The sequence below is a fragment of the Podarcis raffonei genome, chromosome 2 (genome assembly GCF_027172205.1).
Source record: "Podarcis raffonei isolate rPodRaf1 chromosome 2, rPodRaf1.pri, whole genome shotgun sequence".
Lineage (NCBI taxonomy): Eukaryota > Metazoa > Chordata > Lepidosauria > Squamata > Lacertidae > Podarcis > Podarcis raffonei.
Genome location: NC_070603.1, coordinates 84,536,981 through 84,660,811, shown reverse-complemented (window position 1 = coordinate 84,660,811; position 123,831 = coordinate 84,536,981). Strand labels below are relative to the sequence as shown.

At 46.4% G+C, this 123,831-nt stretch overlaps 1 protein-coding gene across 3 annotated transcripts; it reads right to left on the bottom strand.

The window, feature by feature from the left end:
- Nucleotides 1-11,234: 11,234 nt before the first annotated feature.
- On the bottom strand, nucleotides 11,235-98,683 carry CELSR3 (cadherin EGF LAG seven-pass G-type receptor 3). Of its 3 annotated transcripts, XM_053377933.1 has the most exons (36): nucleotides 94,402-98,682; nucleotides 62,840-63,472; nucleotides 51,383-51,605; nucleotides 50,240-50,355; nucleotides 47,367-47,455; nucleotides 46,538-46,695; nucleotides 43,962-44,125; nucleotides 43,107-43,232; nucleotides 42,114-42,283; nucleotides 41,665-41,850; nucleotides 41,314-41,424; nucleotides 40,304-40,472; nucleotides 39,810-39,951; nucleotides 39,270-39,390; nucleotides 37,633-37,816; nucleotides 36,521-36,622; nucleotides 35,260-35,274; nucleotides 31,243-31,337; nucleotides 29,334-29,543; nucleotides 27,349-27,532; nucleotides 26,517-26,666; nucleotides 25,362-25,548; nucleotides 25,000-25,167; nucleotides 24,238-24,364; nucleotides 23,679-23,885; nucleotides 23,155-23,329; nucleotides 22,459-22,571; nucleotides 21,393-21,472; nucleotides 20,816-20,942; nucleotides 19,307-19,420; nucleotides 18,774-18,910; nucleotides 17,861-17,967; nucleotides 16,841-17,014; nucleotides 16,007-16,207; nucleotides 12,053-13,175; nucleotides 11,235-11,566 (listed from the first exon to the last, which is right to left on the bottom strand). In XM_053377933.1, the coding sequence occupies exons 1-36, from the start codon at nucleotides 98,450-98,452 to the stop codon at nucleotides 11,539-11,541; spliced, it is 10,467 nt and encodes a 3,488-aa protein (XP_053233908.1). In that variant the 5' UTR covers nucleotides 98,453-98,682; the 3' UTR covers nucleotides 11,235-11,538. The 3 variants fall into 3 exon arrangements, with proteins under 3 accessions (XP_053233908.1, XP_053233909.1, XP_053233911.1); XM_053377934.1 differs by lacking the exon at nucleotides 35,260-35,274; XM_053377936.1 differs by lacking the exons at nucleotides 11,235-11,566; nucleotides 12,053-13,175; nucleotides 16,007-16,207; ... (2 more) ...; nucleotides 18,774-18,910; nucleotides 20,816-20,942 and having other exon boundaries at nucleotides 19,312-19,420; nucleotides 94,402-98,683.
- Nucleotides 98,684-123,831: the final 25,148 nt, after the last annotated feature.

Sequence of the window (123,831 nt, the reverse complement as noted above, 5' to 3'; positions counted from 1 at the left end):
AACCAACAAATAAATAAAAATGAGTGTTCAAATATAGGTCAGGCTAGCTTCCTCATGAGGTGATTGCCAGGGCCATTAAAACAAAAGAGGGAAAGGGGCCCTGTGCCAGGAGACAAATGGGTGGGGCCCCTCCTCCAGCTCTTAGATGTTAGAAAGACAAAGCCCGAGTTTTTAGGGCAAAGCTTTGTGTGATGTTAAGAAGCTATGGGAAAAACAGCAAGCAGAGGGTTAGCAAAGCTTGATATCTGTTTGAATCTGAGGCTACAGCTATGAGAGAAGCAGGATCTTTTTGGGGTGTTAACACTGTGAACCCCTCCATTGTAGACTCAGGTTGCATATATGTGTAAATAAACCATATATCATAAAGATACCAGTCTCTACTGTGCCTCATTTCCAAAAGGAAATGCAAACCCAAAGGGGAAAGCATCTGGAACCCCTTGAGTCTTGCACCACCTGGAGACTGGGATGGCATCAGAGGACACACCCTACACAAACTCTGCTCCATGTCTTCTTTGAGTGCTATTGTCTGGCTGACATGTTATTGCATCTGAGGAGACTCACATTGGAAGTGCAAATTCTCCTGGCTGATGTGTTCTACAATCAGCATCCACTGGCAAGTGCTGGTGTTTGCCAAACCCTGGGGAACATGGTGTGCTCTTTTCTGTGGAATCGTGGCCCATGCTATTATGAGTTACACGCATGGAAGGCCCCAATCACCTTCCTTATCTTGTTATGAAATTATAGATCGCAAATGGCAATTCGATCCTTTGTGTACTCCATGACCTTGATAACAAGATCAGGTGTAGGACAGCGGTGGGTTTTGTTTTTGTGTCTTCTTAAACCCTTTGAATCATGACCAGTATGCCACCTTACTATTTTTAGATGATTATGGGGGAAATGAATGAAATGACAACAATGAAGCCTGGCTCACAGATTCAAGACCCAAATGCGATGCAGTCAAGCCAACGAGAACAATCACAGGACTTTCCAGCAGGCCATGCGGCAATACTGTTAGGAAATTTCAGATTGTGGACTTAGTGGTCTTATGGGTGTGGGGTCATCTTTAGAATGATGGCAACATATATGTGTATATCACTTCACCAACCTCAAAATGTGGTTGCTGCATTTGGAAGGGGACAAGGCAGAGAATGGCGGTTGGGGGCAGACTCCAACTCATTCTGCTGAGTGGGGCCCGGGTAGAGTTTAGAAAAGGTCAACTGAAATGACCAAGGGGATGAAGTGACTCCCTGGTGAAGAAAGGCTGAAGAATTTGGGACTTCTTAGTTCAGAGAAAAGGTGAGAAAGCATCAACATGATAAAGTTGATAAAGTTATGCATGGCATGGAGAAACAGAAAATGGCAAATGTAAGTACAATCGTTCTTTGGTTCTCAAACAGAATGCGTTCCAGGAGTCTGTTCGACTCCCGGAACCGTTCGAAAACCAAAGCGCGGCTTCCGATTGGAAGCTACACTGGACGTTCAGCTTTTGAAAATCGTTCAAAAACCAGAACACTCACTTCCGGGTTTCGATTGTTCGGGAGCCAATTTGTTCAGGAGCCAAGGCATTCAGCTTCCAAGGTATCAGTGTACTGTACACATTGGGGCAAAAATGGTCACAGTCATATATTCTGTGTTATGTACTGAAGTTCTCACCCTGGGCCAGCAGGGGGATTCTGTAGATAGTTTTCACTCAGGTCCACATATGCAAATAAGGGATTGAAAGTGATGTTCAGTGATTGGGTAGTTACAGAAAGTGGTTACTGTTGCATTCTAGTGGAGCTGTATATAAGCAGGCTGGCTGAAGCCTTCAGTTCAGTTCTGTTTTGGCCTGTGAATAAACACGAGCTGTTTGAAGAATCGCTGTTTCGTCTGATATGTTCACCCAGAACTTAACATTCCGTATTATTCTATTTGAGTTTGTCTGTTTTTGTACAATCAAGCAGTGTATAAATTCTGTGAAATTAGTAAATAAGGCTGTTCATTTTTGGACATCTAATAAAGTTGAACGTTGGACAATTCAGGACTGATGAAAGAAAATACTTCACACAGCACCTAGCTAAATTATGGAACATTGTCCCACAAAGACAGTGGGGGGGGTCACCAGCAGCTTGGATGGCTTCACAAGAGGATGAGTCAAATTCTCATAGGATAAGATTATCAGGGGCTACTAACCCTGATGGGTATGTTCTACCTCCTCAGTGAGAGCTGGCATGCTTCTGAATAGCGGTTGCTGGAAAGTTCAGTAGGGCAGAGTGCTCTTGTGCTCAGATCCTGCTTATGGGCTCCCCTTGGACACCTGGCTGGCCACGGTGAGAACTGATTGCTGGACCAGATGGGTCTTATGTCTATAGCAATATGGCTAGAGCCAAGAGCAAGGCAGACTTTAGGCTTTCCCCTCCTCCTATCCGGTTACTGGCTATTGGATTCCCATTAAACCACTCCTTTCCTTATCTGCTTGTTCAAGGCTGAATTGCCACTTAAGCAAGAGAGACACAACCCCTCAATTAAGCTATAAACGAGGTCCTTGCAGAAAAGGACCCAGAGACCTTTCAGTCTTATCACTTATGCTTTCACTCTCCTGTCTAGTTTTCTTTGCTCGCTTTCTTGTAGTAGGTTCTTGCTTCTTACCTGCCCATGAGTTCTCTTGCTTCATAGATAATTTTTGGTCCTCTTCACAATCAGGAAGGTGCAAATCCTGTGTAGACAAATGGCATCCCAAAGCCAGCGTTCTACAGCAGCTGAACTGCCAGTTGGACTTTACCTGCTGTTATGGCTGCTGGCTGACAAGCTTAACTTTATTTTTCAGTTCCTCAAAAATACATATAACAAACAATCCCCATATTACCACCCCCCACAGAAACATCCCATGCATAAACAATGTTAATGATGTAGTCAAACATTATGCAGGTCTGTGTAATGGTTTCGAGTTGATTACATCAGGTAAGTGCCTTCCACCCTCTGTTTCAACCAATTTTCCCAGAGTGAGCCATGTGGAGGTGGCGGTGAGAGGACACCATCCTTTCCAGTTCCCCGAATGGGCCATGCAGTTTCAAAGCTGTCTTTGTGTTTCTTAGCGCTCCAAGATGCTTAGTTTCTCCATAAGGGTTTGTGTTCCATCTTCCTGTGGATGATGTTGAGATTTCTGCATTGCTGGGATTTGGGCTGAATGACCCCCGGGTCCCTTTCAGCTCTGCAATTCTATTCTGCTAGCATTCTGAAGCAAAAGAGAAGACGGGAAGTGTGAGATGCCTGCCACTGTTTGTGTGAACCCGACAGTTACATATGAACAGGGAAGGTTAGAGGTAAGTGAGGTGTGTCAGCCTCACATTGCAACTTATTGTAACTGCGTACTCAAAGTTCTTTTGTTTGGAATCAAGAAAGCAGGGTATGAGTCAGCACGGGGGTAACTGAGCATGTGCAGACAGCAGAAGAAGAAACCAGACCTACACAAGCATCAGCAGGGAACAAAGAAACATAAACTGTGCATGGCTGTAGTTCAAAAAAGTTCTGATCATTTATTTGTTAAATGTGTATACCACCATTCATCAGTAGATCTCAGGGCGGTTTGCAGGATAAAAGGACTGTGGTTCTCTTTGTTCGAGGCAGTTAGACTCATTCTGTGAAGGCTGTCCTTTGCTGCAGCAGAGAATAAAGAGGGCACCTAGCTTGATGCCATGCTTCAGATTTTTTTTTAAAAAAATATTGTCAAGGAAATGCCCTTAGGTGTTTGTCCGAGGTGGGATTAAACAAAGACGCGACCATGAGAAGTGCTAAGCAAGGCACCCAGCTAGGGACATCCTCCGCACCACCATGCCTCTAGGGTTAAGTTAGTAGATGTTTTCCAATATTTCCATCTGCAGCCATGAAGAAGATTAGTTGGTCTTTAAGCAGTGAATTATTATGTTCATCTATAGATTCAACAAAGCAAGCCTTGGATCAGGTTGTATATCACCTGTCCCATAATAGAAGAAACTTCTTCGGAGATTCTTTTTCCAAAACAATTGTACCAGTTTGCAATCCCAACCATATATGGAAATATGGAACATAGGTGTTGACATCCTCTTCAACATAAAGCAATTGAAACAGAAATTAACCTGTGGCATTTCGTGGGTGTCTAGTGCCACCTGTGCCACTTTCCCTCATTTTAGCAAACACTGACTTCAAAGGGTTTCCCCACCAAGTTTTCGCCAATCTGTGTTGTCAGTTCCACAGTGTACATGCATTTCCAATAGAGATTTTAATGAGATTAGATCCTCTGTGATCACAGCACAGATAATCTTGTAGATATTTGAGGGAAGTTTTTTTTTAATGTCTATGTAGAATTAAAAACTAGTTGTTCAAATGTAGATTACTAGTTAATAGTTCAGGATGGTTGACATTCCATCAGTGGAACCTGATGCTTAGGAGATGGGCACAATTCAAAGTGTTGGTGCTGACCTTTAAAACCCTAAACGGCCTCAGCCCAGTATACCTGAAGGAGCATCTCCCCAGAGTGGTTGGGGAAGCCTGGCCAGATGGGTGGGGTATTATTATTATTAATCATCATTAATATTATTATTATAATCAAATCTTGGATAAGGTGACCTACTCTTGCTTTTATATCTGTCAATGGCTTTTAGCAGGTATAGGCAAACTCGGCCCTCCAGATGTTTTGGGACTACAACTCCCATCATCCCTGACCTCTGTTCCTGTTAGCTAGGGATGATGGGAGTTGTAGTCCCAAAACATCTGGAGGGCCAAGTTTGCCTATGCCTGGCTTTTAGTCATGATGTATCAACAGAGCCTCTATGTATCAGTTACTGGAGATGGAGGACAGGGGAATGTCCCTCCATTCATGCCTTGCTTGTGACCACCCAGTCATTTGACTGGTTTCTGTTGAAAATGGGACGCTACAGTAGAGCGACCTTTGGTCTGTCCTAGCAAAGCAATTGCTCATATGCCCTTTACAAGCTTTTCACTCTGGAATCAGCTCAAATAGTAGCCGGAAGAAGAGAGCAAGTTTAAGATTGTTCATGGGGTGGAGTGGAGGGTGGATCCATGGTTTGCTGTAAATATTTATCCCTCTTCACTCCTCAGAGGAAAATAAAACTCCGGTATGCTCAGTAACGCATTCCTTGAGTGTTCCAAAGTTGGGCAAAGCTATTGGGTTACTTTTTCTTCCTTCCATGTTTAGCTATTGTTTTCAAAGAGATACTTATCCAACTATGATGACTGACCATCAATAAAAAAAATAGTAATGCTTTTTTCCTGGGGGGACACATACCCCTAAATATTTTGTGAATCTAAGTTTGGCCTCATTGAGGGGCAGTATTTCAATATGAGTAGGAAAATGAGAGTACCCCTAAACATATTTTTAGCGAAACAGCACTGATTAATGTCATTCATGATTAAGGCTGCAAGCCTTTGTAACGCTTACCTGGGATTAAGTTCCACTGAACTCAACAGAAATTACTTTTGAGGAGACATGCAGAGAGGAGTGTGTCCTACACACATTTACTTGGAAGCAGGTAGGCTGTATTGAAATGTGGGACTTAAATCTTGAGGTAGGCACAGACTCATATTGTAAATTGAACAGAATAAGCCCTACAATCCAATAGTTCTCCAAGTGATTCTTACTGGTTTACCAGGGTGATTAACTAGGAGCCCTTCTGGTGTTGCTGGACTACAGCGCCCATCACCGTGGACCATTGATCACGCTAGCAGGGACTGATGGGTGCTGAAGTCCAACGACATCTGGAGGGCCATAGGCTCTCTAGTCTTGTTCAGTGGGGTACCATTTTATCCAGTGGAGAGGACCAGTCTTTTAATTTCCTCATCCTCATCATGAAACTTTCAGAAACCCTGGAACTTCAGTACGGTTCATCATCATATAAGCATTTCTGCCATACTTTTTTCCATGAATGAAAAATTTAGAAGAAGTAAGAAGCAGACAGGCACAAAACGAGGGAGCCACACTGTGTTTTATCTTTTATTTCCAAATCTGTTGCTTTCATGGTACAATTTTACATGGCTGGGGAGGACGTCCACAGACCTCTCTCTGCCCCTTGCCAACAAACTGGAGAGGGGGAGGGAAAGACGAAAAATAGAATTAACCAACCAAAACAAATGCTCTCCAGAGCCTAGGCCACCACATGTACAATCAAAGAACCGCTCTGCAGATTCGCACGGCAACTTCATCTCCCAGGAAAGAGACGGGGATGTGGAATGCCTCCTCCCAGGAACATTCTGAGCTCTTCAAGGCAGTGATAAGAGTGCCAGCTGTCAGCAGCAACACAGCAAACAACTAGGAAGGCATGAGAGAGGCTGACACTTTTGCCTATAGCTCAGTGTCATTCTTTTTGGCACACATCTCTGCGAAGCCTTTGATGAGTTTGGTGGATCCTTTCCTTACCCACAAAGAGGCATGCAAACCTCTCGGGCAGAAGTAGCGCCTCTGAACATGACCCATCTGCTTTCTTCCTCAAACTAACAAACAGGGTCGGTGTTGTTAAAGGAGTGCCCTGGTAGACCAGGACAATCTGCACACAGCTTTGGTGGGTTTGATGGCCTTGCACCCCTCCAAGACAAAACCATGTTCAACATGCTGGGAAGTAGAAGTGGAGGTTCTGAAAATGGAAGCCTCCTTGTAAGAAAGATCTGTACTGATGCAGTTATGTGTGTGTGTGTGAGAGAGAGAGATGAGGGCTTTCCTTTGATGGCATGGCCTCTTCTAGATATTGAATTGAACCCACAAGAAAACATAGCCACTCACCCAATCAAGCCCTTCCCGAAGAGAGAGAAAAGCCTGGTTCCAATATAAATCGGTTTAAAATGAAAACAGAATCTCCAGTATTCCACCAACCCACCAACTAGCTTACTTTTCTTTTCTTTTTGATGATCAATAAACATTGCAGACATCAATTGAATTATAAAGAGGGTAGAAAGTACAAACAGCAACCAAAGAAAGTAGGAGACAATCTTTCTTGAGATCAGTGGAACAAAGAGAAAATCTGAATCCTGGTTTGGCTATATATACATACACAGACTGAAAAACCCCCAGTGTAAACAAGCTCTTTAATGGAGCCCAACAGGTCACATTCAGGGATGATGAGTACACAAAGGACTTTTGCATTCAGCACGTCTGGAATGATCTGCACTTTTACATGAGAAAGAAGTTGCATTTCATTTCTTTTACATATTTGCACAAAAGCATGCCTGGGTCTTTGCTTGCTTCTCAGCCTCGTTTCTTCCTAGCTTGATTCTTATAAACAAGTAAGTTCTGCTTAATTTTTTTTTTCTGGGCCCAATCCCCCATCTTCTGCCTTTGCAAGGGTCAGTGATAACTGTGCCCTCTGCTTGGCAGCAGAGGTAGATTGCCACCTGCCTCTTGGCTTGGCACATAATGGTTTCCTCCATTTCTACATGGGAGGATAAAGGCAGCTCTGAGCAAAAGCTGGAGCAATCCCAGCTTTGCTCAGGCAACAAGTGGGAAAGGTCAGAAGGCTAACGGGAGCCCTTTCCCTCCCAGGGTAACAGACTGTGGAATGTATTTGAGAATCATTAAAAAAGAAAAACCCCATTTCTTTTTCTTAGTCACAATTAGACCAATCAAAAGGCGTCTGGCCTGAGTGAGTGGAAGGGGCGGCCACAAGCCAGCTGCCACCCACCTTGGACCATCACAGGAAAAAAGTCCCCCAGTGTAAACATTAAGTCAGTTTTGTTTAACATTAAGCTGTAGCATTCTGTGGTAATAAGGCAGTAAACGGAGCATTGTCGCCGCTGAAAGTGAGTTAAGAGACATCAACATGAAAGGGAAGCCTGAGATTGGAAGTAGATCTTATATAGCACCAAAAGACCAGTTGCTTCTCTTATAAGCACAATCCTCTCGGCCACCAGAGCTAGAAATTTAAACATTCAGACAGATATGTGGTACACTCCTCTGTGTGTGTGTGTGCGCGTGTGTGTGTAGGGTGTTATTTGGACGCAACCTTCTCAAATTATCCCTGTAATTGGAAGAAAATGAATTTAACATATCTGGGAGGAGGCTGTCTTCTCCCTAACTTGGAGATTTTAATGGACGGTTCTGCTTTCAAACAGGCAATTCTTGGTGATGGTTCTGAGAGAACGCATTGCCACGAAGGGACTGTATCACTTGCCCTTATGAACATTCAGGTCCTACTCTCTGATCTGGGCGAGGGCAAAGGTTTTATTGTTTGTTCTGCAACATTTCCTCAGTGTCACCACATTATTGCTGTCTGGAAAGGCACTCTTCCGCTCTGGCGCAATAAAAGTGGGGCACTTCTCCACCTCAGCCCATTTGTGGAGTGAAAATTCACAGGATTTCAGCAGGAAGCTTATGGGACACACACCAACTTGTTTGTCTACCCTGAAACTTTTGCAGGAGCAAAAGCACTGGCAGGGATTGTGTATAACTGCCCTGACACCATCATGAGCGCAAATCATCATGAATGCACAATGAAAAGGTAATCTGGAGAGACGAACAGTCCTAAGCGGAGTTAAACACCACTAGTGGCACCCCACTATTGCTTTTAAAAAAGTGTGGTTAAAAACAGTTGTGCACCGAGGCCCCAAAATTAACTGGGTGCCCTTGAGAGTTGACTAGACTGCCACACTCCTGGGACAAAGAAGAAATGAGTATATGGGCACCCAAAGGAAGAGTGGAAGTAAGTGTGAAAAGCAAATTAGAATTACAGGTTGTTGCTTTATGTGTGTTTGTGTGCATTTTGCATTTCTATTTCAATTTAAATAAGCACAAGTGCAGTGATGAGGGCCCTTTCTTCTAATGCCTGGATAGAAAGGATGGCTTTTGACAGCAAAGCAGCTTTTCTGAATCTTTTAAGGCCATTGAGAGCTATAATTTGTTAAAAACAAAAGCACCTGGAAATGCATTTGGTTTAGAGCTGGAGAGGTGTGTGTGTGTGTGTGTGTGTGTGTGTGTCCATGTACAACTACATACAATGATGTAAATGTTTACTTCATTTCAAGACAAGAGAGAAATGCTTACAGTCCAGGGAGTAAGAAATCATGTACTGTACTGTGAAAAAATGAGCAAGTCAAAGCTATTGACTAATTCTGGAATAAGTGAGGCGAAAGTGTACAGTTAAAATGCTTTGGTACTACTGTAATGAGACTTAGGGCTACAGTCCTTATGCATACTTACTCACTAGAGAGTAAACTCCATAAAAATAGTGGGACATTTCCATGCAAACAATAGGATTGCACCATAACATGTATAGGATTGCGCCATAACATATATAGGATTGCACCATAAATCACAACTAGATTTCACTAGTTTCTACCTAGAGAACATATTTGTGTTGTTTTGTATATATGCACACCAGGACATAAACTGCTAAATGAAAACGATGAATGAAAGATTTCCTCTCTTGTTTAATTCGGTTGTGGTCTATAGCTCATATTCGTAGGTTTTCTAGATCCGTATCAGTATCCAAACTGCAGAATTACAGAGAGAACTCCTGGAAGATTAGCACTTGCTTATGAATGCCAGGAGTCAGTGGCAGACCTGAGCAGCAGCATGAAAGGTATGGACAGATGGTGGAAGCAAGTCAGGTGCCACTTCTGCGTAAGCTTGGGGTGCCACTCTGGTACCCTTCTCCAACCTGGTGCCCTCCAGATGTTTTGGGCTCCCGTTGTCCCTGACCTTTGGCGACCATGGCACTGATACTGATGGGAATTGGGGAAGGCTGGCACTATGGGATAAGCCTCAGATTGACATAGATACTTCCTGAGTAATCAATAACCTCACCACATGTGGATTACATCAGTGGTATAGCATACCACAAATATGAAATGATGTTATTCCACGGGTGGGGAAACTATTGAAGGACCCTTTAAAAACAAGGTTTTGAAAATAATGCAGAAGAGCATCCTGTCAGTTTAGGCCAATCACTGCCAAGATGAATGAGATCAGCCTCACATTAATGGAATGTCTGGAATCCTCAGAATGCTTTCTTCTTCATTTGATGAGAGGGAACATGCAGAGGTTGGGTGGAAGGAAATAAGTTTTCCACAAAGGATTTCTTTTGAAACCTCAGGGCGGGGGTCCCATTCAAAATGGGATGCTTTGGAGAATTCTCTAACCTCTCTTTCAGCTTTTAGTGAAGGTTGCCCATTTACCGCCCCCACACACCCCAGACAGGACTTCTGAACTTTTGTTTTTTAAACATATCATTCTGAATTTTTCAATGCTGTGTGTGTGATGCCAAAAAAATTCAGCAGGTGGCTGTAGTCAGGGGTAGATCCTGACCTGCTAAATTCCTGCTGCTGTTAAATTTAAGAGCCCCACGGGGAAAAAACCAAGCCACCCTGTTTTCGAAGTTGTGTCCTAAACACTGTATACCATGACATTCACACTCAGGGCCCAAGGAATAGGAAATTGGTAGGAGAAGGTAGGCTGACACTGAAGCACCGTGGTTAATGCCCTTGTCATGAAGGAAGAAAATGAATGAGAAAGAGGAAGAGAAACGCAAGTTTCTCATGTGCGCCACAGCTGGATCAAGGCTAAGTTTAGGAAGAGGCACCTTAGAGGGCTCAGATTCTTCCATCTCTTCACTGTCAGCCCAGCCTCACAGGACGGATGGTTCCCAATACCCACTCTGGCTGCAAAAATGTCTGAGAAGAGGACGGAGACCGTGTATGGAAGAGCATATAAAATATATGCGAGGCCTCTAAATTGAAGCAGTAAAGCTGTGCCCACATGGGGAAGCATTCACAAGAGCTCCACGAAAGCTCCTGGCTAAGGGAATGTGGGAATTTTGGCGCATTCAAGGGTCCAATCACAGGACTGACGGCTTGGGCCAGTGGTGGGTGTGTTTGGGCCTGCCCCTTCCCCAGCAAGATGGCCGCCACTTAGTGCTGCCAACGTGAGGATGTCAGGCAGGGGCCTGCCTAAAGGGCAGTCTGAAGAGGGCCTTCAAATGATCTGTCGCTCCATTTTTCCTACCCTGCAAGGCCCTCTGAGGAGCCCTCACTTGGAGAAGAAGCCTGCATAGCATCATGCCACAGTTCGGACGTTATCACTGCCAAAGACAAATGAGATCAGCATCACGGCAACGAAAACAGCAGGACCGTAAAAATAACCATAGAAATTTCTCTTCTCTCTGATTACAAAGTTACAAAAATGTATAAAAAACCCCTTCCCGGACCCTCCCACCCTTTCACGGTTGCACAGAGTATAGAAATGTATGAGAAAGGAAGATTTCAATTGGTCTGGGTTGTTGTTGTTTTTGTTTATATGATTTGCTCGTGGTGTGTTAACTTCCCCACCTCATTCCCTCGGAGCAGGGAGAGTGGCCAGTGTGGCACAGAGGTACCCCCCCTTCAAAGACACCTTTCTTCCACAGCCAGGTCTTGCCTGACTCTCGGCCCACGAGTTCTCCACGTGGTTGATCTGGGCCCCCAGTCAGCCTCAGTCCTTCCGTGGTAGGTGCCCTGAGGGATTCCCAATCCTCTGCTGGAAGTGCCTGGCCCCAGCAACCATTCCTGCTTCTTCCTTTGTTCTCACAGCAGCTGGACCCCTCAGGAATGACCTTCACTTCTTGTTATTCTTTGCAGGGGGATGGGAAGAAAGGGAAGATATAATTAAGATGGACATTCCTTTCTTAAGACGCCTAAAAACAGAACATCTCTGTTCAGAACGAACTGCGTATATGAGTTTAAGGAAATGTGCCCCCCTCCCCAGATTATGCCAGCAATTCTGCACAATTTTGCAACTCCCTGACTGCTTCCCAGTTTTCAGCCAAAATTTCTCCAGTGAGAATTTTCAGCTCAGTCCTGCAACTGATGGGGCTTTTAGACCACACTGAGTGGTGGTGAATCCCAAGCACCTAGTTCAGGGCAAGAAAATCACAACCCTTCCTGACATGCGAATACCTTCTCCACCCCTGAATCAAGATTTTCTCTCGTTCAGCTGTTTTCTCTTCAACAAAGAGATCCACATTTCTAACTACACCCACCTTACTTGATAGGTCACAGGCAACATGAATTGGACCAAGGAGGGGGAAAATGCCCCCTCAGAAAGGAAGCCACTTACTCTGAGTCTGGCGAGAGCTCGGAAATACTGTGGGATGTTGCAGAGCGAGGTGGTGAAGGGCATGGCATGGAGGGTGTCGAGGAAGTCTGGGCCACGGAAGGCGTGGGTGTGGTCTGTGGGCCTGAGGGCGTGCTGGAGGATTGCACAGAGGACAGGACAGAGGAGTTAAAAGATGCTAGGATGGAAGAAAGGATATCTAATTGCTCTGTGGAGGGGTGACGGCTGGGGATGGCTTCTAGATTTTCTCTAGAAGGGAGCCTCCTGGAGAGGAGTTCAAGGTTTTCCCTGGAAGGCTGCTGCCTGGAAAGAGGCTCCAGGTTTTCCCGAGAAGCCTGCCTGCCAGGCACTATGTCCAGATGCTCTCTGGAATTAGATCTTCTGGATAAAAAGTCCAGCTGCTCTCTCGACGTCTGCCTAGCGGTTGCCAGCTGCTCCCTCAGAGGCTGCTTCCTGGAAAGCAGATCCAGCTGTTCTCGAGAAGGGTCTCGACTTGGCAGTGTGTCCGTCCGATCTCTCGAGGCTTGCCTGTTCGGCATAGTGTTTAGCCATTCCCTAGAGAACTCCCTGACTGCTCCCCCAAAGTCTAGCGGTTCTCTTGACCCAAATCTACAGGGCAAAGTATCTAGATGGTCTCTAGATCCCTGCCTCCTGGGTAGGGTGTTCCCGTGATCTCTTTGATCGTGTCCAGAAGCTGCTTCTGCTACATTTTCTTGAGACCCATGCCTGCTGGGTATGCTTGCAAGGTGCTCTCTGGACCCGTGGCGGCTGAGGATGGTGTCTAGGTGCTCCCTTGACCCAGGCCTGTTCAGGATGGTGTCCAAACGCTCTTGAGAGCCGTGCCTGCTGGCAGCCGCTTCGAGGCACTCGCCGGAGGTGTTGCGGCTCAGCTGCTCTCTGGACATCTGCCTCCTCATCAGCATGTCCAGCTGCTCCCGGGAAGAGTAGCGGCTCGCGGGCTGAGAGAGGCTGCCTGCCCCTGAATAGATCCTGCCGTAAGAAGCGGCGGGGACGGCCCGGTGGCCCAAGGTGGAGGTTTTGTACCAGGAAAGGTCATTGGCCATCCTGCCCACGGAGGGCAGGCCTTGCAAAGTCGGAGGGTACTGGAGCCGATTCTTCAGGATACCTACACAATGTAAGCAAGGCAGAAGGTGAGAAGGATGAGACTCTCTCCCAGGGCTCTCTCTGAGAGCTTCCCATTGGCAATGCCCATCCTGTCTATAGTCATCTTACTCTATCCTGTTTCCTAACAGCAGGTCACTTTTGTATTTCTATTGATAGGAGAAAGCTTCCTTATCCTGCATTTACTCTTCTCTGACAATATCCCTCCTCCGGTGTCTCTCTTTATGGCCTCTTCCTGCTGTTTCTGCTTACTTGAAGAATCACTTTATCCTTTGTATGTCCACTCAACTGCTTCAGTCTGTGGAATTAACATTTAACAAGTGATACACAATGTTTTAAGGATTCTATCCTTCATTATGGCAGAACCTACACTCTGGAAATCCCTGTCCACGGAGGCACCTTTTCTGTATTTTTGGCATATGCCAAAACCCTTTTTTAATGCTACCCCTGACGTGTTCATTTCGCATGTGTTATAACATGCAATTGTATTTCATTAGGTATATTTTTAAATTGGCTATTTTATTTAAAATCTAGGCCATCTTGTTTTTAACATATTGTGTTTGCTTGTATTTCAAATGTATATTTTATGTAAACTGCTTTGTGGCTTTGATCATTAAGCAGTATATAAATCCTCTTACGTGAAAAATAAGGAAGGTCAGTGGATGACATACTAACCACTGATAATAATACATTTTCTAAATTTATTAGCCACGTGTTACGGTTGTATTTGAGCAGATTATTCTGTATTGCAACACAGGGGTTTGTTTATACCAAGTCAGAACACTGGCCCATTTATCTCAGGATCCCCTCCTATACTGACTGGTAGTAGCTCTACCTGTTTGAGATAGGAGTTTTCCCCAGCCATTTCCCTGGAGATGCCAGGGGTCTTTCTCATTCAAAGCATGTGTTCTAACACTACACTATGCCCCTGACTTTCCCTGGACCCCAAGCTACCCAGCAAGCATCATGGATGAGTGGGGATTTGCCACTAGGCCATCTTAGAGGCCCATGTAGGCCTCGGTCACTTCCTTCTGAGCTTCTGAGCCATAATAAAGGCAGTGACAATAAAATTATGGCACATGAAAACAAAACAAGGTGCTGCCCCTCCCTGGACAAAAGAAATAAAAGAAAAAGGAGTGAGGCATAATCTGAATAGCTTTAACAAATTCATATTTCTGTGCAAATGCACTCATTACTGAGAGAAATCATGCTTTTGTGGAATTTCACAGATGACGATGATGAATTCAATTTATATACCACCCTTTATCCGAAGATCCCAGGGCGGTGTACAACATTAAAAACATAATTGACATAGCATAATCATAAAAGACAATGAAACAATCACCGGGAGGGGGGAGGGATTTCATAATAACAGCTCTAATCTGAGTGAGTGTAACACAATTTGATCCACTACTCATAAAAGCAGCTGTGATGCTTATTAAAAGTCAAAAAAATCAACAAGCATCCGGCGGGCTAGGGACAAAGGTGAGAGCTGTTTCCTAGTTCTGCTGGATCTCTCAGCGGCGTTTGATACCATCGACCATAACATCCTTCTGGACCGTCTTGAGGGGCTGGGAGCTGGGGGCACTGTTATACAGTGGTTCCGCTCCTTCCTCCTGGGCCGTGTTCAGAAAGTGGTGGGGGGGGATGAGTGTTCAGACCCCTGGGCTCTCACTTGTGGGGTGCCTCAGGGTTCTGTCCTCTCCCCCATGCTTTTCAACATTTACATGCAGCCGCTGGGAGAGATCATCAGGAGGTTTGGGCTGGGTGTTCATCAGTATGCGGATGATACCCAGCTCTACCTCTCTTTTAAATCAGAACCAGTGAAGGCGGTGAAGGTCCTGTGTGAGTGTCTGGAGGCGGTTGGAGGATGGATGGCGGCTAACAGATTGAGGTTGAATCCTGACAAGACAGAAGTACTGTTCTTGGGGGACAGGAGGCAGGCAGGTGTGGAGGATTCCCTGGTCCTGAATGGGGTAACTGTGCCCCTGAAGGACCAGGTGCGCAGCCTGGGAGTCATTTTGGACTCGCAGCTGTCCATGGAGGCACAGGTTAAATCTGTGTCCAGGGCAGCTGTTTACCAGCTCCATCTGGTACGCAGGCTGAGACCCTATCTGCCTGCGGACTGTCTTGCCAGAGTGGTGAATGCTCTGGTTATCTCCCGCTTGGACTACTGCAATGCGCTCTACGTGGGGCTACCTTTGAAGGTGACCCGGAAACTACAACTAATCCAGAACGCGGCAGCTAGACTGGTGACTGGGAGCGGCCGCCGAGACCACATAACACCGGTCTTAAAAGACCTACATTGGCTCCCAGTACGTTTCCGAGCACAATTCAAAGTGTTGGTGCTGACCTTTAAAGCCCTAAATGGCCTCGGCCCAGTATACCTAAAGGAGCGTCTCCACCCCCATCGTTCTGCCCGGACACTGAGATCCAGCGCCGAGGACCTTCTGGCGGTTCCCTCACTGCGAGAAGCCAAGTTACAGGGAACCAGACAGAGGGCCTTCTCGGTAGTGGTGCCTTCCCTGTGGAACGCCCTCCCACCAGATGTCAAAGAGAACAACAACTATCAGACTTTTAGAAGACATCTGAAGGCAGCCCTATTTAGGGAAGCTTTTAATGTTTGATGTATTAGAGGATATTCATATTTTTTTGGAAGCCGCCCAGAGTGGCTGGGGAAGCCCAGCCAGATGGGCGGGGTACAAATAATAAATTATTATTATTATTATTATGAATGGGAAGCCCCCTTTGAGCTTGAGGCCTGGGCCACATGGCTCTCCCACATTGGCCCTGTTTGCCACTACAGCACACTGGCTGCAGTTCCGTTTCTCTTACCTTTCCGCTGCCTCTGGGTCTGGGTGAGGGAGTTCTCATCGCCACTGGTCAAGGCCAGGTCCGGTTGGTTGTTGTTGGCAGCGTCCTTACTGGCATCGAACCCAAGTTTCCGCTCAGAGCCCCATTTCTGGAGGGAGCAGGGGTGAACTTCGCATTCGCCCAGCGCTGGCCAATAGGACATCAGGTCATTGCCATCTACATCTAGAGGGAGGACATGGCTGGTATATTACAAGGTGGACAAAGTGCATCTCAGCAGATTGTGAGAATTCGCCAGGGTATTTGACTACGTGCTGTGAGGAAGAATTGGTTAAGTCTTTCATCCTTTGCAGTGGATGATGCAAAACTACTAGGGATGTGGCACATGGCCAACTCCCCACTGTGTAGCATCCACTGCATGCTGTGCAGCTCTGGGGGCAGAGAAATAACAAGTGCCTGGATGACACCTGTACTGAAGGTAATATACAGACCATCAGGTAACGCCCCCTTTGGGATGTTTGCAGAGATCTCAGAGTGCCTGCATGAGTTGGAAGAGATCATGCAAGAAGACTAAGACAGCAATTAAGTATTTAGTTTAATTCACATGCACAATTATTTTTCTTCTTCGCAGTGAAATGCAGGCTCCTTAATTTTAAGAGGAGCTACCCATAGGCAAATCCTTGACCACTGGGACATGTGGGCTGTGGATTATGGGAAATGGAGTCCAAGAGACCACAAGATTTACAATCCTGTCTTAAGATGTGCATTCCATGTTTTGTAATGGGCCCTGACAAGCTCAGAGCTTGTTGCCCAGCTTGGCCTGAGAGTCAAGGCGTTTCTCTGCCCAGCAGAACTTGCCTTTGGGTGTGGTGTTGGAAGGGTTGGTGAGGAGCCTCTCGCTGTGTGCTGCCCTTTTGAACTGGCGCTGGAACCTGCCGCGGAGATGCACGTTTTCCTCACTCTCTGATGATGGAATCGAGAGGCTGCGCTCTTCGTCAAGAGAGAGGTCGCTGTCCGAGTCAGAGTCTTGATCTGAGCGGTGATATGTAACACATGTAAAGAAGGTGGGGTTGAGGGAACAGCTTTTCAAGTGATGGCTAATAGCTTTCTAGTACATCAACTGCCCTCTCCTGAGCAAGCTGAAGTTATGAACTCTGCCAGACTGGAACAATGGGTTGGTCTAGCAGCACATACCATGTCACTGGTTCAAAGCCTCTAAAGGACAAAACATTAGAATGGTGGTTCCCACTGTCAGGGACTGGTTGGATGCAGAGGAATTGTGGGAAGAACCAGCTGAGGAACCCCAAAGGGAAGAAGGCTCAGAGTCCAGGGAGTGGCGGTGGGACAATGATGAATGGTCAGAGGGAGAAGACTAGGAGGAGGAGGTGTTGGAAGCTGAAATGACAACAGGGCTGTGTGAGCTGGGAGAGTCTGTGTCAGACAGCAGTCCAGAATCAGAGGCAGAAGCTGAAGCAGGAGAAGAGGGAAGCTAAGAGGCAGAGATGAGTCAGGCTGGTGAAGAGTCACAAATATCTCTCCCTCCTGCTGTGACAAGAACCCACCCTCTGGTCTCCCAGAACCAGAAGAGGCATGAAAAGATCAGAGGAGAAGTTAATTTTGCACAGGTGCAGTCTCAGATTGCTTAGGAAAAACCCTGGAGGGGAAGGAACTTGCTACTTCTTCCCTTCCCTAGAAAAGTCTGCTTAGTCACTTGCCCTTGTTGCAGGCCGGGTCAGTGCTCAGTATATATAAAGATGTGTCAAGATGACATACAACATTGGAAGATTTCTTTTTAATTTGGGATCTGGAGACACCCCTTCATCTTTGACAGCTACAGACTACCCCATCAGAAACACACCTCCTGGATTTTGGCCTTACCTGGCCCTGCATCACGATGAAACATTGCTATGTCAAGGTCTGTTGGACCAGCATGGTTGAGCAAGTTGTTATCCAGAGCAGAGCCTTGATGCGCCATCATGTTCTCTCTGAAACTCGTAAAAGAGAAATACTCAGAACTCTCGCTTGTCTCTTTAAGTGAGAGGTCAGAAATCAACACTGGGAAGTGCACAGTGGTAAAAAGGTTTGTTAGACAGGCCTAGTCCATGGACACCTATCATAGGGTGGAATTCAACATAGTGCTAAGGAGATTGTTCTGTCAACGCAAGCATTTCCACATGCCTGATGAAACGATCTCCCCTCTCCTCATCCCACGTGCTGTTCTGGGAGTTCTCTCAATGCTTCAGAGCATATCCTTGTGTAGCAGGGAGGAAAATTGGGGAAAGCGCCATTGGGCTAGTGGGATTCCTTGCACTAGCTTCTGCTAGCAGAACTGATTAAGAATCATAGAACTGTAGAGTTGGAAGGGACACCGAGGCTCATCTAGTCCAACCCCGTGCAATGCAGGAATTAGTTGAATCCGGACCATAGTAAAAGTATATTCCATGAGCTCTGTTGCTGGTTTTTTAATAATAATAATAATAATAATAATAATAATAATAATAATAATCTCTGTTCTTCTGGGAATCTCTGTCCTGCATCAAGAGAGAAATGTGGAGGTGAGGGGTGTCATTTTGAGGGATGAGAGGGAAAGAACCATTCCGATCTGCATTGCCATTCCATTTGCTTTCATACCCAGCCTCGCAAGCAGAGGAACTGCAATTAAGTCCCAGGGGCTGTTTAGTCTCCAGCGGAAAGGCTACCCTTCTCAGCACGCAGGTGCCTATAGCTGTATGTTCTCAAGTGGTGCTGAGGGTGGGCAGGACAGAGACTCATCCCTCCTGCTGCTGCTCACCTGAGGTATCCCCGCTGGCTGGAATGGGTCCGAGCTGAGCGCACACTGCTGACAGAAGAGATGGTGGAGGCTCCCAGGGTGATACGGATAAGGCCGCTTTCCTCAAAGAGCGCCGTGTTGTTGTAGGCATTGGGACCCTGGAGTGGGAGAGTGGGGGGGAAACACACACCACAGAGTAGCCTCTCTAGGAAGATGCCTGAGGCGCTTCTTTGACAACCTGTCAAAACAGGCCTGCCCAAGAGTGGTTCAGTTCTGGATTCCAGTTCTTCAGACTGGAAAAGGCTCCCCTTGCCCCGGATACACTAAAAGGACTATTTCTTTTAGAAGTAATGCGGGCAGTAGGAGGAAGGCCTGAACCCCTTCAAGGATGCATGCCTGGGATAGGCCAGGTGACTACAAGGCAGTCCTCCTGCACTTTTTGATCAAAGTGTTAAGGTCTCTTTTGGGAGAGGACAGTATCCTAGGCTTTGGATGGAGCAAGTTATCCTCCCATCTCCCTTAACCCAACGAGTAAGATCAAACGCAGCTCCCACCTGACCGCTTCTGGTGGATTCCTCGCCCTGACCCTTCTTGCCAAGGCAGGCTAGTTTCCAGGCTTCCTGTACCTCCTTGTTCAGCACACAGAACAGAATCAGTACTGCCAAGCCCTGTGGGGGGATAGGGAAGAGGGGCTATGAATCTGAAACTTAGAAATTGGTGTTACGCTGTGTCAGGCCATTGGTATTCTGACTAGAAGCAGCTCTCCAGATTTCAGGCAGCTATACCTGGAGATGCCAGGGGCTGAAGAGGAATCTTCTGTATGCAGCACATATGCTCTGCCACTGGCCTATGCACATTTACTGAATCTGAGCCGCAAATGCCATTTATGAGTCACCAAAGATGGACCAGGAAAGTGGGGTGCGCACCATCCACTTGTCCTGTCTTGCATGGCATATAGCAATCCAAATTCTTCCTCTGTGTTACGGAACATGCACAAAACCACTACTACATAAATGCTGAATGTTAATGATCTAATTACCAGAATGACTACATTAGCTTTCCGCTAGAGGGAGCAATTAGTCTCTATGTGAGCTCAAGGATAGGAAAACTCTACATAGAAGCAGGCAAATATGAATCTACACATAAACTACAGGAAGCTCTGTGAGTATAGAGATCTAACAAGACTACAGCAAATCAGAAGTACTGAAATAAGCATATGTACAGCCACCACCGGATATCTCAAAATGTCTGCAAAGTCACACGATATTTAATTTGCCTTTAAGTAATATTTCGCAAGAATCTTAGCAAGTGAATTCTAGGGTGGTGGTAGACTAATTTCTGCTCCCCCTCTATATGTTTCACTCATTACCATAATTCCTTGCTTCCTATTTAATTTATTTCATGCAAATGCCTTCTGTAAAAGTTTTAATGTATGTACTTGAAAATAGGGATGTGCAAATCTGGTCAATTTTGCACTCCCCCCAGTCTTAAATTCAGTTTGCCGCGTTTTCAGTTTGCAATGTGTTTTAAGGGAAATTCCTCACATGCATTTTGTACCATTTATTTTAGCTGGAGAAATCCATGGCAAAATTTGGAAACAACATGCATTGTTTTGGAAAATGTGAATTAGGTAGGTTCATATTAAAACACGAAATGTCTTGCTTCTGGACTGGAAGGGCTGCCATCATGCATTGCTTGGTATGTTAATCACCACACAGTTGCTGGCTGATATATCGACACTTACAAAGCATGTGCAATTTACAGCAAATGTGCCAGTTGTGTTTGCAATTTATTTAGATCTGCACACCCTCAAACGTAATGTAATGGAGCAAACACACCAGATTGGCGCGTGTGACTTGATCCAGAGAAATTTGCAACCAGTTCTGTGAGTGAAGAAGGTGTAGACTTATGACTCCCAAACCACATGTGGTTCATTTGGGGGAACTGGTGAGAATTAGTTATGTTCTGCAGGATTGCTCCCACCAGAAGCCACTATCCTCTTTGTCTGCTCCACCATATCCTGATTCCTGCCTGACCATCCTTATCCTAGTGCAGAGAGTTACCTGAAGGCTGCAGAGGACAGTGTAGAGGTAGTGGAAAGCCAGGACACTGTTGTTGACAGCCAAGAGGCCAAAGAGCCAAGCAGTGCTAATAACTAGAAGCAGAACGAAGGAGCTTCGTAGCGTCATACTGGAGAGAGAGAGAGAGAGACGGAGAGAAAGAGCCACCCAGAAGGACAGACACAGAGGTTAGAATCTGTGGTTGAGCTGCAGGGCAAGAGACACGAAGGAAGGTCACAAACCCATTTCTACACAATTCAGCCACACCCATAAAATGCTCTGGGAACAGGCTCCCAAGAGGGCAACTCTTTACTGCTGAGGGCACAGGGTGTTTCCCTAACTCACAAAACAAGTGACAGCGGCCAATACTAGCTGAGTACTGACAAAACTCACCACTTCTGCCTCAAGCAATTTCAGTTGTGGAGGAGGCAGACAATCCAGATGACATTTAGAAGGAGAGGATCTCAAGGCAGAGTGACAGAAAAGTGGAAGGACACTTATGGGGAATGGAAAAGTGATGCTCAGGCACTATAGAGCACGTTTCTGTCTGAGCAGATCATTGTGATAAGTTAATACTCACAGAACTGATTTCTTCTTGGCTTCCTTCTGGCCTGGTGAGCACAGCATCTTTGCAACCAGCAGAAACATCACCCCGTTCATCTGGAAGCAGACTGGCTAGTTAGGAACAGGCACTCATGTGGAAAACTCTGTTTTGTTTTATATTTATTGTCTATATCCCACCCTTCCTCACTTTCATGCTCTTGCTTGTCAACACTGCCCACACTGTCTTTGAGGATGCTGTATTTGGTGTGCATTACACAGCTGGCTTCACTGGACTCTGCAAAAGAAAAGCTTTGTCTCCCCTCTTCCGACTCCTCTTCCGATTCATGGGACAGGGCAAAAGATGAGAAGATCGCCAAGGATGGGGTCACAATGCTTAAAGGCTCACAAGCCCCCAGAGTCATAAAGTGCGGAAAAGTACATGAAAGTTGAGCTGGATCAGGCCAGGAGCCCATCTGTGTCCAGCATCCCCAAACAGATGCCCACAGGAAACTTGCAAGAAGGACTTGAGGGCCAGAGCACTCTCCTCTCCTGAGGTTTCCAGCAACTGGAATGCAGAAGCATATTGCCTCTTACACTGGAGCAACAGCTGGTACCAGTGATAGCCTTGTCCTCCATGAATCTGTCTAATCCTCTTTTAAAGCCATCCAAGTTGGTAGCCATTACTGCCTCCTGCGAGAGCCAATTCCATGCTTTAACTATGCACTCTGGGAAGAACTACTTTCTTTTGTCTGTCTTGAATCATCCAACATTCAGCTTTATTGAATGTTCGCAAGTTCTAGTCTTTTAAGAGAGAGAGAACTTTTCTCTGTCCACTTTCTCCATGCTGTGCATTATTTTATTCACTTGTATTATGTCACATATTTCTAGAGACTGGACAGAAATGATAAAATAAGAATGAAGGGCCAAACTAGGGGCGGGGCAGGGGGAGAGGAGAGAGAGGAAAAATAAGTGCAACGCTAAACATTAATGACAGGAGAAGGAAGCAGAGGTACAGCAGAATGGGGAACAAATATGCTGAACAAGGAAATGGAAAGGCTACAGCATCCTGGCAAAGAGACTGAAGAAATGTGAGAAGTGCTTACCACAATGACAACAGCAATGGGCCCTGCAAAACTCCAGATCAGTTTATCATGGATGGAAATCCAGCAGAAATCTGGATTCCCAAAGCCCTCTGGATCTAAGCCAACAGATAATCCTGTCCAAAAGGAAGGAAGAAGGTCAGCCGAACAATGTATTATGTTCTACATTCCTAGTCAATATACTTTCCACATCCTTGTAGGTCAATGTAAACCTGCTTCCTCCGTTCTCCTTTGATCTACTCAGCTTCTGATGCAATCATGAGCAGGAATGCTACGAACAGAACTCTCCAGTGGTCTTGCTTTTGAAAGGGCTTTTGTACCCCAGGAGGCTCATTTCTATGACAAAGTTTGAGAGCCTCTGATCTGTGAGTCTTGCTGCTGACTAGCCACACAAAAGAAGACCTGAAGTCTTGGCTCCCCAGAGACATAGGCTTATGACTGACACAAGCAGTTACCCACAGCATTTCAGCTGAGCAACGGCTGTGGGAACTGGGGTGATCCAGACTGCAATGCCTGCAGCTTATGCATAACGTCTTGGTCACATGGCATTGCAGAAAAGGCACAGTTTGAAGCGCTACTGTAGGTTTGTTCCAAACTAAGCACATTCTGCATGTCAATTGCCAGGATACATTTCTTTCTAGAGGCAGAGAGAGAGGGGGAAAAAGGAAACCCTCACTTCCTAAACACATCTGCACTTACCAGTGATGATGGCAGGGACGCCCCAGCCAATGGCGTAGTAGAACCTCATCGCTCCATAGTTGATGTTGCGGGCCTCCGTCTGCATGCGGTAGATGTGGAGGCCTTGCACAAAAAGCCACGCAAAAGTCGAGAGGAAGAAGTAGTGGAGCAAGATGGCAATCACAGTGCAGAAGAACTGAAACAAGCAAGAGCACCACAATTCAAAGGCGTCCTCTAAAATAGCGTGAGTAGCTTGCCCCTGATCTGAAACTAATATTGTACAACATTTCCCTCTATTGCTTCAGGAGCCCAAGACATTTTGTGGCCTAAGGCAAAGCACAAGATGCCTCCTCCAAAATTCCACGTGCAGGAGCTGACAGGTTTGGCAGCTGAATCTTATTTCAGTACAGTACTGGCAATGGGACAGTGTCCTAGACTAAGAGCAGAAGTCTTAGTTAGGGGGGTGCAGACCATGTGACACACAAAGCTCTAAGTCTCCAAACATGCTGAACCTAGGACTTGCCTCTTGCTCCTCCTCCTCTCACCTGGTTTTCAGTGCGGTTGATACCCAAGAGGAAGAGCAGCTCAGAGAAGAAGAGGGTGACCGAGATGTTGCAGTGGATTCCCCGCGTGTTGGACTTGAGACCTTTCAGGCATATCAGGAAGGAGAAGGCCAGCAGCAAGAACAGAAGGGAGAGGGACACCAAGGAATAGGTCACAATGGCCAAAGTCTCCAGGTCACCTTCCAGTTGCTGCAAGGAGAAACCAAAGGCAAAAGGAGAAAGTCAGAGAAGGAAGCACACAGTAACTTGATGGGCATGTTAACACCAAGCCATGGTTTATTAACCATGGCTTACTAAACGCCAACAACACTCTTGTGGCTCCATGGTGTTTCCTTGCCAGCCACTCCTGGAAATTAGACCTCCCACTCATTCCCTGCTTTATACAGTGCACATGAGTAAACAAACATGGCTGTCTCTGACACATCTAGTTTGGTCTTTAGCGATACCAAGGCCCACTGTTTTGCTTTTTATCCCTGGCCTCTCTGATCACACCTCACTTATTACTTTCTAGGTCTTGCTGTGACCTTGTCATCAGAATTACCTCTCGGTGGGAGCTGTCCATCAGGACCCCAAAAGTGCCAAACTGGGAGCAATGGCAGCGAACGTGCGTGGCGTTTCGATAAACAAGATCACAGTCCCGTGCTGTCCAGAAGCCAGTGGGCTCAATCCTGCAGTCACAAAGAAATCCAAAAAGAGAGGCCTCAAAGGAAAGAGTCTTCAAGGTGACATTTTCTTTTAGAGGCAGGCATGAGGATACTCACTGAGGATCTATGAATTATGCTTGAATCATCGACCTTTTCGAGTCAGACTCAGGTCCATTGATTTTAATGCATTTTCTCTGAGTATAACTAACAATAGCTATCACCTTATATCTTTAAGTTACTATGGAGGGTGCCTGTGAATGGAATTCAGCAGACTGAGGTGAACAGTCCATCAATGCAAGGATTTCTTTTTGTGCCATGGAATCTACCCCCACCTCTTGCCAGCACACACACCCTAAATCTGTCCAAGGAGTTCCCCCCAATGTTCTGGAGCAGATTTGGGGATGGCGCAGGGCATGTGCAGGGGGAGGAACACCTAACTGTGAAAGCAGAAGTTGTTCCACATGCACAATTATTTACTTGAAGACCGCTAATTGTATTTATGCTTTGAAGAATTTTTATGCCCATCATGGAATTTTTATGCCCATCATGGAATCCATTGGGCAAAGGGTGGCCTAGAAGCATTTCAAATGAATAGGGCCTCAAAGTAAAAAAGGAAGTGAAGGATGGCTCCCTGGGAAAGAGGCAGCAAAGCAACTTACTGGCTGGAGTGATTCCACTGGACACAGAGGGGCTTGCTGCGGTTGGCAGTCTCCAGCAGGCGGAATTCTAGCACTAACGGGGTTGCCAAGGTGCTCTGGAGGAAAGTGTGGTTGCTGAAGACAGACACGCTCACTATGGGGGAGTTCATAACAGGGTTTTTGGGCAGCCTGCAAAGAACAAAGGCAGCTTGTTACTTGATGCCACCTGGCAACACCACTGCGCCCAGACTGGTCCATGCAATGGGAGAGTGGGCTATTGCTGACCAATCCTCGACAAACTGTTTATGGTCCATTCAAGTCGGAGTCGTAGGACTTGAGATAGTAGCAAAGAGCCTAGAAGAGGAGTAAGCAATGAGTGGTACCTGAGATTGCGCCGATCCACCTGGTAGCGGGCAGGAAGAAGTCCTCCTAGAGTACGGTAAATTATGAGGATGAGGATGGTTACAGCAGGCTCAGGTTCCGGGAGGAAGTGCTTGGGAGGGGAGGTTTCCACAGTGTCATTGGTTTCACTGTTTACCAGTGTCAGTGCTGCTGTGCTGGGAGCTGGAGCTGGGAAGGCAGAACAGGAAGGAACCAATGGTATGCACCATTTTGAGGCAGGACAGAAGAGGAGCCTAGCATTGTGGTGGTATCATCTCTCATGTTCTTATACTTTGACTGAGCTGAGCCCATTGAGCCCAACGGGCCAATCCTTTGCAGCAGAAGGAAATTCCTCCCCCTTCAACACAGGGGTAGGGAACCTATTTGGCCCAGCAGGCCATATATTTATCTCCCTCTAACCCCAGGAGTGAATTCTTGACAGATGGGCGAGATCACACACCTGTCAATCATCTGACATCATAGTGACACCAAGTGATTGACTGGTGGGTGGTCCTGACCACTTGTCAAAGTCAATCAACGGGGTAGGCATGGGGTGATAGTGACCAAGCAGCATTGAAACCCCCCAACCAATCACCTGATGGGCAGAGGGTTCAAGTCTGCTTTCTTCAGGCATTGACCATCAAACCCTCCCATCTGCCAATATCATCCACCCATTGAGCGGAGGTAATCTGATTAACAAGGTGTGGTTTCACAAAAACGGCAACATGGGCCAAACTGGAATCCCTGGTGGGCCAAGATAAGCCCATGGGCTAAAGGTTTGCCCCTGTCCCAAAGGAGAGCTGTCTTTTTGTTGCTCAGAAGGTGCTGCTTCCCACCAGAAACTTCTCCTGGGCCTTTCTCTCATGAGAAGCAAAGGGCTTCTTCTGTTACAAAGCCAACTGATCACAAACTTCTAACAATGCTTCAAGTAAATTAAACAGCCCTTCTCCAAGGCTCCAAAAGAAGAACGGGAAGCTCTCCGAGAGGGTTCCAGCCACGAGACATCCGTGTGCACTTTGCTCTTTCCCCACAGCACTGCCCAAAGGAACATAAATGGGTGCCCAGCGCAACCTGAATGAAGCATGCTGGGAAGGAGGCAATCACTTCTTGGCTTCTTGGTTACCTTGCTCTGGTCCTGGTGGAGCTCAGTCACTTACCTTCCACTTTGTGGGGTGTAAGGACTGAGAGGGGAAGCACGACGTGGGTGTGTGGGTCCCACATGACCTGGCCACGGAAGAGGGTGCTGTGATATCGGGGGTAACGCCTCCTGAAGTGGGTGTGGTTCTCCATGCGGTCAATGCTGAGCACTGCATGGAGGGGAAGAGAGAGAGAGGAGCAGATATGAGGTATGAGTTGGCCTACCTGAGTGAATGATGAGAAATGAAAAGGGCCCCTTGGCCAGAGAGATGCTTCCAGCTTCAATGGAAAATCATGCATAAGGATCAAGTAAGGCACAAATATGCTGGCTTATGTTTACTGGTGGAGCATGTTTGATGCTCTCAGAGCTACTTTCCACAGTGGTTTCTAGTAAATAGATGTGCACGGGCAATGTAGTCATGGGCATCTGTTTGTAAGAGAAGACCTGCTTTGGGAGGTTTCCTGCCCAACTGCAGAAAACATACCTGTATTACTTCTGCATGCATGAGGCGTGAAGCACCTGCATGGGACGAAGCCAATGGCTTGCCAACACTTGCCCACAAAACTTAAAAGGAACAGTGTAAGGCAGGCCAAGAAATGCATTCACACCTGACCTCCCACTGGTGTGGCATTCTAGCAGTCCTCTCCCCCCGTGCTGCCTTGCCCCCACGATTGAGCCTGTGCTACTCCAGCTTCTACCCCAGAAACCCAATACATCCTCAGCAAGCCCATGGCTGCCTGCAAACCAGGAGTTCACAGATGGTGGTGCAGATCATACAGACCTTCAGGGTGGTCAGTGAGCTGCTTGCGGTCTTCCAGCAACGCCCCCCCCCACTCAGTGCTTCTACTTACCAATATTGGGGGTCACCACACCAACAGGGTTGAGGTAGGTGAGTTTCATGTTGCTGGCCAGTGTGCCCGTGTACTCTCTCAGCTGTTCCATCAGTCCTGCGCTGCTGTGGTCGTTCTGCAACAATGCTTCCCAGTGCTCTTGGTTATCTAAGGCCAGCACTGAGCTGCCAGCCCGAAGCAGGTTCTACAGGGCAAAGATCAGAGGTGGAACATCAGAGGACGTAAAAATCCTCCTCATACAATGGGCTGCATCCAACTCAGTTCTACTTAGAGTAGACACAAAGAAATTAATGATCCTAAGCAAGTCATGTGTATTAATTTCAGCAGATCTGCTCTGTTTCTGCTTCAGTTTCCAGAACCATTCGGTTTTTAAACCATTTATTTCATTTGTAGCCCGCCATTCTTCCACGATGGAGCCCAGGGGAGCATACATTGGTTCCCAAGCAATCTCCCATCCAGGCGCTGACCAGATGGGGAAAGGCTGTATCTCGTGGCTGAGCACATATTTTTAATGCAGATGGTCTCAGGTTTAATCCCTGACATCTCAATCTTAAACTGGATGGGTACGTGGATCTTTTAGGTGGGAGGCTAATCACAGAAGAAAGGTAATAAATTGCATTTTCAAATCAGGCACTTCTTCTTGTCTAGACACCTGCCTCAAGAATCTATTAGAGGCTACTTGTTTTGAGGCTTTTGGAAACTGCAGACAGTAGGTGCAAGAGGCTTTATTTCAGAATTATGCAAGTGTTGTATAAGGTGGATTTGGGGTGGAGGGAAGACCAGGGTAAAGAGGGGGCAGAGGAGGGGTGGCTGGATATTTGAAGAGCAAATGCTTCTGATCAGAGTCTTTTCCTATAAGCCCGTGAGCAGATGGGTATACCACACAGGAACCAATTAAAAGTATGTGTAGAAAGGGCAATGGGAAATGTGGGAAAGGTTGCGAAGAAAATAAGGAGATTATTTTCTCATGTGGCAGTCATGAGGATAAATAAAACAGCGCAAGGGAAAGGGGGGTTTGGATAAAACAAAAAGGTGAGAAGAAATAAAGGGCCTCTAGATTCACAAGTTATCCCGTTGAAATGGTTGTTTGAAAGAAACATTGCTGCCGTGAGAAAATGCTTGCAGATAAGGTGCACACAGTGAAAAGAAAGAAAAAGAGCACTTGTGGAAACTTGGCACTTTGCTCCAAAACTCCTAATGACCACCCCCAATGGCTTCATATAGATGCTAAATAACATTGGGGACAAAATGGTGCCCTCTGGAACCTCTGTGCTGCGGGTACAAAGGGCATTCCCCAGAGTTACCCCCTGGACTTGAACATGCTGGTGGAAGAGGAACCACTGTAGTACTCAGATACCTACCCCAGAAGATGACGCAGGAGGGCACAGTGGTCAAGGGTATCAAAGGCAATAACATAATGCAATAACATTGAGGAAGCATTGTAGTATAACCAATGAAGCAGAATGGGGAAGTCCAGTGTAACTCCATCCTAGTATATGCAGTTCTGTACACCTCACTTGGCTGGAGTTTCTGCACTGCAAAATTCACACTAGAACGAATTTCAGTTTGCGTATTGATTTGAAAAGAACTGATTAGGTATATTCCCCTTGAAATGAAACTGAATCAAATTGCTCCCCCCATCCTTACCTACAGCTAAGCCATCTTTGCTCAAGATGTTTTAAATATCTTAAATCATTTTTATTGTAAGCTGCCCAATCTAGAGATATAGTAAGTAAATAAATAAGCAAGCTCTGTAGCATGAGCGCAGCAGGTAGGAAATGTCCTGTTATGTGTTGTGTTTCTTTGGCAGCATCTTCTGTGATCAGCTTCATAGAGAAAAGCATCTAAGCCCTGCGACTCCCCCTGCCACCCACTTCCTTGAGGATTCTACCTGTCAATAGGATGGGCGAGCAGCTTCCTTGCGGCCTAAATCCCCCTCCATCCATATTCCCAGCATGCTCAGTAACCAGAAAAAGTCCTCTCACCTCGTTGAAGTGGGCATCCTGGGTGGCTGTCAGGCCAAAGCCATGCTGCCTGCTCTCAAACGCCATCAAGTGGGACAAAAGGCGATAGGTGATGTGAACGTCATTGCCGAAGTAGCGCTCCATCTGATCTGTCACTGCCCGCAGTTGGTGGGCCAGCTTCTTGGCTTCTATGGTGTTCAGTTCCGTCTCGTTCCTTTCCAGACCTTCCAGCTACCAACACAGAAAACCAGGGAGGTGGGTATGTGGGGGACCATGCAGTGCCTCTAGGAACTGAAACATAGGTCCTGTTTTTAAAGAGGTGCAAATCACACAGAGAGGAAAGGGGCTTCTTATGATGTTGCTGATGAAGTGGTGGGGATTAGGGACCACTGAAAACTGTGAAACAAACTAGATAGAGTTGAAACTGCCACTGTGTCCATGACCAAGTTCTAGCATTTACTGTGTCAACAAGGGAATGAGAGAAGAGAAACATCCAGTTAACAGATGGTTCTGATATTTAATCCCCTGGGGGAAAAGGAAGCAGAAAAAGAGAGAAAGAGAGAGGATTTTATGGTAACGCAATAAAAAAGGTAAAGGACCCCTGGTTAAGTCCAGTCAAAGGTTACTATGGGGTTGTGGCGCTCATCTCACTTTCAGGCTGAGGAAGCCGGCGTTTGTCCACAGACAGCTTTCTGGGTCAAGTGGCCACCATGACTAAACTGCTTCTGGTGTAATGGAACACTGTGACAGAAACCAGAGCTCATGGACATGCCGTTTACCTTCTAACCACAGTGGTACCTATTTATCTACTTGCACTGGCATGCTTTCGAACCGCTAGGTTGGCAGGAGCTGGGACAGAGCAATGGGAACTCACCCCGTTGTGGGGATTTGAACCACTGACCTTCCGATTGGCAAGCCCAAGAGGCTCAGTGGTTTAGACCATAGCGCCACCCATGTCCCTATCTCTTAATAATATATAGCCCTTAACACTTGCCAACATTTAACCTCAAATTTCTGTACTTTATCCCCACCCTCACCCTGCTTTTCTCTATGAAAGAGCCATATGGATCTTAGGTAAAACTACCTATGCTAGGTTTCTTTACCATGCCTGGTGTATGTGATGTCATGTAAGCAGGATGCGTAAAGGCATTTGTTTCTATAGAGTGATGGGAGCAGATTCCCTCTTATTGATAGGGTGGTAGAAGTATCCATCTAAGTATTTGACTAATGGTATAACAATGGAGGCAGGAACCCCACTGCAGAGAGATTGAGTGGACAGAAGCTGCTCATTCTGCTTTCCTAACGTTCAATTAGCTGTCTCTTCTAATTCCAGGCAACTCAACTGAGTGGTGATTAATCAATCTGACTGGATGGCACACAGTTTATGGCCTAGTCAGTTTCAGCCCTAAGGGTAAGTTTTGCACTTTGAATGCCCTTGATGGGCTACTCAATTTAGTCAGACCTCAGCATCCTTTATGCTTCAGAAGTTATTGCTGTACAAGCCGCTGCTTGCACTGTCACCTTTGCTGTGGGTCAGCAGAATCAAACCAACAGATTTGGTGCAGGCTTTTTGCAGGAACGAGTTCAGAGTCATTGCACAAAACAGGCCAGGAAAGTTTGAAAACCACTGTTTTAGCATAAACGTAGACATAACACTTGGGAGAGAAGCCATGCACTGCTGACAACATTCATTCTGAAGCAGGCTGTATGTGTGCAGCCCATAACACACATTATCTGCTGTGCAGACATACTAGGGCAGTCAGCGTAGGCTTTGCACAGATACTGTGTTGCTTATGCAGCTCAGAAATACCACAACTGTGAGCCAAGCAAAGCCCACCCAGACAGGAGACAGACAGACAGACAGACAGACAGACAAACAAACAAACAAACAAACAAACAAACAAACAAACAAACAAACAGAGAGGGTTACCAATGCTGAGAGCTCCTTGAAGGCAGGTGATGTGCAGTTGAAGAGATCTGGTTCCAACCAGCCTCTTTCCTCATCGCAGTGCCGAACTGCTGCACCTAAGAGAAGGAAGAATGCCTAAGTTAAGAAATGAGTGACTGAGGAGAACATTCCCTGCTGTTGCTGCTGCCTCCCACTAAGAGATTGTCAGGGCAGCAGCATCATGTCAGGTCAGGCTCACTGAACAAAGCATTGGCAATACCACCAACACAGAACACCAGCATCAGTGAGGGAACAGATTCAGAGGAGGCTGCACAGACCCTACATTAGCATCTATGAGCCCTTTGCTAAGGTCACCACCCTGATTTCACATTCACAAATTTGAATTTTGTGCAAGTCCCCTCCAATGCTGGGGTTACTTGTTTTCAAGCTGGGCCTGAGAGAACTCACCAGTCACAGATTCTCTGCCATGTATCTAGCACATCACATGATATTTCAGTTACCCCATGAAGGGACAGATAAAAGCTTTTGAAGGAGAGGGGTAAATATTATGTTTTGTAAACCCTTATCAAGCTCAAAAACAATTTCTGATTTGTAAGACTTTCTGGACTACAGTAAGAGTCACTTGAAACGACTCCACAAAGAAGGATCAATGCACAGCTACAGCAAATCAGAACTGATGTAGAACTAAAATTTCATTGGCCAAGCTAATATAGCTCATTATCAGCCTCTGGCTGAATGTGGTCTTTTCTGTTTTTTGCCTTGTGCACTCCTGAGAATGAACCATCTCTCACTGTACGCCTGCAGAGCTGATCAAACAAGGGGAGGAAGTTTTGAATCATGATAATGATTTGTCAAGTGCTACTGGGAGCGACAACTGCTCTCCAAACTGAGATTGCAATTTATTTATTTTTTAAATGAAAACTGGGTTAGTTCTCATACAGACATCCAGTAAGTCTGACCAACTGGTTGTATGGGACTTTCTCATGACTAGGTTTCTCTGGACTGGGGCAAGATTTTATTCCCTTATCAATTATGTTTGCAGAACTGATGCTTCTTTGACAGTGACACATTTGATAAGGAAAGTTGGGGAGGACTCTAGAGGGTAGGAGGCATGTACAAACATCGGGAGAAGGAAGGAAGAGCTGAGGATCTGAGTGAAGCATGAAAGATCCACACCCAGGACAAGTGGGGATCCCTCACTAAACCTCTTTTGGGAAAAGGCAACAGCTCAGTGGTAGGACATCTGCTTTGCATGCAGAGGATTTCAAGTTCAATTCCCAGCATTGCCAGGTACAGCCGAGAGATTCCCCTGTCTGAAATCCTGGGGAGCTGCTGCCTGTCAGTGCAGACAACACTGAGCTAGATAGGCCAAAGGTTAGACTCAGAGCAAGGCAGTTTTCTATGTTCCTCTAAGATTCTGAGTGACAGCCAGATCAGATGTTACAGGCAATTGTCTAATTTGGAGAGACGAAAACGGAAGATGACGGAAGAGGCTGCATGGACAATTTGGAGCAGAAAAATGCCATCTTTCCTCCACTGTTTCTCCACATCACCTCCTCCACATCACAAGCCATTTTTCAGTGGGGAGGAGAGGTATGTTTGGGGCAAAGTACACATGTTTGCACATAACGTCTGGCTTAGCCCCGACATGTCACCTGCATGTTTTAAATTTTTCTGCAACCCAAAGGGCTAAAGGCTTGCATGTTTTAAGTCAAAGAAACGTGACAGTCCCAAATTGTGTTTAAGCCACAGAACACGGCACTGGAGCGCAAGGTCCCACCATTTGTGGCACCAATCACAGCCATGCAGCTTTCTAGAACACTTGAATGTCACCAGCATCACAGAAAGCCAGAAGGCCCACACTACCAATATCTATACAGAAGTGATATAGATATCTAGTGGGAGCATTAAGACACCCTTAATGCTATATTCCATATCACAAACAGCACTGACACCATTATCAGCATGACCTGCGCCATCTGCCATCCTCACCGGTGGCACTAGAAGTGTGTTCAGCAATGACCTGAATGGGAAAGACATCAGCAAAGTAACAACAGCTGTGATCTCTAAAAGCATGGCAGGTGAATCTGTCATCTGTGCTGCTTTACAAATGGGGAGGGGAAATGAAGTTGTGGCAGGGCCGGGATTGCGTAAATCAATGCTGGAGTCAAATGAATGCTGCTCCTTAGCAAGTATGGGCTTCTATATCTGAGCTTAGATCTCCTGTGTTGAAAAGAGTGTCCACAGTCCAGTCAACTGAGATCCCCCAGGCAGTCGCTAAAGCTTCCACAGTGGAAGGCTACCCATTCTGCTAGCTCAAGATTCTAGGCTCATTCCTCCACACTTTTTGTTAAACGCTCTCAGGGAGAAAGTCTGGGAAAGTCCTTTCCAAGGGCTAGGATATCATGAGCCCTGCAGATCTATTTTGCTCAGCTGGTCCATTGGTGCGACGGGCGGATTGTCTGGCCCTCATCTGTTGCCTGTAGGGCCAGCTATTACGACAGGCTGTATGGCCGAGACTGGACTGCTCCCTAAGTCACCCAGTTTTTGAACATATATAACCATCTTCCCTGAATCAAGATCTGGGGGAACCTGTCCTGAGTTTCAGCAGCAGCCAGAATTACAGCGATGAATGTCTGGCCCTTGTGTCAGTCCCCAGCCCCTTCACAGAGCAGTGTAAAAAAACTATCTGTAAAAAACTGAGGGGAAGCATCAAGGAAAAGGTTTGAGCAGTTAATCATGCAAGGCTCTTGAGGTTAAACAACAATAGCAAGAAAGTTGGCCTGCCTGAAGCACAAGAACTAGAATCCAGAGATTGTTCATGTGGTGTTATAAAGTGGGGTAGAAACTGAGCTTACTCCACAGAAGAAAATGTTGCACGTGAAGATAAGTCTGCATGCAGCCAAACCCTCTTATTGTACAATTCAATGCCCTTCTTTCCTTTTCCTCTTTATTAGAAAGTGGCACTCTGGGCTGCTTTTTGAGGTGTGCACCTAAGACATTTAAGCAGACACAGATGGAGGCTGGTGCCCATTGGGATGGATAGGGTGGAAAGCAAGGAGGCAAGGAGACTACATGGAACCAATGATAGATGGAGCCTGCTCTGATTTTGTCCCTTTCATCCTCCACCTTGCTGAATTCTACAAGAGCAAAACTGAGACTAAGGAGGAGCATGCTGACAGCCAGTGCCACCCCCTAAACTAGTTGTAAGTAAGGAGGCAAGTACGTGGGGGCTGGCTAAGGGCAGGCAAAGTTTGGTGGGGTAGTGTCCCATCTGCCCAATGGACCAGCCTCCACTGGCATATACCTAAAAATGTGAAGGGCGAATACAGCAACTGAGGGTCTGCAAACATGTGTATTTATGTATCTTCATCCAGTGAGCCAGGACTGGCTGCATCTCCTTGCTGAGAGCACACTTGGTAAAACACATGGCAATAATTAGCAGAAAGCAAGAAAGCCAACACAACAGGCAACAACCAAGCCGATTTCTTATGTTCATACTAGCTTTTGCCAGCACGTGCTCCATCATCATCACCACCATCACCATTATTATTATTATTATTATTATTATTATTATTATTATTATTATTATGTCCTGAAACTGAGAGGTGGAAACCAGGCACAGTCTACACCATTGGCTGTGCTGGCATTCCACCTCTCAGTTTCAGGGCTCATTGGTTGGTAGGGATGGTTGAGGAATTGCTCATAATTCCTAAGAGAACATCAAGGCAGTAAGCAGAAGCGGAAGCAGGTTATACAAGCGCAGAGGGAGTGGGAGGAAATAAAAAGGGGAAATTGCAGGCCATTTTCTGCAGGTTAGTGTCTGGTGAAAGGCAAAGAAGCTGAAGGTTCAGGCAGGATTACAAGGAAATCAGGGCCAAGCAAGGCAAGAACGATAGTGCCAGCAGCCCTTGCAGCTGATGGGGAAAGTGTGGGGTCCAGCGGTGTCTCAAGCAGGAAGCAGGGAATGGAGAAGCCACACAAAGCAGCCCTTATAAAGCAGGTGAAGGGAGGAAAAGAGACAGCGATAGGCCTTACCTGCACCCCGCAAACCTGCACAGGTGGAAGAGAAAGAAATGTAGAGAAAAGGGACAACATTAAAAGTTCTAAAGCAATGCTAATGCACTGTGAGTTTCCCAGGACAGAGTCTCTGCTGAAAGGCAACTGTGCAGAAGGTTCCCACTCCTGTGTGTGTATCGATCCTTTGCTTTTAGGGTACCACAAAACTTATCCAAAGAACATATTTTGATCCAAGTGAACAATGGCTTAAACAAAACAACGGTGTGACTCCCCCCCCCATCTGTAAACATTCCAAGGCAACCCATCTCATCGAGCCTTAAAGACAACACTTCCCCAAATCATTCTGCCAAATGCTGTGCCTCAATCAGAGCATCTATATGTGGGAATGGATGGGACCACCCAATGCCCTGCAACTCACTCCCCCACTAAGGATGGCAGTAGTACAAGGCAGTGCTAGAACTAATAGGTGAGAATGAAATGCTTGCGCTGACTAAGTGATCTCCTTAACACCTCTTTGAATTCCACCCTACATCTCTCACCTTTCCACCCAGTGGCAATCAAGGTGGCTAGCCACAAGAATTCAAAGGAAGTAAAAAATACTAGAACAGCAACAAAAGTACAAAGGGAAGCACAGCAAAAAGAAGGCTAAGATAATGCAAAACAACCACCACCTGTTAGAAACACCATCAATATATTTACAGTTACAGATAGGTAGCCGTGTTGGTCTGCCATAGTCAAAACAACAAAAAAATTTTTTTCCTTCCAGTAGCACCTTAAAGACCAACTAAATTAGTTCTTGGTATGAGCTTTCGTGTGCATGCACACTTCTTCAGATACACTGAAACAGAAGTTGCCAGATCCTTCTATAAAGTGAGAAGGTGGGGAGGGGTTATATATTTACAAATCAGCTTGTTGGGTGGCTATCTGACAGGGATGCTATGGAGATTTCTGCACTGAGCAGGGCGTGGGCGACTGGGCTGGAGGATCTCCAAAGGTCCCTTCCAACTCAAAAATCCTGAACCTTGGCAGCATCACCAACACATTTCTATTTACTGTCAGAAATAGTCTATTGTCAGGACAACAAACATCTTTGAGCCTACTTCAGAAAGCCTAATTTCTTCAAAATCTTATTGATGACAAGGGTTCCCAGAAATCAGCTAGGAAAGTGTTGGAAAAAAGAAGACAGAAAAGATATGCCTTAGAAGAAGGGGGACTAGAAGTGACTTGGTTCTGCTGAAACCAAACATAAAGTCATCACCCTGCAAGTGGAAACACTTACCCAGTGAACCTTTGGGACAAGGCACCACAGCTGTCAAGCCGAACTTGGTTTGAGGCCACCACACCCCAGATCTCAAAGATTTAGGACATGCATCGTAGAGCACTGTGAAGTCAAACACAGAAACATAAGTCACAGGGAATCTAAGGGAGGGGTTTTATTCCACACAATGCCTTGATTGAAGACAGGGAGGCCTTCGAAGAGCTCTCAAAACTGATCAGTGTAACATCGAATAAAATAAAGCATTGTCTAAAATGAAATTTCAATTTTCAATGGTATTTAATAGCTTATAAAGCACAAAAAAGGAACCTAGACCACAAAACTACAGAGGCAGCAGATTTTATGCGCATATAGTGGCCTTGTGAGTAAAATCTAAAATTACTGCGGGGGATGACAGAACTCATTAAAGAAATATTAGGCTGTGAACTGCTGAAGGGACCCAGAGGGGCAACTTCCAAATCCTTTGCAGCATAGACCCGAGTTGTGTGATACAGAATCTGTGTAGAGCTGTGTTCTGCAGAAAGAATTTCATATAGTACTTGAGCAGTAGCGACCAGGAAGCCTCTATGATGGATAAATGTTTCAAATATGGTCATGCTAACTAATTATGTTAAAATAAGGAATGAATAAAGGTGGGAAGGTTGGCTCATTGGGAACGAGATGATTTGCATTTAGTCCTGGAACAAGAAATGTAATGATCCAGTTCAGATTTTTCCCCCCATGTTGCCTGTAGTGTAATTGCTTGTCTTTCAGCTTAAGCTGCCATCTTCCATGAAGTTTCAGTGCTGAAGCTGCTCTCATGAAGAACCCTTCTAAAGCACCCTGAGTTTACTCTCCCACCAACTTACGACAAAGCCATTGGAGAATGAGAGGAGAGACATATTCCCCCCTTCCAAAAATTGGGGAAAATGACTATTCCCCTCAAATTGGCTATTACATTCACCTGAAACCCTCCCCCCCATTTATTTGGACTTCCTGAAGGGCCAGAAGCAAAAACGGGCTGAGCAAGTCCAGTTCTGAGGAATGGACAGCTACAGGTGGAGCAATCTCCCCAGTTTGACAGGGGAGACGGGAGGCTCCCTCAGAACTGTTTAGAAACGTGGACGCCTACTCACCCTGGCACCCGCTGGGTGTCACCTCGGCAAAAGGGCTGTCGCAGCTGTTGCACTGCCGGCCAATCACACCAGGCCTGCAGTGGCACTGGCCCACTTCCTGGTCGCAGGAACGGGAGGAGGAGCCGATGGGGTAGCAGTCACAGGGGAGGCAAGTGTCGCTCCCTTTGGGGTGGTAGTGGAACTCCTGTGGGGAGAAGGGAGAGGGGCAGGGGAGGCGGTTAGAGAGCCGGGTCGCAGGAGGAGGAGTGGGGCAGCAGAGGGAGCGAAGGGCAAACTGTGGGCAAGAAGGGAGGGCCAACATAAGGGAGCCCAACGAAAGAAGCAGGAGAAAGGGAGCAGGGCCTGGTGGGACAAAGAGAGGAGCACTGTTAGGGCAGCAGAAAGCAGAGCCCGGCCCAGCCCAGTCCAGCCGGTCAGTCAGAACAGGGAGATTCAATACAGTGTTTCTCCAACTTGGGTCCCTGGCTGTTGTTGGACTACAACTCCCATCATCCCAATAGTCCTGCTAGCTAGTGATCACGGGTGATGGGAGTTGTAGTCCAACAATAGCTGGAGACCCAAGTTGCAGAAATACATAAGCTGTTCCTGCCTCCCAGGCCGGGTACCGGCAGCCAGTCAGCTTGGGGACACTGGTTCAGGGTCCCAGGGGCTCAGAAGGTTCCTTTGCTGACCTGATCCAGCTCTGCTGCTGGGCCCTGCCCTGCCCCTGGCAGCTGCTTTTGAGTGAAAGCCAAACTTGGCTGCACAAGTGGGAGTGGGTGTTAGTAGGGGGGTGGGATTGGCAGCACTGTGCCAGCCCTGCTTCCTCCATTCCAGTGCTCCCAAAGTGCTTTTGGCCATCTGATGATGCAGGGTCTTCCCAATCCACCATGCCTAGGAAGTGCCAGAGCGAACAGCAGCTTCTCGGTTCCTTAAACAGTCTCTATCCTGGTTCAAGCACTATTCCTAAGCCTGTAGCGTTGGGTTTGGGTCAAGGAGTGACGTGCTGATAACAGGCAAGAAGGCAGGCAGGGACAGGTATTGAGAGAAGGAAATGGAGGACTCTTGCCAGGTGGCGCATAGAAACATAGAAATGGAACGGACCTCAAGGGTCGTCCAGTCCAACCTCCTGCAATGCAGGAAACTTTTGTCCAATGTGTGGCTCAAACCCAGGACCCCGAGATGCAGAGTCTCATACTCTGCTATTCCAGCAATCACACAATTTTATTGATTTATTTCCCACCTTTCCTCCAAGAGGCTCAAGATTGGTATACATGGTTCTTGTGATTCCTCCCACTACCCATTTATCTTCGCAACAATCCTGCGAGGTAGGCTAGACTGAGTGAGATTGACCAGGCTAAGATCACTCAGGGAGCTTCATGGCTGAGCAGGGATTTGAACCCTGGTCATCTCAGGTCCGAGTCCAAGACTCTAACCGCTATGCTGCACTGGGTCAAGAGACCTGAGAACGAAAACTGGAAATGCATGAGAATGAATATCAAGGTGAGGTTTACATTCCCATAGCTCGGTGCAAGCATTAGGACATTGCAGAGGCTATATTGCGGGTGGTGGGCAAAGTGAGTCAAGTGCTGCCTCAGATCCTAAGGGGAGCAAAGCCCCAAAACATTTCACAGAGAGAAAGAAAGCTGTTTTCTTACCTTACAGCGACATTGCCCATTGGTCTTATTACAGTCTGGGTCAAATCCTTTGGCCGCATCGCAGTTGCAGGGCCCACATGTTGGATTCCCCCACCATCCCTTGGGACACTGCTGATCCATCCTGCAGGGGGGAAAGTCAGATCCCTGATGTTATACACCCAGCACAGAACAACAGCCATCTTTATCAGTCTTCCAGGAGCTTGATCGCCTTCTTGGTTTTCCTCTCTTCCTCAAATTGCATAAATGCGGGTAGGGGCTGCCGGCCACCTGCCTTGGTGGGTCACGAATTGTGTGGGCCTGCCCCATCTCACACTGATACGCTCAGATCACCTCACTGCTAATTAGCCATGTCGAAAGTAAGCTGCTAATCAACTCTAATGGGAGGAACAAATGGATGCACAAAGAACTAAATTCTCTGGTTTTTCTCCTCAGTGGCCTTTCTGTTAAAGACTGGAGTGGAGGAAACCAAATGAATAGGGAAAAGAGCTTTACCTAGGCCCATAGGATGTTGAGAAGTACGGGAGCAGTCCTGGATCTCACCTGTGCTCACAATATTGCCCAAAATGATTCTCTCCACATTCGCAGACATAGCCATGGGGAGCCCCAGGCTTCCGCCGACACACTGACTTGTTCTTGCAGGGGTTCAGATGACAGGCATCAACGCAGTTGGCACCATAGTAACCTGGAAGGACAGGTTAGAAGTAATGTTCTAACTGAACCCAGTGAGTTTATTAAGGTGGAGTGGATCGCAGTGCTAAGCCCTTATCAATTCTGTCTTTCACCCACCCATCCAAAAAGAAAATCCTGCAACAGAAGGGATTGTGTATAGGGATTGTGCAAATCTGCTTGATTTACACACCTTTGGCTGAAAAATTTGGCTTATTTGATCACTGAATTGAGAAGGACACCCCCCACCCCGACTCCACACACACACACACACACACACACACACACACACACACACACATAATGACTGGGCAGCTTGTGAAAATCATGGGCAAGTGAAGGATCTGTGTTGCTTGTGCATCTCCTACCTGGCTGGCAGACGCAAGTGTAGCTTTGCCACTTGTCCTGGCACAGACTGTTGGCAGGGCAAGGGTTGGAGTCACAAGGGTTGGGCACAGTACATCCTGCTTCCACGTTCAGAGCGCTGCTGGGCTTGGGTAATGCCATCCCCGTGGCTGTGTCACCCAGGCGTACTCCCTGAAAGCCAAGTGAAAGGGGTATTATACAGGATCTCTTTAGGAAAGCCAGTGGACCATTTGGCCAGCCTCTCAAGCGACTCTTTTATAAAATTGCCCAGTAGCCTTTGCCAAGCTTTCCTGATATTTTCTCTTCCCTTATTACCAACTGTTCAGGTGTCCTATAGAAAGCTGCCCCACCACCTCTGCCCAGAAAGAGTGGCAGTCCCTACAAGGGAAAAAATCTGTGGCTTGCCTCACATCCGTACTATAGATTTAAAGCACTCTTATACCACTTTAACAGTCATGGCTTCCCCCAAAGAATCCTGGGAGCTGTAGTTTGTTAAGGATGCTGACCTCTGTAGTTTGTTAAGGATGCTGACCTCCAAGGATGCTTGGCAGGGGGTTGGACTCGATGGCCCTTGTGGTCTATTCCAACTCTATGATTCTATGATTCTATGATTCTCCCAGATACTCAATGTCCAGCACCCTTAACCAATGAAGGTCCCAAAATTCTCTGTGACTGTTAAAAGTGGTATAAAGGTAAAGGGTAAAGGGACCCCTGACCATTAGGTCCAGTTGCAGACAACTCTGGGGTTGCGGCACTCATCTCGCTTTATTGGCCGAGGAAGCCGGCGTACAGCTTCCGTGTCATGTGGCCAGCATGACTAAGCCGCTTCTGGTGAACCAGAGCAGCGCACGGAAACACAGTTTACCTTCCCGCCGGAATGGCACCTATTTATCTGATGCTTTAATGTACAGTATGGATGTGACCTTTGCGTTTCTTTGTTTTCTTAAATCTCCCATTTGTCACAGAATCAAAACAGAGAAGGTTTGACATTTGGAAAATTGCCGGGACTTACCTGGATGCAACCCTCCAGACCGTGATGCACTTTACCAGACTCCAGGATTCCCCCAACATGGAGATGCTTCACTTTCAGGCCATGTAGCTCATTTCCAACAACTACAGTGTCCTGAGAAAAGAAACCCAACCAATAGCAATTTCATACTTTACATGTTCTCTACGTGTTCTAAAAAGAAGCTCTCAGTTAAAAGTCTGGAAGAGACCATTAGTATTGGTCATATAGAGAGAGAGAGGGAGAGAGAGAAGGAAACAGGCAACAAGGTTCTGTTAAGAACACTCAAAAGGGTGGAAGAAGACTCACAAAATGTGGATCATTTGGGGATAATGTGCCCCCACCTTCAGGGCTCACCTGGTAAGAGCCAAAGTCCAGGTTGAGGGTGATGATGTAACGTGTCTCTCGACCACTCCGGACGTCCTGTAGCTGTAGCTGGAGGTCGTGCCACGTCCCATCATTCAAGTGCATCTGATCCAGGAGGAGCTTGGTGGTGCGTCCAGAGCCCCTGTTCACCATGAAGGAGAGCAGGCCGGAGTCCAGCTAAAGAAAGGGCAACGTTAGAATGGAGCAAATTCTACCCAGGGAGCAAGACCCAAGAAAGCTCAGAGCGAGGCTGGTAAGAGATGGATCCAAGGGAGATTTCCAAAGGCCAGAGAGGCCTGGAGTGTGGAGGGTCACAGTCAGCCCCTAAGCTAGATGATCTTTGGTTTTACAGCTTTAAGTGGAATGAATACCTCTCACAACATTTGCTCACAGCACAGAGCGGATGCAGGTGATAGGCTTGTGGGTATTGGGAACGGTACCTGGCAGAGTATGGTGGTGTACTGGCCAGCATGTGCCTGAAGCAGCACTCCGTTCAGTTTGCGTGTCCGGAATGCCAGGCCCATATACCAGGGGGTGGAGATCTTCACTTCATTCTTGAAGTCCCAGAAAAGGATGCTGTTGCCACGGAAATGGTGAGGGTGATGCATGGCTGGAAAAGAAAAGAGGAGCATCAGAACAGTGTGATGAAGCTTGTGACGGGAGATGCCCCAAAGCCCCCCTTGCTTCCTTCACTCCAATGACTTTTGTGCCATTTTGTGACAAGGAAATGCCCCTGGATTCGGCCTGGGGAGAGGAGCTGGAGGTTTAATCTCACTTAAAATGCCGAGGAGTGGACACACTGTGCAGAAGGAAGGCAAGCAACATGACCAGATGACAGATCTGACAGGTCTAGCAGGTCTGGGCCAAACACTTGAGAACCACAAATTTCGATGATTCTACAGACTAAAAAAAAACATTTGAGGGCTGGTTTATTTTATTTTTAGCTAAGTGTTAGAGCACGTGCTTTGCATGTAGGTACAATCCCATGCATCTCCAAGTCGGGCTGGGAGAGACCTTGGTCTGAAATCCTGAACGGTTGCTGCCAGTCAGTGAGATAATACTGAGCAAGATGGGCCAATGGCCTGACTCAGTCAAGCCTATGTTCCTCTGTGAAATTGTGCTTTTCTCTTCAACATCCTCAAAACTGATGCCCGATTCTTTCCTGACTACCACTCACAAGCAGTTTAAAGGGAAAAGTCACAATTTAGATATACATATGTGCTCTATAAGTCAGTATGTTTTGACACTGAATACTAAACGTACTATCAGTTTTGCCTGACGTTCCTTGGGAACCCACATCCCCTTCCAACAGAACCTTCCCAAGGCCAAAGCATTGCATTTCGTTTTGACCATACCTCCTGGCTGGCACTCCCATGACAGTCCCGGCCACCCCTTCCACGTGCCTCCTGAATATTTCACCAAGTTACACTCACCATGCCTGCACTCCTTGCCTCCAAAGCCTACCGGGCATTCGCAGGAGAAGGAAGACCAGCCCACAGTGCAGGTGCCACTGTTCTTGCAGGGGTTGGAATCACAGAAGGAGTGTTTGGCATGGCAACCTGGGGACATTGCAGATGGACAGCACAAGTGAAGACAAAGGATGTTACTTGGAATAGCTTCTTCTTTGGCTTCAACTCCCAACTTTCCTAAACTATGATAACAGGCCCTCAAAGTTGAACATTAACAATAGGCAGGAACATCTCCTGATGCCATCAATTTCCTCATTCAGTCCTTCAAGCGCTGCCTTTCTTCACAATGTCTGGAAGCTGCAGCAGACCCCAAGAATGGTCCTCTCCAAGTCTCACCTTTCCCTCTGGAAATGCCTTTCTGGTTAGGCACAACAAGTATGAAGTCCCCAAGAAATCCACAGTGGGAAAGACTGATTTGGGATGGTGACCTAAGGATACAGAGCCTTTCCCATTAGGTCAGTGGTTTGGGTCTGGCCCACGTCCTGCCCGGGCAATGAGAAAGCAGAGGTGCCCCTATTAGTATTACAATCATAGCGTCAGCCAAATGGTCATGCACGTTCGTTAGATAAAACAAAGGGCCAATAAACATACAGAGCTGAACCTCTCTTCTTCCAGGAGTCTTGCCAGAGCTGCAAAAGAGAGGACCAGCTGGTACTGATGCAGCCTATGGTATAATTAAAACAATGGCCTGGTTCCCTGAACCATCAAGCCAACTATAGCCAAGCTCTTTGCAACACTGCAATGGAAGGCAAGGATGAATTGGGAGAGGAATGAGCCATGGCTTGGGAGAGCCATCCATGGTTAAGCAGCTGACATTACCTGTTGCGGTCCCATTGTTTGCAATGTAGGAAGCCAGGTCAATGCGTTTACTGTCAATGTACAGATCTCTCATGCACCCCACAAACTCCCTGTGCTCCACTGGAAAGTTCTCAGGCAGATTGGGGACCCCTCCAAGGAGCAAAGGCCCAGTGAGGTCCAGCGATCTGGAGGAAGAAAAGGCCCGTAAGTGGTATTTGCTGCGGGTCAGCTTTCCGAAAGGTTACCTTTAAGCTAGAAATGGGAGTATAATGGGAAAGGGGACAAGCGTTTTGCTTAATCTACAGATCAGGGAAATGCAGAAACCCCGTGCACAGGCGTTTTGACATTAAATGCAGCCATACTGTTCAGGTAGTCCCACCCTCCCTGAGCCAAGCATGCAGGATTTAGGACAAGCCATTGGCAGCCAGGACTGTGGTGGGACACCAGATCTTCCACGTATCACCACAAGGAAGAAAAAATGAAGTTCATCCCACCAGCCCACACTCTCATTGATGCTGTTAGGTATTTAGGATATAGAGTCCTCTAGGGTCTTGCCATTATAACTTTGACAAACGGTATGTAATATCAACCTACCTTGCAAGGTTGCCGTAAGCATTACTGAGATGACATATAATTAGTGCTTGGAACATTCAAAACATGCTATATAAACTACTCAGAAGCCTAGTTTGGTATCAAGCGGTGGAAAATAAATATATAAATAAAATGAAGCCATCACAGTTGTCCTTACTACAGAATAGTTACCACTCACAATTTTAATTTTCATCCCCACTTTGTATACGTGAACTGAAATGACAGGAAGACCTCTAGACTTTCACTGAATTAACCACCCCTGATTTTGTGTGTTACAAGGTTTTTAAAGGGTAGATCAATTTGTGTTAAATGGTCTTAGACATTCTGAAGAACACCATGAGAAAGGCCTGTGTAGTGGGTAATTTGGGGTTTTCTTAATGAAAGTCATTGATAAAAAACCTTTACACGCCCACCATTTCATTCGGTTCACTGAAAAGCAAGTGTTAGCATCCAAGAACCAATGCAAATAAGGCTGTCGCACGATTATTTGAGACCCATGACCGATTCTGACACTCACAAACAAACATCAGTTGGTAACACAATCCACTAATCCCAACTAAGGAAAATCTTGAAAATGAAGCTTGACTTGTATAAAGTCTTCGACAGTGTTCTTTCCAAAACTGACACTCCAATATTAAGAGGCCTCTTGTTATTTCAGAAGTCATGTTCAAACTTTTCTCATGTCCCATTCCCTTGCATCTATTTTTCATTATATCCAGCTCTTCTTTTGAGCAGAGGCTTGCATGTAGTGTGTGTGTGGACCTAGTCCAGTATAAAGACTATCTTCTTTCCTTGCCATTCATTCCTATTTGCTTCTAACTTTCTCTGCCTTTCAGTGTGTTTGCAATCTCCACTTCCCCTCTTCCCACCCTTTCCTTAACCCCCATTCCATTTTTGCCCTGCTATCCTCAACTCTCCACTTTCCTCTCTCAGCCCTCTTTCTTTAGGTGACTTCTGATGCATGACTTAGTTACACAGAAACAGCCACAAGCAAAACAAAATTTGCAAAACGAAAAGCTAATATTTCCCTTGCCTGGATCGAAGCTCTGGATTGCTTTGTACATATGCAATGCTTTCTAGCCAGTCTGAGCCATCACACACAGGCAAGTGCAGTGGACCTGACAAGTAGGGTGTCCAGAGGATTGCCCGAGGCTCCTGCTTGCAATTGCTACACTGTTCTAAAGGTACTGCTTTATTGTGCATTTTAATTATGGATATTTGTATTTCTGTGGTTTGTGCAACTTAGTTTTGTAAAGTCTATTTTGGCGTTAGACAGCATGTGTGTATGTGTGTGTATTGGGGTAGCCAAAGTTGTGCCCTCCAGATGTTCCTGCACTACAACTCCCAGCATCCCTGACCATTGACTATTTATTATTTATTGATTTCTATCCCACTGTTTCTTCCAAGGAGCTCAAGATGACATACATGGTTCTCCCCCTCCTCAATTAATCCCCACAACAGACCTATGAGGTGGATTAGGCTGAGAGGCAGTGGCTGGCCCGAGGTCACCCAGTGAGCTTCATAGCAGAGTAGGGATTTGAACCCTGGTCTCCCAGGCCCTAGTCTGACACTCTAGCCACTACACCACGCTGGCTGGTGTGGTGTTGTGCTGGCTGGTCAGGGTTGAAGGGAGTTGGAGTCCAACTACATATGGAGGGTCACAGATTAGCCATTCCTCCTATACCGGATACAGAGCTGAGTAATAAAAACTGCAGCTGCTTCTGTAGCTGTGGGATGGGGAGGCAGGCAAAAACCCAGAGAGACACAATAGCACAGAGCAGTCGGTATGGTAACTGTGAGACTCCCGCTCACACTGAAGTAGGGAGTGGCTTATTATAAATCACGTGACCACGCTCCAAGCTTCTCCTTCCCAACTTCCACTTGAGCATGAACTGGAGAGGGAGCTTTGACTGCATTTGGGCGGGGGGTAGGGAAAGGTTTTCTACTTAGCTCTTTGAAGAGTGGGCAGCACATTTCTGGTCTAGCTGCAAGTGGGAAACACTCACTTTTTGGAACTGGACTGCACCCCCTCTGCTGCACAGGAGTAGTTCCCAATCTCGTTGCCGAACTGCAGTGCCACAGATGCATCGCATTTGTCCACCATCAGAATGGCCACTTTTTCTTTGGAAGGCCCCTGCACAGAGCCCAGGGAGCTGATCTTGGGCTGGAATGATAAAGCAAGGACTAAGCAGGCATCACCCAAACAAAAAAGCCCATTGCCTTATTCTCAATTCATTAATGTCCCAATGAAACATTCAGAAAAAAAAGACAAGTCAGAATGCAAGATGCGGGTGGGTGGGGAGCAGAATCCCTGCAGAAAGAAAACTAGGAAGGGACAAAGAACATCAGATTCTTATTTAATGTAACCTTCCTGACGCATGTCTGCAGAAAATCCTTCCTTTGAAGCAACGGTTAGCATTAGAGGGAAAATTTGCTGCAAAGCAAAGACCATTTTCAGAACAGAGGGTTTTTTCCCTCAAGACTGCAACTAGGCTAATTTCCCTCTCCAGAAGGAAAGAGTTCAACCACCTCTCCATTCCTGGTCTGATCCCATTAATTATCAGCACTACACCCCTGCTAATGCAATTCACATTTTTTTAAAGCCAGTGTATTTGATGCAAAGAAGTGGTTTGCTGGGTGGGGCAGCAGTTAGCCAGGTAAAAAGAAAAAATGTACAAGAAACAAAATCAGGCCAGAGAGAAAAATCTGATAGAATGAATCTGTATCATATTTCCCCTTAAAATCCATGGCACGTGGAAAAGAACTGCAGAGGAAGACAGAACCAGGATAACAAAATAATCGCAATGGCAGAAAGCCAAAGATGCCAGCACCTACCTTGTTGTAATAGTGAAGCTGCACTGTATGCCATTGCCCATCACTCACACCTCCGGGCACATAGGGAGCAACAATGGTGCTAGACTCTCCTGCAAGGAGACACATCATGAAATGTCAGCCAGGAAGACTACAGGTCAAACTAGACAATATGTAAAATGTGTGATTTTAAAAAATGTGTCCCTTTTCCTTCTTTAAAAATGGCAGTCATAGGGAACCAAACAGGAGCAGGACCACAGCACAGGGTGGCATGCTAATTCTTCTCCACTGTGCTGCAGACCCACCAAGAAGGGTTAAATCGCACCCCAGTTGTCATTGCCATGTCCTGCAATCCTGATCCTGCTTGGGAGCCTCCTACAGCTGTTACTTTTGAAGGAAAAGGGCACATTTGGCCCTTTGACAAACCCTAAAGGAACACTGCTAATGTGTGGTAGCAGTATCACTCTTCTAAACATATCAAGATAAGAGAGTCTCACTTTGGCCCATATAATCACTGACAGTTCATCACATGTAGGCATGTATGTAAAAACACAACTTGTGGAAGACAGCATGATAACACATGTGCTGTGCATATGCACAAAGACAGAGAGGGAGAGAAGTTGCTTTGAAACATGCAGTAGCATTAATTTAGTATTTCTAGATACACTTTCTAAGAAATGAATAAGGCACTACAATGTTAGGAAGAAGGCATGCACCCTTCAAAGTGATTCAGTCGAATGGTTCCAAGTATATTGGCAAGGGAACATAGGAAAGGCAGCTGCCTTGGAGCTAATCTTTGCCTGGTCCTTCCAAACATCAGCTCCCCATGTTGAACAGCTTGTGAAAAAAGAACCTTTACAGCCAAATCCTGTCTAGGATATGTAACAACTTGGTAGTGTCTTTTTGAAGAGGATTAAATTTGAGGAACAGGAGGTGATTGGCGGCTTTTAGTATGACTTTTTAAAAAGACAACAGAGAGAATCAACCCCCTAAAAAATGTGTGGTTCCCTCCTTCATTCTTTGTATTTTTGATCATTTATTAAATAGGTTGATTGTTTAATTTAATTGGTTATGGGATATTAGGATTGAAAGGCGGAATGTAAATAATATAAATCCACCGTGCACATAAACATGCATGCACTCCTAAGCAAAGCTGAGAAGTCCAGTATCACAAGTGTTGATCTGATTTCCCCCCCTGCAACTAAGCAAGCAAACAAGCTGATGCTCTTGGGTTCCTATTTGTGGCTGTGGTCAGCCATTGCACCCCGACCATCGACTCAAAGACATTAAGAGTCCCGGAAATAACAGCCCTTTCAGTAACTATATTTAAGGCACTTGACATCTGAACATTGCCTTTGAAGTTGAGCAGCCCATGAAAGGCTATATATCTTCAGATGGAACCTGATGTATAACCGACATGGTTTTGGGTGGGTGGTCTTGTTGTGTCATATAACAGGATGCCTTTTAAACCACAGCTTAAAACAGAACATGGCTTCCCACTGACACAGCTCCATCATTCATCCCAACACGAAAAGCATGCTTAACTAGTCCTCTGAGACACAATCTAATTTGACTGTTTGTAACCTTCAGACCCAACATGATACGACGACGTACAAATACATATTATACAGGCACGCGAACACAAACATTGCTGCGCATACAAATATGTTCCCTTGCAATCTACACCATTTGATGCTTTTTTTTCCAGCTTCATGCCTGCTCACACCCTATACCTACATATAAATAGTACCTTGTGGTTTCCCATTAACACTCTTTAATTATAATAATAATTTATTAAATTTCTATACTGCCCTTCATCCGAAGTTCAAAGGGCAGTTTACAACAATACATACCATAATAATGAACAAAAACTATACATGTCCTCAGTTTAAAAGGCCATGGATTAGCTAAAGGCCTGAGAATGTCTTTGCCTAACACCTAAATGTATGTTGTGAAGGTGCCAAGTGAACATCCTTGGGGTAGCTTTTGCACTCAGCCCTTTTGCCCTGTGCAAAGCATCACCCAGCATTCCTCTTCAGTCCCAGTGGTTACAAATGCACCACCATTGATTGCAAACACAGTGCAACACAGAAACCCAGCCCACCAGCTTATCCCGTTCTACCCCTGCCTTCAATGTCTCACCACACAGATTCACAAAGAATCACACATTCAGGTACAGACCCTGAAGACACAAGGCACAAACCAGGAGTTCAAACCTGAATGCTATCCTGAAGCCCTATGCTCCTCTGCAGGGCTGCTAATATGATTTTCTGGGCCAGGTACACTGTTTGTGTTCAGTCCTCTCCCCCAACCCATCATGTGTTAGTCCTTTGGAACTCTGGAACCCACTTGAGTTCCAGTGGCTCCCCACAACAGTTTCACTTGCACCTCCTTTCTGCAGTCCTGCATTGCTGATTCTGCTTTCTCTCCAATACATCTCCTTCCATCCCATCCTATTCTACCATGAACATGTTTTGCAGTATCAGGGGTCCCAAAAAACCACAGACATCAGCCATCACTCTTCTGTTGCTAAGAGAATGGAGCCTGGTGCCCCTTGGAGCTGGTAGGGCAGAAGGCAGGGAGGCCAACAGTAGGTGGCGCCAGACCCAATGCCATCCCATCCTATTCTACCATGAACATGTTTTGTAGTACCAGGGGTCCCAAAAAACCACAGACATCGGCCATCACTCCTCTTTTGCTAAGAGAATGGAGCCTGGTGCCCCTTGGAGCTGGTAGGGCAGAAGGCAGGGAGGCCAACAGTAGGTGGCGTCAGACCCAATGTCAGGCAGAGCCAACTCATTCTGGTTTCGCCCTCTTCCTCCTCCCTGCTGAGCTCTACAAAGGAGCCCCCCCCCGTTGTAAGAAAGTAGTACTGCGGACCCATCTACATCACCTACCTGTGGAGTACTTCAGCTGGACCTGCCCATCCACAATCTCTACAGCCAAGAAGTCATGCTTCTCATTTAGACGTCCGTTGTAGATTAGGAGGCCACTGCGCTCTAAGGTGGCAAATCTAAACAAAGCAATACAGTGATAAAGCAGAGAAAGAATAAGCATTTCTGAAAGTTCTTAATTAGCTAGCCTGGGCCTGAGATGAATTATGACATTCCCTGGGGTAATACTTCATCGGGTACAATTGGCTGAAGAGAATGTTGCAACTGCAGAATAATTACGATTAAGATTCAACCATCAAGAAAAAGGAGGGTTGGTGTCTTTCTTTTTCTGCCTTAAATGGCAGGCCAACATTCAACAAGTGAGAGCTAACATTGCATCCCATATCTGGTAAAGCTGCACTTGTTGAATTTCTACTGTATTGTGTTTTTTAATTGCTGCAACCCCCTTGGGACCTTATGGTGAAGGGTGGTTAAAATAGATTAAGATGATGATAAGATGATAAGATAAGATAAGAGCCATTCTGCAAGGAGAAAAAAAGGGGTTGGCAATTCTAATAATGCAGAACGCGGGTGGCGCTGTGGTCTAAAGCACTGAGCCTAGGGCTTGCTGATCGGAAGGTCGGCGGTTTGGATCCCTGCGACGGGGTGAGCTCCCGTTGCTCAGTCCCTGCTCCTGCCAACCTAGCAGTTCAAAAGCATGTCAAAGTGCAAGTAGATAAATAGGTACTACTCTGGTGGGAAGGTAAACAGCGTTTCCGTGTGCTGCTCTGGTTTCACCAGAAACGGCTTAGTCATGCTGGCCACATGACCCGGAAAAACTGTCTGTGGACAAACGTCAGGTCCGTTGGCTAGTAAAGCGAGATGAGCACCGCAACCCCAGAGTCATTCGCGACTGGACTTAACTGTCAGGGGTCCTTTACCTTTACCTTAATTCTAATAATCTTCTTTTCTTCCAGCTAGATTTTAAAAACTCACATTTGAAGAGTAGACACTCAGCTAGAGCTCATATCTCAGCCCAATCTAGTATGAAGGAGAAACCCAGAAAGGTCAGGCAAATGCATTTTGGAAAATGATTATCATCAGCTGCAGCTGAAAGATGGCTATTCTGTTAACTGACATGACAAGGCTCCAGCTCAAATAACTTACGAGAGGGAGAGGGTCAGGTGGAACCTCTGGCGAAGTCCTCGGAACATGATGAAAGATTTTGGGGGGAAGGAACGTGTAGACACTTCACAGTAAGGCTTTTCGAAGCCCCCAGGTGGGCAGTGACATTGAAAGCCGCCATCGGCAGAATTGGTGCAGGTGCCTCCATTCCTACATACGCCAGGGACGCAGCGTCCTGCCCGACTATCCACCTCACAATTATCACCTGTTGGGGGGAGAAAAACAGAAGAAAAGAGATCAAGGGGCTTCTGGGAGTGGAAGGGGCAAAGGCTGAGAGTTCCTGGCATGGAACAGGGTGGAGTAATATATAGATTGCTAAGACAAGGCACCTAATTTGTCTGCATACTGTCAATCATGTTTGTGGTGCTCCAGAAAAGCCAACCAGCTGCAACAGCTTCCAGTCTGATAAGCCTCTTCCTCCTCATTATACCCTATGTAAAACTTCATGCATCAAAGATTTCTGGTTTAGGAAGCCATGCTTTGGAGATCTAAAACTCCGCCCACTGCTATATACACCAAGGAAAACCATGAAAACTCAAGGCATGGCATCTCCTTCAGACTCCAGCTTTATCTCAAGGACCTCAGCTCCATCACCCTGAAAGCTGCTGGTCGCTTCGCATGGCGGAGGAGAAACACTGAACTCTCAGCGAATATCTCCTGTGAACTAATTTGAAAAGGTCTATTAGATCAGCTCCTTTACACACAAGGCAAACATTTACTCGTATTAGAATTGGTGTCTTCCAGTCACCCAAAGAAAGAGATTGTGTGAAGTTCCTGATGGGCTGGCCATGACAGCAGATCCCTCAGTCGAGTCCTCCTTACCAGGAACAAAATCCTTTTATATAGTTCCAAGTATGTTTGCAGGAATTTTTCCATGAGCGACTGGCAAAGTAAAACACTGAAAGGCAGAGTGACCATTTCTCATTTTAAGAAATGAGAATAATACCTGTACATTTTGTCTCATGTCTCAGGTTCTACAAGTGCTAAAAGCTTGCTTAAAAATCAAAGGCTGGTAATTATGGTTCATACAGGAGAGGGTAAACTGCCTCTCTCCTGTGGACACCCATGTATGGTTCTCCTCACAAAAGCACATTAAACTCAGCTGAGGAATTTCCCTCAGGTTTATAAACATATCAAAAGCCCTTATTCTTGTCAAACCAGCTACATAGGCCTACTCTCCTGAGGCTTCAGCAGGCCTCATTTCCAGGCATATACGCTAAAACAGCTTGGGATGGGGACTAGCAATTCCCTCACCATTTCATGCATTAAAAAGATTTGTTTTCTAACACGAGTATCGCCAGAGCCATCACCTGGGGACTCATAATTAGCTGATAAGAGCATGAAACACCAAGGTCATCCATCCAGATAGAAATGTTCAGCGGGGAGCATTTTGTAAGAGCTAGTATGACAATGTGCATATATTAGCAATTTCTACTCGCAGGCAGGGTACATGGGGCTGCCATCATCACCGTGTTTGTTGACTACTGAGGAGGCAGCAAGAGGCCTATTGCTCTAGTTTAAAGCAGGCCAGGCAGCTGCCCTAGGGGAAATGGACATCATCTATCTCTTTCAAAAGAAGAACCACAGTTGCTGGACGGGCACCATCAGGTGCTCCTGGCAGTGGTTAGCAACAGCAAATCTCTCTGCTCATTACAGCTGCCAAGTTGAGGCAGTTTTCAACACAACTGGAATCTGTGTCCCTAAATGTGGCTTCTGGAAGATCTCTCCTGTTTGTATTGTTGTGCCCCCAAAGAGCCACTTGGTGTCGCCATCTACCATTTGGTGCCTTGGGGAACCTGAAGCAGAGCCATCAGATTCCACACACCTTCCTTCCGACAAGCTGAACTGACAAGCTGAACTCTTCGCTGTCGTCACCAATACCAGGCATGTCAGGTTTGCTGCTATAGTTTTCCCTTGGCTGAGCAAGAATGCAGAGTGTTGGGAAAGGGAAATTCTCTTTGCCAGTGGTTTGTCAGTGCGTACACAGGTGAGGAGACAACAACTCTCGGGCCCAGCTGAGAGCTAATTCCTTCGAACCGTTTGTCGGCAAGGCTCATATCCTATGCATCGCAGCACACCTAAGTTCAAATACTTCTCTGGTTCACTAGAGCACAGAGTCTAGCCCTCGCATGGGCATTAAACTCACTCGCACCTTCTAAGTCTGACAGGAGTATGCTACTGGGCTCATGTTTTCCTTGTGGACTTTTCATAGGTCATTTGAGAGCAGACTGCTGGACTAAATGGGCCTTTTAATCTGATCCAGCAAGTCTCCTTGCATGTTCGTAGGACTAATGCTGATTACAGAAGATGGTATGGGCTCAGTACGGGGGGATGGGTCCCTGCTCTTCCACCAATATTCAGTTATGATGAGGGCCACACAGCCTTGAATCCAACAGCCTTGAATCCAATTGCTTCTTGCCAGATTGTGGCAGGAAAAGACAATTAGTTTGCAAATGTCAATATCCTCTCACCTCCACTTCTCTGAAGCTGAAACAAGAGAGGAGTTTAAGAGACAGAGGCAAAGAGAGGGCTGGCTAGGATCTAAGGAGCCCATCATGCCTCTAGTTTGCTGAAAGAGGCTCTCTGGAATGGCAGTATTACAAATCTAGGCAGATCTAGAGCTGTGGATGGAAAACTAACCACAAGGAGCATGGAAAGATGAACACCTCCTGCTACACTACTGGACAGTTGCCACAGCTACCAGGCCAACATACAGCTCACCCAGTCCATTGGTTTTGTTACTAACAAACTGGTATCAAGCAGCATTGGGGGACATGTGCTATGCATCTCCAGCAGCACTATTTAAGCAGATGGTTTTGTAAAAGACTGTCTCTGAAGCCAGTAAGAGATCTGGAAGGCTAAGGGTCTTGTGGGGGTAGATGGGGCAGTTAGTTATGTACCGTATTTTTTGCTCTATAAGACTCACTTTTTCCCTCCTAAAAAGTAAGGGGAAATGTGTGTGCGTCTTATGGAGCGAATGCAGGCTGCGCAGCTATCCCAGCAGCCAGAACAGCAAGAGGGATTGCTGCTTTCACTGCGCAGCGATCCCTCTTGCTGTTCTGGCTTCTGAGATTCACAATATTTTTTTTCTTGTTTTCTTCCTCCAAAAACTAGCTGCGTCTTGTGGCCTGGTGCGTCTTATAGAGCGAAAAATACGGTACTTATTTATAAAATTTCTTAATTGCTTTATGTCCAAAAGAATCTCAAAGCAATGTACCAAATGTACCGAACAGAAATGGATACAATTTGATGAATACCAGATAAAAACCCATTAAAATAACATTATACTGTTCCAAAATTAATAGTGACCAGGCCAGGATCATCATTCTAGGAAGGCCTGGTGGAATAAAAAGGTCCTCAATGGGTGCCGAATTCCCGTCTGATATTCACCAGAAGGCAGTTCCAAAACACTTATTCAAAAGACAAGGCTTGTAATTACAGATTATAGTCATCCCTGGTTGACAGATCAAACTTCTGTTGTTTTCACAATCCAAATTTACAGTCATCTCACAGTACAAATCTGTCTGGCTGACACTGGAATATGCCCTAATGCCAGTAAACAACAATGCAATAAGGAAGGTAATCTAGAAAACTCAGCAGGGCTGGAACAGATTAAATGAGAGAAAAAAATGCTTCCCCAAGTGGCCCTAGGACAGCTTTCTTTTTAATATCCAGGAGATTTGTTATTTGTCTCTGCACCACAACACTCAGAGATGGTCATACCCATCATAGGTAATAATTGTGATGATTTGGAGGAAGCTGAGTAATGAGTGCTAGAGTCATAGTCCTTAAAAGGACTATGATTCATCCAGAAGGAGATAACATCTATAGAGGGCGGACCAAATTACCTGTACACACAATCCAACACAAGCTAAGGTAAAGGTAAAGGGACCCCTGACCATTAGGTCCAGTCGTGAATGACTCTGGGGTTGCGGCACTCATCTTGCTTTATTGGCCGAGGGAGCCGGCGTACAGTTTCCGGGTCATGTGGCCAGTATGACTAAGCCGCTTCTGGCGAACCAGAGCAGCGCACGGAAACGCCGTTTACCTTCCCGCCGGAGCGGTGCCTATTTATCTACTTGCACTTCAACGTGCTTTCGAACTGCCAGGTTGGCAGCAACAGGGACAGAGGAACAGGAGCTAACCCTGTCACAGGGATTCGAACCTCCGACCTTCTGATCGGCAAGTCCTAGGCTCTGTGGTTTAACCCACAGCGCCACCCGCATCCCCTAACACAAGCCAGCAATGCCTATTTGGGCTCAGAGGGCATCCTGATTCAGGGCTGAGAAAAGCGCTGTTTGCAAGACGCCTTCCTTCATCAGTCTGCTCCTTCATTTCATCCCCTTTCTGCTAAATATCAAGGATGATCTATGCAGCTATTGAAGAGGGAGCTGCCACCTCTTTAAATCTAGGAAGAGGGAATGGTGGGGCTCCGTGTAGTCCGTCCCCAGGGGAACCTGAGGCATTTCCCATTGTCTCTGAAATGAAAGCGCCCTCTCTTTGATGAGATCTGTAATGATTCCCTCCAGTCTGATACCAGGGGGAGTGAAGACGGGAGCGGGAGCCACATTTAATCTGTTACAACTGGAAAGACAGAAGCTACCTGCTTTGCAAAATATTCATGGGCTTCAAACTTCCATAGCACCAGCTGCTGCTGCTGCTGCTGTTCCTACACCTCTGGTTCTTTTTGGCTGTACCACACTAATGACCCTTTCTTGGGTCTTGAATCAAAGACATTCACCAGGTATGCTAGCTCCAGCACGGCGGGCGTGTATCCTGCTTTACAGTCCTCTATCTGAAGGGCTATCTGGTCTTCAGTTCAGAGAGAAAGACCCACAAGAAGGGAGAGCAGCAGGGGCCTTGTGGATGCTCATTAGCAGTTAGAAACTCCTGCACAGAAGAACAAGCAAACATGCAGGTCACCTGGTCGCAATCTTCCTCATTGTGGTGAGATGGATTGCATTTTAATTATAGCCCCTGTTTTGCTTCTATCTGAAGTCTCTCGCTTGTGAGCCCCAGCATGAACCTGTGGGAGCCAAGGTTAGGCAATTGCGGGTTGCTCCAATGACTCCCAAATTGCGGATATCATTTCAGGAGGCCCATTCTGTGTGATGTAGGAATTGGCCCTTTAGTGTGGCAGCATTTGCCCTCTGGAATGACCTTCCTGCTACAGATTCAACCGGCACCTCCACTCTTGTCCTTTAGCACCTTCCTACTTCAAACAGCCTTTCAAGAGGAGATTTCTTTCTATCCCAGTTTGTATCTGCACTGAAGTTGTTTTTATCTATGAAATTGTTTTAATGGTTGACGTTTCTGTTGGAAACATTTTATAGGAAACAATTCATAAATGCAAATAAATACAGAGCATCTCTTTGGCTATACCTTTGAATGTGCACATTTTATGTAAATCTGTTTCTGCCTTTTCCCTCTTACGATAGTGATGCCATTCTGGGGATAGCAATGGTGCAATGCTGAGGCTGTGCCTCTGTGTCCTGTTTGTGGCCATCCTGGAAGCATAATCTAGTTGGCAATGTGGGCAGCAGGAGAGTGGACCTGATGGACCTTTGATCTGACCCAGCTGGGCTCTCCTTGCCCCCTAATGGTCACTTCCGGTTGGCCTGCCAGTTCCAGATACTGAGCATCACCACATGGGAGTTTATAGGGTCACCAATTCACACCCCACAGATGCTGCTCATACCTTTGCCAGTTGCGAAGTAGCATGGGAGAAAGGGTAAGTGTGACTTCTCCTACCCTGTTCTCTCTCACCTATTGCAGCAGGCAATGATCAGGGAAAGCAGCGGGACTGGGCAACTCTTGACTGCCCCGGCCACTGCACAGGTGAAAGCAGCAACTCTGCGTTGTGGCCTGGTGACCCAGGAGCTTACCCACAGTAATGCTAAAAATTAGAAGAGCAGAAGCAGTGGCCCAAAAGGAAGACGCCTCATGCACGGCAAGATTGCGCACCAGGCTGACTGACTACAAAGGAAGATATTTCACAGCTGTATAGAGGAGGGGGATTTTGGCAAGCAAAGCTTGCCACGCATGGGCGAGAAAACCTGAAACCTATTCAGAAATACCAAAGGCCCTGCCTTCCTCTGCATCTGCTCACCTTATGTCTCCTGTTTTCATTGCTGTGTTGTTTTATTGGGGTTGCTTTATTGCCGATTTTAATGATAGATGTTTGAATGGGGTTGCTTTGTATTTCAGTGCAATTGATTTTTACGCTTGTAAAACTGGTCAGAAGCCTACTGAGTGGCTTACAAATTAAATAATGAATGTAAGTATTCATAATAATAACAAATAGTGAGAGTGATAAACACAGAGAATCTGATGGGAAGGCACTTTTTCATCCACCAGTCCTGTCTGTTGGGTAGGCTCAGCTCAGCACAGAGCTACTTAGCAACAGCCTGTATGGGGAGGGGCAGAATGAAAGCATCCCCTCCCTCCTCTAATTCCTCCACTGGTTCTTTGCTCTGTTCTTTTGGTCCTGTCCACTCTCCTAAGGAAATGGGGGAGATGCCAGGAAGTGACAGGGAAGCAAGTGCACATTAACCCTCCTCCTAATGTGGGCTTGCACTTCAGACGCTCAGGGTTAATTACCATTGACTTTGCTTATCTCTTCCCCAGCCAGGCTTGGAGGCAGGTCTCTCCCTCCTGGCAGGCCGAGGTGTGCAAAGCCAGTTTACCCATTGCCTCATCCTTTTATCAACCGCCAGCCCCTGGCTCCTCCGTTCCTGATTGTCTGTCCGGTGAATACGTGATCTATCCTGTAGATCAAGGGAACAGGAGGCTTGGTAGGGATGATATGCTAATAGCTGTCTCAGCTGCAAGAAACCATCCATGTGTGTGTATCTAAGCGAAATAACTGCAATGCCTATCTTCACATCCATCCTGCTCATGAAAAGACCATGTCACAATTATATGAACGAAGCCTCATTAAGCTCAATAGGCCTTCCTTTTGTGTATAAAAGGCTCAGGATCAGGCTTGCATTTCTGTAAACCATTAGGCTGCTTAAATCCTATTAAAGTCCATTCAGCTAAGTTTTACTCAGCATGGATCTACTATAAAGAATGAATATGACTGTGTTAGGTCCGTTAACTTCAACAGGTCTACTCTGGCTAAACCTTAGGTTTCTTTATATTGTTGTAATGCTGTTATAGTTTAATTACTCTTTAATAATAATAATAATAATAATAATAATAATAATTTATTATTTGTACCCCGCCCATCTGGCTGGGTTTCCCCAGCCACTCTGGGCGGCTTCCATAGAAACCAAAAATGCACTAAAATATCACACATTAAAAACAGGGCTGCCTTAAGATGTCTTCTGAATGTCAGGTAGTTGTTTATCACTTTGACATCTGATGGGAGGGCGTTCCACAGGGTGGGCGCCACTACCGAGAAGGCCCTCTGCCTGGTTCCCTGTAGCTTTGCTTCTTGCAATGAGGGAACCGCCAGAAGGCCCTCGGCGCTGGACCTCAGTGTCCGGGCAGAACGATGGGGGTGGAGACGCTCCTTCAGGTATACTGGGCCGAGGCCGTTTAGGGCTTTAAAGGTCAACACCAGCACTTTGAATTGTGCTCGGAAACATACTGGGAGCCAATGTAGGTCTTTCAAGACCGGTGTTATGTGGTCTCGGCGGCCGCCCCCAGTCACCAGTCTAGCTGCCGCATTCTGGATTAGTTGTAGTTTCCGAGTCACCTTCAAAGGTAGCCCCACGTAGAGCGCATTGCAGTAGTCCAAGCGGGAGATAACTAGAGCATGCACCACTCTGGCGAGACAGTCCGCGGGCAGGTAGGGTCTCAGCCTGCGTACCAGGTGGAGTTTATATGTTTTAAACCTTCTGTGTTTTAATTTGTGTAAGCTGCCTGGAGTCCCAGTCTGACTACCAGTGGAACATCTAAGAAGCTTGATTAATGCAACAGAAAAACTGCTGTCACAACTCTGCAACCTTTGGAACACAACAGCCAAGACCACGTAACACCGGTCCTGAAAGACCTACATTGGCTTCCAGTACATTTCTGAGCACAATTCAAAGTGTTGGTGCTGACCTTTAAAGCCCGAAACAGCCTCAGCGCAGTATACCTGAAGGAGCATCTCCACCACCATTGTTCAGCCCGGACACTGAGGTCCAGCTCCGAGGTCCTTCGGGTGGTTCCTTCATTGTGAGAAGTGAGGTTACAGGGAACCAGGCAGAGGGCCTTCTCAGTAGTGGTGCCTGCCCTGTGGAACACCCTCCCATCAGATGTCAAGGAAATAAACAACTACCTGACTTTTAGAAGACATCTTAAGGCAGCCCTGTTTTGGGAAGTTTTAAATGTTTGATGTTTTATTGTGTTTTTAATATTTTGTTGGAAGCTGCCCAGAGTGGCTGAGGAAACCCAGCCGGATGGGCAGGGTATGTATGTATGTATGTATGTATGTATGTATGAATAAATAAATAAATATTATTACAGCTCTGTGTCTATGCCTAAAGCAACCTTTTTCTTAGGACAGCATTAAGTAACACATTGGAATACTAAGCAGGTTTCCCAAGAACAAGTACACAGATATTTGATGAGGTTTCTTCAAGTATATTTTACTTCCAAACTCTAGGCATCTGCTGGAGAAATCAACATTTCAATCTCAGTTATTCCTGCAGCCCTGAGAACAACCTCTCACCCATGGTTGGTAGGGCATGAAACACGGAATCCCAGGGTCATAGTACGAACCTCAGGTTGGGCAAAAGATTCCTGCATGCAGGAGGTTGGACTAGATGAACCTTGTAGTCCCTTCTGACTCTACAGTTCTATGATTCTCATCTCCGATGACAAGCAGGCTCTGGAAACACAACCCTGATGCCTGTATTTCTAATTTGGTGCACTAAGCTCTTTTTGTAACACACAACAGTCTCCGCCCCTTCTGTTGCCATCCTAGAGCCTGCACTTTTCAGTCTTGAGCAGACTGGCATGAACGATTCCCCTGGAGGAAAGTGCGGTTGCAAAGATTTATAACTCACAGCCTGTCCATCTCTGCAATTCTCTCAATACCTTCTTTTGCAAGATAGCCTGCCTGTTGAGCCTTAAGCTGGAAACCTGCTAGTAAGTAACTAGGTCTGCTTGAAAATCTTCTCCATTGCTGCTGGCCATGTAGCCTGACTATGGAACATGGAAAGTACCTGCTGATCACCATCACATTTTCCTCTCCTCCCAGCTGGCTCCCTGCTACTCTCCACCTGCTGGCAGACGAGTGCTTACATTATAGTAAACCCAAAGCTCGAAAGCAAGAATGGGGAATCATTTCTAGCCTGCAGACCAGATATTTATCTCCCCACCCCAGCAGTGCCAGTTTTGACAGGCGGGCAGGGAACTGGATCCCACAACTCCAGCCCTTACAATAGGGATGTGGGACCTGTGGCCCTGCAGACCATCAGTCTTCCAGTTAGCCTTAAAACTCTTGAGTGAACAGCATTTTTTTAAAAAAAGATAAATAAAACATTAGCACAATATTGCTTAAAGGAAAGGTTTACAATGCTAACTTTCTAAAAGAATAAATGGGGAGGACCTGTTCATCATGGGTTCTTCCTCCTGATTAAACTCTTCCAATCAACAATTCTTATTTTAAAAATGAAATGTTAGTTAAATAACACTTACGTAAAATAACGTTAGAGATTTATAGCAAAATAATGCTAATAAAGGGGGGGACACTTTTCAGTCACTGTCATTTTAGCAACATTATTCCACCCTCACCAATTAAATGCTTCCAGTCACAAACCAACATTAACTACTTTTGTTTATGGGCATTTCATGGGTAGCAATGGGGAATCATGCTTAAATTAATAAGTGCTAGGCGTGTGTGCACCCCCCCTTTTAAAAAAAGGATTCTTTGGATTCTGCCTTGCCCACTTCCAAATGGCTGCTCAGGTGGGCTGGATCTTCCCTCCCCCACCCACAGCCGCTCTGTCGTGCCCATGAACAGGCAGAAAAAGTGCAATATCCCCAGTAGTGTAGAAAGTCAATTGCAATTCCACTTATACCTTACAGTGGAAAAGCAGTGATTTATTAGCGCTCAGAGCCTCCCGTTTGGAAGCAGCTTTGGTATAAGCTTTGGTTGGTTAGTCAGGCTTGCAGACCAATAATCCAATATCTTGCGAGAAGGTGATTGAGGGAAAGTTTTTCTTCTAGTCACAGTTGTTGTAACTTAAAGCCCCCGTAACAGAGGTTGTGCACAAACCATGCACTTAAAGGACCAAGAATCCTTGAAACTGTTGGTAGTTAAAGGTGCTGGGAATGGTAGCTCTTTGAGGGGTAAACTACAGTTCCCAAGATTCTTGAGAGCAAGCGGTGTGTTTTAAATGTGCATTTTTAAAAACGGCTATTAAAAAAAGTACCGTATTTTTTGCTCTATAAGACTCACTTTTTCCCTCCTCAAAAGTAAGGGGAAATGTGTGTGCGTCTTATGGATCGAATGCAGGCTGCGCAGCTTTCCCAGAAGCCAGAACAGCTAGAGGGATTGCTGCTTTCACCTCTTGCTGTTCTGGCTTCTGAGATTCAGAATGTATTTTTTCTTGTTTTCCTCCTCCACAAACTAGGTGCGTCTTGTGGTCTGGTGCATCTTATAGAGCGAAAAATATGGTAATAGGCAAGGTGATGATGATGATGATAATTTATCTATACCCTTTAATATTTAAAATTTAATAATAATAATAATAATAATAATAATAATAATAATAATAATAATAATTTATTATTTGTACCCCGCCCATCTGGCTGGATTTCCCAAGCCACTCTGGGCAGCTCCCAACAGAATATTAAAAACATGATAAAACATCAAACATTAAAAACTTCCCAAAACAGGGCTACCGCCCTTCAGATGTCTTCTAAAAGTCACATAGTTGTTTGTTTCCTTGACATCTGATGGGAGGGCGTTCCACAGGGTGGGCGACACTACTGAGAAGGCCCTCTGCCTGGTTCCCTGTAACCTTACAGTAACCTCAGTGTCCAGGCAGAATGATGGGGATGGAGATGCTCCTTCAGGTATACTGGGCTGAGGCCATTTAGGACTTTGAATTGTGCTCGGAAATATACTGGGAGCCAATGTAGGTCTTTCAGGACCCGTGATATATGGTCTCAGCGGCCACAAGCATGTTCTATTGCAAGAATATTCCAGGAGGCAGATCAGAGTCCAATCTCCCTCCAGCGTACATGTTTATGGGTAGTGCCTATATTGAGCCTTAATTATTATTATTTTTAAAATCAGTGTGACGAGAAACATGAACCCACACAAGTAAAGCACGTCTAGTATCCTCAGTGCAGAATGTGGGTCCCTTTGGCACAAGGACTCTGCCTGGTCCTAAGTAGGCATATGAAAGCCCCTGAGAGCAGAATTTCATTTGGGAAAACACTGCCGCTGCCCCACAGCAAGCCTCCTCTTTCGCTGAGGTTTGACCATGTCCTTACCTGTGAAGTGCTGGTGGCAGATGCAGGTATAGCCGCCCTCCTTGCGGGTGCAGACCCCTCCGTTGCGGCAGGGGTTGGAGTAGCAGAGGTTGATCTCCATCTCGCAGTAGTCTCCGGTGAAGCCCTGGGGGCAGCGGCAGCGCAGGCCCGTGATGGGGTGGATGGGCCGGAAGAGGGTGGAGACAGAGGCGATGAAGGGAGCCGAGCTGTCAAACTTGAGCACCGAGATGCACTTCATGTAGTTCTGGCAGGGCTCGCGGAGGCAGACGTTGTCGTCGAAGGGGAGCACCTCCAGCATGGAGACCGCGGTCAGAGTCATGCGCTTCATGTACAGCTGTTCCTGGAGCTCCTCCGAGCTGAAGAAATGGCCGCTGCGGGGCGCCATGGCGGAGAAGCTGACATTCAGCACCTGCCCGCCGACGTCCGTGTCATTCTGGATGTTGAAGATGAAGACGTCCTCCTTTGGGGTGGCCAGGACAGTGGCCACGCCCTCCAGGAAGTTGGCCAGGAGGGGAGAGAGGAAGCGCTCCTGCCACATGTTCTCCAGGCGCACCGTGATGCTGTTGGCCAGCATGTCCTCGGTGATGACAATGACGCGCAGGACGCACTGGGCTGTCACACTGTGGATCCCGTCTGCAGGGCAGAGAAGGGAGAGGTTAGGACAGGGGTTCGGAGGGAAGGGCTTCAAACACAAACACCTGATACAAGAGAAATTGGCTCACAAATTGAGACTGGCAAGAGGAGCAAAGCACAACAGCAACAACAGCAACAGCAACAGCAACAGAAGCAACAACAATTTATTTCATTATTATTTATACCCTGTCCATCTGGCTGGGTTTCCCCAGCCACTCTGGGTGGCTCCCAACAGAATATTAAAAACACGATAAAACATCAAACATTAAAAACTTCCCAAAACAGGGCTGCTGCCCTTCAGATGTCTTCTAAAAGTCAGATAGTTGTTTATTTCCTTGACATCTGATGGGAGGGCATTCCACAGGGTGGGTGCCACTACCGAGAAGTCCCTCTGCCTGGTTCCCTGTAACCTCACTTCTCGCAGTGAGGGAACTACCAGAAGGCCCTCGGAGTTGGACCTCAGTGTCCAGGCTGAACAATGCAGGTGCATATCTTTGCGGGAGAATGGCAGAGCTTTCTTCCTTTTACCAATCCTCCAGCAAACCGCAGACCAGTTCCAAAGCTTGTGGGTCACTTAACAGGAATGTGTTTTTCAGAAGTACACTGCTAAAAGCTGTGGTGTTATATATGGTAATATGAGTTTTGCATACTGTATTTTTTTGGGGGGGGGGTCTCTGAATGGGGAGGGAGGAGCAGAGGTTCTGGAAGTGGATTATCGCAAGCGCCCACAAATCAAGAGCATAGAACACTCTGTCCCCCATAAAGGCAGCTAAAGGGAACAATGCACATGTGGAGGGTCACTTCTGATATGGTGAACCAATCATCGGATGAAACCAACCAAGAATACTACAGCAACTTAAGCACGAACTGTTTTAGTCTAAGCTTTTGTTGAATAGAGCCCACTTCATCCAATGCATCTCACAGACGCGTACAGGTGGAAAAAGGCAGGTGATTCGTGTGAATTCCTTCCACCTCCTGCAGCTTCTATACAATGATTAAAGTTGCAGGAGCCTGCCCTCTTTGGCATTGGACCAGCCTAGCCAGCAGGAGAATCCTATGAGCGGAGTTCTACTCTCAGGTAGTTATGGCCCAAGTTTCTACAATAAAGTATATAGCTATGGTGGAACAGACACAAGTCACGCCCATATCATGCATTTAAAGCACTCCTAATGCACATTTAAAGTGCATGGCTCCCCCTCCCCAAATAATCCTGGGAACTGTAGTTTCGCCTTCACAGAGCTACAGTTCCCAGCTGCCTTAACAAACAAGAGTTCCCAGGATGCTTGGGGGGACGACTGCATACTTTAAACACACTTTAAATAAGGCATAGGCAAACTCGGCCCTCCAGATGTTTTGGGACTACAACTCCCATCATCCCTGACCACTGGTCCTGTTAGCTAGGGATGATGGGAGTTGTAGTCCCAAAACATCTGGAGGGCCGAGTTTGCCTATGCCTGCTTTAAATATATAGCGTGGATGTGGGACTGGTGTTTCTAATGCACACAAGTTTTTCACACATCAAAATGCCACCCCATATTTCCCCACCCCCATTTAATCCAGGGAAAATCCAATAAGAAAGAAGTCTGTTGCCAGTTACTGATTTGCCACAACTCAATGGCTCGCTTGCAGTATTAAACTCACACCTGAAAGCACCAGGGGAATTTAAAAAGGGGGTGGCTCTGGGCTGTTCACAGCCATATGGACAGGGATGCATTGGAATGGAAGGTGAGGCCGTGTGCTGGGGAAAGTGGAAGGCAAAGAGCTGTGGCTCAGTGGTATAACACCAATGGACTAATCCTCTGTTTTGGCATAATACTGTTGGCTATTTGCAGTTTAGTAGCACAGAGAGCTTGCTGGGGAGACCATGCATTAAAAAAAGGGGGACTCAAAAATAACTTAAACAAGCTTTTAATTACAAAAACTCCTTTTACACTAAATACATAAACAAACAAACATGACCCAACCACCAACCCATCCCCCAGGGTAATGGGAGAGCTAGGTGCTGCTCCTTATATACTACACCCAAATGCTGACACACCTTAATCAAATACAACTCAGCAGTACCTGCTATGTTTCACAGCTGTAAAGCTGGGTCTCGTTATCTTGCTCTGGCCCTTGCTCTGGCCCCTTAAAGACATACACATCGGGTGGAACAATGATGAACCTTTACATTTAAAGAAACCATTCAACATTTCCCCTGCGGTTCATCATTGTGGAATAAAAACATAAAGCATACTTTGTACATGTCTTTCATGTGTAACCTTTGGAAGTGCTTTAGTAAAAATGTCCGCAATTTGATTGTCACCTGGAACATATTCAAATACAATCATTTCGTCAGCAATTAGTTTCTTTACAAACTGTAAATGTAATCTTAAAACTCTAGTGTGCTGCGTATTGGTTTCTGAACATAGGATAGCAAGTCTGCTCTGGGAATCAAGGTAAACTTTTACTGGTAGTGTTACTTGCATCTGTAGGTCTGCAAATACTTGCAGATACCATTCTACATCACGAGTGGCCTGAACGCATGCACATAATTCACTCTCTGTTGTGGAGAGACAAATAATGGTTTGTGTCTGGGACTTCCATTCAAATGGACAACCGTTATAACAAAACACCATACCAGACACACCCCTGCAATTATTTTGTTCCACTGCATGAGATGCATCGCAGAAAATTTCAAAACCTTTGTCAATACATGTTGTAAACTGCAACCTATAATGTTTGGTGTGTTTAAGGTACATTACCACTCTCTTAAGAGCAGAGAAACATTGTGTAGTAGGCTTTTCCACAAATTTTGCCAGAAAGTGAAAAGCATAAGTTATATCTGGTCTTGAGATTCTTTGAATGAAATTTAGCTTGCCTATAGCAGAACGATACAAAGTTTTGTTAGGAAATGGCTTATCTTCACCTGTAAAGGTGAAACCACACACCATAGGCGTTTCCTTCCCATTTGCATTTTCTAAACATAGCATTTCAACAAGATCATCAATTTTTGCAGTTTGATGAACCAGAAAAGATCCATTTTTGTCTTTCTCAATTTGCATGGATAAGTAATTTTTAGCTATGCCTAATTCCACCACATCAAATTTCTTCTGTAACTGTGATACTACCAGTTCATATTCCTGTTTAGTTTTTGTAGAAATTAACACGTCAACTACATACACACATATTTTTGTTACAGAGTTTGCCCTTTCCTTTATAAACACACAGTTGTCTGCCTTTCCTTGTGAAAAACCAATATCCAGCAATTCTTTTGCTAAAGTTTGGTGCCAATTCCTTCCACTTTGGTGCAGACCATAAAGGGATTTATTTAATTTGCATACCAAACCTTCAGTGGCGTCTATGCCTTCAGGAACACGCATAAAAATTTGTTCTTTTAAATCTGCAAACAAATATGCAGTTTTTATATCTAGGTGATAAACAGAATGTCCACGTTGTGATGCATCTTTTAACAAAAGCTTAACTGTTTCATATTTTACGCTTGGTGAATAACACAAATCATAATCTTCGCCTGGAATTTGTTGAAAACCCCTAGCAACTAGTCTTGCTTTGTACCTTACAACTTCATTTTTGTCATTCATTTTAACTCTATAAACCCATTTTGAATCAATAAGTCTCATATCTGGGGTTTGTGGTACAAGAGACCAAGTGTTATGCTCTTTTAAAGAAGCTATCTCAGAGTTCATAGATTAATACCAATTTGCAGCTTGTTGCTCAGGTAATTTCTGAACACCATTGTAGCTTTTTGGCTCAAAAACTGCCTTATTGGCATACACAGTATTAAAATGTTCATCTGCAAAACGTTGTGGCTTCTGTCTCTTTCTATCTGAACATCTCAGTCCGGAAGGAGAGTCAGACTCCTCAGACTTAATGGGACTAAGTGAACCACTAGTTTCAGGTTGTAAATCATTGTCAGATTGAAGAGATGCCTGTAGGCTAAGCTCACGGTCAGAAAACTCAAGAGAATCTAACCTCCCCTTGGGTGCCTGTGACTTTAAATCATCAAACAAATTTTCAGATTCAACAGGCTTTTTGTCTTTTTCCATTAATTCAGAAGCACCATTTCCTGCTGCTGCTGCTTCTTCCTCTTCTTCCTCAGTATTATCTATACCATCAGTATCTTGGAAGACAGCAACTCCATTCCAATTTACAGTTTGTATCATGTTTCTGGTAATATGAAATTCGCCAGTTGCTGGTATGTAAATTCTGTACGCCCCCTGCTGGTAGCCCATTAATTTTCCCTGGACACTACGTTCACCCAATTTCTGCTTAGTGGGATAATGCATAATTACATCTGAACCCCAAATGCGTAGGTATTTCAGATTAGGGCGTTTTTTAAACAGCTTCTCATAGGGGGTGACATCTAAACCAGAATGATAACTGCGATTTCTAACATAACAAAACGCATTAAGCGCTTCAGCCCAAAAGTCTTTGGGCAGATTAGCATCGTGCAGATACGTTTTAACCCCTGCCTGTAGGTCACGCTGCACAACTTCAACAAGCCCATTTTGCCAGGGACTTCGGGGGCAAGATAACTCATGAGTAGTCCCCTGCGCTTCCAGGAATTTCTCAAAATCCTCAGAAACAAATTCCCCGCCCCGGTCAGAAAACAGGTTCTTAATTGGTTTGTTAAAGTGCGTTTTTACCCAGTTGCAAAAAACTTTGTACTTCTCAAATGCTTGGGACTTCTCAGCTATTGCATAAGTCCAACAATATCTACTATACTGGTCTATCAGAGTAAGCCAGTACTTAGAACCTCCTAATGATGGTGGGAGTGGCCCAACTAAATCACAATGTACACGCTCAAATGGCTCAGTTACTTTCCTATCTGAGCACCTACCCTTGCGTGCAACCTTAATCTTATTCTTGCAACAGGATAGACATTGCATAAAGAATTTACATGGTTTTAAGTTGAGGCCATTAACAATATTCTTTGTCTTAATTACATCAGCAAAATTCAGGTGTCCCAGAATTCTGTGTGCCTCATGGACACACCCGGAATGAGGCCTTACATTCCTCAACCCCTGGCTTGACTGTGCTGCTCTGCAGTTTATAGGCAATTGTGAGTAGGTGCGAAAATACAGTCTATATAAACCATCAGATTCCCGGGCATACAATAGACATTTGTTCCCATCTAAAAACTCACACATTGACTTTAAGAAACGCACAGTTATGCCTTGACGAGCAAAGCACCTTACTGACAATAAATTGTCCACTGACGGGCAGTAAATGCAGTTCGCTATTGTAATGTTTAAAGAGTCAAGTTTAACAGTACCCCTGCCAAGCGACTGCAAGACTTGTGAATTAGCTAAATGTACATTACCAATTTCCTCTTCGAAAGAAATAAACAAGCTTCGATCATTGCAAACGTGCTGGGATGCTCCTGAGTCGATAATAAAAGACCTCCACCTGGCATCTTTAATTCTTTTACGATCTGTTGTCCGAGCATGAAAAGCTCGCAGCTCGTTTCTGTCTTTACGGTGCGATGTTGGCTGCTGAGATGACAACCGTGACTGACGAACAGAAACAGGCTTGGGAGTACTTTGCTTTCTTTTGGCTCTGCAGTCCTTTGCAAAATGTCCTTGCTTATTGCAGAACCAACAACGCTTGGCAGCTTTAAATGCAGTCGTATGACCACAAGTTTGCATATGGCGTTCCTCATTACTTCTGGAAATAGGAGTGCTTATGGCACAAGCCTCCCTTCTGTCCAACTCGCCCATTAATCTTGCCGTTACCCCTTCCACAGATAATTGTGCTGGTGGAACGGCAGATATCTGGCTAGCTATACCACCGAAGTCCTCATTAAGGGAACAAAGAATGATAAAAACATACTGAATATCAGGTATGTCCATGTCCCTTCAAATTAATTCGCCGCGTATTGCCTCCAGACGTCTCAAGTGTGCTGCCAAATCACCACCAGGCTGCAACTTCGTCTGGTACAACTGCTTGAAAAACATCAATGCAGATGCTGACTCTTTTCTAACATGCACTGCTGCAAGACTGTCCCACATTTCTTTGGCAGTTTTCTTATTCCTTATATAGACTACTTGCTGGTCGCTGACTGCCAAATTAATTATCGCCCTGGCTTTTGCATCTCCTTTCGACCAAGCATTAGTCACAGGGTCAGGAGGGTCATCAGTTACATAGGTCCATACTTCTCTAGAGGTCAAAAGCGCCTCCACCCGAAAAGACCATAAACTATAGTTCTCATCTGTTAGCTGTGGGAAGACCAGAGCCTTCTCAGCTTCAGGAACCCGGTCAACCATTCTGGAACTCTTCCAGACCCACAGAACTACGCTAACAGGAGAAGGTGTTTTCAAACCTTTCTCAGAGTCCAAAAATATGCAGTCATCCACTCAGCAGCTGGGCCCATAACCAAAGATGTTGGCTATTTGCAGTTTAGTAGCGCAGAGAGCTTGCTGGGGAGACCATGCATTAAAAAAAAGGGACTCAAAAATAACTTAAACAAGCTTTTAATTACAAAAACAAAAACTCCTTTTACACTAAATACATTAACAACCAAACTAGACCCAACCACCAACCCATCCCCCAGGGTAATGGGAGAGCTAGTTGCTGCTCCTTATATACTACACCCAAATGCTGACACACCTTAATCAAATACAACTCAGCAGCACCTGCTATGTTTCACAGCTGTAAAGCTGGGTCTCGTTATCTTGCTCTGGCCCTTGCTCTGGCCCCTTAAAGACATACACATCGGGTGAAACAATGATTAACCTTTACATTTAAAGAAACCATTCAACAAATACAGCTCCCTCTGTCCCTGTTAGCCATCTATTGGTATTAATTGCAGCTTCCAGACTCCAGAGGTTCAGACCAGAGGAGAGAACTGGGTCCCTGCGGCATGCTTCTCCGCAGCCTGCACAAACTTCTGCAAAAAACATTGCTAGAATCTCGTGAGCGATTTGCCTTGAAATACATCTTTCGCCTGTAAGCTCTTCAGGGCAGGGTTGTTGCTTATGGATACTCAGCAAGAGACGGAGGAAATTTACAGGACTGTAGCAATGTTTTACAATCACCATAAGGAGCCTTGCCATTCACCACCAAATGGAGTACTCCATCTTCAGACTTAACTCGCATGCTATTTGTCACTTTGTCTTAAAACACACACACACACCAAGTGCTCTCCAGCTAGTGGCTTTGCTTGCCTTGCGATTGCCAGCTACCCTTCTCTTCCTGGAGCAGGACGGGGGCTGTAGGAGGGTTAGGGAAGGGGTAGAAATTAAATACCGTTCACAGCTAAAGGCAAACCTCCCTCCTTGTCCCAAACACACCCAAACCAGCAAGGACAATTAACTGGAGCCCTGAAGGGTTGTACAGTGGTACCTCGGGTTACAGACGCTTCAGGTTACAGACTCCGCTAACCTGGAAGTAGTACCTCAGGTTAAGAACTTTGCTTCAGGATGAGAACGGAAATTGCGCGGCGGCACAGCAGCAGCGGGAGGCCCCAATGGCTAAAGTGGTACCCCAGGTTAAGAACGGTTTCAGGTTAAGAACGGACCTCCAGAACGAATTAGGTTCTTAACCCGAGGTACCACTGTACTGTTATGGGGCCCCCAACGAGGTCTGGGTAACCAAATGGGGTTGTTTACAACAACCTTTACAACATCTGTGCTACTAACCCTTAAGCTGTGAGATAGTTGAAATATATGCAACAAAAAATCAATTTGAGTTGTGCAACTCAAATTGCGTCTTCTAGACCCATTTTTTAAAAAAGCAATGTGGACCAAAGTTGTTCCTGGGGTCCTTCCAGGATTAGGGGCCCTGAAACCTAAGCTTCATTAGTTTCATAGTAGATCAGCCCCTGACCTAGCTGTCTAGGCAATCTAGGACTGTGGACCTGTGCCCCATCTCAAACATTGAAGTCACAGCATAGGAGCCTCCCCACCTTCTTAAACTTCCTTGTCTGACTGTGCAATCAAAGACCTGAAGGCTCCTCTCTAACTGTTCCCTTCTAGCATGGTGATAACAGTGGGAGTAACTCAGGGGATTCCAAAGACACAAATCTCTTTGAGAGCACCACAGCCTCCCCAGACTGAGACCCAGCACAGCTCTTTTCCTGTCTCCTTCTACCCTCTCTCTGGCTGCCCGGTCTCCTCCTATCAACTCCCCCCACAAGTCACTGGCCCCTCCCCCTGGGTCATCATCCTCCCCACCTGCCTCCTCGGCCCATGCATCTCCCCACTTCTCAGGCTCCTCCCATCGCTGACACTCATTCACACTTTCTGGAACAGTACACAAACTGAAACACAGCCATCCTTCAAAATTTGCACTTCTCCGAATTTTGCAATGCAACTCTCCAGTCGAGTGTACAAAAAATGCATATACTAGGGTAAAGTGTGCATTAAAACACATATATTAGTGAAAGTGGCATTAAAATGCATTATTGGAGGGGAATGTTTTTGCAAAAACGAGTATTTTTCGCAAAATTGCGGACGAATGCTTTTATTAGGAGAAGTTTGCTAGTGGATTTTGAACGAGGAATTTAGAATAAAATCACATACGGGTGTCGAAATGTGTAGAACTGAACTTAAGATTGGGGGGGGGTGAGAAATGGAGAGAAATGGTTCAAATGGTAGCATTCTGGGTAGATCTAGGAAGAACCCCTGCCTGAAACCCTGGGAAACTGCAGTCAGTCAGAGCATATCCCAATATAAACCAATGCCTCAGCTTGGTCTAAGACAGATTCTCATGTTTCTACACTTGGACCTGTGTTATGGACAATTGTTTCTCTTTGCTGGTGCCCTCTTTCCTAGCTTGAACCTCCCCCTTTCTCTGACAGTCCCCGACAATAGCTGTAGTGAGAGGGAGAGAGAGAGAAAGCAGGGAGAGATGGCATGACTGTGATGGAATGGTCCCCTCCTGGAAAAGAGTTTCTGAGGAATAAGAAGTCAAGCCATTACTCCCTGCCCATATGTCTTTGCTCTCTTTGTGCTTTTATTTATACACATTTCATATTTTCTCCCGCAGCTGAAAAATGGCGAGGTGCAGCTGTGGCTATTTATAACCAGAGTGTGTGCTCCTCTCAGCTATAACAAAGCACCACGGGACATCCAGCCAGAGCGGCCAACTGCATTAGCAGAACTCTGCGCCCTCGGCAATGCGCTGTGGTTGCACAACAGTTATAATGGTGCCCGCAAGTGTCAACAGGTAGCAAGCTGCCTTAACTCTGCACAGAGGACTTTTTGAGTTAGCACCAGGTGGGGGAGAGAAGATTCTAGGAACATATAGGAAGCTGCCTTATCCAGAGTCAGGTAAAAGTAAAAGGTAAAGGACGCCTGGATGGTTAAGTCCAGTCAAAAGCGATTATGGGGTGCAGCGCTCATCTCACTTTCAGGCCGAGGGAGCCGACATTTGTCCACAGACAGCTTTCCAGGTCATGTGGCCAGCATGACTAAACCGCTTCTGGCGCAACGGAACACCGTGACGAAAACCAGAGCGCACAGAAATGCCATTTACCTTCCCGCTACAACGGTACCTATTTATCTACTCACCCTGGTATGCTTTCAAACTGCTAGGTTGGCAGGAACTGGGACAGAGCAATGGGAGCTCACCCTGTCGCGGGGATTCGAACTGCCAACCTTCCGATCAGTGGTTTAGACCACAGTGCCACCCACGTCCAGAGTCAGACCATTGTTCCAGCTGGCCCAGTATTGTCTGCACTGACAGGCAGAAGCTCTCCAGGGTTTTAGGCAGGAACTCTTTCTCAGCTCTACCTGGAGACCTAGGGGATACAACTCAGCTGCTCTATGGCCCTCTCTCACAAATTCCACACGGCGGAGTAGCGGATTACAGGCGTGCTCCCAGTTCAGGATGCCAGTCGCTCCCCTCCATCCCCTGCTCCTGGTTATCCATTTCCCCCTCCACAATCAGTCAACATTCTATTATTCTATTATGAATTTATAAGCTGCCCTTTATCTGAAAATCACAGGGCAGTTAAAAACATAACAATGCAAAACAAGAACACAAAATACGTAATACACAATAAAACAAAAACAAACCAATAATGCCTCCTCCCACATTCTATGGCCACTGAGCATGCTCAGTCCTGATTAGGCTGTTCAGGGGCTTCTGCAAACTTTGGGATTCTCCCAAGCCTTCCAATACTTCCCCTTTGGGCCTAGGTGCTGCTGCTTTAGCTACATAAGCCATGGCACTCATGTGCCACACTCTGAAAACACCAGGAATTATACCTCCCCAATCCCAGATTGCCCTGTTCTAAAGGTTTTTGTGATGAATTCTGCATGCTGAGGTGTGCTGCAGGACTTCTGAACACTGTCTCTCCAATAGCAACTCCCCATGCCTACGGGGCCTTCTTTGTGGCAGCCCCAAAGCTGTGAAACTCACTCCCAATAGAGTCTTTTGGACTTACACCATAAGTCTTTGGTTGTGCTCCCTGTAAATTGTGTTATTAGTTGTATTTGTTTTATGCATTGATTGCTGTCATTTTATGGTTTGTTGAATATTCATTGTTTCATTATTGGATTTTGTTTTATGTCACCTGCTCTGGGACCTGAAGGGGGAGAGTAGGTAAGAAATACCAGAAATAAGCTGCTCCAACTCTTAGCAATGTGATTCCACACAGCCCCACGCAGAAAACTGCTTACATTTCCCCCATAGATTACTCTATGTATACTGGTACTTGCTGGGAACCAGATATGCAGCACAGTTCAGAGGCTCACGTGGGTGTAGAGGAGAGAGAGAGAGAGACTAAGATTGGTAGGGTAGGGTGAGAAGACTGCGTCCGAATTGGTAGGGTAGGGTTAGAAGACTGTGTCCAAATTTTTATTAGTATTTCCCCCTATCATTCTCTGACAAGCTCACTCAAGGTAACTAGCAAAGCAAAATACACATCATGCTGACAAGGACTGATGAGAATTGTAGTCCAAGTCACCTGAAGGACACTAGGTTGAGGAACGCTGCTAGAAGCTATGAATCAAAAAAAAATCCAGCACACTCCTAAAAAACATGATAAACTGTTTAAAAAATATGTATATTTTAAAAGCCTTTTTGCAACTAATTTCTAGCAGCAACCATAGTGACAACATTGACACAGGTCAGTTACCTTGCAGTAGGTGGAAGGTAGACGAGTCTTTTCCTTTAGCATGGATATCTAGAATGTGAGCCCTTCCCCAAGCACCCAAAAAGTTATGTGCACCCAGTTACTGTAGTTCAGTCAGGCTTCATTCAACTGGAAGATGCTCAAGAGCTTGACGAAACTAATGATTCTTAAGATGCCATTAACATATCTAATAAAGTTCTTGCCAAAGTGTTTTTATGATTCCACACTCTCCCAGCATATGAAGAACAGATGCTTTAGATGAGTCACAGCAACAACAGCCACAACTTGTCACTCCATTAGCAAACAGGCACAGTGGAGTCCAATAAGCTCTGTGGCAGTATCATCAACACAATTAGTTCAAAGCGAGGATCAGAACAGAGGATTGCATGTTCTGCAATATTACAGAGGAACGATTAAAAAAAAAAGTATTAGAAACAGCAACACAGTGTAGTCAGGACTTTCAAAGGGTACCTCCTGACTGGCGTTGTTGTTGCTGCTGTTTGCAGGGTTGTATCCTGCATTGTGCCACTAAAACAATATTTGTGCATCAGTGGTGGATTTATCCTGGACTGTCCACACATCATTTCCCTTCATGAGTTGCTCCTGCACTGTCATAGCATCATTGTCTCTTGCCCTGCAGTGGGACAAAAGTGGGATAACATCCAAATATTTGTAATATAAAAAGTTACAGGAATTCAGTGTGCGCTCGTTGGTCAACAGAGCATTTTGTCCGCCCTAGAACCTTTGCAGGCACAAACAGTTCTGGAAAGTGGGATTCCATGGAACTGCCCTGATACTGTCACAAGCAAGAAATCACCACAACTACACAATAAAAAAAGACACCTGGAGAGTCTCTGTGTTCATTTCCTCTCCCACCTTCAAAGCTTATAGGCCACTGTGGTAGAGTTGGAATAAAACTTTGCAACTGAAATACATGCACATTCTCTTCTCCATGTTTGCCATTACATCCTTTCCCTCTCTTGTCTCATCTATATTGAATTTTAGACTGTAAGCTCTTCAGGGCAGGAGTCCTTTTCTTTCTGGACTTTGCTAAGCATTTGGATGGTGTTAAATAAACAAGCAATGCCTTAGGAGGCATTACGATAGATTGAATAGGGGGGCTCATTTATTGCATCGCTCATAACAAGACATTCTGTGAATAGAACTCGTGAGGTGGCCACGGATATGGGCATGGAATCATCCAGTTAGAGCACTGACCCAAGTTTGGGGGAGATCCAGAGTTCAAATCCCACCTACCCACGAAGCCCCCTGGGTGACTTTGGCCAGTTACCATTGCTCTGCCGAAACCGCCCCGTGATCCTTGGATAAAGAGCAGTATAGGCATTTAATAAATAAACAACCTTCCAGGGTTGTTGTGAGGATACAACAGGGAGGGGGAGAGCTGTGTACCCCACCTTGAGCACCTTGGAGGAATTGTGGGATATAAATGTCCTCATAAATAAATGACACAGAAATCATCATTTGCGGTTTGAAAAACAAAGGGGGAATGTCCCCTCCTTCCTGACCCTATATTAATGGTGCCACTGCAGAGATGCAATTCTGAGACGCATCTACAGACTACTCCAATGGATTGTAATACTGGAGGCAGCGCCTTGTCAACTGCATAATTATACCAAACTCGGTAGTTTTGAGCACTTAAAAATATATATATGGTGACCGTACGTGACAGAAGAGACCTTGGAAGAGGTGCTAAGAGAGGGCTGGCAGGCTGAGCATCTTCAGCAAGCCATACAGGTACATCTCTGTGTCAGCATCCCACTCCTCCTGTTCCCAGGTTGAAGCCTGGCAATGAAAAGTGGCTCAAGCTTAAGCCCTGGGCTCTGTCACCTAAGCCAGCTTCCTCAATAGACTTGTGACAGGAAAAGCCCGGGGGTCATGAGCTGTTAACACGGCGCATAGGGAGGCATTGTATTGCAGGGACGGCACAGCGGGAGCATCTTTTCCTCTCCCCTCTCTATGCATGAGCTGCCAGCCCTGCAGAATGGCAGATAATTGCATCTGGTGTCTCCCGCAGCGCTGACATAACCTAGACTTCAAGGCAGAGCACACAACAAATGGGCCCTGTCTGCTGGGGAGACCCACAAGGGGGTTCATGCTCCACTTGTCACGCTGGACGGCAGGCTGCAAGGGAGGATCGTCTGGGGAGCATAGAGGCCGGCTCCCCGCCACCACCCACAATGCTTTGGATTGCAAAAGGCAGCAACATCCAATGCAAAACCCCACCTGCGTTTCAGAGAGATGCACAGGCAGGTGTGTGGATTAATCCCGTTTAGCATGCATATAGGGCTCCAGGCACTTTGCAGCCTCCCTATACAGTGGTACCTCGGGTTACATATGCTTCAGGTTACATACGCTTCAGGTTACAGACTCCGCTAACCCAGAAATAGTACCTCGGGTTAAGAACTTTGCTTCAGGATGAGAACAGAAATCGTGCTCCGGTGGTGCGGTAGCAGCAGGAGGCCCCATTAGCTAAAGTGGTGCTTCAGGTTAAGAACAGTTTTAGGTTAAGAACAGACCTCCGGAACGAATTAAGTACTTAACCTGAGGTACCACTGTATAGGCCAATATTCGAGAGGGAATGTATTTGTTCAGCGACATCCCAAAAGTTATCATGTAGGGTATGTTATACGCATTACACAGATGACAGGCTGGGAGGCTTGCCTAGGGCCACCTAGTGAGTTCATGGCTGATTGGGATTTGAGCGGAGGATTTTCTGTCTGACAGCTCAGGTTAGCCAGCACACTCCACTAACTTGCCCCCTGCAGAAGCTGCAAATGCATTTCCCACATTCTATCAATGCACCGTTTTTTAAAAGCAGCCAGAGGCATTAGAGCTGGAAGGGAATGGGGATCTGAACACAGGCTGGACTGCCTTTCCTAAGAGAGGTCCTCTGCACCATGACGTCTTTAATGCATTAGCTCACATCATCCATGGGATTGCTAAACACCCTTGAAGAGGTGTCTCTAGAATAGTAAACCAATACAGAAAGCTCAGGCAATCGGCCAATGCTGCATGCTCCCGAGGAGGTTAGGGCTTTGTCAAAAGGCAGAGAAGATTCCCCCCTGCCGCATCTCAGGCCAGGAAATGTTTCACCCGCTGAATGTTCACTTTATTGTGTGACTGTTAAAGATCTAAAAGAAGGTGCTAACCTCCTGAGGGATTCAGTGAAATGACCTCCTAAATACAGGACAGAAATAGGGGGGGCTGCCTTATACTAGGTAAGGTTATTAGATCCATGTGGCTCAGTATTGTTTGCTCTGTTGCCTGTTCATTTCAACAGGACACGGCAGGGACTGAAGCTGAGGTCTTCTCCATGCAAAACATGTGCCATGCGGTCAAGTTGTGCTCCATCCCTTAAATGGGCCTTGTTCTCCAGCTGTTCTGGACTATGATTCTGGTCAGACTCATGACCAAAAATAAGGGGGTGATGGGGACTGTGGTCCAAAACATCTGGGGAAACCAGACTGGGTAAGGCTGCCTTAAAGCAATCAGGCCCTGAACTTGAAATCAAAAGCAGCTCTTGCATTCTGCCTGATATCCCACCTGCAGCTGCAGTAATGGCTGACGTTTCCAAAGAAGTCGGCTTTTCCTGCACCTCAATTGCTACCTTCAAGACCTAATCCATTCCTATATCAGAGGTGGGAGTAAGCTAGGCAGGACTCCGCTGCTGATCAGAATCCATTTCTGATGGACAACCAAGTTGTAGAATGTTCGCACAGAATGCTGGATTTGGCAGTCTTTTATTAACATTTTCTTATTATTATTTATTAAATTTGTATACTGCCCTTCATGTAAAGATCACACCCAAAGATCACAACATAAAAATACAAAACAAGAACACCAAAGAATACATAATAAAAACAAAAACATACCCCCAAAACCCTGTCTTCACAAACACATTTAAAACAGCCATAAAATGTTAATCAGCTAAAGATCTGATTAATTAAAGGCCTGATAGAGAAACATTTTCACCTGGTGCCTAAATATATGTAACAAAGGTGTCAGGTAAGCCTCCCTGGGGAGAACATTCCGCAAACGGGGAGCCACCACAGAAAAGGCCTGTTCTCGTGTTGACACCCTCCAGACCTCTCAAGGAGGCACATGAAAAAAGGCCTCAGATGATGATCAGAGGGTCCAGGGCTGTTCATATGGGGAGAGGCGGTCCTTGATCTGATCCAAGGCAGCACACATAGGATCAGTTTGTCGTGTCTATTGACTCCAGAGTAAAGGATCACAGCCTTCATCATATCCATTGATTTCAATGGGCCTACTCTGAGCATGCCTAAGCACTAGATATGGCCCTACCTTTCCTCCTCAGGTGTTCATGGTTCAGGAACATCTCTGTAAGGGAACTTGGTCCAAGTCCCCCTGTAATACACCCCCCCCCATCTCTGGGTGGCTCCCAACAGAATATTAAAAATGCAATAAAACATCAATCCTTAAAAACTTCCCTAAATGGGGCTGCCTTCAGATGTCTTCTAAAAGTCAGATAGTTGTTTGTTTCCTTGACATCTGGTGGGAGGGTGTTCCACAGGGTGGGCACCACTACCGAGAAGACCCTCTGTCTGGTTCCCTGTAACCTCACTTCTTGCAGTGAGGGAACCGCTAAAAGGTCCTTGGAGCTGGGGGTGGAGACGCTCCTTCAGGTATACTGGGCTGAGACCATTTAGGACTTTACAGGTCAGCACCAACACTTTGAATTGTGCTCAGAAATGTACTGGGAGCCAGTGTCCAGAGTGAACAATGGGGGTGGAGATGCTCCTTCAGGTATACTATCATGTTTGCAGAATTTGGTAGAAGCAGAAACAGCCAGCCATGGATACGGCCAGGGTAATAAGCAAGGGTGCTTCCATCACAGCCCCCCAAAGCACCCCAGTCCCCCACACTCTGAAGCTGCTCTAATGGGAACCAATGTACCAGGAAGGAAACAGTGTTGTAAAAGAGAGAGAAACGCCCTCCTTCTGCTGACCCCAAGAGCAGCCAGTTGATGGCACCCCCTCCATGTACGGCTCAGGTCTGATTGTTTCCTTCTCCCTTGGCAGCCACAGAGCCCAGACACAAGCGCTTTGATTCCTCCCGTTCCTGTTTGAAGTTAACGGCTCAGGAAGATTTAAGGATGGAAATAGCTCTTCCTTCCCCTTCTTCTTCTTTTGTCCTTTAAAGAGTGAGATTTCCTTTGGCAGCCCTGGAAAATTCCAGAGGAAGCCTCAGGTGCTGGCACCAACCACCCCTGGAGCTCTGGAGATAAGACAGAGCTGGTGGAAGGGGGGTGGGAATGTGTGGAGGGAGGAATAAGAGAGCAAGGGAGGAATAAGAGAGCAAATAGAGGCACCGGTGCAATAACACAGGAACTAATCTTCTCGATGGCGGAGTCAGAGATGTAGGGGGTGTGGAGCACAGGGGGCTTTCATTTCTCCTTTGAATCATCCCTTTTTAAGCCTCATGTGGAACCAAAGCAGGAAATTCTGCTGTGCATCCTCATGCCTTGAGAAAGACATTTCCCCACCCCCACCTACTCCTCTGCCTCAGGGAAAGAAATACAGTTAAGTAATTCTAAATCTGGACTTCATGGTCTTGGGGTTGCTTTGGGGCCTGTAGGTGCACTTACAAACTGGAGGGTCTGCCTTCGACATCTGAGATGCTTCTTCTATTCTTGTGATTGTGCTGTTATAAAATTTTAGGGTGCACACACATAGCAGATACACACTCCACAGTAAACCCAGTCCTTCACCCTTCAAAACTGAGGAAATATTCCCTGAGAAAATTACACTTTATTTTAGCGCATAGAACAACCCACATCTTGTCTCTTCTAATGACTCTAAATATTTCCTCCTCAGCCATGAAGCCTAACCAGCCTCACAGGGTTGTTGTGAGGATAAAACATGTATACATGTACAGTGGTACCTCAGGTTACAGATACTTCAGGTTACAGACGCTTCAGGTTACAGACTCCGCTAACCCAGAAATAGTATCTCGGGTTAAGAACTTTGCTTCAGGATGAGAACAGAAATCGTGTGGCGGCAGCGGGAGGCCCCATTAGCTAAAGTGGTACCTCAGGTTAAGAACGGTTTCAGGTTAAGAACAGTCCTCCAGAACTAATTAAGTTCTTAACCCGAGGTACCACTGTAATAATAAACAAACTACCAATTCATTTAAAAGAATAGACATATGGCCTGTGATACCAGATTATATCATATCTATATGCTACTCCTCCTGTAGGCACCTCAGATTGACATACAGGGGGATTCTCATGCAGATTCCCAACAGGGATTTACCAGATTAAGATGTATTCAAATGCTTACAACGTAACAGCAGCACCACACACCCAAGCACCGTCCAATTGCTCTGTGGGCAGATCATCCATCCCACTGTGGGAGAGATGCACAACTTCCCTGTTTGGATATTACACCAGAAGAAGGACAACAACAAACACAAGTAATTCTACTTTTCGATGTGGCATCCAAAGATCCACTTCCTGGTTCTCGCCTCCCAAAGAACAAAGAGAAACACTTTCCCTGGGCCTCACGTTGCACCTCACCCGCTGCTCCTCCATGCTCACCCCTGACCCCACACGTGGCCTTGTTCCCAGAGGCCCAGCCACCTCTTCTTCCCGCCCCTTTCTGGAGCCGCCTGTTCCTGCCCTTTGCGGAACAGACAGCTACAGTGCCCACTCCCACTCCTCACATCTGGGCCAGGCAGCACCTTATCGATAGCAAACATTGATTTGCCCCAGCAGGTCACAGTGTGTCAGGGATCACTGCTGCTGCTGCACAAGGATGGCTTCTGGTTATGGCAGTGGGTTTAAATGAAGGATGGAAACAACTGAACGATGCTCGGTGGACCTGGGTAAACTTTCCATATAGAAGTTCCTGCTTTCAAACCCTGGCACTGACAACTTAGGGACACCAGGAGGATGGGCTGGAGAAATCACCTGCCCAAGACTCTGGGAGGGGCTGACAGGCAGAGAGTAAGCAGGACAGCACTAGGTGGACCATTAGGCTGACAGGGGGGCTGCTGATGCCTCTGATGCAGCAAAATAGAGAAGAAAAAAGCCTTCCCCACGCAGAGCATGGCATTACTCATTCTGCAAAGCAAGCTGCAGAGCAGAAACTGCCTTCCTGAGCATCTCAAGCAGTGAGGTTGGGAGGCAATCAACCTTTTAGTGTGCCATCACCTACTCTCTGGAACCCATGAATATTAGACACCATCTGGTCCTTTAATTAATCGTTTCCTGATGGCCCTTTAATTAGTTGTTTCCTTCTTGTAGCCCAAGCAACCTTACTATTTATATTTTATCATAGTTGTGCAATTGTGATGATGATGATGATGGGAAGAAGAAGAAGAAGAAGAAGAAGAAGAAGAAGAAGAAGAAGAAGAAGCAGCAGAAGAAGAATGGGACTGCTTAGGCTTTGAGTAAAAGGTAAAGGTAAAGGTACCCCTGCCCGTACGGGCCAGTCTTGCCAGACTCTAGGGTTGTGCGCTCATCTCACTCTATAGGCCGGGAGCCAGCGCTGTCCGCAGACACTTCCGGGTCACGTGGCCAGCGTGACAAGCTGCATCTGGCGAGCCAGCGCAGCACACGGAACGCCGTTTACCTTCCCACTGGTAAGCGGTCCCTATTTATCTACTTGCACCCGGGGGTGCTTTCGAACTGCTAGGTTGGCAGGTGCTGGGACCGAACGACGGGAGTGCACCCCGCCGCGGGGATTCGAACCACCGACCATACGATCGGCAAGTCCTAGGCGCTGAGGTTTTACCCACAGCGCCACCCGCGTCCCCAGGCTTTGAGTAGGAAGCAACTAATTAAATGGCCAGTTGTGCCTGGAAGTTGCCCATAATGATTTATTAAAGATTCAGTAGCAAAGAGAAGTCACAGTTGCATTTTGCCACTCCATATAGGCCCTGTGGTTGTCTTTAAAGTGCCATGTCACACAACTCAGCCACAGGACTGAGCTGCCATTGGATGCCCTGATGGATGGACTTTACAGAAAGCAACCTTGCTTCTCAGCCTCTCTGTGGCTTTTCATGGTATCCCCCTGGACTGGCTTCATAGAATGGAAACTGAGGAAAGGAACTGTGTTACAGTGGTTCCGGCCCTTCCTATGGAACTGAGTCCAGACAGGAGCATTGGGAGAACGATTTCTGCTTCCTTGGTGGTTCTGTCCCTAGGACTACTGAATATTTCTATGAAGCTGCTGGCAGTGGTCATTAGGAGTCTTGGGGCAAGGGACCATCAGTATACTGACAACACTGAGCTCTATTTCTCCATAGCATCTGACTCAGGAGAGGCTGTGTGAGCCATGGACCAGTGTTTGGATGCAGTGGTGGAAGAAAGAAGATAAGCTGAGCTTGAATCCTGGCAAGACTGTGGCACTGTGCATGAGTGGTTCCTTTGGCAGAGAAACTGGTCAACTCCCTGCCCTGGATGGGGCTGCACCCCCTCTGAAGGAGCAGCTACACAGTTTGGGGGTGCTTCTGGACCCAGCTCAGTCACTGGAGGCCCAGGTAGTCTTGGTGGGTAGAAGCATCTTTTACCACCTGCGATTTCTGCAATAGCCACAGCAGTCCTGGACCGGGAAGGCTTGACTGCAGTAGTTCACTGTGCTATTTTGAATGCCCGCTTAGAACATTTTTATTTAGGCTTGCCTATCCAGACACATAAAAAGGGACACTGGTGGCGCTATGGTCTAAACCACAGAGCCTAGGGCTTGCTGATCAGGAGGTCGCCAGTTTGAATCCTTGCAACAGGGTGAGCTCCCGTTGCTCAGTCCCTGCTCCTGCCAACCTAGCAGTTCAAAAGCACGTCAAAGTGCAAGTAGATAAATAGGTACCGCTCCGGCGGGAAGGTAAATGGCGTTTCCGTGCACTGCGCTGGCTCGCCAGCAGCAGCTTAGCAATGCTGGCCACATGACCCAGAAGCTGTACGCCAGCTCCCTCGGCCAGTAAAGCGAGATGAGCGCCACAACCCCAGAGTCATTCACGACTGGACTTAACGGTCCGGGGTCCCTTTACCTTTACTGTATCCAGACACATCAAAGCTACACGTTTTATTTCTTTTTAACTGCTGCAGCTGTTAACCATCTTTTGAACATTTCATAATGCCTGCTTTCTATCTATAATTTTAATACTTTATATTTTTGTAAACTGCTTAGAGGTTTTGTTGTTGGTTTTACAATCAAGCAGTCTATAGATAGTCTTAAATATAAAAATAAAAATAAATGGAGGGGCAACAGAGAGAACATTGGATTGTAGGGATTCGACGGCGATGTCATCTGGCTCTTCTGTAAGAAGTGAGCGAACAAATTAAACCCACCTAGGAGAAAATGGCTTGGAAAGCAACGCATATCAGCACTCATCGAATATCTTGTAAAGTGGGGAGGAGAACAGCATTTACCACACATTCAGTTCTGGACAGAGGTCTCTAGGATTAAGGGAGCGGTCAATTCTTCTGACCAATTCATTCCCCGCATAGCTCCGAGCACATAGTGGTAAGCTGGCAATCTCGCAAGCTTTCTTGGGAACAATGCGTCATCATGAAACACTGTGTGCAAGCAAGGAGATCTTGTGGGCAGAACAGGTGCATGTGCACATGCAGAAGCACACACGCAAATGTACGCTACGAGGGTTATTTTTAGGGGCTGTGTTACGTTGCGAGTAGCGCTTGCAGTGCAATCCTGACTGGTAGCTCCGGCCTCTTGCCCAGACTCACAATCTGTTCAACATTAAAGGGAAGCAGATGGTTAAGAGGAGGACCCCCTCCCCCCTCCCCACCTTTCAATCGACACACAAAGGCAGCCCAAAGCCTGCTGGAAGCCCCAACCCCCCCAGGAGTAATTTTAATCAGAGAGCCTCAGCCATTCTCGACAAACGCAGGCCCTGGCAACTGATGAAGAGCCAGAGGCTGGTGAATATTCATGTCCCTCTCCCACAGGGAGCTTCCTCAACATGTAGTTGCAGGCGCACGAAGACAGGCACAGCAAGTGGTTGCATGGACAGGTCACGGTGGCTTTCGCCGAACATTTATGCGCATCTAGAGTGGGGTTATGGTTGCAGAGAGCTAAGCGGAATGTTCCTCTGCTCCTGGGATATTACAGGAGTGAGCCCAGGCAGGACTTGGTGGCAAAGGGAGCATCCACACTTATGCTTGTCCCCTGCCTAGAAATCCTGCTTGTCCCATGTTCTCTAGGCATGGCTCTGAGCATTTTTGCCCTTTCCCTTTAGCATTAAATCAGAGCTAATGTCAATCCGGAGAAAACCCAATTGACGTTTGCTGATTCAGCAGTAAGCAGGGGCTTCGCCGGGGGAAAGCGGCAGGGCAAGTAGAAGTGCGGATGAGCCCAGGGGTGAAACTAGGCTTTATTTCATCTGGGTCAAAGACTCAGTTTGGCACTCCCAGCATGCACATTTGCGTACACACACATCTTGACACATTTGACTGTGCCTGCAGCTTATAAGCTTCAGCTTGGTAGGAACTGGCTGCAAATTAATTCTGGGAGGTGTCTTCCCTTCTCCCCTCCCCTCTCCCAATTAACCTCTGTCTCCAGGGTCTGTCCCTGCGACATCACCAGGGGCCACCCCTTGGTCTCAGGTTTGGATCCTGAAATCTCAGGGTCAGGGATGCTGCTGATCTGTCAACCCCATTTCCCATTTCCTGTTTTGGTGGCCATCTTAGAAGTAGTTTTCAGAAGATACTCTGTGAACCTTTTGGGCTAAAGGGTGGGCTATTAATGCCTTGGAGGCTTCACCCAGGGCAAAAAACCCCCACCCCAGCTAGCACCCCCTGTAGCCACCCCTTGTAGCCATGGCACTGGATGAGCCAGTGGATCCGTGGCACTGGTTGATACAAATGGGGAAAGGGATCAATGCTCAACTGCTTTGATCAATTCCCCCAGGAAGGAAGCTCCTCTTCGTCTCCTTACAAAACATACACAGGCCACATGCTAAATGCGGGTGGATGCGCACATGCATCACTGCATGGTCCATTGACGCTCTCCCTTAAAAGACAACAAGAGTGATTACATTTTCTCAGCCTAGCCTAGAACAGAATAATAATAATAATAATAATAATAATAATAATAATAATAATATATAATAATAATTTATTATTTCTACGATGCCCATTTGGCTAGGTCTCCTCAGCCACTCTGGACGACTTCCAACAGAAGGTTAAAAATACATTAAAACATCAGTTATTAAAAACTTCCCTAAACAGGGCTGCCTTCAGATGTCTTGTAAATGTCAGATAGTTGTTTATTTCTTTGACATCTGATGGGAGGGTGTTCCACAGGGCGGGTGCCACTACCACTACCACAGAAGTCAGCAAATCAGTTGCATTCAGTGAAATGGCTGCTGATGCAAAAGGGGAAGGCCCAAACCGGACGTCATTGAAATCTATGATAAGCCTGAACCCACTCAATTTACCTCTCCAGTCCATTGTTTCTAGAGGAAGTTGGGGTTTTTCACACAAGAACTCTGCCCAATCTAAAATCCACACTTGGAATAAAAATCCAGCTGTGTTCATATCTGTAGGGTGGCCAGATTGACTAAAAGGTAAAGGTAAAGGAACCTCTGACAATTAAGTCCAGCCGCAAACAACTCTGGGGTTGTGGCGCTCATCTCGCTTTACAGGCCAAGGGAGCCAGCACTTGTCCGCTTCCACAGACAGTTTTTCCGGGTCATATGGCCAGAATGACTAAGTCGCTTCTGGTGAAACCAGAGCAGCGCACGGAAATGCCGTTTACCTTCCCGCCGGAGCTGTACCTATTTATCTACTTGCACTTTGACATGCCTTTGAACTGCTAGGTTGGCAGGAGCTGGGACTGAGCAACGGGAGCTCACCCTGTCACAGGGATTTGAACCGTGACCTTTTGATAGGCAAGCCCAAGCAGCCCATTGGTTTAACCCACAGCGCCACCCGCGTCCAGATGGACTACTACACCCTTAATAGTTGTGCGGAGGAGGGGTTTGGGGCAGGGGTAACTTGTGGTTCAGCACTAGCAACTCGATAGTGGAAGACCTTCAGAGTATCTAGAAAATCAAATCAGGAAGGTTGAACCCCAACTGGTCCCAGTCCTAGGTAGGGCTGGACCACCTGGTATATGACCCTCTTAGTGCAACATGAGAAGATAGTCCAAAGACTTCTAGGAATACCCTCTCACCTCTCATGCCTGCCCATCTTGCAAGCTGCTGTTTGGCCTGGCAGAGGAGATAACTGCACACCATTTCTGATCTGGCAGGTGCCACCCCTGGCACAAATAATACTTTTGTGCTGGGAAAGGCACTTGATATGTGAGGATTGGAGCAAGAGCTGGGGTTGCTTTTTTGGCTTCGCAGTGTTATTTCCTGCGCAAATGTTTGTCGGGGGTGTTTAATGCTAGGCCACTTTGACACCATCCCTGCCAATTGGCACCTATGAAATGAAGTGACACATTTGCTCATACATACAGATAGATAGATATGTGGGATCTATGCACCACCGTCAAATCATACACCTGATTATGCACATGAGCACTTTCAGGAGCAGCTGCAAGGAGGAAAGCAACTGGGAAATGGGGCTGATCTTGTCCTAACATTTGCACTAGCTGGTTCCCTTTTCATGCCGTTCACATGCTACAGTGACTGGTAAAGGAGATTGGTCTTGGCTCGACGGCATTTCTATTTTTCAACACACACTGAGTGCTGGGAAACGATGCCTCTTGGCGGATCGGTTTACCCAGGGCAATTGGACTACACACAAAAGAGCACTCTAGCCTTGACAAAAGGATGCTGTGGCCATGAATTTGTGTCCAAGTGGATGGAACTAATTGGTCCCTAATGCGGGACCATCCATATTGGCTTTTGAGTACGGAAGCACTCCAGGGGACAGTTAACGGTGTGTGGTTATAACTGTGCAATGTTTTAGCCCTACATCAGAATAATTTCAGCAGGATGTGCTCCCCCCACCCCAACCCCCATCCCCACCAGGACTAAGAGCTTTTCCTCTTCCATATACAGCATTAAATCCAAGTCGCAGCAGTAGTGACAGCAACAAGAATGTGGGATGCCAGACTGCCACTGTTTTCAAGAAAAAGTTTAGATTTGTACAATTTAAACTGATTAAAGCACTCTAGCACTGGTGCAAGAAATCCACTTTAAAAACAACAACAGACAACCCAGCAGACTTCTTGTGGTTAGGAAAGCACACTGGAAATGAATGAATGATTAATGGGAAGACACATAAACACCCTGCAAGCAAGTCGCGATGGATGCTCCCCAAAGACTGGACTAACTTTTGTTTAAGTTTTGTGCAAGCAAATCAGGATGGATTCTGTATAAGCAGTTCACCTGGAGGCGCCCATAATTGCCCAGGCAGGCACGAAGCATATCACACACAGAGACCAATGATTTTCAGGTCATAAAAGAAGGGAAATGACTCATCTTTCAAGCCTGTATGTTTTCATGGGATTTTTGTGGACTAAACTCGCAATCCTAAACACATGTACCAGGATGTCAACTAACCAAATTTAATTGCCTTATACCTCTGGGTTAAAATGCTTCCGATTGCTCACTGCCCCATGAAAAAAAGAGGAATGGCAAAAACAAAAGCTGCTTGTTTTTGAAGCAAATGCTTCTTTGCTTGGCCCCCCCCCCTTGTTATTTTCTTCTGCAAGGCATCCACAGCTCTTTAAAGTTCCTGGTGATTATTTGGGGGAATTAAGCGATTTTGCAAATCAGGTCAAATTTGGCTTTCACGATGCATTATTACTAATTTAATTAAAGTGCCTCTTGCCTTGGAAACTTTAAATGCAGAGATTAAAACACACAATCCAAGGACACTACAAAACTGTTAATTAACAGCTAACCTAAATACATGCAGCTTGCATGACACCCTGAAAATGACTAGCCTGGAGCTCTGGCAGACCTACAAGGGAGCAAATCCCAAAGATGGGACCCCTCCAGAGAAACATCTGGCACAAAACAGAGGGTGAACTCAGCTCCAGGGTAATTTGATTGACTACAGTGGAGAAACACACATGAAGCTTTTCAAGTTGAAGTCTTGACAGCAAGCGCATTCCGCGGGCTCTAGATGTCCATGACAGCTTGAGAATTCCAGATCTTCACATCTTCTACGATGTGAATTTCAGCCATCTCCTCACCCTGATACCTATTTTTAACCGCATCAGGAAAAATCAAGTTGCAGAGGATGGCATGCAGACTTCTGACAGTCCTTGCGGTTCCACATGCAGTCCATAGGATCATTGTCAGTGGTCCTAAGTGACTTCATCCCAGTTTGCATGAAGGAATGATGGAAAGCTGCATGCAACCCGCTGTGGTTTTACAACGCCACTCAAATAATTGACTGACAGCCGAATTCCAGAAGTCGGTTGGAAGGCCTGTGTGGAGCTTTGCCCTTAGGGTTCCCAAGCCAGTTTTCCTGCTTGCTGAATCTCAAGCCCCATGCTAGGCTTGCCAATTGTGCTTGCCAGTGTTATTATACCAGTGGCTGCTGTGGTATACATGGAAAACATTAGTGCACATCTCTGAATTCTAGTGTGTGTGCCAGGGAACCACGACTGGGTCCATGCCTCCCTGACACATACCCACTGGGTGTCTGGAGATGCGCGATGCCTTCCCTGTGCTGCAGACAGCAGTGCAAAACTGGTGCAACCATGAAACCCACGATTGCTGCGTAAAAGGTGAAGCAACCGATCTGGCCCCACCCATGAAGAGTAAGAACTTTGACACAGCTATGCCTGGTAGGGGTGCTGGATTTATTTGGAAGCCAGCGTTGCTGCTGGAAGGGGGGGGGGCAACACCAAAGGGGTGTTTCATGAGCAGAGCACCTAAGCCCCAACAATTGGTGCGCGCAAAAATGGGTCACCTTGTGTCATTGGGACATCAGATGATGGGAAGGGGTTGGCCCCACCCACCTGTCACACTTGGCCCACGGAGCGTGCGTGGAGAAAAGGATCCAGTCAGATCTCTGAACAAGGGGCTACAAAGAAGGAGAAAGGAACTGCATACAGAGTAGGGCTTTTTCTTTTCTTTTCTGTGACTGTCTCATCTTCCTTATAATATCAAGCTTTGCCCTTGGTCTGTTAGAAGTGCTTCCCACCACCAGGCTGGTTAGGCAGCTTTGTATCTCCAGAATTAATTTTTCTAAGCAGCAGCAGCAGACATCCGCTTGCGTTTCCTGTCTCTACGGAACAAGCTCCCGCCTCGGCACTAGCTGTTTTGACATGAGGCCTTTCACAGAAATAATTGAAGAATCTGGGAGGAATCCTGCCCTCCCACTTCCAAGGAAACTCCGTTAGCTGATTCATACTCACTTCCCTTTGGGAAGAATCATTTTGATCGTAGTAATGTAAAGTTTTAGTCAAGCCTATTAGTATGATGCAGCTCATTCTCTCTATTTATCAATAGCTTTATTAAGTCTGTTCCTAAAGGGATAGCATTGGCTTACACCTCTCATTTTAATTCTTCGCATGAACAGGATTAAACCCACTTGTGACAGCATCTTCTGATCCAGCATCAGTAGCTAGGATAGTATACACATTCACCCTGTAATTTGGTGAGCTTAAGGCTATAATCTTAGTATCATGTATATACCATGCTGACTCTCCAAAGTGCTTTACACTTTCAGCACATGGGGGATCTGTGCATGGGTGCTCAACCACATTGCAATGCTCCTCTGGGCCTTCCTGAATTGTTGGGATGTGTCTTTTGAGCTGGGTGGCGATACACACCCTTTCCCCACGGTGGCTCTCTGCTGTGTGAGACCATCTCCATGCGTCCACAGCAAAAGCAGAACCGATGAGTGCTCCAAAAGTGGTGGCACTGAATCAGCTGCTTAGTTGAGAGATGAACCTGGCTTTGTAGCTCTCATAGTCATCGGACGCCATTGGCACCATCAGCAAGAGTGTCTTTTAAAAAGGAGATTGCAGGCACTGGGGCACCTAATCTGGATCACGACCCTGGCATGGAGGGTGGGGACACTTTCCCGCCATTTTGGCCCCAATCCATATCGAGATTTACACACTTACAACTTACTTTTTAAAAAAAGCATTTCGCAGAATTAATAATTTGTCCAGCCTGGACCTCAGTTAAATGTTTCATCTATTGGAAGTTGTTGAGTTCATGGGATGAGAAGGAATGAAAGATAATAATAATAATAATAATAATAATAATAATAATAATAATAATGCTGCAATATTATTGTCGAACGCCTTGGTACTCATATGTTTTGGCACCTGAATGCCGCAAACCCAAAAGTGAGTGCTCTGGTTTGCGAACATTCTTTGGAACCCGAACATCCAACAGGGCTTCCGCGGCTTCTGATTGGCTGTAGGAAGCTCTTGCAGCCAATTGGAAGCCACGCCTTGGTTTTCAAACATTTTCGGAAGTCAAATGGACTTCCAGAACAGATTCTGTCCGAGAACCAAGGTACGACTGTAATAATAACAACAGTTGCTGATCTTTTGAAATAAATGTGTGCTCCATGATACAGACTGAGGCTTGCCATCTTAATTTCTGCATGGGGCCTGTGCATTATTGAGCAAGGTAGTAAGTCTGGGGTTTCCATCCATTAACATCCTTTTTCGTAAATTGCTCCCTCCTCTTCCCTAGACAAGACTAATTGTGCATTGATTCCAGCCACCAGCTCTGGCACGTGTTTCCACTGGATCAACTTGGTATGGGAGGTACTCCAGAAACAATAGATTCTTTTTTAAAAAAAAGAAAAGAAAAAACGCAACAAAAATAAAATCCAGGGATTGCAAGAAGTGCTTGAACAAAATGGCCTGAGCATCCTCAGCCACCACCAGAGCCAACAAAAGGCGCAGTGCTCCCCCCCCGCTCCCCCTACACCTCTCCCCCACCTCCTCGGCTGCCCCCAGGGAGGGCTCCTTTGCCTAATTCCCTTTCCATGCTTCTCCTCGCCTGCATGAGCTTAGCCTTTTCTCTCCTCATTTCCACACTGGAAGCTGGGGAAATGACAACACCGTCCTTTCGAGAGAGCCTTGTTGTTCTAAGGCAGTTTAATGTGAGACCCGAAAATGTGATTTCTCCCTGCCTTTGTGCGGGGTTAAGTGTGTTAGGGAGGCAGAGCCAGCATCAGCAGCGCACCCTGGCAGAAGCATGAAAAGGTCAGCTTAGCTCTCCAGTAATCAGCGCCCAATGCCTGCCTGTGTGCCTGAATACGATATCGCCCTGCCCTGCAGTTACAATTAACCCCTGAAGAACCCCAATCTAGCAATGAGCCCCAGCAGAACACATTGCCCGCACCCCCCATCCTTTTGAAGGAAACAAGGGCTGCCTTTTCCGAGCCCACTCCCTAAATTAGTCGGGGGGGGGGGTTATAGGAGAGGGCTAGATGATAGCTAAGGATGTGGGGAAAGTCATGAATAATGTAAGTCTCCCTAGACACAGCTGGGTAACTAAGCCTGTGAGCCACTGATACATACAACCTCCTTCCTCTGTCTCTCCCCATAAACAGGGGCCTCCTCCCACACCCGTTTGCACAAGTCACAGTTGGGTTATTTGGCATAATTAGGCTCCATTTTCAAGCACACCTATTGCTAGCAACAGAAGGAAGGGGGTGGCCTTACGGAAAGAGCGAAAGATTGGAGCAGCTCAAGCAATCTATGTCCTATTCCTGGCCGTAACGTAGATTTTCCTTGATGGCCTTTGGCTATTGGTGTAATTCTTCTCCTATGACTGCTTCCCACTAATAAAATTAAAATAACATCTCCTTACAGTGCAGGGGAAGTTTTCTAGAGACACATTTGTTTTTTATATGTCTAGACCTGACCTACCAAAGTGCCATCTATGGCATTACACTCAGGCACAAAACTAGTTTATGCCAGTACAGCAAATGGGCCTTTGAAAAATGGACCTGGCAAAATCGATAATGATAAAGGTAACATTAAAAAGGAGTAGGATTAATACCCCAAGCTCATGTTTAGTAGGGGGGCAGGGAGGACAAAGAAGGGACTGGAGCCAAGACAGACGTGCTGACATGTTAACATGACCAATTAAGTGAATTAAATGAAAAAGAGCAGTTTTGATGAAATCTGACCATCAGGCCAAATCCTGATGAAGATGAGTGAGCTGTGGCTTGGGCAAAGCCTGTTAAGACTCCAAATGGCACTGGGAACAATTTTCCATCTTACAGCAAGGGGGGGACTGATGTTTTCAGTGCCTAGGTCTGAGGCAGCATCTAAGAGCCAGCTAGAGTAATATCAGTTTGGCCATGGGGGATCAACTTGTTTTTAAGAGAAAACTCCAAAGCATTCAATTATGTGTACCTGAGCCGTGAGAGAGAGGGAGTCAAGACCTTGAGAAAGGCAGCTGATCCATAGGCTTAGAGATGCATTTAATGGACATGTCTAGCATGGGATTCTTAAAAGAAGAGGAGCTGGGGTTGAATATATGACCAGATGTCATGTCTTCTGTCCCAGAAGCCTTTAACTCTCAAAGCCAGATGTGCAAAGGCTGTTATTGGGCAAGGGAAAGACAGCCCGATTAAGCTCAGAGCCACTCTCTTCATTACTACTTCCTCTTTTAAGGCTGAGCCCTGACATCCTAGACAATTCCGAGGCTAAGTTCTAATTGGCATTCAAATATATTACAAAAAAAACTAATGGGTTGGCACTTTCTTTTCTTCTTCTTTTTGCATTTTGCTAGCAAGGCAGCTTGCAAAAGTAACTCCGCCTTGCCATGGTTTGCAGGTGGGAAAGCTGAGGTCTGGAAGATGGGAGACTTGTTGGTATATGCTTGAGGGTAATAAGCCATCATTGCCATCACGGTATCCCTAAGCCAATTTAAAAGGAACTCCCTTCAGCATGGCAACAAGAGTAGATCTTTCCATGCCGCTCAGTTCCTCGCTGGGAAGGCCAGAATGACAGATAGTCATGGACAGTTGCACCAAATCTCAGAACAAAATCCTTTCCCCCCCACCCCCTGTCTGCAGCCAAGGTACTTTTTGGTGCTGAGCATGTTAACCACTGTGCCAGAAACCCACAAGCCCTGTGGAAACTGTGGTAGTCATCATGCTGCTTCCAGCTAGTCCAGGCTAGTTCAATGGAAGGCTGGGAGATTTAAAATCAACAGAGGAGCATGGTCTGAACAAAACAGCAACCGTGCCTCAGAAATCCTGCACTAGGTGGTATCCTTTTCTCTGGGCAACCCTTAACCTGCTCCCTCCCTCTTTCCCACCCAATTCCAATTAAGTTCCACAGCTGTGGGGAAAGCTCCTAGGAAAGCAAAGCTCTCCAGGCTACATCACTTGTTGCAACCAAACCCAGATGCAGATTCTCCTCTTGCAAAGGCCTTGCTGGAACACACTCTACATTTAGTGAGCTGTTTCCAGCACTGAACAAAAGAAAGCCAAGAAAAGAGCCGGGAAGCCACTCCAGCCATTCCCCCCCCTTTTTTAATCCTCCCCGCAACAAGCAGGTTTGTCTCAGCCCATTTGCATCCGTTCTCCCTTCCTTTGTGTGCACTTTATCTAATTTAGATTGTAAACTCTTCAGGGCAGGAACCTGGCTCTGCCTAATAAATTATGAAATGAGTCTGCCACGAGATAATAGCGAGCAATCAAATCTTGCCTTTTTGGTAGCCCACTGAGCTATTACGCCCTAAAGGAAGCAGGGGGAAAATAAATAAAAGATCCACCAGCATAATTACCATCAAAGTCTCTCCCCTTCCCCCTTATCCTCCACCCCTGGCATAATGGTCCAGTACTGAGAGTCTGGCACCGTTTAACACGGCTAAAAGGCTGGCCCAGTTGTCATAAGTCAAGGAAATGCAACCTTTCCACAGTCACCAAAAGCACTGAAACTGCCTTTACCTGTGACGGTCACCAGCATGGAGGCCACCAAAGGACGATTGTTATCCAGCTTGCGACTCAGCCGGAGTTCCCCACTAGTCTGGTTGACAATCAACAAGTGCAGCTCATTTCCTCGTTCAAAGGCGTAGAACAGTCTGTCAGATGCATCTGGGTCATACGCAGGGATCTTCCCTATAACCCCAGAAGGGAAGGTGTTGGATTTGTTGGAGACGTAGTTGTTAAAGAGAATCTGGAAGTTTTTAAGGATGGGGCTGTTATCATTCTGGTCAATGAGCTTGATGTGGACTGTGGCTCTGCTGACCAGGGGGGCAGAGGTGGCCTGGACTACAATCACATACTCTGCCTTGCTCTCATAGTCCAGGTCAATCAGGGCTGTGAGCTCACCCGAAAATATGTCCATCTGGAAAATTTCAGGGATGTTGCCTTCCACAATCTGATACATGATCTGTGCATTGGGCCCTTCATCTGGATCAACAGCTGTAATCTGAGCCACCACAGAGCCCACAATGCTATTTTCCTTCACTAAAACCTCGAACTCTTCAGCTGGGAAGACAGGAGCATTGTCATTCACATCTTGCACGGTAACTTGAATATGGACAGGTGTCCTCTGGGGAGGGATGCCTCTGTCCACGGCATAGGCAGTGAGTTCGTAGACCGGGATGCTCTCCCGGTCCAGTCTGCGGACAGTGCGGATAATCCCAGACGTGGGTTCTATTGTGAAATCTCCATCCCCATCATCCCCATTCTGGAAGGTGTACTGCACTCGTCCATTGGCATGGGCATCCCGGTCCGTGGCGGAGATCTGGAGCACGCTGGTGAAGGGAGGGCTGTCTTCCGAGATGATGCCTTGGTAGTGAGCACTAACAAACTGAGGGGCATTGTCATTGACATCGTTCACCATGATTTCTACATAGGTGGTGTCTGCTTTCTGAGGGATGCCGTTATCTTTGGCTGTAATGGCCAGGGTGTAGGTCACTTGGTCCTCATAATCCAACTGTGCTTGCAACGTGATGGCACCAGTGTCTGCATCAATGCGAAACTGAGGAATGTTGTCCTCCAAGTAGTAGGTAATCCTGGCATTTTCCCCTACATCATCATCAGTGGCACTGATCACCACCACAGTGCTGCCGACAGGGCGGTCCTCGTTAACACTTACTGAGTAATGGGCGCTCTGGAACACTGGCCGATGGGTGTTGGCATCAGTGATGTTGATATGGACATGACAAGTGTCGTGCAAAGTCCGGTCGGAGGCTGTCACTGTCAGCACAAAGCGCCTCTCCTGCTTGTAATCCAGGGGCAAAGAGAGGGTGATTAGTCCCACTCCTGCCTGAGTACTGATGGCAAAACGGTTCCGGGTGTTCCCACCTGTTACCTGATAGCTGATGGCACTGTTCACATCCCGGTCAATTGCCGTGACACTCAGAACACTGGTCCCCACGGAAGCATCTTCGTTGAGACGGATAAAATATTCTTTCTGGGTAAATTCAGGCCGATTGTCATTTACATCCATTACAGTGATAGTGACACTTGCAGAGGCAGACAACGCAGGGGAGCCGTGATCCCGGGCCTCTACTCCAAAGAAGTAGTGCTCCACCGTTTCTCGATCCAAGGGGCCACTCACAGTAATCCACCCAGTGGCACTGTTCACCACAAAGGGGGTGTCAGATGAGACCCCAGTGAGTTTGTACTCCAGGCGAGAGTTCTCTCCATAATCTGCATCCACAGCCTGGATGTGGATCACCGAGTGGCCAAAAGGGGCATTTTCTAACACTGATATTTGAAAAGGGGTGCTGACAAAGATGGGAGCATGATCATTGATGTCCACTACTTGGATGCTGATCATGCCTGTGTTGTTGGACAGAGGAGGCCGCCCTGCATCCTGGGCACGTATCCTCAGTGCATATTCCCGCTCAACCTCAAAATCCAAAGGAGCCACTACCTGTATTTCCCCAGTCACACTGTCAATGGAAAACTGGCCCCTGCTGTTCCCACTGATGATGTTATAATGAACTAAAGCATTATTGTCTTTGTCCAAGTCAGTGGCAGTAACTCTCAAAATTTCCGAGTGGGGTCTGATATCCTCTCTTACCTGGACTATGTACCGCTTCTCACTGAACTGTGGGACATTGTCATTCTCATCAAGGACTGTGATATAGACTCTAACTGTGGCCGATCGAGGGCCAGGCTCCTTACCTTGATCATTTGCCTCCACCACTAAAGAATATTTCTCCATTTTCTCCCTGTCCACTTGCCCACTGGTGGTGATCAGCCCTGACCGGGAGTCTATTTCAAAGACAGAGTGAGCTGCTTGCTCATTTACAAAACGATATCTGATGTTGGCATTGGGTGGGGAGTCCACATCTGTGGCCCTCAGCTGTAAGATAGGGTAGCCCTCTTCAACATTTTCTCGGATAGTCTCTCTGTACTCACTCTGCTCAAATACTGGATTGTGGTCATTCCTGTCTGCCACTGTAATGGCAACCATGGTGGTGGCAGAAAGACGGGGAGCCCCGTGATCCACCGCAGTTACTCGAAAGTAGTGCAGGTCCATATTTTCTCTGTCCAAAACTTCAGTGGTGGTGATGAGGCCATTTTGGGAATCGATACTAAACAACTCCAGGGACCTGCTGTTCATCAGGGCATCCATGGAATAGAGCAGGCGCCCACCTTCACCTGAATCGGGGTCTTGGGCTGCCATCGTGATCACAGGGGTCCCGGGAGGCTGGTTTTCGGCCACTTGGACCTGGTAATTATACTGAGGGAAGAGCGGGTGGCGATTGGCTGCTCTCCGAGTCCTTAGCAAAGGGAGCAATGCCCCCTCTCTCCTCCGTTTCTTGGCACACGAGGAATGGGTTAGCTCATTCTGCATAGTTGGGTGAGTAGGTTTTAGCGGCAGGTAGGGAAAGAAGTCTGGAGTGGAGGGACTCCTAAAACCCACGCCGAAACAAAGAGTTTGTAAACAGCCTTTGGTGGAGTCGAGCGGGTGGAAGAGAAGGCAGAGCTCCGGCTTCCTCCGTTCTCCGTCTGGGTGGGCGCCCAGCGAGACGCCGGGAGCTGTCCTGCGCGGTGGTGGTGCTGAAACAGCTCCTGCCCAGCCTCTCCCTCCCCAAGGCTGGAGGCAGCATTGCTCCTGGCCGGCTCCGCAGCACTCGCCGCCGGCACAGCGACGAGAAGCCCCCGGGTGCCCCGCTTGCCCCGCGCGGAGCTGGAGGCAGGTCAGCAAGGCGAGCCACCCGCAGAAGGGCGAGCGGGAAAAAGAAGGGAGGCGCATTCTCGAGAGCCAAAGGGGCTTCGCCGGCGTCGCGGCTCCTCTCGTCGCTCTTGTGTCGGATCTCAGCAGCCCACGCGGGTCCGTGTCGTTCCACACGCGGGGAAATCTTTGCCCGCAGAGGCGCACTCGCCGGCTCCGGGTGTGGAGACCCGGTGCGCGCAGGCGGGATTGGGATGGGGCCGCCCGGCTAGTCTCTCTATAAGCTCCATTGTCCGGCTTTCCGACGCCGGGCTTGCAAGGGCTGGAGAAGGTGCCCGCCTGCTCCCAGTCCGCCCCGAGCCTGGCTCGCTGGAGAAGGCATTCCCGGGTAGTCCGGTGGCACCACCACGCCGGGCGTGGGGGATCCGGAAGAAGTGCTGAAGCGTTTATAATCCACAAGCAGCGGGAGCAGCTGCCCCACGCCCCCGGGGCGCTCGCTGGACGCCGGCTCCTCTTCTTATCCGGCGGTGGGGTCACGTAGCCAGCCCAGGAGGCACCGCCGGCCCCCGGCGGGGGCTGAGAGAAGGTGCCGTCGCAGCCCCAGCCGCCCCCTCGGGCACTGGCTACGGAGGAGGCTCCCCACCGTCCGACGAGAGCGCAGCAGCGCAGCTCGCAGCTCGGCCCTCCCGGCGCAGCCAAGCGGGCGCAGCCCAAGCCCCCTCTGTCCGACGGCTCCCCCAGGCTGAGGGGAAACAAAGGGAGGAGAAGGAGCAGCAGCAGCCCCAGCCGGCGGCACTGGCGAGGACGGCGGCGGCGGCGGTTTGGTAGTCCCGGCTGCTGCTGCTGCCGCCGTTCAGCCATGGTCCCTCGGCCCCTTCCCCGCCCCCCTGCCCGGGCCTGGCGCTGCTCCGGCCCCGCCTCGCCTCTGGCTCTGCCCCCTTCTCCGCCTGCGCCGCCGCCGCCACCACCATCTATCTAGAAGCGGCGGCGGCTCCTGCCTTCCCTGCGGGCCTGGCTGCTCCGCGGCGGCGGCTGCAGCATCGCCTCCTCCCGCAGCCCCAACATGGCTCCCGGCTGCCCCGATGGTCCGCTCCGCCCTCCCTCCCACTCCCTGCCGTGGTAGCGCCCACCCGTCTGGCGTAGGCGGCTGAAGCCACCGCCTCCGCCATCTTCGCTGTGGGCAGGTGGGATCGGAAGGGAAGGGGCTGGAGGAGGAAGAGGAGGAGGAGGGGTCGTCTGGCAGAGGCTGGCGGAAGGTCTCGTCGGGGCTGGAAGGGGGCGTGCCCGCCGCGACGCCGGGCTTGGCTAAGCGCTCCGAGGGCGCCGAGAGCTGTCCGACGTGCTGATCTAGAACTATGCTTTGGGCTGTTTAGGAAATAGGTGGGGTCTCCGCTGGAGTTGTTTGGGGAGAATTAGATGGGGTAGAACGCGCCATCAAGACGCTGGTGTAGAGGCAAGGAGCGGACTGTTTTGAGAACTCGATCTCATTGCTTTGGCCCTAGGGGCATATGTTCAAAGTTCTCACAATGCAAGGTTATCCTGTAGCACAATCTAAACAGTTTTTTGTACACACACAGGTAGGGTGAAGTGGGTACCCACCTGTTTAATGCAGGCATGCAAAAGGTAAAGAAGGTTAAGGTAAAGGACCCCTGGATGGTTAAGTCCAGTCAAAAGTGACTATGGGGTGAGGTGCTCATCTTGCTTCAGGCTGAGAGAGCCTGCATTTGTCCACAGACAGCTTTCCGGGTCATGACTAAACCGCTTCTTGCGCAATGGGACAGATGACGAGTGCCAGAGTGCACAGAAACACCATTTGCCTTCCTGCCACAGTGGTACCTATTTATCTACTTGCACTGGTGTGCTTTTGAACTGCTAGGTTGGCAGAAGCTGGGACAGAACAGCAGGAGCTTACCCCCTCACATGGATTTGAACCACCGACCTTCCTATCAGCAAGCCCAAGAGCCTCAGTGGTTTAGATCACAGCGCCACCCGCAGGCATATGGGCATTATGCACCAGGTTAGTGATTGAAATGAATCAGCTGAGTGGTTACAGTGGTACCCCGCATGACGAACGCCTCGGAAGACGAAAAACTCGCTAGACGAAGGAGTTTTTCGTTTTCTTAGCCGCTTCGCAAGACGCATTTCCCTATGGGCTTGCTTCGCAAAACAAAGCTTGCCCCGCAAGCTCCGGGGATAGCGGGGAAGCGCAGCGCAATCTTCTCCCCGCTGCCCCTTGCTTTAAAATAGGTCCGGGGACAGAGGGGGAGGCGCACGGCGCTTCCCCTCTGTCCCCGGACGGTCTCCATAGGAACGCATTGATTGATTTTCAATGCATTCCTATGGGAAACCGTGCTTCGCAAGACGAAAAACTCGCAAGAAGAAAAAACTTGCGGAACGAATTAATTTCGTCTTGCGAGGCACCACTGTATTTTCTCCAGATTAGAGCAGAGAACAATGGTTAGGTGGTATATGCTGTTTACTTTTATTTAAAAAGAAAAAAGGCACCAGCTATTTTTTTCTATCCCAACAAAAGTAGTTCCAGACTACTTTTTAAAATATCATTAGTCTATAAGAAATGAGACATTCAGGCTAACTGATCTCCCTCCAGATCCCATGCGTGTTTGTTCAGAAGTAAATCCCACCAAGACCAATGAGGTTTGTGCCCATGTGTGAGTGCTGAGGACCAAAGACTTAATTAGATCTCCATTCATTAAGAGCATTCAATGAAGCTTGGTGTGCTCCTGGCCACAGTGAAGCAAGTTGTTTCTACAGGATTAGAATATGTTGGAGGGGCCAGGGGAATGAAAGATCTAGAGACAAATTATACAACACTGGAAGATTATAAGGATGCCAAAATTGGCATAGCTGCTGAAGATGACGGTGGCAATATGTTTGGGGGAAGAATGAGGATCAGAGGGGCAGGTTGAGGAAGGTAACCTCACTGGAGGGCAGCAAAGAATAAAGCTACAGGGAATGTGTTGGGAATAAAGGACTCCTAGTCAATGAATTATAGGATATGGGGTAGCCCCAAATTTATTTGACAGCACAGCAGCAATTAAACACCAGTTTCTTATTCAACAGCTTAGGGAGTTTTCTTTTGAATAAGCAAACAAAACTGGACTATGACTCCCAGCACCCTGATCATCAGCCATGGTAGTTGGGGATTGTGGGAACTGAAGCTCAGCAACCTCTGGCAGGCAAAAGTTTCTCCAGCCCTGATCAAAATGATGCCTCGCCTGCTATACTTAGGACACCTGCCTTCCTGTTTGCCATGTGCCATTTTCTTTTGTTTGATCATTTCCCCTTGCCATCCTGCTTCTTTGCCCCTTTCCCTTTTCTCCCTCCCCTCCTATCCTTGCTTTCTGGTCAACCAATGTGGAAAAGATATGAAATCCATTCCTTGGGCACCAGTCGTTTCCCTTTGACTCTTCCCTTCCCTTCCCAGCAGTTGGGATGACCTGCTGATTTAGTCTAAGTCTCCCCCAAGTTGACCTCCCCCCCATCCATCACATCTCCCTCAACATGCATTTTTAATGCATCGATGGTGGGGAATTAACACCTTCTCAGGAAATTCAGTTTTTAATTAAAATGGGGAACCAGGAAATTGATGGTGGACTGACATGCTCTTACTGCTGATTGAAGACACAAAGCATAGCTTTGGCTTCCGCTTGTTTTGTCCACCCCCCACCCCCACGATGTCATGCTGCTCATAAAATTCCCCAATCAAGGGAGATGAGGTACAACACTTCTGACAGGGTGCAGATCGGCTGCCTGCCAATTGTCATTATACACAATAGTGCTGGAGGAGATGAAATAGATGGCTAACTTTCTTTTAACTCTGCCTCCCTAATAAAATTGCTGAGGAAAAGAAATATTGCTTCACTGAAGAGGTGCAGGCTTGCAGTCCATCATCCCAGGTCTTTGGCTGTGATGGCTAGGACTGAAGGGTGTCCAACAGGAGACCCCAAAAACAGTAGCAGCAGTGTTGGTGAAGTCCAGAACACGACACCATCATGCATATGTGTGTGTTGTCCTTTATATGATCAGACACAAACCTGCCATATGTTCACCACAATTGGCTCAGGCAGCATGCTTTGTTGCACCTTCATGTAAGAGCAAGAAGTCCCATGGACAAGGTCCTATCATGGTCACCTCTGTCTGTAATACTGTGCTATTGGCTGCCTGGTTTGGTAGGCTAGAGCAGGGGTAGTCAGTGTGGGGCACTTCAGATGGCGTTGGACTCCAACTTCCAACAGCATAGCCAACAACAAGGGTGGATGAGAACTGTAGACCAGCAACAACTAGAAGGCACCATGTTGGCTACCCATGAGCTAGAGGACAGAAAAAATACTCCAAGGCACAAGGAAGCTGTATATGTACTGCTGTGGTAGGCAGGAGACAAGCCCAGGACCAAGCATGAAATATGTGAAGGCATTTCACCCCTCCCACTCTCCTAAGTGTAAATAGCAGTCATGGGAGAGCTGTCATCAGGACCAAAACCAGGCAGCATGGGGAGTGGGTTAACCCTCTGCGCTGCAGTCTCAGTTAAATTGTCCTCAAGCTCAGGAGGTTCCATTGATTCTAAGGAGCGCTTCCTTTCCAGGATGAATAGCAGCTCCAAAGAGAGATGGTTCCCCCCCCCAAACCCCACCCAAATAAACTACTGCTAGAATACCATAGTGCTGGGATAGGTGGCATTTCTGGTTTAGTAGGTAATTTCAAGTGAGATCCTTGGATGCTGAAGACCAGTGCTGGGGAGCTTGTGGTCCTCCTTATGTTGTTGGACTGTAACTCCTGTCTCTCCCCCCACCCCCCACCCCAGCCATATTTCGAGGGACTGAAGGGAGCTGAAGTTCCCCAGTCCTGCTGAAAACTGTGGTAGGGAGGCTTGTTGTACCTGAGCACATCTTACACACGGCACAAATGCAAACACATGGAATCACAGAGATGTGGTTATTCAATAATGTGGGCCTCGAGTTGTGGCATTCTTCATGTAAAATGTGTAAAATCCATAACATTCAAATGGCTATAGAGGATAAAATTGTCAAAATTTTATGGACTAACAGGTTAAAATTGCTCATCTCTACGGATGCAAAAATAGATGGAAGCAGGGAATATTATTGTTGCTATATAAGGAGAGGGTCCTGGGGATGTGACAGGTGGCCTGGAGGCCTAAATGCAACAGGGAAAACTAGTATACAAATGGTATGGGCAATATGCCTATGATGGGAGACCAAAAGTAGACACACATTCACTGGTTACCCTGAACCCCATGCGGTACAGTACGCAATCAAGCAGCCTGGCTTCTCCTTGAACCTCCCCCCACCCACTACCATGGTTAAGAACAGAAAAATGACTAAAAGGAAAGCACATGGTTTTGTATTTCCTTTAGGTTCCTGGCTAGACCTGAAGAAATGGACCAGCACAGAGAAGAGGCAAGGGGACAGGGTAGAAGAGGGAGGGAGGAGATGCTTGCTGGGTCCTGGAGTATTCCATGGAATCCATGGAATCCTGGCAGACTGAACCTCGTGGCCCATTGGGGACAAGAACGTAAGGAATAGGTTTCCTAAACAAAAGGTCAGCAAGGTTGACTGGAGAAAGGTTGGAATTTGCAAAATAAAATGTATGTATGCTAAGTAGCCAGAAGTAGGCTACTTTGCGTTGCTTGCAACAGAGCAGTATGTAGCAGCCTTAAGTAGCAGATGAAAATTGAATAGGGAGACTAGGTCCAGACCCTGAGCGCCAACTGCAAAAGCACCCAGTGCAAAGAGAGTTGTGTACAAAAGCAAAGAGGAAATGGAGAATCCTAAACTTAAGAAATGCAAATAGCTAGGGTTGCCATATTTCAAAAAGTAAAAACCAGGACTTGCTTGCTCATTGAGAAGGTGCTTTTGTTTGGCCAAATAGAGGTCCATGTCTGGGTTGGTGATGTGCACAGGAATTGGGTGCAGATTAATGCATTTGCATACATCTGAAGCACCTTCTCTTCTCAGACAATGAAGGCAAGTTTATCTCCTATTAGGGAGGATACCTAGTGGGAGCCAAGATGAGCTTCCTCTGTCATGCTTACAAAAGCCACACAGTTTGCAGAGTGAAGCTCGATGTCGTGGAGTTCAGGGGCATGCTCCGGGGTGCCAGGGGGCCTGAGAACCTTGGTAACAGGCTGGATTCCAATGACCTTTTGTAACCAAGCAGAGCTTGATTGTAGCCTGGAATTACATCAATGTTCTTTGCTAAGAACCACAAACCCACAGATTCTCCCATGAACATATGGCAGTTTGAAATACTTCCTTCCAAATGGTAACATGGCCAGGGCAGGAATTAGATTTCAACTGGGGAAATCAGGAGTATGTGTTTAGGAGGAAGAGTAAACTCCCATTTCTTGCAGGAATGGAGGGGACTTGAGTTTCATGTACATTAATGGATGACCCAGGTCACAGTGACAAACACATTAGCTTTCACCTACTTTCTCCCCTTGCTTGAGAGTCGATCTCAGTTAATCACTAGATCCGATGACTCCAATGCGAGGAGGCTAATTATGCATTGCACTGAGCTCAGGGTTTGGTTACATCAGATATTTCCTTGAATGGGCAGTCAGACAAATTACAGACTGAACATACCGCCTTTTTCAGACCCTGGCTCCTCGTATAGGATTTTCTCTGCTCTTTTAGAGCTTGCACGAACAGCTCATTTGCTGTGTGTTAGTAATACAAAATAAGACAAAAAGGCATTGAGTGGAAATCAATGGTATGAAAAAAGCTGCATTTTCTGGGCTGCCACTCAGGAAGCTGAGATTTTGAGACATCTTTTTGATGTATGAAAAATCTAATGCTCCAGTGCCTCATGGTTTGAGAGCAATTTTTTTTTTTAGGAATCTATTCTTGTTTTTTTTAAAATAGTTTTGTGCCTGAGGCTTCAGCCTGATGCACATTGACAGCCCTCCGTACAACTTGCTGAGTCAACATACAGAGGACTGAGTTGTAACTCTTTGCCTCTGTCCTTCATAAAGCCTTTTGATTACTGCAGGACTATTTCCAAAAGGTCTTCTGCCATGTCTTGCATGATGGTCCTTTGACTCTTGGTCACATATATGGCAGTCCAGACATTTGGGAGAAGACCAATCAAGCCAGGTTGGTCAGAGGAGTGTCTGTGTAGAAATCACTGGCCTTTGCATGGCTGGAATGTAGGCCACTGTACAATAAGTAAGGGTTACCTCTGTTGCTCTGCCCATGTTTGCCTATGGTCCTATCCATCACAATCATGTGCCCCAGAAGGCAGTTCCACATGGCCCATGATCTGAGAAAGGTTTCCCTACTCTTGCTGTAGGGAGTGACCATAGATCTGTGACAGAGTACATAGTAATTTTAAAACATTTTTAAAAAAGGTATTGTTATGGGTTTGCAGGGGGCAAGGATCCCCTAAAATTCCTGGGTTCCAAGTTCTCCCCATAATTTCTAAAATTAGTAAATGTGGAGTGTGTTCAATGGATTTAGCAAGGCCTAAAAAATAAGTCAAGGCAGCTTCCTCAAGATTGATTGATTGATTGATTGATTGATTGATTGATTGGATTACTATACCACCCTTCATCATAAGATCTCAGGGCGGTTCACAGAATAAAATACAGGATAGAAACAAGTAAGTAAGTAAAACAAAACAGCAACACAATAACACCTCCCCTTCCCACAGACACATTTAAAAGTAGAATATTAATCAGCCAAATGTCTGGTTGAAGAGGAATGTTTTTGCCTGGCTCCTAAAATATATATAAGGAAGGGGCCAGGTGAACCTCCCTGGGGAGAGCATTCCACAAATGGGGGGCACTGCAGAAAAGCCCCTTTTTCATGTTGCCACCCCCCAGACCTCACATGGAGGAAGCACACAAAAATGTGGCTGAGAGATGTGCTATCAAAGAACAAAACAGGTGATGAGAGAGTCATTACCTTGACAAAAGGTGGAGCATTCAACATCAGACAAGAGGAGGAGTGGAGTCCCTCCCCCAGCTGTGTGTTAGTTAGCAAAAATACAATAGCAGACCTGGGAGGGAGCCAGGGTTACAAAGGGGTGTGATGTCACCGCAGGGGAAAAAAGTATCCTTTTGAGGCTTGGGTTGCATTTTAGCAAGCGTTTGGGGGAAGAAAGATGGGCCCCTGTGTGATGCAGAATGCTGGATGGACATGCTGTGTAAAGGAGACGCAAATATGGTGCTTTGGCTGCCTTCAATGCTGTGCAGTTGTGGGAAACAAGCTCCTCTTGAAATGTGATGCTTGGTCCCCTCTCTCTACCCTGACTCGGGTGTAAATACATGTGAATAAACCATATTTCATAAAGACACTACGGTCTGCACTATGCCTCTTCTCCTCCCCCCAAAGGAAACACAAACCCTGGTTAAGTGCCAAGACCCCTGGAATCCCGCCTTGCCCGGTAGAGATTGGGGTGGCCAGTAAGAGTATAAAGTCCTTCTAGTTAAAGGTGGGCAACTGAGCACGTGTAACAGTAACTCTCAGGATTGCAGGCACAATGTTTTGAAGTTTGCATGTCTCATCTGCTTAATTAGGAGAGAAGGAGATGCAAAGAAGAAGAAAGAAAGAAAGAAAGAAAGAAAGAAAGAAAGAAAGAAAGAAAGAAAGAAAGATAGCTGAAAATCAACAGGTTTAGGTTATATGGCTGGTTTACATATTGAAGCCTGACAGGCAATCTTAACTAGGAGTTCAAATGAATTGCTCAGAAATAGGTGTGGCTTGTTTCATTACACATTCGGTGAACAAAGGATAGCTTGCACTGGGGGCTTAAAAACCACTGAGCTGGTGGAGATATGCACACCGCACAGAGGACTTCTTTTGCAGACAAGATGGTTACAGCATTGTTATATAGAACTGGTATATAATAACAAGTATACAGTGCTTTTCCCCCTAGAAAAATAGAAGTCAGTACTCACCATGAAGTTGTTACGTAAGTGCTACACTTTTTAATATCAAAAAAGGAGGTTGCCAGTACTGTGTACTCTTGGGTACCCCCTAGGGAAAAAAGCACTGCAAGTATATGTATATTTGTAAAATGGGATGCTGAGCAGTGATTTCCCTTTAACTGAACAATCTCTCCAATTTGAACAGCACCAGTCAAAACATTGGGTTGGAGCCAGACTTGTCTGTGTTTAGATCGGACCAGTTAAAATCAATGAGAGTTAAAATTAGCCATAGATTTCATGAGGTTTTCATTAAGTCTGGCTATGTCTGCATTCAGCCCATTCTAAACTTTCATCTGAAGGAATTGAGATTCTAAAGTTGTTAGGATAGGCAAAGTACAAATAATTTATTCCCCCCACCCCAATCACCTAGCTTTGTTTATAACTCAGACACTCTTTAATATTTCAAAGCATTTCTCTCCCTGCAATGGCTAAAGCGGTCAATGAAATCGGAAATGCCCTGTGCATCATAGGGTTAACCATCCCTTGCCAGTTCCAATGATGGCTTCCAGTGGTACAGCCCTGGCCACCCCTGGCTATGGCATGTGGATGGCATGAGCCAGTGCTCAGCTGGCTAATAGGAGGCTGCTACAATGATTTAATAGAAGCCGGGCTGGGAAGAGAATTCCAATCAGAGGCTCATTGTCCCCATTACTATAGTGGAAGGAAACCACCCAATTCACGCCCACCAATACCCAGCACGAGGGGCCGTCAGCCTCTCATTGTCTACCTTGTAGACTCTGGAGCTTGATGCTTGCTCTCATTGTGTGCACTCAGTGATGCAAATGTTTGGGATTTTTAAAAAAATTTCTTGCATTTTAATTCTGTTAATGCTCTACTTTATGGTCAGGTGGCTAAGAGAAAACAAACCAGCCTCCCAGCTTCAGGAAATCTGACAGTTTTTAGCAGTACCTATTGGGCAAAGGCCCTGAGTGTGGCAGGAAGGGGGGAGGGAATCTAATTATTTGCTCAAATGAGATAATATTTAATAGGTCCCCAGCCTCTTTTAATCTAAGTTGTGTAGCCATTACTTTGCGTTTAGAGTTCCATGTTTGAATAATGGGGTGATCTTGCCAACTTGCAAAAATCCAATTATACAACTCAGATAGCGATCTGGCCGCCACAGCCCAGCCAATTAATGCCGTGGAAACTTTAGCACCTGTGCAAGCGGCGGGTCATTCTGGGGAGCAGAGGGCGGACGGAACTTCTTGAGTGAAGTGGGCTGCTTTCATTCCTTCAGACAAGAGGAGCGAAAGCAAACCGGCGGCAATGGCTGCTCTCTGAGAACGTGATTGGAATAAGCTCTGGTGCCGTCTGAATGAGCCCTGATAATGACAGAATCAAAAAAGGCAGTGTTAAAAAGTCACCCTACCTCAGCCACGGTTATATCATCATTGGCCAATGAAATGCAGACACTAAACAGACTTTATTTTCCTCACAGTGCAATGTTCCTCATTAACTGCCAGTTACTTGCAAAAGGGGACAAATTGGATGGTGGGAAGGAAACCAGCTTCACTGGAAACACAAATGGAAGGGGCAGAGAAGTGTGAGAGGAATGAGAAAGTTGGGGAAATTGGCTGGGGGAAGATCTTCCACAGGGATACAGGACAGCAAAGGACCTGTGCCCTCGACAGCTGATAAGAACTGAAGGTGGGGCCGATTTTCATATTTTTTATATGGAAGTGGTGACAACTGCCTGAAGGTCTCCATCTCCTGTCACTTTCTCTTCAGTAGGCATCTGCCTCCCAACAGTTGTCTAAGTCCCCTCCTCTCCAGGGTTTCCCCCAAGCAACCTGAGACTACGCCAGCATGCCTGCCTTTGCTCCTCCTGTTCCATGCCTCTCCTGGTCCAGGGAAACCAGGGGGGAGGGGAACTCGTAGCAGCAGGAGGGGCAGACACCCTTGCTTCTTCACCAGCCTGACTCATCTCTGTCTCTTGTTCTCTCCCAAGAGACTTCTCTTTGTCACGGACTTTCCTTCCTCACACAGCCCTGTTGCCTCTTCAGCTTCTGCCACCTCCTCTTCCCAGTTTTCTCCTCTTCTCCCTCTGACCACTCATTGTTCTCCCACATTGACAGTACCTCTGGGTCACCTACCAGTATCAATGACAAAAAAGAAGTTAAAGATTCCTTAAGCAGACATTTGTTTTAAAAGCACCGTCAGCTTCTCAGATAGGATGCTTTTTATCATCAGATCCGAAAACAGTTAAGACAGAGTTCTCAAGGGGAAAAGGATGTTCCTCTGCATTCAGTTTTCAAATAATCTTTTGCTGCTATTTTCTAGCTCAATGTGATTTATTAGCAGCCTTCTTTAATACATTGTTTCAGCGGGAAGATAACCGCACAGACCACAGACTACAATGAAATGCTTATTACGCAGGAAGCATTCTTCACAGAGCCACATGAATTAATTACGGTGACATTATAAAGCCAGTGGTAGGACTGTGGACACTTCCAAACTGCTGCTTAGGTTGCACAGTTAAATTTGAGTTGGAGATGGTGTACAATAAACCCACTTCCCCCCAAAGACTTGACTTCTCCTCTTCTTCTTGCGACAAGGAAAGCGAGGGGAAAACGCACTGGAAAACATGAGATAGCATTTGCTTTATGTAACATTGTCTAAATAGCCAGTGTAATCTAACCACTCAGCAAACAAATTGGGATGTAAACAGGTTACCTCAAAGCCCCCTGTGTGTAAAGCCCATTTGCTGGAAAAGGTTCAGAAAAGAGCAACCAACATGGTCAAGGGAAGGCAGAGACTCCCCTATGGGGAAAGGCTGCTATGTTTGTGACTTGACAGTTTGGAGAAAAGGCGAGTAAGAGGTCCGGAGGGTGGCAACATGAGAACAGGCCTTTTCTGCAGTGGCTCCCTGTTTGTAGGATGCTCTCCCCAGGGAGGCTCACCTGGCGCCTTCACTATACATTGTCAGGAGCCAGGCAAAAACGTTTCTCTTCTTTTATCCCCCTTTTTAATGTGTTTATGGGATGGCGCGTTATGAGTCTGCTTTGTTTTTGTTCTTGCTTTTACTATGTATTTTGCATCTGTATTTTGTATCTTTATGCGGAGAGTTGCCCTGAGGTCTTTGGATGAAGGGCAGCATGCAAATTTAATAAATAGAATAAAGTGAATAAAAGTACAGTATGCAGAGCATGAAGAAAGTGGGCAGGGAAACAGTTCTCTCCCTTTTGTATAACAATTGAACTTGTAGATGTCCAGTGAAGATTAATTTTGGAAGATAAAAGAAAGGACTTCTTTACGCAGCTTGTATGTTTGCCACGAGCATCCGGTTGGCCACTGTGAGAAGAGGATGTTGGACTGCAAGGAGCATTGGCCTGATCCAACAGATTTTTTTCTTATGTTCTTACTTAGTGAATCTATTTGCAGGGGTCTTTCCTTCCTCCCATGGCCAGAGTCCATATCTGGGTACCAGCCGCTGGGAACAACTGTGGGAGATGCCCACAGGGAGATGTGGTTGCTCCCTGTCTGGAAGAAGATTCTAGACTAGATAGGCCAGCAAGGCTCCTCTCACATTATTTTATATGTTCCATCAATCACCTGCATCTGCCCTGTCAACTGGAGTGCAAGTTTCTCAAGGAAGCAGAGATAATGAAATCTCAAATGCTCTGTCAGGCTGCTCAGCCACCAGCACATCTATATTTTGCAATGCCTTTTTCAGTTTTTAGATGGGCCAGAATTCCTGAAGGATCACAACCTGCCCTATATACTTGGCCACACTTTTGAGCTGCCTCCAAACTGTCACTGTTTTCCAGGGAGGAATTCAATCACATATTGGAAATGTAGGTTTGTGCAATTGAATTCACTCTGTCGGTGCTCTGTTGCAACAAGTCCTCTTAAAAAAACCCCACAAACTTATCTGGGGTTAAGAAAGTGAAGGGGAAATGCACTAAAAAAAGAGAGAGTAGGGTAGCATTCAATTGATGGGCCATTGTATAACCTCTGCACAAATGAATCAGGATGAATTCTCATTGGCTTAGAACATCCCCACATACAAATCAGAACAAAAACTCAATCAAGAGGAGATCGTATAACCTCCATGCAAACTTTGTGCCAGCAAATCTGGATGAATGCTCAATGAACATGTTGCCTGCAGAAACCCTGAGGCATCTTAATCAGAGACCCTTCTCCAGTTTCCCCACCTGAATGGGGTGAGGAGACTCTTGAGAGTCCCATGGACTGCAAGTAGATCAAACCTATCCATTCTGAAGGAAATCAGCCCTGAGTGCTCACTGGAAGGACAGATCGTGAAGCTGAGACTCCAATACTTTGGCCACCTCATGAGAAGAGAAGACTCCCTGGAAAAGACCCTGATGTTGGGAAAGATGGAGGGCACAAGGAGAAGGGGACGACAGAGGACAAGATGGTTGGACAGTGTTCTCGAAGCTACCAGCATGAGTTTGACCAAACTGTGGGAGGAAGTGGAAGACAGGAGTGCCTGGCATGCTCTGGTCCATGGGGGGTCATGAAGAGTTGGACATGACTTAACGACTAAACAACAAGCCAATAGGAACAGGGCCTTTAGGGGAGGGTCGGTGCCCTGATTAAAGAATGCCCTCCCCAGGGAAGCTTGCCTAGCACCTACCTTAATGAAAATCTTTTCAGCATCAGTTAAAAGTCCTTTTTATTCTCTCAGACATTTTATTTCTGTCTGTGGAACAAGCTTTTTTCCTTGAGCTGTGTTCTAGTGCTGTTTTTAATTATTTTATGCTGTTTGTGTGGGTAGTTGCGCTGATTTGTTTTAATTGCTTTGATCATTTACATTTTATTGAGGGTTTTGTTTTGTTTTGTTTTTTTGGTAAGCTGCCCAGATGATGTGGCAGTGTCAATGTATTTTATACATTCTTACAATTAGCATTACATTTAAAGGCACTCTTTGCAAGTTCATGTAACAGAACAGCCTTTCACAGTTGAGCACCATCCAGATGTTTTGGATTACAACTAGTATTATCCTTGACCACTGTCCAAACAGTCAAGTGAGAGTCAGAGTCTAAAACCACCAAATGGGGGCAGGGAAAGGCTATAGCAGTGTAATCAGCACAGAGCTTGCCTTTTCTAACATTTCAGTGGGCTTACCTCCTCAAATGTGTTTTGTTAACTTCGGAGAATGGATTCTGCCAAGTGATTCTCCGGCTCTAGTGATTCTTTTGGCAGGTTCTTGAGGACTGCTGAAGAGCAACATGCAGATTGGTGCTTGCTTCCTGCAGTAGAGAGACTTGCTGAGGCTCTGGATTCTTCCATACACATATGAGTGGACTTCTTCTATACAGTCTTTAGAATCTGAGCCCTTGTCCATAAATTGTGAACTGAATCTCACCAATTCCTGTTTTGACTATAAAGCGTATTTTATTAGTTCACACCACATGCTGTTTGTTGATTATCCTAATGGGTACTCCACATATTTCCATAATTAAAACGTTATTTATCTCTACTGATATGTTCATATTGACTTGTTTACCCTAGTGCAGGGGGACAAGAAACAGGTGGCCCTCCAGATGTTGTTAGACTCCAGTGCCCATCAGCCCCAGCCAACAGGGCCTATGGTCAATGATGATGGTAGTTGTGGCACCTGGGAGGCCAGAGTTTCCCAGTCCCTGCACTAGTGATTCATTCCTTTGAAAACTTTGAATTTCCATCCAAGTTTCTATGCCTCAGATACACTTAAAGGAGACCTGAAACACGGCAAGGGAGAGAGAGACACCTGACCCCATCTGTTGGCCAGGGAAGGAGTAGAGCCTCTTGGGCTTGCCTCTCAGAAGGCCAGTGATTCGAATCCCCTTGACGGAGTGAGCTCCCATTGCTCTGTCCCAGCTCCTGCCAACTTAGCAGTTCAAAAGCACACCAGTGCAAGTAGATAAACAGGTACCACTGCAGTGGGAAGGTAAACGGCGTTTCAATACACTCTGGCTTCCGTCATGCCAGAAGCAGTTTAGTCATGCTGGCCACATGACCCAGAAAGCTGTGGACAAACATCAGCTCCCTCGGCCTGAAGTGAGATGAGCACTGCACCCCATAGTCGCCTTTGACTGGACTTAACCGTCCAGTGGTCCTTTTACCTTTACCTTTTAGAAGCTCCAATGCTTGCTTTCCTCTTCCCTCTTCCCTCTGCATTCCTTTTCCCCTTTCATTTCATGTCCCTTAGACTGTGATTGCATGGGCAGGAGCTGCCTATATCTATATCTATATCTATAATCATAGAATCATAGAGTTGGAAGAGACCACAAGGGCCGTCGAGTCCAACCCCCTGCCAAGCAGGAAACACCATCAGAGCACTCCTGACATATGGTTGTCAAGCCTCTGCTTAAAGACCTCCAAAGAAGGAGACTCCACCACACTCCTTGGCAGCAAATTCCACTGTCGAACAGCTCTTACTATCAGGAAGTTCTTCCTAATGTTTAGGTGGAATCTTCTTTTTTGTAGTTTGGATCCATTGCTCTGTGTCCGCTTCTCTGGAGCAGCAGAAAACAACCTTTCTCTCTCCTCTATGTGACATCCTTTTATATATTTGAACATGGCTATCATATCACCCCTTAACCTCCTCTTCTCCAGGCTAAACATGCCCAGCTCCCTTAGCCGTTCCTCATAAGGCATCGTTTCCAGGCCTTTGACCATTTTGGTTGCCCTCCTCTGGACACGTTCCAGTTTGTCAGTGTCCTTCTTGAACTGTGGTGCCCAGAACTGGACACAGTACTCCAGGTGAGGTCTGACCAGAGCAGAATACAGTGGCACTATTACTTCCCTTGATCTAGATGCTATACTCCTATTGATGCAGCCCAGAATTGCATTGGCTTTTTTAGCTGCCGCGTCACACTGTTGGCTCATGTCAAGTTTGTGTTCAACCAAGACTCCTAGATCCTTTTCACATGTACTGCTCTCAAGCCAGGTGTCACCCATCTTGTATTTGTGCCTCTCATTTCTTTTGCCCAAGTGCAATACTTTACATTTCTCCCTGTTAAAATTCATTTTGTTTGTTTTGGCCCAGTTCTCTAATCTGTCAAGGTCGTTTTGAAGTGTGATCCTGTCCTCTGGGGTGTTAGCCACCCCTCCCAGTTTGGTGTCATCTGCAAATTTGATCAGGATGCCCTTGAGTCCATCATCCAAGTCGTTGATAAAGATGTTGAATAAGACCGGGCCCAAGACAGAACCCTGTGGCACCCCACTAGTCACTCTTCTCCAGGATGAAGAGGAACCATTGATGAGCACCCTTTGGGTTCGGTCAGTCAGCCAGTTACAAATCCACTGAGTGGTAGCATAGTCAAGACCGCATTTTACCAGCTTCTTTACAAGAATATCATGGGGCACCTTGTCAAATGCCTTGCTGAGATCAAGGTAGGCTACATCCACTGCATTCCCTTCATCTACCAGGCTTGTAATTCTGTCAAAAAACGAGACCAGGTTAGTCTGACATGACTTATGTTTCAGAAATCCATGCTGACTATTGGTGATCACAGCATTCCTTTCTAGGTGCTCACAGACTGTTTGCTTAATGATCTGCTCCAGAATCTTCCCTGGTATTGATGTCAGACTGACTGGGCGGTAATTATTTGGGTTCTCTCTTTTCCCCTTTTTGAAAATAGGGACAACATTTGCCCTCCTCCAGTCTGCCGGGACTTCGCCTGTTCTCCAGGAATTCTCAAAGATGACTGCCAGTGGTTCTGAGATCACATCTGCCAGTTCTTTTAATACTCTTGGATGCAGTTCATCTGGCCCTGGAGACTTGAATACATCTAAACTAGCCAAGTATTCTTGTACTATCTCCTTAGTTATTCTGGGCTGTGTTTCCTCTGCTGAATCATTTGCTCCAAATTCTTCAGGTCGGGCATTGTTTTCTTTATGGGAGAAGACTGAGGCAAAGAAGGCATTGAGGAGTTCAGCCCTTTCTGTGTCCCCTGTTTGCATTTCACCATCTTCTCCTCTGAGTGACCCCACTGTTTCTTTGTTCTTCCTTTTGCTACGAACATACCCATAAAAGCCTTTTTTTGTTGCTTTTAACCTCTCTAGCAAGCCTGAGTTCATTCTGTGCTTTAGCTTTTCTGACTTTGTGTCTACACGTGCTGGCTATTTGTTTGAATTCCTCTTTGGTGGTTTTCCCCCTTTTCCATTTTTTGTACACATCCTTTTTTAATCCTAACTCAGTTAAAAGTTCTTTAGATAGCCACCCTGGCTTCTTTAGGCACCTTCCATGTTTACGTCTCAATGGTATTGCCTGAAGTTGTGCTTTTACTATCTCCCTCTTAACAAACTCCCAGCCACCATGAACTCCCTTTCCTTTTAGTATTGCTGTCCATGGGATCTCACCCAGCACTTCCCTAAGTTTTATGAAGTCGGCTTTCTTAAAGTCAAGAAATTGAGTCCTAGTATGCTTGGCTGCTCCTTTCCGCTGTATAGTAAACTTCAGAAGAGCATGATCACTCGTGCCTAATGATCCTTCCACTTCTACCCCACTAACCAGGTCATCAACATTGGTTAGGACCAGATCTAAAATGGCTGTTCCTCTTGTTGCTTCTCCCACTTTCTGGACAACGAAGTTGTCTGCAAGGCCAGTGAGGAATCTGTTTGACCTTATGCTCTTGGCTGAGTTTGACATCCAACAAATATTAGGGTAATTGAAGTCCCCCATTACTACTATCTCCCTTCCTTTTGCATGCTTGGCCATCTGTTCCAGGAAGGCATATCTATATCATCTATATCTATATCTCCAACATATGAGAGAAAGAGAGCTTAGAAAATTGTAGAGACTGTATAAGTATTTATTAAAATAGGAGGAGGTCATCTGGTTGAATAACCTGCCTCTGTTTGTGGAAGAGACAGATTGGCAAAAGCTGTGATCCAGCAGATTTGGCTAAGGTGGAGCCGAGCTTATCAGGTTCTTTTCTTGGCTCAAGTGAGCAAGCCAGACAACAGTGCCAATTTAGGGTCTTTACCAGAAGCCTTCTGACCCCAAGCTCCTGTTGACCAACCTCCCATTGTGTCTTGCTGTAGTTAAAGTGGCTACTCCATGGAACAAGTATGTAACAAGCAAGCCTGGCAAAGTGTGTTGCGCATGAGCAAGCCATCCCAATGGACTTGGAAGTGAGGTTAATGAACCCACCTGAATGGGAAGAGTTGCGCAAGCACCGATACACAGCTCTATATCAATACTAAGATGCACGTTGAGTCTGTGTGGTGTAGTGGTTAAGAGCGGTAGACTCGCAATCTGGTGAACCGGGTTCGCTTCCCCGCTTCTCCACATGTAGCTGCTGGGTGACCTTGGGCCAATCACACTTCTTTGAAGTCTCTCAGCCCCACTCACCTCACAGAGTGTTTGTTGTGGGGGAGGAAGGGAAAGGAGAATGTTAGGTGATTTGAGACTCCTTCGGGTAGTGATAAAGTGGGATATCAAATCCAAACTCCTCCTCCTCCTCCTCCTCTTCTTCTCCTCTCCTCCTCCTCCTTCTCCTGTAAGCTCAGGTGTCCTACTTTTTCTTCAGCCTTCCTCTGCACAGTGCAGCCCCAAGCCTTTGGCACCAGCAGCTACATGGACTGCAAGCCAAGATCAAAAGGGCCGACAACATAAAGGTGTGCAGATATTTCAGGGAAGCTGCAGAACAGAAAGAAGCCTTTGCTTTCTATTCTGCCTGTAGCTGCAATGTTGCTTTTCTTCTTGCATACTGATCTGAGGGGGGTGGGGGCGAGGAGAAGAGCAGTTTTGTTGGAGAGCTCAGTGGGGTAAGAAGCACACGCTGCCAGCCACAAGGCCTCCTGGGGGGCAAATTTACCACAGTTCCTACATAGCTGAGGTAGAGAGCCTTTGGCCCACCTCCAGACCTCTCTTTCCAGCCATCTCCCCTTCTCAAGTGGTTTTGCCTGGGTGGAATGTGATCATGCCTCTTGCTTGCCTGGATGAGAGAGGTGTGGATGATGGCACACACCAATTCCATGGGGGTGAGGCTTCTACAGCCCCTTCCCTAATGTCCACTGGGATGGGGCTCAGCCCCCCCCATCTTGAAGGGGCAGAGGCCTGGCGGGATGTCGCCCCAGGTGGCACAGCATCAGGAGATGCTGAACAGAACAGTTAAAGATGCCCTCATGTCCTGATTGTGCACTTTCCCACTGTATGTGGTTGCCTGCACCAGGTCTTCAGAGACTCCTCTGACCAGGCCGTTGAAATTCAAGTGTGCTGTCAGGATGCAGAAATGGGTGGAAATTGGTGCCTTTTGTTCGGTATTGGAGTCTGCCAGAACAAAATGGCGAGATGGTGCTCAGGTCAGGAGCAAAAGGAAGTAGGATGTGTGTGACGACAGAGACCACCCACCAAAACACCACCACCCACTTAACAAACCCCTCTGCCAAATGCTAAAGGCTTCCGGAATAGTAATGAGTGCAGCTACAGATCATGTTTTCACTTATCAGTTTTTCTGCAGTTAGGCAAAATCCAGATTAAATGTTGTAGGCTGGGTTTTTCTAAAGAGAGAGAATGAGCTGGCATTTTGATGTTCATACGTCCTGCTAGTATCCTGTACTGGTTCCTCTCTAGCCACTCTCACCTAGTTCTGGGCTTGACAGCCACCAACGTATTTTAGTGCCATGTTATGAGGGGCCAGAAGTGTTCTGGGAAGAGACAGGTATGCCTTTACCTTGGGTGCTGCAGGGGTGATAGTTAGAAGAAGACAGCTGTGGGTTTTGCACAGGACCTGCTGGTCTTCAACTGTTTTACAGGCAGGCAAGGGATCAGCAGGGGCTGAAGCCTAGGCCCATTGTGCAAACCCTCCAACATTTCTCTCATGAAAATAGACATCCTATTCAATAATAATAATTTTATCATTTATACGCCACCCATCTGACTGGGTTGTCCCAGCCAACATATAAAAAAACATAACAAAACAGTAAAAAAACTTCCCTACACAGGGCTGCCTTCAGATGTCTTCTAAAGGTTGTATAGTTACTTATCTCCTTGGCTCAGGGGTCACATGACTCCAACATTTCTCCAATGAAAATAGGGACATCCTATTTTTTTTTTAATAAATTTTTTATTAATTTTCCAACACATATTAAAAGACAATACAAAACACTACAAAAACAAACAAACATATAAACACGTATAATTTCTTAACCTTCTTTTCCTTAAGCCTTCTTTCAACGACTTCCCCATACCTCCTTTTTCTGCATCCCTGTTTTAAATCTTTCCAGCAACCCCTAGTTTTAATTACTTATGGCACTTCCTTTAAATCCTTTTTCTCATGTCCAATTGTTTATCGCTGCAATTCTATTTTGCATTACTCAAAACATTTTAACACTCATTAATTTTACAACAGTTCTTAAGATAAACTTTAAATTTCTTCCAATCTTCTTCCACCGTCTCTTTCCCTTGGTCATCCTAAGGCAGTGGCGTCCAAACTTTTTTCAAAGAGGGCCAGATTTGATGAAGTGGAGGGCCGTGAGGGCTGACCAAAGGGCCAACCAGGGTTGTTGACCTTTTTTATGATTTTACCCCAAAGTTGTTGAGCTTTTTTGAGGATTGAAGTTGTTGAAGTTGAGGGGTTTTTTAGGATTTTACCCCAGGAAATAAACTACCACAGGGGCCGGATTAAACCGCCTGGCGGACTTTGGACATACCTGTCCTAAGGAAAAGTGGGACATCCTTGGATCAAATCAGAAACTGGGACAGTTTCTGTAAATCTGGGACTGTCCCTGGAGAATAGGGACACTTGGAGGGTCTGGAATGACCCTTTTCCTTTCAGGCGCCCTCTGTTGGATATCCCTAATTCCAAGTGTAGTCATAAGAAGAGCCCTGCACTATGAAGCCAAAGGCCCCTGCATTCCAACATTCTGGTCTCAGTCACCAACCATATCCCACAGGAAAATGTGCAAGCAGGTGCTGAAAGCAAAAGCACTCATCCTGCTTGTCCTTGTAACTGAGCAAACACATGTTTTACACACACACACACACACACACACACACACACTCTATGCAGGGACAGAACTTTAAAATCCAGTCACAGGTCCAAAGGAGCCCCCTCAAATATGCATATAAGCAAAGATTTGCCTGAACAGTGCTAACACAATGTTTGGTTATGTAGCTCCTAGCTGCAGGCACTTGCCTTTTCGTGTGTGGGCTTATTTACATGTATGCATGGATTTAAGTCTGTTCTTGTGCACTGCAAGCAAAAAATAATCTTTGCATCTGAGGGAGGGAAACGGCGCATTGTCAAAATGCCCTCCCCACTTTCATAAAAAAAAATGGGGGGGAGAGAGGGAAGAGAAGCTGCTCTTTGAGTATCGAGGGCTGATGACTGCATCACTCTTATGACTTTTGCCATCAGCTGATAGAGATAAAGCTAATATCATACTATAATCCACTGAAGCCTCTAATAGGCTTAGGAATAACAGGGGTTTACAGCCTCATTAATGTTCAGCACTAGGTATAAGAAGCAAGTACAATCGGGGAAGTTCTGCACAAAAGAAAACAGTGGGCTGCTACATGGCTAGAGCCTGCTTACCTGTTGAGAGCAGAGGGGGAAATATTAGAAGCAGGAAAGGATAAGAGGCGAGCAGCACAGAGAAGGGTCGATTATATATAAAAAAGGAACAGGTAGGAGCTAAGAAAAAGAGTAGCCAAGGAAACACTGACAGTTCAGTCACTGTGGCCAAGCTAAACTTAAGTCAAGCTGTGCAAAAGAGCTGAAGTCAAGGTTGTCTCTTCTGTAGCACAGCAGAAAACTCACATTCCTCAGCTACCCCATGAAATACAAGGCACAAAATTCATGCCCTTTGGCAGGCAGCAAACGCACTAGATGTAACTCGCTCAACAGCATTACAGCTCCAGGGCAGGGATATAAGCATGTTCATAAACCAAAAACTAAAACAGGTGAGTTCAACAGCTGAGCATCTCTCCCCAGACAGAGGCTCCAGCAGCTATGGATGGTCCAAGGATTGATGCAGATGCTCTAGTCTGAACCAGCAGAATGGTGCAGAATGGTTCACATTGGTAGGAGTTGGCCTATTACAGAAAAGATAGGTTTGAGGGTTACGATAGCTGGTGATGAAGTCACCATGTACTACATTAAGAAGGCCAAGGTTGCCCATCATTTTCAAGGTCTGTAGACCTGTAAGTAATCCATGCTGTTCTTTGGGCATGTTTAGTGCACCTGAGCGCTTAAGCAGAGGTAGCTACACTCGAGGAAGTTGAGTCCAGCTGACTTCAAAGAGAGACAGAACCCGTTCTAAGTGCATATCTCCTGGCTTAAAAACTTCCTGCGGATTGCACTATTCAGATAATGGGAAACTATATACAATTGACCTTTTGCAAAAGGTTGCTTTTCTAGCTCTTTCAATGAACTGGCACATAACATAGACGTAATGGGTATTTCATCTGTGGTTCACCCATCACCTAGCATTTGTGGGACACAGCCTGCCTGTTATTAGGGAAAAGCAGGTTATTGAATGTATGAAAGAAACCTGGAATGGAAAGAGCAATCAGTCCTATGCCCATTATCTCAGCTGGCAGTTCAGAGTCAATCACCTGTAGAAATGGAGGCAAGAGGCTGTCCGCTAACTTAGGCTTTGTTCCATTTGCAAACCTGTCATCAGCTTCGTTATTTAACTCCCAAAGCTGCCTTTGTTTTAGCCTTACACAAGACCACAATGCACACAGTTTCAGCTCCAAAGACCCACAACAAGGCTTCCCTTTCGGGCAACCACATTTTATAAAGATGTTGGGGTAAGGAAGTTAAAAAGAAAAAGATGACTATCTTTATGGAAACAAACCGTCAGGGATGTGGCAATGAGTGGAGGGAGAGGAGGAAGGGTTTTGTTTTTGGTTAATCAGTATTTTTAACCCTTGCTCATCAGTATCTTGGGTTCCATTTTTCCTCCCTCTTACCATGCTGTATTTAGAGGAGCTGCAATCTACTGAATGCGGCGGCCGAATTAGCGACTTAAGAAGGGATAGATGAAAAAGTTGTAACTGGGGCAGATTGCCGTCACAACATTACACTTTCTTGGGTTGGGACCAGTGAATGTGCTTGGAGAGTACCCAGGTGCAAATTTATGTGATGCTGTGCACACCTCCCTCCACACCTCCCCATACAACTGCTTCTACTTTCCTGATGTGTTAGAGCAAAAAGCAGCTTGCCAACCCTAGTAAGAAAAAACCTCCTGAGCACGTGCAATTTCCCATTTTTTAAAAAAGCCTCACTTAAATCATAGCACCATCCTGGCGACAGGGATAAGATGGTTGCTTTTTTTGTCCCCCCATGTTGCTGTAGACAAGGTTAATATATTCTAAAAGTACAAACGATAAAAATAGGCTCTTTAACCCTGTACATGTCTCCCCAGATGGTTCTGAAAGGATGCTGTGAGGACCAGCATCAACCCCAATAGCTCCAACATGCCCATGACAGTCCTAGGGGCTGATACTGGCCAGTTTGCTATCTGCTGCTGCTCTCTGGGTGGTCATTTGGGGGCCCTCCAAGTTGTAGACCCCTGGACTTCAGCCCCAAGAATGAGCCCTAGCTGCACCGCAGTGTGAGTGCATGCAGGTGGCCAAGGGATGGTTGAGGAGAGCATCTTCTGAAGCAGGGCCTGGATGCTGTGATGGCTAACTAGTTTCTGGTCCCCATTTTTAAGCTCAGGGTAAAATAATAGGACACCTGCTGTGGCAATATTTTTAGGCCTAAACCAAACAGAGCTTGGGGCATTCTCAAGCCTACTAAATTCAATGCATGCCTAACTCTTGGTTGGATTTAAGCCATAACATTGCCTGCACTGAGCAGATTCTCTTTCTGCAGAAAAAGCAGCATTCAGCTTCTGTGTTCAGTAAAGGTTCATGGATTCAGCTTTGAGAGACAATGGACACTTCTAGATGACCTGTTCGTTGAGCATTCGTTGCAGGAAATTTAGACAACAGTGGCTATTTAATGAGCTTTCGTTCTGATTCATTTGTTGGGCCAGACTTCCCAGCCCATTATAATTGCACAACTTGAATTTACCAGTATGTGACTGAATCCCACCCGAAGATAGAGTCAGCCTGCACCATGTTTGCATTAAAATCACATTTTAAACCACACACACACACACACACACACACACACACACAAATAAAAATTTGCTTTACAAACTTTCCAAGTCTGCAATTTTGCTCTGACAGGTGTCTTTCAAACAAATCAAAACACAGACTGCCCCTTCTTACCAGAGCAGGTGGTTAAAAATACATTTTCAACAATGTCAGTGAATCTTCTGGCAACAACTAACCACTGAAGGGTTTCCTTTTTGAGATGTTTCTTACAGAGAAGATGACATTTATTATTTATTTCAAGTATTTATATACTGCTTAATAGTCAGATTTTAAAATCATTGTACATGTTTTTTTAAATCCGCATGCACACAGACATGTGCATGCGTGCACACTCAAAGAATAAGAACAATTAAGTTCCAACCTAGAATTTTAGTTGCTAATCCTGTACCCACTTCCATTTTTTCTAGCAAGTAAGTACTGATTCAACTCCTGAGTTGCCTCTTTCAGAAAATGCAAAGTAAAAAAAATGAATGCAGCTTATACCAACTGGGGGAGAGGGAAGGGAAAGCCAAACATTCTCACTGGAACAAGGACTAAGGGGCCTAGGAGACATCATATTTCTGAATTCCTCCACAAAATTCATGAGCAAAAAACACATATTGCTCATCTGTAAAATTTCAGATTGGAGGAGATGCATTTCTATAGTATCAGTAGGGGGGGCGGGGAGCCAGTCACCCAGGATCAGCTAGCAAAATGAATTAAAAAATGTTATATGTACATTCTCTCTTCTGCACTGTGTAGGGATATCCTTGTACGATCAGATATACATAAATGTAGTTTTGATTCCCCCACTGCAGACTATCCAACAATTCACTCCCATGCTGTCAAAACTGTCCTTAGAGTGGCATACCCCTCCTACAGACACCAGGAACAACCTTGCCCATTTCACCTTTTGTCAGGCTTCCAAGACATCAACTAAATGCATAAAAAGATTAAGGGCCTCTTATGGTAGGGTCAAAAATGAAAGCAAAAATACACACAATTTTTAAAATTTCTAGGGCCAACAGTGGGTACAGCACAAGGCATACATGCAAAAGTGAACAAAGATAGCCTTGCTAGGGGGCTGCTTATAGCATCCCCCTCCCCTTACCCTCTTTTAGGAAAGGCTTTTAGGCAGACATAGGGGTCAAAGGCATCTCATTAAATGCCAGGCCTGCTCCGTTCCAATCAGACTCTTTGACAAGATGTCTCCTTCAGTTTATAGGACACCGTTATTACATAATGGGCCTTATCACAATATGAGGAAGGCTTTGCAAAAGCTATTCATCTTCCTTGTACAATATCCTGGAAAGGCCTTATCAAGCACCTTGGAGATATTAGTTCCTTCTCAATTTATTGAAGTTATTTCACTGCCACAGAAGAGCAGAGATTGGCAGACAAGCATAACTGCACTACACCTATTTTCAATCTGAGAGAGAGAGAGAGAGAGAGAGAGAGAGAGAGAGAGAGATTGTGTAGGGAGCAGTCAGCAGTACCTGCTGCCATCACACATTGCTTTTCTTAAAAAAAAAAAAGAATTCAGCCCTGCAAGCAAAAATGTGATGGTCTGCAATTTTAAATGCAGACAAAATGCAATTCATGGGTGACAGATGTATCTCTACCTTAATTTTGATGTATTATCATGCATAGGTTGTTTATAAGCCCAGCAAATTTGGCCTCTACAGCAAGGAATGAAGTATTCAGTTAATGTCCTTTTGATGTTCTAAAAAGTTTCACAAAATACTGAACTAGGTAGGAAGTCAGGAGCATAGGAGCCAACTCCTAGCGACCGAGGTCCCTTCGGTCCCCCCAATAAAATATTTGAGGGGGTTGGGTGGCAGCCCCCAGCCATCATAGATAATGATCATGAGAGTTGCAGTCCAACATCATACAGAGGGTCACAGGTTTGCCATCCCTGACTTAAGTGCTCTGTGTCACACAGGAGGAGTGCCCACCGAGTGGTCAGTCATGGTTTTAATCTATGAAGAAAAAAGGAAGAAGACTTCTTCATGATCTGCAGAACCAAAGATGGGAGAAGCAATTATCTGACCACACTAGGACATGATCAGGGCTGGATTTAGGTTTGATGAGGCCCCAAGCCCTTTATATGTCCAGCTGTCCTTTGTCAACAACAAATTGTCACTGTTTTTTGTGTTGAATATATGCTATATGGTAATTTATGGACCTAATAGGTATCTAAGGCCATTTGCACATAATAAAGTATGTATT

What these genes read in the sequence shown, in the direction of transcription:
- CELSR3 (XM_053377933.1), bottom strand. Translation starts at nt 98,452, where the DNA reads ATGGCTGAACGGCGGCAGCAGCAGCAGCCGGGACTACCAAACCGCCGC. An exon ending in GTGGATCGGCGCAATCTCAG is followed by an intron (nt 25,168 to 25,361) that starts GTACCACTCATT and finishes TGTTCTTTGCAG; the next exon opens with GCTGCCCAAAAACCCTGTTA. An exon ending in CAGTGGAATCACTCCAGCCA is followed by an intron (nt 24,365 to 24,999) that starts GTAAGTTGCTTT and finishes TTGTGACTGCAG; the next exon opens with GATTGAGCCCACTGGCTTCT.